We start from the raw sequence: 144,179 nt of genomic DNA, 5'->3' as shown, positions 1-144,179 counted from the left end.
ATATTTGAATGAATATGCTTCTGTTATGTCATCTGGTCTTGATGTCAAATATATTTCCTCCTGTGAGTCTCAGTCACAAATGCTTAAGAGAGCACACAGGAGAAGGGTACCTGGTGGGGCGTCCCTGCGGCTCCCCTGGGCAGAGGGGAGAGGTGCAGGCCAGGTGCTGGGCCAAGGAGCATAGAGACCAGCTAGACAAGGCGGCAGGCTCCCGTCAGCTGCAGACAATGAGCCTGTGCACTGCTGTCCTCCCCGCCACGACCCCTGCACCTGGACCGGAGCCTTCGACTCACCTGGACACCTGCTGACGCTCCTCACAGCCTCCACGTCGCCCCCGCCCCCGCCATCCATTCTGCTCCTCCGTCACTCTCTCTCAGGACCCTTCCTGACTTCCTCAGCTGAGCATCTTGCCCGCTGCCCCCTGGCTCAGCCCCAGACTGGCCATGGCTGCTGTCTCAGTGCCCTTCTGTGGCCTCCCCGTCCAGTGCCTGCACTTCCTCTTGGGTTTTCCCGCTGGCCCTGTGTCATGCACGTCTCAGCTCCAAGTCTCTTCAGAAGGCCCTTCCCAAGCCCCTTTGGTCTGTGTCACAGCCCTTCTGTAGTCTGCGGACCTGCTCGCACGCTGCCCATCTCCCCCATCCCTCCCACGAGAGGTCAGCTCCAGGAGGGTGGCTGAGGTCATGAATCCTCGGCCCATGCTGGGCACACAGTGGGTGCTCAATAAATGCTTGCTGGGTGAATGAATGAGGGCTCAGAGTGACCTTCCACCTGTGAGCATTCACGGTCTTACATGCATGAAGTCATCAGTCAGTCCTGATTCGTAAACTTTCCGGGGACCTGGAGCTGATGACATTGGGCAAGTCCTTTGACCCTTTAGGACTTTGGTTTTCTCTTCTTATGAAATAAAAAGTTGAATTGAGGGTCTTCCTGATTCTAAAATTCTACAGCTACATGTATCAGAATGTAACTACTAGTTTAACTACTTACTACCAACTTTCTATTTCTATTTCATTCTCTTCCCACTGGGGAAGGAATATATTTACAGTGTTTAGAGAAAGACATGAAAGCTTCTAACCCTACAAAGAATAAAGTTATTTGCTCATTTCAAAGTGGTCTGCCTTTGGCATTTCTGTTTTAATACTCTAGCATTTTAACATTTTGAAACATAATTTACAACCTAGACCTATTCTGAGTCTTAACAGAGCTTCCCTACCTGGGACTGTTGAAATGACAAAAGAAAAAAAAAATACACTAATAGTTTCAGGCTTGTATTGCAGTATCCTTGAAATCCTACTCACATGGAATTCTAAATAGCGAACATACAAAGATTTCTTTTGATGTTTTCAGTCTAGACCCTTTTGAAATATCTAAAAGTATGTGCGTAATCATTAACTTTTATTATGGATCTAGGAGGCTGCATTGCAGAAATAATGGAATCACCTGCCAGTTCCCCAGGAGCGCTCAGCCCTGCAGACAGGAGGATATGTGTGGAGCTTGTCTATGTTTCGGGCAGAGATTTTCCTCGGGCACTTTCCAGTCATTACACCCAGGGAAAGGCCATAAAATTGATATCGGGCACCAAATCACTTTTACAGTTGGAAACAAACTCACTTCCATTATGAAACAACCAAAACTACTGGATTCTCATGCTCGGACCAGAAAACATCATCGTGAAAAACCTCAACGTCCCATTTGCCACCAGTGTTCTCATTTTATTTATTTATTTTTGGTGGCAAAGACAACAGCCACAGTCAGAATTTTATTCCCTCCAGCTGTGGGTGTAGAGGACTGCCTAGGTGCACTTGGACTAGTAGAGCCTGGACCCTTAATCAAGTTGCCCCGGGGGACACCAGAATCCCTTTTCTCTTTCCAGTATCCAAATCTGTGCAATTGCAAAGCTTGTCTTGCATGTAGCAGGATCACCAACTCTGTTAGCTGTAACACTGCTCAGCAGTTCACCGGTGCTGCTGGGGGAATCTGTACAGGGTCACTGAAATATTTTCCATTTGGAAAATGAAACCTTTTATTTGTAATAGCTTTATGGAGATATAACTCACATGCCATACAGTTCCCCTGAAGCGTACAATTCTACATCTTTTAGCTGTTCACAGAGCTGGACAACCACCATCACAACCCATATTAGGGCATTTTCATCACCCTAAAGAGAAACCGGCACCTCTTAGCTATCTCCCCTCCAAGCCTCCCGTTCTCCCCGGGCCTAGGCAACCATTCAGCTACTTGCTGTTTCTATGGATTTGCCTGCCCTGGACATTTCATATCAACGGAATCATGCAGTACGTGTCTGGCTCCTTACATTTAGCATGATGGTTTCAGGATTCACTCATAGTGTAGCATCCATCAGTACTTCATTCCTTTCATTGCCGACTAATGTTCTAGAGTGTGGATAGACCGTGTTTTGTTTATCCATCCACCAGCTGATGAGTCACTGGATTTTGTTCAGGAATGTGCTAAATTTAGAAGAACCTAGCAGATCCTCTAACGCAGCCCCCCATTTTACAAATGAGGGGAAAAATAGGGAGGTGACCTGTCCGAATTGGCTTAGCCAAAGTGGGGCACCTGATACCGGAGCTTTGTTTTTTTAATCATGAAAATGTCTAATATCCTGAAAAGTACAGAAAAAAAATAATGAACAATCATGTACCCACCAGACCATCTTTCCATATTTGCTTGTTATATCATTTAAAGAATATACTATTAACAGTACTACTGAAGCTCCATATGTACCCTGACCCCTGACCAATGACCCCTAATCCTGGTTCCTCTCTCCCCAGTGAGAACTACTTTACTGAATTTGGTATTTTTATGCACATTTTAATTCTATTACAAACACATGTATCCCTAAACATGCATATGTTGTGCATGTATCCAGACTATATATAAATAGCATCAAACTATATGTATCATTTTGTAATTTGCTTTTTACAATGCTATGTTTTTGAGATTTAGCCATGTTGACACATGTGGCTGTGGTCTACTATTTTCACTGCTCTACAGTATCTATTTTTAAAATACACTAGCATTTATTTACTAATCTATATTCCCTGATAAGTACTTAGATCAGGGTCACCAAACTTCTGTACAGGATCAGATTGTAAAAATTCTAGGCTTTTCAGGCCAAACATTCTCTGTGGCAACTACTCCACTTTGCTATTGTAGCTGGAAATCAGCCTTGGACAACATGAAAACAAATAGGAGTGACTGTGTTCCTATAAAACTTTACAAAAACAGGCAGTGGATCAGATTTGGTCCCTGGTCTGGTTGGCTGACCTGTGATTTAGACAATTCGCACACTATTGCTAGTAAGAATGCAGCTGGCTTGACTGTGGGTGTACCTGCCTCCGTGTGAACACGCGTAAGAGATTCTCTAGAAGGTGGGCTGCTCTGTTATAGGAAATGCACATTTTGCATTTGACTCTGGATTGCCAACTGGTTCCCCAAAATAGGTACAGATGGAGTTCATACTTATGAGGTGCAGGCTGTTTGTGTCCTCCCAACTCTGCTACTGTCAGATATTTTCATTTCTCTCCATCCGATGGATATAAAATGATGCCCTATTATGATCTGAATTTGCATTGCTCTATTGTTTGGAAGACGGGCCCATTTCCTTATTCACTGGCCCTTTGGGTTTCCACGTTGCAAACGTCCTGTTCAGAGCCTTGAATCAGTTCTCTTTCGGGTTCTCTTTTACTCAATTACTTAGGCATTCTTTGTAAAGTCTAATCATTAATTGATTATAAACTGCATTTGTCTCTTCCCAGAGTGGGGCTCACGTTGTCATTTTGTTTTTGGTGTTGTTTGATGGGCAGAAGTTTCTAATTTTAAGGAATTGTCGGTCTTTTTATTTGTGGCTTGTACTTTCTGAATCTTGGTTAAGACATCCTTTCTTAATATAATATTCTCCTAACTTTTCTTCCAAATGTTTTAAAATTTTGCTATTTACATCCAATTCACCTGGAACTGACTTTAGGCTTGGTGTGAAGTAAATTAACTTATTTTTTCTATATGTGCAATCATTACTCAAGACCAATTACTGACAACTCCATCCTTGTATCTCTGGTCTACTGAAGGGGAGGGAAAGTGTCTTTTTCCTTCTACCCTTCTAGGTTCTCAGCTGGTGCTCTGTAACAAAGGACAGAGTAACACGAGAAAAGCACACACGTTTATTTAATAAAAGTTTTACGTGACACCGGAGCCTTCAGTGGAAATGAAAACCTCAAGAAACAGTTAAACTTGAGTATTTTATGTTACGTTTTATGAAAAGTGGGAAGTCGTGGAAGAACATGATGTAGACAAAGGGGTAGAACTAAGGGTGGTCAAGTGGGGAAACTAGCAAAGCCTGTTCACTCAGAGCCCCGGTGGCCCTCTGCCTTGGGAGACCAGGAAGCTCCTTTCCTCCAGGTGTGAGAAGGGCACTTCTCACATGAGAGTCTGTGACCTGCTTCAGGGGAAGGTCAGAGAGCCCTTCCTGCACCTGCTGCTTCTCAGATTCCATCAGTTTAAACTATTCAACATGCCAACGTGTCAAATTTGGAGGGTGTGGATAAAGTGAAGGTTCCTGTGGCTGGTTGGCTGGCTCACTGCACACGTGTGGGCAATACATTGCTATTGACTCTATATAAAGAGCTCCGCTCAGGGCTCTGGGCGACACGGTGGCACGGCTGCAAGGCTGCAAGAGAGCAGAGATGAGACTGGGGTGGTGGCAGCGCTGAGGACAGAGCCTGAGACGGCTGCGGGGATGGAGAGGCCCGGAGGCAGAGACCAGCTTGCTGCCTGCAGACTCACTCTGAGTGGATGGGATTCTACTGATTGACCTGCCACGGTGGGAATAAACTGGGGATAAACTCTTTCACCCCAAGAACATTCCATTGTCATTTTTCGGTCTCATTGAATCCAAAGTGAAACCACAGAGGGAGTCTGTCCTAAACCCTGTCACAACTGCCATCTCAATCACATAAATATACCCACATATCTGTGGGTTTATTTTGAGGCTCTGTCCCTTTAGTCTGTGTGTCTATTTCTGGCTCAATACTACATGTGTTAATTCCAGTATGTTTATAATAAGTCCTGCTATTTAGAAGAACAAGCCCCCCAATCTCCCACCTTGCCTTCTTTCTTCAAAATGGTCTTAATTCGTTTTGGCTGTTTGCTCTTCCATCTGAACTCCAGGATAAGCTTGAATCCTCAAAATTCCTTTTGGGGTTTTTCATTGTAATGCAATAAATTTATATATTAATATGAAGCATAACGGTATCTTTATGAGATATTGCACAGTCTTATCCATGAAGACTGTATATAGCTTTCCCTTCGTATGTTTCAATCCATTTTAAACAATTTTGTGAATTGTATAATTTATAAACCATAAATTTTATATTTATAGTTCTATAATTTTCTTTACAAAAGTCTTACACATATTTCATTATATTTATTCCTGCGTTATATAATTTTCCTTGCTCTTGGAAATGGTAGATTTAAAATTATGTTGTTGCTGGTATATAGGAATGCACTTGAGTTTTATATATTAATCTGAAAACCAGCAACCATGATAAACTCGTTCCAAAATTCTCCTGTATTTTTATGCAGATGATCATATTATCTGTGATCTATAATACCCATCCCTAGCCCTTCTCATCAGACAAAACCTGTTAACATTGTCTTTCCTTCCAAAAATTTTCAATGCACACAGAAGCGTATGTTTGTATGCCCCTACTTTTCCACACAGAGATCATGCTGTAATACTATTCTACAATTTGATTTTTTCAAATAAAGTATCTTGGACATTATTCTATATCAGCACACATAGGTGGGTCGACTTCAGTCTTTTCAATGGCTGCACCATATTTCATTATATGGCTGACCATGATTTGTTGAACCAGTTCCTTATTAACAAACATTTAGGCTGTTTCCATATTTATTAGTCTATTTGCTGGCTATTAAACACATGTCCTGATGAATATCCTTGGGCATATATCTTTGTGCATTGGTGCATATATATGTTAGAATAAGTAGGAAAAGCTGCTATTTGTGAACTCGACTGTCCAACCCCCGAGGCCCTGTCCTTGAGTGGCGCTGCTCCCCACTGAAGCAGACCCGGGAAGACTGTTCTCCCTGCAGAGGAGCCCCTCCAGAACACGTGGGTCCTTGCATCTCCTTCTCTCCCTGGCAGGAAGACAAACCACGGACACAGAGAGCAGCCAGCCTGCCTTCGGGCGCTTTCCTTGCAGCCCTGCCGGTTCCTCTTGCCTGCCTCAGCCGCTGCAGACTTCGGACCTCATTGTTTATCCACTCAGTGTCTCCTGCTCCTTCCTTGTCCGTGGCCTGCCTGCTCAGGTGCCTGCTGCCTGCGGGCTCCTCCCCGCCATCAAGGACACCTGGGTCTTGGACTGGCTCCATGGCATCTGCTTGCTCTGCCTTGAGCTGAAGGACTTCTCAGGTGCCCGCTCCGGTCCCCTGCACCTGTGACTTTGTTTTCTCCTTCCTATAATAACTGCCCTTCCCTTATTTTTTTGCCCTGCTTGATGTTGGCCCCATGCCTGTGAAGGGGATCAGACTATGCCACCCCAAAATATGCTACTTTGGCATAAGGATTATTTTGGGCTGAAGGCAACTGAGAATAAGTAGATTCAGGAAGGGCTCTGCCCTCCCTCTATCTGTCCAAAGCAGGACAAAATCTCCCCTTGGGAAGGTGCTTGCAGGACAAAATCTCCCCTTGGGAAGGTGCCCTCAGCCCCACCCTTCTCCCATCTGAGGAGGAGGAGAGCAGCTCATCACCAGAGAGGGAGAGGCAGCCAAGGGGAGCCCGCGCAGACAGGCCTTAGTGAGTGACCTTTATGTACAGTGAGTCTCCCCCATACATTTACGTTCCCACAATTTACTGCCCCAGAAGCCCCCTTTCCTTTGTCTGCCGCTTTCCCACAATATATCGCCCTTTGTTAAGATGGTGTGTACGCCCGCCAGTCTGACCACTTCTCTGGATTCCGCTTCATGTTTGTGAGGCCCCATGCACATAATATTAAAAACAACATGTGTATGCTTTGTCTCTGACTAATCTGTCTTTTGTCAGTTTAATTCACACACTCTATTCATAAAGCGAAGAGGGTGGAGGAGGAGCTTTTCCTCCCCTGCATGGTCCACGTCCTCTTCTCAAGCACAACGGGGGCTGAGTGCCTACAGAGAGCGCACCCCAAAGACGCTCTACCACCAGCCAGGGCAGTCTTACAAAATGAACATCAAATCATGTTACTTTCTTTTTTAAGATCCTTTTACAGCTTCTCAACACACTTAGAAAACACCGGACCCCCACTTGGCGGCCGGCCTCTCCCTTCTGCCTCTGGAACCCCTCCCCCGCAGCCATGGGGGCCACAAGCTGTCCCCTCCTTGGCCCACCCTTCTCATTCCGTGGCCTTGAATGAGCTACTTTTTCCGCAGGACACACCCTCCCCTTCCCTCGGCAAGGCTCAGCTTCCTCCCCGGCACCTCGCCACCCCGTGGAAAGTACATGCTGATCTTGATCTCAGGGCCCCCTGTCAGCCCCACCACGGATCGATCATGTCTCCCCCACTAGAAGGTAACTGGTTTTCTTCAGAGAACTTGCCTGTTGCCCCCTAATACAGTGTCGACTTTTTTTTCAGAGTGTGTGGCAAAACCTCAGCCAATGAGACTCTCCCCTCTGGAATTTGACCCTTGACCCTCATGGCATTAGAATTTACAACAACAAGATAATTGGAGGAGATTTATTTCAAAGGTGGTGCCCTGAAGAGAATGCCTCTTAGCTGCTGCTCTTCTGACAGCCTGCCCCCCACCCCACCCCGATCCATGTCCACGCCACCCCCTCTACCGTCTTCTTCCCGCACCTCCCCATTCTTTGCCCACTCTGTGCTCAGCTCTGCCTCCCACCCTGTCTTCCCTCACAATCAGCTGGCTGACTTCTGCTGTTGCATTCGCAGACCCCTGCCTGACACTCTCTACCCTCCGAGGCCACCCCCACCACCCATTCATCCAGGGCCCTCTATAAATATTTGATGAAGGAATGACAAAGGCTGATCATGAATGTGCAGGCACTCCTGAGGGGGAGAAGGCGTGCTGACGGAACTGGGGCGCGGCGTTTCAAGAGAGGTACAGGCACTGGAACTCTAAGCTGCAGCACCCACACTTGGTTTTGTGGGTGCTCCTTCCTGTCACACAGACCTGTGGCTTCCAGAGGACGTCTGGGAGGGAGCGATGGAGCCTCGGCCACGGCAGCTTACTCAGCACTGAAACATCCCGTCTAGCCACTGTCACTGCGGGGGGTGCTGTCGGTGGTTAATAACACACGGAATGTTTCTCTTTTGATGGAAGGGAAAGTGTTGATGAAGGAGTAGGGCGGTTACACATCTATTTAACTTTCTAATGATTTTCTAAATGCCGGAGACCATATGTTTCACCTCTTGACTTAATGCGCTGTTCCGTGGATGCACCCCTCTTTCAACAGTGACCTTTTGCTACACTCCAGTGGCCCCTAGGACAATGTGGAAATGACGGCTGACTTGGCCCTTTCTTCATAGAAGGTAAATATGCACACATGCAGGGACCAATCTGTCCCCAAACTCCATGAGTCAGGGCAGATCTGCCTCTGGCACTTGCCACTGTATCCCAGTGCCCAGCACATGGTAGGAGCTCAACAAAGATGTGTCAAATGACTGGATTTAGTTACTTACCTTTTTACCAAAAGGCTAACTTTGGAATAAAGCAAATTCTTTTTTCCCTTGTCTCAGACATGAGCTGGAACTAGAACAATAAAATTCAGAGTTGGATCCAAAAGACAAGGAACAACAAATGCTGGCGAGGATGCAGAGAAAGGGGGACCCTCCTACACTGCTGGTGGGAATGTACATTAGTTCAGCCATTGTGGAAAGCAGTATGGAGGTTCCTCAAAAACTAAAAATAGAAATACCATTTGACCCAGGAATTCCACTCCTAGGAATTTACCCTAAGAAAACAAGATCCCAGGTTCAAATAGACATATGCACCCATATGTCAATCGCAGCACTATTTACAATAGCCAAGATATGGAAGCAACCTAAGTGTCCATCAGTAGATGAATGGATAAAGAAGATGTGGTACATATACACAATGGATTATTATTTGCTATAAGAAGAAAACAAATCCTCCCATTTGCAACAACATGGATGGAGCTAGAGGGTATTATGCTCAGTGAAATAAGCCAGGTGGAAAAAGACAAATACCAAATGATTTCCCTCACTTGTGGAGCATAAGAACAAAGAAAAACTGAAGGAACAAAACAGCAGCAGAATCACAGACTCCAAGAAGGGACTAGTGGTTACCAAAAGGGAGGGGTGGGGGAGGGCGGGTGGGGCGGGAGGGAGAAGGGGACTGAGGGGTATTATGATTGGCACACATAATGTAGGGGGGTCATGGGGAAGACAGTGTAGCACAGAGAAGACAAACAGTGACTCTGTGGCATCTTACTACACTGATGGACAGTGACTGCAATGGGATGGGGGGGCTTGATAATATGGGTGAATATAATAACCACAATGTTGCTAATGTGAAAACTTTATAAGATTGTATATCAATGATACCTTAATAAAAAAATCAGAGTTGGAAGACCCACCTGCTTCTAGTGTCATCTGAAGATGAATTCCCTCAGATCATTTTGGCCATCTCTGCGCAGCTCTGGATTTGGGCAATTTTTCCATATATTAAGCCAAAGACCATAATGCAAGCGTACACAGAACAAGCCTGCACTCTGACATATGGTCACTCCTCAAATATTCAGAGGCATCCTTTTCTCTGGGACAACCATCACTGCTGCCACCACACCCAGAACTTACCTGAAAGGATCTCGAGCCCTCCTGAGATTGTGTCAACTACCACTCTGGCCTCTTCATCCAAGACCCCTCCACCTATTCTCTAAAATAGTGGGGTCCCCAGGGCTGGGTCCTGGGCTTCCTTCCCCACTCACTCTAAAGTTCTCTCTCAGCTGCATGACTTTAAACATCTTTGGTTAACTAATGTTTTCCAGATTTCTTCCAAGGGCCCTGACATCTGGTCCATGCCGGGTCTACATCTCCAACCAGCTGTGACACCTCCCCCCCAGATGTCCTACAGCCTGTCACACTCCACCTGCTCCCACCTGGCCCCTCTCAGTGACTGGCACCCCATCCCCCTCTGCTCAAAAACAAACGCTGGAGCCTGCTGCCTTCCTCCTTCTCCCTCCCTCCCAAGTCCAATTAATCACCAAGGCTTACAGAATCTATTTCCTAAAGATTTCTCATATCCCTCAACCCCTCCATCTCCCCTCCATCACTTCAATGCAACGGCAAGAATTTCTCACTTGAGCTATTATAGGAGCCTCTTCTCCCTCCTTACGTAAAACTCTTGGATGACTTCCACGGGACCTAGAATAAAATCCAAACATGATCCGCTTTCCCTGTCTTATCAGCTCCATCTGCTGCGTCGCTCCTTCGTGATCACGACTGTCTGGCCCTCCCTGGCTCCCTGGGCAGACCAGCCCCGTTTTACCATGGGGACTTTGCACATACTGCCTGCATCCTCTCCTCTGCCTGGTGTGCTCTTCTCAGTTCAGCATCAGTTCATTGTCACCTGCTTCTGTTAGACACCCTCCCCAAGCCCCGCTGCTCTCCCAGCACCTACAACATGGCCCCTCCCCATCACATATTTACTTACGTGTGTTTTTCTGGTATGTCTGTCTCCCCCACTAGATTCTGGATTCCTTGCAGGCAGGAATCTGGTCAGTTATTTCTCTCCTCTGACACTCCCAGCACCTAGGAAAGCTCTTGGCACATGGCAGGGGCTTGACAGATATTTCCTGAGTGACCAGGCTGGTGATTCAAACATGAGTTCCCAGCCAGTCTCTCCTGGGTGGCCCTGGGGCAAGCAGCTCTAACTATTCCAAACCAGCCTATTGTCTCTCTCTCTCCAGTCTGTTTCCCTTGTGCGCTGGGTTTCAGTGAGCAGCCCCGTGGCCCGGGGGCCACAGTCACCTCTGTGTCTAAAGAGTCAAACCAAGTCTGGTCCATTCTGCCTCTCATGTCTGCCCACAGCTTTGCACCTTTACTGCTCTGCAGGTTTTTGATCGCCCCTCAGGCCTCCTGCCCTGCTGTCTATGCAGCCTCTGACCCTGGACTCCCTCCTTCCAGCAGAACTGTCGGCTCCCTCCTGTCAGCAAAGCACGGTTGCTAACATCCCCTGAAACACCACTCCTTTCTTTGTCCCTGACTGGGGGGGCGTCTCCACGTGGGAGGCCTGGACCTGTCTCTGCTCCACTCATCCCTCCCCCAGGAGGGGACAGCTTCCCTGCCCAGTGTGTCTGGGAGAAGGGACTGGGCCCCCTCTGTGCCAGCTGGGCCCTGCTCCTTGGTGCCGGTGGCTTTCTGACTCAGGGCAGAGCTGGCAAGTCCACTTGGCGAGGGAACCTGGAAAGGCCAAACGGGTTCTCTGACATCCTCTTTGTTCAGTAATAAAAATGGCACTGTGGTCTCCATCTGTCAACTCCTGTATTTTGCTCAACTGCACTGGAAAACAGGGACCACCCCAGCCTACCTCGTGGGCTAGCAAGCATCAAACGTAAGTTCAAAGGTGTGAAGCACTTAAAAAAGTCCCTGGCACAGAAGTTCTTCAGAAATGTTAGCTATCACCGTGTTATCATGATAAGCTTGGAGGGTGGAAAGGAGACCGCTATCTGTTCCAGCCCTGTAACCGCTGCCAACCCCCAAGCCCTGGGCCCCAGGGTCTCACACACACAGGGCCCAGGTGGGGGTGTTCTTCCCAAGTGAAGTGCATGTCACACAGGAGGGAAAGAGCAGCGGTTCTAGGCAGGCCCTGAAGCCACCACGTCACACGGCTTGAACCACGCTGTGATCCCTCCATACCAGAATGATGTGGCCGAGAAAGCCGGGTACCCGAAGCCTCTGAGGGGGGCTGTTTCCCACTTCCCCGAAGCTGTGAGAAGCTGTGCAAGTCACTTAATCTGCACTGAGGCAAAGCACGAGGCTATGACGCAAAGCTGTTGTCATCTTCCAGTCAGTTTCCCCTCTTCCTTCTGCTCCTCTCCTCCTTTCTCATCTCCCCCCTCCTCTCCTCCTCTCCACCAAATCCCAGACCCGCCAGGTCCACCCCTAAGTGGTTCCTAAGCTGTCTCCTCCTCCCGCCGTTCCTGCCCCACTTACTTCTCTGGACCATGTGTTACCAATTCCCAATTCCACTGCTTCCAACCCACTCCTCACTTAGCAACCGAGGCCTCTCCGGTCTCGTCCCCCCGGGTCCTGGAGCCCTCGGACAGCTCCCACTGCTCACGGCAAACGCCCAGACGCATTCCCACCAGCACGTGTGGGGCTTCTTTCTGGCTGAGCCTCCCCGGCACCCCACCGAGCCTCCTGGGTCCAGGCCCACAAGTCCCTTCCTCACCTCCAGACGCCTACTGCCCTGCTATCTTTTCAAGGGTTAGATAACCAGACCCTTAGTTACAAATGGCAAAACTGACTCTGGGTAATTTAGACGGAAACACGATGTACAGGAGGATGTTGGACGGAGCAGCAACGAGTAGGTAGGCTCAACAGCAGAACAGAAAGCAGCAGGGGGCCGTGCACACAGGTCCCAGGTCGAGTCCCAGGTCCCGGGATCATGCTGTGTTCAGGTGAGGTGTCATCACAGCTGGGGGAGCACACACGGGGCCTCTCTACAGTCACTGTGACTTGCTGGGGTTCTACGCTTATTTCATAATAAGACATTTTAAAGAAAGACAGGCAGGCAGGGATGGGGCAGGAGCACGGGCTGCAGGGGACAGGGCCCATGCCAGCACACCCGTAGGGTCGCATGGTAACGAGGCCGCTGCTGCATTGTTTCCACTGGCAAAATCTCTCAACAGCCGCTGCTCCCACACAGGTCCTGCGCCCCACGAGCCAGGCTCAGATCTCAGATCCGTGCCCCAGCCACCAAAGGGGAGAAAGCTCGCCCCCTCCAGCTTCTGTATGGGCTGGGGAAGGCTGCCTCCCGCCAAGGCTCCCAGCGAGGCAGGGGCAGTCAAACTAGACTCTGGGAAGCCAAGGAAAGGGGCAAAGTCCTGTTCAGGGACAGCCTGTGGCCCCCCCAGCCTGGACTCTTACGTGTATCTTTAGCATAGCAGCGCCATCATACCTGCATTGAGGTTCATGTGTGCATATGCATTCACTCATTCAACAAATAGTAACGGGGGCCTACCTGGGGCCAGCTGTGCGGGGGATACTGCAGACAGCAAAGCCGGCAGGAGCCCTGTCCTCACAAAGGCCCCTCCTGACTGTCCTCCTCGTCCATCAGGTTTCCTCCATCTTTGCCTGAAGACACCTCCTGGACACAAAAATGCAGAAATGATACAGGAGACGAGGAGTTCCTCTGCCCTGTGGCTCCCAGCAACACTGCACCTCTGTCTGCTGTGTCCCTGGTGTCTTGTCCTAATCATTTTTAAGAGCTTTGCATTCCTGAGATTATTGTTGAAGATCCTTATCGGCCTCTTGTATTTGTCCAGGGTCTTTTTTAGGAACCTGTCCCTTAAAAATCTCAGCTGTCCTGCGGAATGATGGTTACAGTTCACAGCCCTTTTTTCCTTCATTGGAAAGAGAGTCATTTGTAATCACACAGTCAGAATTTCCAACAATTCTGAACTGACCTTGCTCTTGAGATGTGTGTCTTAGGGTCACAAGACTCCTGAACACCTTTTGAATTCATCCAAGCTGAAGATTAGAAAACATGCCCAACTCTGATCTTTCTCTGATATCATGAATCCTAAGATTACAGAGTTGCTTATTTCCAGGTTTCTGCCCTTTCAACTCGGCTAACAGCCCCTCCATATGGTGGCCATTCCTGGGAGTAGTTCCTCTGAGACATGAATTTGTTAATAGGGCAAATCAAGAATTTGGCAAAAGCCCTTAGAATCTAGTTTCCACACAGCAGCAAAAATGGCCTCCTTACAAGATGAAGCAGATCGTGTTGTCCCTACTCAGCGCCTGAAAGGCCCGGCCCTTCTCCCAGGCCCGCCCTGAACCACTCCTACTCTGTTCTTTCCATTCTTTGAACATGTCCAACTCCTTCCTGCCCCAGGACCTTTGCACCTGTCCTGTCCCCTTCACAAGCCTGTTCTCTCCCTTTCAGTCTCAGGTGGCTTCCTCTGATGACCCTCCCTCCGCAGGCCCCCATCGGTTCTTCTCCATTTTGAGCCCTGTTTCTTCACGGTGCCAAGGTCAATGTGCGGTTGTTGGTCTGTTTGTTAGTTTGGTGATGGTATTGGCTTGCTTTCTGCCATGGAAAGGCCATGTTCAGGAGGGCAGGGACTATGTCTGTCTCCATCACCACTGTGTCCCCGGCACCTACCCCAGGGCCTGGCTGATGGCTGGTGCTAAGTAACTGGTGGGTGAAGGAGTCTCATTCACACAACAGGCTCCAGCAGGCGTCTTACTTCAAGACTCTGCTCCCTGCCTGCTTGGGGAGCTCTGTCAGGAACAGGATGGAAGTTCTCCTGGGTCCAGGTGGCCCAGGGTATGTGTGACAACCGCTAACCTCTGTCCTTCTCGTGTTTCCACCAGAGGTCCCTCTCCGCCCGCACCCCTCAGACCGACAGCCGGCGGTGTGGTGGATGGGGCAGGCTCCTGCTCCGCCTGCTTCAGTCTGTGAGACCCCCTTCCAAGCCACAGGCGTCACCCTGCCCGCCTCACTGCTCCCCAGGTGAATCACCGGGCACTTCCTGCCCTCTGGCCCTTCCTACGCCACACGGCTCTTCTCCAGAGCAGCCAGATCACCGGTTCCTGGGCACTTTGCTCCCTCCTCCACAATATGCAGCTGAAGCTTGCTGCGCCCTCAGCCAGGCCTCCAGCAAACACTCTTGTCCCTGACCCACATGTCCCGCGTCTCACTAAGAGCCTCTGCATTATCTTAAGGCACACAAGATCCAGGAAGCCCAAATCCAAAGAGCCAGCTGTCCAGCACCCCATCTTCTCTCAGCCATTCCCGAGGCAGCAGGTAGAGGTTGGGGACACCGTTCACTGCCTCCTTCAGTGCTGGGCCCAGGACCCCAGTCTCCTGATGCTGCTGCCCAGACCCGTGCAGCTGCGTAGACGGTGCAGCAGGCAGGCAGGTGGACGGGTGGTCTCTCCAGGTAGCACTCTGGGGAGGCATCACCTCTCCTGCGGCCATGTCAGGCCCGGTGGCCCAGCCGCTCCTCTTGGCTGGGAGCACCCCACCCGGTGACTCATGTCTCTCCCAGAGAGCTTCCCCAGCCCAGCTTTCCCGGAAGGTGTGCTTCCCCCAGGCCTCCTGCTTCCCCATCCTCTGGGGGGCCTCTTCCCCACTCCCCACCCCCTAGCCCTGGTTTTCACTTCATGAACCTTCCTCATTGTTCTGAGCCTGTGGGACCCAGGGCTGCTCTCTGCAGAAGGTTCTCCACCCCCGGAACATCTCACACCTTTAGGAGCACCAGTGAGCAGCTGGGCTTTCTTCTCTTTTCCCAGTAGGTGGTAGGGCTGGTTCCACTGAGAAATGGAAGGCTGAGGTCAGGACCGTCTCTACCTGGTTCATCCCCATAAGCCCAGCACCCAGCACCCAGCACAGCGCTCCAGATCTTTGTTGAATGAATGAATAAATTACTTCCGGGAGCTCTTCATCGTCTCTGAGAAGACAAAACTGGTCCTGATCTGGACCAGTCCGTCTTCTCTCTGCACCTGGGGAGCAGGCAGCTGGCATCTGCTGCCCTGCACACAGGAAGATGCGCTGTGCTCACGGGTATCCCAGGACAGTCACCGTGGTGTCTTGCATAGGGATGGGGCCCCAGGAGGGGTTTTGATCACCTGTGGCTAAGAGATGATGCATACAAACGTATACAGGCAGGTACCCTGATTGTACCGGAACTACAGCAATGACGAGGAGGAGCGGGGCGAGCAGGCGGATGGCAAAGGCGGCGGTGATGACGTGGGTGCCGACGAGGGCTCTCTCGGGCCTTGCCACTGAGCTACAGTGCATTTATCTCCCAGGTTCTGGTTCATCCCCACCCCATCCTGAGGAAGCTTTGAGCCACTTCCGTTTCACTTCCACATTTTCTCCCCCCAAGGATCAGGACTAGAGGCTTGGCTCCTGTCAGTAAATGATGACCAATCAGCACAGCCAGTGAGAGCAGCCAGGTGGCGAGTCACCCAGCAAATGGGAAGAAAGCCCTCCGAGGAAGAAAAGCTTTCATATTTGTTTTGTTTTAAACTTGGAGATCTCCGCAGTCAGGATCTCTTATTTGTTGGTCTCCGGACTCAGGAAGTGGATATTCTTAGGTGTTCTGAGGAGGATACAAATAAGTCTAGAAAGAATTTTCAAATGTTTCTGTGCTATAGCGATAAACTGGATTTTTCTTTCCCCAAATTATTTATCCTATAATAAAACCTTATGGATCAGACTTAATTAATCAATCTAATTAAAGAATATTGTAGGGGAGGGAAAACCTTTCCCCTTCCCTTTCAGGTTTTATGCCCGGGGCCTGCAAATTAGGCTGACAAAAGCCAGATTCACAGGAGGAAAGGCATACACATTTTGTTTGGTGTTAATATTTTAACTTTTCTGTGCACAGAGCCTTCATAGAAAAGAAATAAAGACCTGTAGAAGCAGTTAAACTTGGGGAGCTTATATACCGTTTTAGCAAAGGACAGTAAATCGTGTAGAAGTGACAAGACAAAGGAAAAAAGATATGGGATTCTGGGAATGCTGAGTTGCAGGAAGATAAATACTGGGGGAAACGAATGGATGACAAGGATATTCGGAAAGATTTTATGTAGACTCATCGTGGTGCCATCACCAACTGCAGTGATAAAGGTTGTTCTTCCCTTCCTGGGGTGCGGGTGGGTGAACATCTCACCCTCGGACATCTATCTTTGCCCTGCTAAAAAAATGCAGAGTCAGGGCAGAATGCATTTCCTGTGTCTGCTTTATCTCACTTGCCAAATAATAATCCTTATGCCAAAGTAGCATCTTTTGGGGTGGCATACTTTGACTCCCTTCAATATTTTAAAAGAAATGTAATCATATTACCCTCAAAATTGTATAAAAACTCAAAGTAGAGGAAAACAGAATCTTGTCCTCTGGAGATTATTTAGAGACCAGAGGAGAATCATTTAAATCAACATTAAGTTACAAATCTACATTTGAGGACTTCTCAAATCATGACAAACATGTGTTTCTCTTAATAAGTTAAATGTTTTCCTTCTGATCTTTATTCCTCAGCAAAACTTTTTCTTTACAACATGTATATAAGTCATTGGACATGTCCAACTAGTGATGTTGAAATAGATTATGGTTGGTGTGACTGTCATTATTTAGAAATAGGTAAATCATTTAAGAGGAAGAATATTTTCTTTCTAGGGTTCCTATAAAGCTCCGTCTTAGAACATCTGTGAATGGAGGGGTTCCCTGGCCTTCCAGGTGACTGCATGCCCCCAGCTTCTGCCAGCCAGTCACGGTCTGGGGGACTCTGCCCAGGGCAGTGCCAAGGCTCTTGCCAGCTGTCTTAGCACCAGTGTCGGGGCCTGTGCCCTGCTCGAACTGTGCGTAACACAGAAGGTAAAGGAAGGCACTCGGGGGCCGAGCATTAACTCCAGGACCAGCCGCCTTCGGCAGGTCAGTCATTCATCAGTTTCACTGCAGGCTGGGACTGACACGCTGCTCCTATGCAGGAACAGGATGTGTGACGCTTATTCAGGACGTTTCCTTCAAAAAAGCTCAATGTTTCACAAAATTACATCTTCAACATACTCCTCCCACCTCCAGAAGTATAAAGGTAACAAGAAATGGAATGAATTTCAGTATATACATAAGCAAATGAGCCCCAAATCACAGAGGAAACTATGGTTATAGTCCAGACTTATACTTAACCATAACTTTAAAAGTACTTTTTGCCTTTCTGCTCTTTGAAGCTATAAGTTTCCTAACTATTCAATAAATAACTCTTAAGTTAATAAAGCATAAAGGAATGAAACTAAGAGAAGAAAGCAGTGTTTTAAAAATTCGAAGTTCAAGTCAGATTTTAGAATGGGTGTTTGCCTGCCCTCTTTTGGATAGCGAGGACCCTCGATCACCACCAAGCGCCCACACCGAGGGGAAGCTTCCAGCATCCCGCAGACTGACGTGGCCATTCTCCTACAGGGCAGAAATTAATAAGATTGAACACCTCAGGCTAGCGGTCTGCCCCCCTGCCCTCCCAGGCTGTGAGCTCCAGAACCACCTGGGCGTGGAGGGTGTCCGGCCGGAGGCTGAGCCTTAAGCCTTATAGAAGCCCGCCTGGCTCCCACAGGAGGCCAGTTTGGGAGCGTTTTTTCCTGCTTAGCTCTCTTTCAGCCGTTCTTTTGCCCTTTGCGCACCCATCCATCTACCAGCGACCAAAACACACGGAGAGGTACCCAGGCTGCTCATCTGGAAGCAGCCCCCACCCCAGGTCACCAAGAGATGAAGAATCTCTGCCCCAGACCTCGGGTCTGCAATCCTCCAGTCCCCCCCACAGACCCATTTTCTGGACAGTAAAAGGAAATCAAACAAAACAGCATTATCTTCTGATCCTTGGTTTTAAACCCAACTGCCGGGCAAATGGGATTTCAGTTTAGAGCTGAGTGAGGGTGACTTCAGCAGAACCCGGGGTTGTTTCAGAATAAATGAAAAATAAATTCAAAAGGCCCTGACTCATGAGAGATCATGACTGTCTGGTTGCTCTGGGCAAATGCAGGACCACGACGGGGGTTTATTCCGCGCTGAGTCCCGCCTTCAGGCCGGAGAGCCCCGAAGATTCCCCTGAAGGGCTCCAGCAGGCCTGAGCAAGCCAGTCACACGGTGAAGGCACCCCAGCCTTCAAGTCCAAACCCAGAGCTCTTGCCCCAAAGTCTTCCAGGACTCCAGGTCCTCACCCTCTCTGGGCACCCCTGGGAAATTTCTGTAAGTCACCGTGATTAATATATGGGGGCCAGCATGCGGAGGCTTTGGAGCCCGTTCCTTACGCCCCCTCTTGTCTTTCTTATATTTCTACGGTGGCTCTTTGGGCGAGAGCAACGCCCACCAGTGCAGGGTGCAAGGGAGGGAGCGGCTGCACCCCAGGACCCCATCCCACCCTACCCGGGGTAACTCATGCACTTCCGAAGAGGCCCTTCTGTCTCTGAACTGGAGCCGCTGCGCCCCGAGGACAGAGTCCAGGAGGATGTGAACGTCGGAGCCCCAGGCTCAGTCGGAATCCAAACCCTTCCCGCATTAGTGCGGCACTGCGCCGGCCTCGGAGGGGCGGGAGGCTGGCCGGGGACAGGGGGAGGGGGCCGTGGGAGCCCGGGCGCGCTGCGGGCTGGGGCGGGAACTGCGGGGCCTCGCCCGCGCGGGTCCCTGGCGGCACCCCCGCCCTGAAGGCGCGCCCCCCGCGGGCGGGGTCCCACGGCCCGGCCGCGCGGGTTAAGGCCCCCGCCACTCGCAGGCCCCCGCGCAGAGCTGCCGGGGAGGCGCCGCAGACCCACGCGCGGAGGCGGCGGGCCGGGGCGGTGGCGGGAGGGCGGCCGTGACTCAGAGCCCGCCTGCGGAGCCTTAAAAGGGCAACCGCTTCCGGTGGGGGGGCTCCTCCGCCCGTCCCAGGGCGCACCCCGGTGCCCCATCCAGCGGTTTCCTCCCGCCAGGCCCCCTCCTCCTCCTCTCCCCCTTCTGGGACAGTTGTTTCAAGCCTAAAAAGTCTGCTCAAGCACCTCCTCCTCCTCCTCCCTGATCCCCATCTTTAAAAAAACACCCCACTTCTCGGTGATAGCGCGTCCTTTCCTTCACCCTCAACTCCTCCGAGCCACGCAGGGCCCACCGCTGTCCTGTGCTGTCCTCAGAGCATTCTTTTAAAAGCAAGGAGCTGTCTATGTGCGTATCATTTCAAACTTAAAGAAGTTGCAAGAGTATTTATTACAAAGAACCCCCAGCGCTTTGCCCAGACTCCCCACTTGTGGAACATGGTGCCGTATTCGTTTTATCATCATGCTCTCACCAATATACATATGAATTGTTTTTCTAAACCATTTGCAAGTAAATTGCAGGCGTCTTGTCTCTTACCCCTCTCAATACTGGGCTGTGCTTTTTACTAAGGACAAGAACATTCATGGCAGAGTTAGCAGACAAAAAAGAAAAAGACCCTTAGGGATGCCATGACCTCTGAGCTGCCCAGTCCAATGGCTTTGGAGGGATCATTTAGCTTTCCCTTTCTGCCCCTTAAGTCTCTGCGTCTATCTGCTGCTGTGTCTCCGTCTTGGTCTCCTCTGATTCTCTTCTTTCATGGGCTCCTGGGAGGTGGTCTCTGTAGAGTCCAGCTTTCCATCTCATTTTACAGCCTCTCCCTGGAAGAGGCCATGGACTCCCGTGGGGTCAGTTGTCATCCATACTCAAGAGCACCAGGCCTTCAGCCTGAGTCCCCTTCTAAACTTCCACTGAACATCCACAGCTTTCCAGGAGCTGCCCCCCGAATCGCTCACTCCTCCACTCACTGTGGTTAAGTGGACATGTCACAGAAGTGGACTCATTTTCCCTGCACACTCCCCACGCTGTCTCCACAGGGCTCTCTAAGCAGAAAACCTCCCTCCCCCTGGATTCTTCACCCCCCAGACTCTCGCCCAGTTCCGGGTCACAAGCCCTGGCCTCCTTCCCAGCTCCTCTCTCTAACCTCTTCTGTTCCTGCAAAGTCCTCCTGGGTCAGACGTGCACCGTACACCACCAGGAGGGTGTCCTTAGTGTGCAGGGCCCTGTCTTGATTGAAACCATTGCCTCCAGGGTTCCTCTACTGGGTTCCAAAGATGGGAATCTTGGGTCCCTGTAAAGGTATTCAAGTGTCCGGGGGAAGCATTTTCTAGGTCAAAGCTTATACCTTTCATTACATTTTTAAAAGAATTTGTGACTTCTCCCCCCAAAGAAAAGAAGTCTGCGTGTTACAGTTAAGGTTCCTTATAGGATCCAAGGCCATTTACTTTTGGCTCAATCCAGCTTTCCCAGCTTGGTTCCCGGACTTCCCTGGCACCCTGCGTGCCCAGCCCAGAGCTTCCTGAATTCGCCGGTCACAAGAATGACCAGAGGCGGTGGGTAAAATTTCAGATTCCGGGGCCCCTTCCCTGGGGATTCTGGCTCAGAAGGTCTGAGTGGTGGCATTGGGGTGGTGGTGCAGGGAGCCCCATAAATCTGTATTTAATGGGAAACACTGGGCTAAAGTCAGTTAAGGGCTTTCTGGCCTCCACCACAGTTCCCTCTACCCTCCCTCTCTACTGATAAATTTCTATTTATCCCTCCATGTCCAATCAAACATCAGTGCCTGGGATGAAGTTTTCCCTGATCAGTGTCACAGAGGTAAAGGCAAATCTGCTGTGACAAGGAGGCCCCAAGCACATGGGCAAACGGAGGGAGCTGTTACTGTCCCATGTGCCCTAACAGCCAGCTAGTGTGGGGCCTAGCAAGGCAGTGCTGCCCCTGTGTCCTTCCTGTTTCTGCCACCTTCCAGGGCTGTGTCCTCATGCTGTGGTTGAGGCTAGGTCCCTGCCAAGCCTGTTGGCCTGCAGAAAGGGAATAGGTAAGCAAGGGGGGTGCTCAGTGCCACAAGGCCCTACTAGGAAGCTGCAGGTCTGCCTGGGGCTGCGACAGCCAGAACTTGGTGAGGCAGCCTCATGAGCTGCAAGGGAGGCTGGGAAAATGTGGTTTCCCGCAATAGCTGGGGCAGAGTCCGGACGCCCACCTCAGGGTGGTGGATTAGATGGATCCTAGAACCCTCCCAGTCCCAACCTGCTGCAATCAACTCCGTCAGCTCTGTCAATCACAGTGTTTTCCATCCATGGTAATTCAGAGTATGTTGGTTCTTCCACTCAGCCAACCTATGCGTAGCGCTTCCTGGTCCAGGCACCTCTAGGAGCTGAGCACCTAGTCACGTGCTAAGGAGGCCCCTGCAGTGTGCATCCTGGATGGTAAACACCCCAACAGGAAAAACAACTCAGAGACAAGAGCCAGGAAGAAAGTGAGAGGACAAGATGAGAACCGAGGGCCTGAGGGCCAAGGAATGCTTCTCTGACAAGGTGACAGGTAAACGGAGGCCTGAATGACAGAAGGGACAGCTGGGAAGAGCTTTTCCAGCAAAGGAAACCAGTCCAGGGCTGGTGTGTAAGAGGTAGCCAGGAGCAGCCAGTGTGGCCGGAGCAGAGTGGGCAAGGAGAGCGAGACAGGAGACCCAGGTTAGGACCAAGTGGCATGGGTTGCACAGACCCGGGGCTGGGCCCCGCTCACAGGACAGACATGAGGCTCTGTTGAGATTGTTAGACAGTTATCACAGCTTCTCTGCAGAGGGTGGATTCTGTAGAGTCAGAGTGGAAGTAGGCATGTGATGGGCCCACTGTAAAGCGGATGGAGCTTTGACTAGAGTGACGGCAGCAGAGCTGAGAAGTGGTGCCTCTGTGTTTCATAGGGAGCCCGTGGGTCTTCTCCCTAGATAGCTACCATGGCCTCATCTCCTATTGCTGTTAATACTTATTCATTACATCCCCCAAAATAAAGGACATGACCTTCGTGGCGATCAGTGTGACCTCCCACCTCACAGGGGCCTCAGGTTGCATCTCTTCTTTGACTTTGCAGATTATACTCATGGGTGCGCTTCTCAGATCAGCCTTAATCACTCTTGGGGTAGTAATCACAGGAGATGGTCATGGATACTGGCCCTGCCTCGACCAGGCTTAATCCCTTCAGAGTGACAGACAGTGAACAAAAACACAAATCTTAAGTGACGCCTGCAAGAAGTAAACAATGCTAGGAGGACACACAAGAGGGACTTGGACCCACCAGGCGCAGTCAAGGAGCGCTTTGAGGAAGTGCTGCAGGAGCTGAAACCGGAAGGAAGTAGTGGGGTAGGGGTGGAGGGCATGGGAGGGGCAAAAGCATGTGCGAAGTCTCCGGGGCAGGGGCGTCATTGAGCAGATAGGAAGGCAGGATGGGGACAAGTGCGGGTGGGTTTGTAGCTGGAGACAGAGGCATCCCTTATGATATCTGTAGGTCGTCAGTACAGAAGCAGGTCAGAGTCTTGAACAGACAGCATTTGATAAAGGCATTTTCAAAACCATATTTCCCAGACTATTCCTAGTTTGAGGAAAAGCTGTGTTACTGAAAATGTATATTTGACCTAGAGAGGGTAAGTTTTATTTGAAGCCAATGGTTTATATTAATGATCCATGTTCTTCTGAGATCTCTCCGTTAGCCCAGAAGAGATCATATAAAATCAGTCTGGCATTTCCAAGTATGGCACCGACATCCTTGGATAGGTTCCTTAATAGTCCCCTAAAGAGAGAGGAATAGTCCCCCAGAGCCCTGTCACTTATTTAGCTATTGTTTCACCCTGGTGAAAGTTCCAGGGCAGCCCAAAGTTTGCCCCAAACTGCTGAAAGTCAGTTCAAAGGAGGCCTTCCATATCTGTGGATCCAGAAACCTCACCTACTAACTTTTTCTTTATTAAAAAGAGAAAATGGCTCATTAGCTAGTGGGACTCTATTACCCACTGGAATACAGATGTGGCCACCCCCCCCTTATTTTTTTTTACTATTAACTTAGAGCACCTAGAAAAAAGTAAGCCCTTCCCTGCTTTTTAAAAGAGTTCACTGGAGAGAAATTGCCACATTGCAAAACTTGTGAAATGCCTGCCAATTAGGAAAAAGTTTCTATAACCTAGAGCAATATGTATATAAAAGCAAAATAAAAAAAACAAAAACTGGAGAGAGGAAGATGCTTAAATACATAATGCTTTAAAATTAAAATGATTTTTCTTGATTAAAAAATAACTTGGATCTGATTTAAAAGAGAAAACAAACTACAGGCAGTCAGGGCCCCCAAATTTTTTTTCTACAAACACTAAAAACACTGATGTTAGAAAAGAATGTGTGTGTGTGTGCTGGGGGAGGGGTGCATTAGTGCACACTTTCAGAAGTATGGAAGTGTTGCTACATAATGAAATCACATACCCTTCAACTCTGGAAATTTATCCCAAGACCTAATTTGAATTTTAAAAAACCCAAGTTGTATGTACAAGATGTTTATTGCTTCGTTATTTGCAATATTTTAAAGAAGTTAGACTGCATCCTGGATAGAATAGGAGCAGGGCATTATGTGTGAGTCAAATGGTCCGACGGCGTGTAGAATCAGTGAGGCGTGGAGGAGGGGTTCGGGGTAGGAGTGCACTGCAGATAGGGTGGCGGTGATCTGTTCTAGACAAGAGATGAGGAAGTCTGTAGCCTGGAGATTCCAGAGGAGAGCTTGGTCAAAGGGTCATTTAAAGGATCATTTACAGGAGCTTGGGGAGACAGAAGGAAGAATCTAGAATGGGACTCGGTTTGGATGGGTGGTGGTAGAGCCCAAGAGCATGGAGAGTAGGGGTGAATGAGTCTGGTGCTGGCCTGTCTGAACATTTGGGGGCCGAGGGAGGAGGCAGCCTGACTGTGGTATGCTGAGTTTGAACCCCCTGTGGCATATCCTGGTAATGACATCCAAGGAGAGGCCGAGGAAAGGGGGTTGGGGCTGAGAGGAAGGTGGCAGGAGATAATAAACAAATGTTTTCCAAAAGAGATGTAAGGCGGTGAGTGGCTTCCTCCTTCCCGCATCTCAGGCTTCCTCCTGCTGGGTTTCAGAGGCAGCTGTACTGTTCACTCTCCAGGTAAGTCTCTCTTCCATGAACTTACACATGCTCCACTTTTTCTTACTTCTGCATTTATTTCCTCCCTTTCCATTTAAAAGTAAGTACTTCTCCCCAAGTAACCCATTTTTACTGTAGAAAAAAAAAACCCTAGAAAATACAGGTAATTAGAAAGAAAAATTTAAGTCACAAGGCATTGTGGTGTGTACCCTTCCAACTTTACACACCCATCAAGTGTCACCTGCTAATTGGATAGGTTTCCTCCCCATCACACACGCTTGGTGCAGCCTCTTCCAAAGGAACCCTCCTGCCCTGCTGGTGGGAATGTACATTAGTTCAACCACTGTGAAAGCAATATGGAGGTTCCTCAAAAAACTACAAGTAGAAATACCATTTGACCCAGGAATTCCACTCCTAGGAATTTACCCCAAGAATGCAGCAGCCCAGTTTCAAAAAGACATATGCACCCCTATGTTTATCGCAGCACTATTTACAATAGCCAAGAAATGGAAGCAACCTAAGTGTCCATCAGTAGATGAATGGATAAAGAAGAGGTGGTACATATACACAATGGAATATTATTCAGCCATAAGAAAGAAACAAATCCTCCCATTTGCAACAACATGGATGGAGCTAGAGGGTATTATGCTCAGTGAAATAAGCCAGGTGGAGAAAGACAAGTACCAAATGATTTCCCTCACTTGTGGAGTATAACAATGAAGCAAAACTGAAGGAACAAAACAGCAGCAGAATCACAGACTCCAAGGGACTAGGGGTTACCAAAGGGCAGGGGTTGGGGAGGATCTGTGGGAAGGAAGGGAGAAGGGGATTAGGGGTATTATGATTAGCAGACATCATGCAGAGGGGTCACGGGGAAGGCAGTGCAGCACAGAGAAGACAAGTAATAACTCTATAATCTTACTACGCTGATGGACAGTGACTGCAGTGGGGTGGGGGGGACTTGATAATATGGGTGAATGTAATAACTGCAATGTTGCTCATGTGAAACCATTATAAGATTGTATATCAATGATACCTGAATTTAAAAAATATTTTGTTAATTATAATTTATTAATATTAATTATGATGTATTAATATAACTACTAAATTATTTGTACTGTTACTTCTCAAAAAAGTTGAATAGTTGAATGTATTCATATAAATGTACTTTTTACCAAAATATTACTTGGTGGGTGATATTTTATAGTGCATTTTCCTCATGTATTAATACATCGTGAGCCATCTTTACGTACCCATGTCGATCCATACGGTCCCTTCTGATGTACCTAGTATTGAATTCAATCATATGGCTGAGTCAAAATTCATCTCAATTCCTGCTTTTGGGACATTTAAGGAATTTCCAGGTTTTCTTGAATTTCCTGCTTTGACATCTTTATACATATATGTCTGGTTGCTTCCTTGATTATCTTCTAAAAATGGAATTGCTGCATCAAAGAATATGCCAGATTTTCAGCTTTTGATGAAGGTCAGCAAACTGTCTTCCAAAAAGTCTATTTATACTTTCAAACCTTCTTTGCTCTATAAAAAATTTTTTTCCTATTACAAAACTAATTGATAGTAACTATAGAGAGCATGCAGATAAGCAAATAAAGGAACTGCAAGGCTCCTACCATTCCAATTTGCAGCTTTGTAACCCTCTTAGGTGAATCCGTTACTAGCTGTGTGGATTTAGATGAGTTCCTGAATGTCTCGGAGCTCCTGTTTCCGCATGTCACAGGTTGTCATAATGATGCATAACAAACAGCACAGATTCTCAAGGTGTGTTCCTGCAATTCCGTTTGCACCTTGCTTTCCTGTGCTGGTGATAAAACAAATATCTTCCCCATGTACCAGGTGGGCACCTCTGGCCCCAGTCTTTTCCAGGCACTTCAGCCCTATAGCTCCAATCACAGACCGTCAATACCCCCCATGCTATTGTGGGTGTCAGGTTTTCATTTGGTTCTAGACAACCTGGTTACAAGCGCCTCCTCTCCACCTGCCTGGCCCACATGAACCACCGTCGTCGGTCCCGGGCACCCAGGAAGAAGCCACTAGAACACCTCCCTCCCTCTCCCACCAATTAACTGTGTTTCCAGCCATTCTGTTAGCCCCACCGTACTGGGTGTGCCTGGAGTTAGACAGACCTCAGTTAAAATCCCATCCAGGCTGTTTACATGCTGTGTGACCATGAGCAGTGTCTTGCCCGTTTCCCCAACAGTAAGATGGGGTGACAGCAGGCCTGCCCCTTAGGCAAAGGAGAATGGGGAGTGCTTGGCATCTCCAAGGGGGCTGCATTAGCACCCCTGCCATCGCCCTCGCCGCCATCTCCCTCGCCTCTGTTGTGGTTCCAGAGCAGCCCCAGCCCCCTCGCAGCCCCGACAGGCCTCCTGACCAGTTCCCACCTTCAGCCTTTCCAGGATGACCTTCCCATGGCAGGTCTGGAGCATGTCATTCCGCCCAGGACTCTTAATGGCTCCCGAGCACCTACGAACTAAAGCCTGGACTGTGCTGGCACAGTTTCCACAGCCCTGTGTCTGCTTCCAGCCTGGTCATTTTCCCACCTGCTCCCCAGCCATCCTGGCCCCCAGCTGTCCCCATCTCTCTGTCCCCTGCCCTTTCCGACCCCTCTTTGTGATGGCCCCACCATCTGGACAGACCACCGTTTCCCAGGGTGCCAGCAGCCTCCCAGTCCAGCTCGCACACCCCGCTTGGAAGGGTCCTCCTAGTCCTCTCCAGTGGAGTCCAAGCCCCACCCTGTGCCCCACATTTGTGTGCCCTCCACTGCATTATTGGGAGGGTCCAGTCTCCACCGTGACACTGCCCTGCTGGGCAGCACATACCCTTTTTGTTCACAGCTGCACCCACCCCCCTGACCCCAGTTCCCAGCCACAAACCTTCAGTGTTTGTTTGTTAACTGCACTGTTAATAAATAACATTCCTGTGGGATTTAGATGTACGAAAGTGTGCCCACAGGCCAAAGATTCTGCAGAGGCCATTTACCTCTCCTGTGACTTATTCTGAGATGACAGGGCAAAGAAAAACACTGCAACAGCCCTCACCAGAGCTGATGCACCTATGTGTGCCCACGCGCCCGTGGTGACACATGCGTGTCCTGACGTCATGTTGCTATTTTTCATGACTATGAGATGAGCACAGAACACACACAACGTACATCTTTCTTATCCATGAAAAGGCAAGAGAGCAGTTGCTAATAATGCTTGCCCACTCTCCCCCTGGGGCAGGATAATCGAGCTGTACTATAAAGAGAGGGGTGGGGCTCAGACATGTGCGCCGCCTTTCTTTCCTAAAGGCATGTAAGTTTCACGTAAATCTGTTTCGTCCTGCTCAGAGATGATGCAACGTGTCCAGAAAGGAAGTGGGGAGTTGCCTTACTGCTACAAGCTAAGGAATGTCACGTCGCTCACTCAAGTGTTCTTCACATTCCCAGAAATAGGTCTTGGTTGAAAAGGAGGTGGATGACTCACTGTTCCCTTGGCTTTCCACAGATCGACCGCTGAGCTGAGCAGTGCTAACGAGGACAGGCTGGAGGAAAGAGCAATTAGTTCCTGTTGCTAAGACAGAGTGTCCCCCGTGTCCCCAAATCTGGGGGCTGCTGTGGCACTGGCCATGCAGAAAGAACCAAGTAGACACAGTACAGCTTTTCAGAACTGAAATAAGGGGGCCCTAAGTCCTTGTGTTCATGTAAATTCTTAGCCACCCAGATGTACCAGCCCGAACTCGCTGAATTCAGTCATGGTTCTGAGTAATTGCTTTGCAGAATCCAGCGCTGGGGGAGCTCCGCGTTTAGAACAGGCTCCTGCAACATCCTTCTCTTCTCTCTCAGAGATCTTGAGTTTTAGTCCAACTTGGCTATTCCTTCCTGGTCTTTGTATTTCCTCCATCCTTAGTCTCCAAAGTAAACCTTTTTCTGGTAGAAAGACCTGGAAAATTGTATCAAGGGCAAGAATTTGGCACCTGTCCCTGACAACGAAGTAAATGCTTTGCAGGGGTTTTATGATGTTCCAGAGAGCGGCCACCTGTTCCTTCCCACCCACCTCTGGGCGCCCGGCCACGGGGCTAATGATTTGGGAGCCAGGACTGGTCGCCAGCCTGCACCGCACGGCTTTGGCCTTGTCAGAGGCCTCTTCTGACTCACCGTCCGCATGCACCCCGTCCTGCCAGCCTGCTGGTCGTCCTGTTCCAAGGCCGACAGCAGTTCTGAGAGGTGGACACCACCTCCACCTCGGGCTTTATTTATGAACTCCTGTTTCCAAACACATATTTATTTACTCACCTGGAAGAGAGAAAACTGATTTCCCAAGGCTGCTTCCCAAATCCACCAAAAGTAAGGGAGGGCAGCCCCAGCCCTTAAGGATCCATGAGATTCTCACCAAAAATAAATTAGTTTGTGATGAGAAGCCCGGCAGGAAGCAGGTGGGCGCCTTGCCGTCAGCAGCGGGCAGCCCGGGTATCTCATCTTCACCTATCACAGAAACGCTCTGCCCTGTGACTCAAAATGCTCTTGTCCGTGTGGCACCAATAATGACAGCTCTTCTCGCAGCCGCCGCCCGTGGTGGGGCCTGCAGCCCCCAGGATGTGACTGTGAGGCGGCGGAGTGGAGGCTGGAGGCTGGGCTCACGGAGGTGCACAGGCTGGCGATGCTCCAGCTCCCCAATCTGGCTGTGAGGCCTGGGGCTCATTAGGTGAAGACGGGGAATAATAAAACGCCCACCTCCTAGGGCTGTGATCCCAACGAAACTACTTCCTGTTTTTGTAAAGTGCCTAGAACCGCTTGGTAAATAAGCGAACACCATGATTCCCTCCCTAGGGAGCATTTATTATGCAGCGGTGTTTTCAGACGTGTGGCTCACCCTCTCAAAGCTTCATGGCCTGGAGTCTTGGCCCACGGGGTCTCTGAGGGTTACATCCCACCACTACACCAGAGCTGAGTGTTAAACTCCAGCTGAGCCCAGCACAGGGCGGGGAGGTCAGAGGCCAACTGCGGTTCAGAAGGCAGAGCAAGGCAGCCCATGCCGTCCGAAGATGCGGCCCTGAATGGCGGGGCTCGTGTTTACCAACGAAAGACTCTGATGCTGGGGGAGGCACAGTCGCAGCCCCTTTCCCACCGCTCTCAGAAGAGGGCCCCTTCTAGGGGGAATCAGCTCTAAGAAATGGCATCGTTCACTTTTTAACCTGAAAATTCTTCGGACACCAGCTGAGACAGAGTCCTGACGGACAATCAGGGACCAGACCCTCCAGGACAGCCTGTAGCCAAAGGCTGCAGAAGAAGTCAGGCCGCGTCCCCCACTGACCTGGAGCCCCCGCAGAGGTCCCGAGGGTGGCTCACTGCCACCCAGGCCCTGCTTGCTGGGCCTGCGGTGGGGCGGATGTACGGGGCCCTTTGCCCTGAGGGCAGCCGCCTGCAGGGTTTAATGCTCTGCGATTCACAGTCTCCAACTTATTAATAATTTCACCCCTGACCTTACAGTTTGTAGGCGAAGGTCCATGGGATGATGGAGTGTGTGTGGTCGGGGGGACGGGGTGGCGGGGAGGTGTGCTGGGAGCCTCACGTGTGGTCACGCAGGGTCCACCTCTCCGACTTCCTCACTTCGAACAGAGATTAGGCAACATGATTTTCTAGGTCTTTCCTGTCTCTAAACTATTTTAAGATTCCGAGTTCATGATAAGGCCCATTTTCTGCTTGTGAAAATCTAGGTGGTAGATATAATATCCTCCCGTTTCCCAGCAACAAAGAAACTTTTGTATTTATTGGCGGTGGGAACCAATGAAAAAGGATCTATGTTAGAAGTGCCAGTCTGTGATCCAGATTGATCTGAGAGAAATTTCATTTATCTTGGGCTTGGTAAACATTGCTCCTGCCCTGGGTTGAGAAGAATAAAGAAGGCAATGTATAAATCAGGAACATATATTACTAAAACCCTCTTCATAATGATGTGCCGTAACTGTGCTGCTTATAAATTTGTGTTATTGGGAAATGGATTGAAAACATAAGGTTTAATTTATCATCATATTCTAAATGAGCTAACATCCTAGCAGTCCTACCGTGGACTGCTGACTGAGAGCTGAATGAGGTTTGTGCACACTGGAGCCTACATTGTTATTATTGGCCAAAAGACCACAGAAATATGTTCAGGAAAGCTCTAAGCAAGTTCTAGATTGCTGGTTGAAATTACTCCTTCTATAGCATCACATGAGTCCACAGTCACCCAGAGAAGAAAAATCCACCTGCTCCATGTCCTGGATATTATAAAATATCCCAGCAAGAGATATAAAAAGAGATGCAAATTTCCCCAGCGCGGAGTTCTTCAGAACACTACAATCCTACTGCTTTCATGTGGAACCGTTCCTGGCTGGAAATGAGCGATTTGGCCCGTCCAAACCCACGTCTAAAATATTCAACACCTTTTTCTTTACCCAAATCTGTGCCAGACAATTTTCCACCCACAAGGAGGAGGCTCATATTCAAAATTCCCTAGTTACCTTTCCCTAAAATGGGACATAAATTCTAAGAAGCAGTATTATCCCATTATCAAATGGGCAATAAATTTTAAAATTTGAGATCGTACACACAGGGGGACCTGCAATGTTGGCTTGTGAGATTTCCATATCTTGACAAATACTTCCTACGCTTCAGACTGTTTTTATGCGTGTACCTGGAGAGGGGTTTTGGCGAAATTCAGAGTATTATTGTTCCTGTCTGGCGTCCAATGTGATGAACTACCCTTCCCCGACAGAGTGTTGCCACTCTTTGGCCTGTTACATGCCAGAGACCAAAGTTCTAAACAGCTCAATGGGCCCCAGTGAGCAAAGCCATAATTTGGGATAGTTGGGATTTCAGAAATCCTGTTATTACAGATTGTCAGGCTGGCCCACGAAAAGGGCCAGGCAGCAATGGGAAAAGAATATAGGGGGAGGGCAGTTAATCACCAGGAAAATTAGTGAAGGCATTAAAGATTGCATCGCAACAACGGATACTTAAGATGGTTTAAAGCCTCTACACTGTATTCCTTCTGGTCCAAACTGTTTCCTAAAACGGTGACATTAGCAGCGAAGGGATTTCTTCCTTTACTCTGATGGTGTGGCTGCAGGTCCAAGATGTCTTGAAAGAAAAAGAGAAGACAGAGGCTTCAATTTCACCCCCCAGAAATCTTCTCTAATCTTGCAGCAGATGCAGCAACTGGGGCAAAAATGTGATGGAAAGCAAGAAGCCATTCTCTTCTCTTCAAAGATGTGACTGGCAAAGACCCCCAGGCCTGCTTAGCTAGGCTCTGGCCAGCTTCAGGATCAATACTTCTCCCCCAGTGAACCCAGTCTGCAAAAAATGATTGGGACTTCCTGTCCATCAGTGTTCCAGTTGCAAAACCAGGAAAATTATTTAAACCCATTTTATAGAAGTATTGCAAGGAAATGCTTGAGAAGTACTTTACCTGTAGCTAATTGTCACTTAAATGCTTAAGATGGCTGGGCCCGAGGGAAGCCTGTAAAGTCGCAGCCTCTAGGCCAACTCACCTGATGGGAATCCGTTGTGGGAACATTGGTAAACGGTCCACCTGAGGGCCCTCGTGAAATGAACATAGAAGGAAACCAGGCCAGAGCCTCCACTTTCAATAATGTGGTGCTAAACTGGGAGGCCAAGTACTTCTAGCCTTTTTCTTGGCCCGCTGCACCGCAGAAAGCATTTTTGCTCTGCTACCGTTTGCTCTGTGTCTTGGTCATCACAGACATTTTAGAGCTAGAAGGAGTTTTAGGGACATTCTAGTCCTGGAGCTAAGTGGTAGCGAGCTCTCTGTGACTCAGGTCTTTGTCCAAAGGAATCAGCTCAATCCCCTGCAGCCCACGCAGGAGCCCTGCTCACTGCTTCCACGACAGGGCACACGATGACGTAAGAGCATTCTCCCTCAGCCCGGTTGAAACGGGCTATTTTGTAGAAGACACTCTTAGGGGTCCAGCGCCAAAGGGCTCGCGCTCAGGACAAGACCCGGACCGTGACGGGGAGGGTGGGAAGTCATGCACTGTCTATGGAGAATCGCTGTGTGCTCTGCCATGTCTCCAGTTAGCCTGCTTTGATCTGCACCAGTCTTAGGAAACAGGCATCCTATTCCCACCTGCGCCATGGAAAACGCGGATTAGAAGTGTCAGCGGCTTCTCCCACCTCCAAGCTGGGATTTCAGGGCTGGCTTTTGGGCCCCTCCCTCTGAGGCCTTGTCAGAGAAACTGGGCCTGGGCACACGTCCAAGGCAGGGACTCGGCCTCCGGGAGAAGGCTGGGATGGATTCCTGAAACTGGAGGAGATGCTTGCAGGAATACAGCAAGGAGCTGGTTCACAGACCTGGGGTGCCGGGGGGCAGAGCCAACGGACAGCATACCGGGCCTGGGAGCCGCTGGCCGGGACTTCCACGTGTCGTTAGCCCACGGTCCTGAGCAAGCCCAGCCCCACTCGTTGACTGATGGTGCCTCGACTCCGGAATCCAGCAGCCCTCCTGACTTCTAGACTAACGTTTTACGCTGAGTCAACCGCCTCTTAAACTCCTTTTAGCGTGCGCAGCTGGTCACCGAGGCGGGGCATGCGACTCCCTGGACGCCTGATGAACAGATCTGTGTCACAGGACACAGAGGCAACAAGCAGGAGAGTCGGACCACATGGCTTGTGACCCTGCGTCCCTCACCTCCCAGCCTCATCAGCTCAGGCAGGTCACTAAGCCTCTGTGTGCCTCAGTTTCCTCATCTGTAAAAGGGAGGTTTTAACAGCCCCTGTCTCATAGGACTGTTTTAAGACAAAATGAGTTAGTCCACATAAAAGAGCAGTGCCTGGCATGTAGTAGGTGCTCAGAAGGGGATGCTACCATTGATTTCTGCACACATCTCCCAGAGGGCCTGGCAATGCCCCCCTGGAGGGACCTCACGAGGACCTGATCCAGGCTGGAGACATGCTGTCTTCTTAGGCAAGCCGGTCCGTTTTCAGACTGCTCTAAGAAAATTCCTCCTTGTGGTCAGCCAAAGCCACCTCCCTGCAGCCCCCACGCATTGGCCCCAGCTCCGCCAGGAGGCAAATGTCAAAAAAATGTCCTTGAAAGAGAGGACATTGAATGTAAATAATAATGATAGAATCGTATTGAGGAATTACAGTCCCCTGCCCAGCGGCAGTTCCCACAGCCCCTAGCCCACAGCTAAGCATGGCCTCGGGTGAAGTCCAAAACTTTTGAGTTAAACTGGAAAAGGGACAGAAGTTCCAAATTCTCTGCTTCCTTTAGAAATGCATCAAACAACTTTCTCCATTCTTTTCTGACCAGAGCTGCCAGGCTGCCATGAAAAATCACTCCCCATGTGTCAAGGTGACAGTCACAGGGCTGCAGAGCCGTGACCTCACCCCATTTAATATGTGCTGTGTGCCCTGTAATCACTGAGCATCCAGGGAGTGTGCCCCAGGAGGCAGCGACACACCGCAGACCTCCTGTTTACAGAGCCTTTCTGGCGTCAGGTGTGAAATCATGACCCGTGTGTCCCTTGCCTGCCTTCCCTGTCATGCACTGTGACATAAGATGAGTGCATGCATCTCTTCTGAGATCTGACAGCTTAGTTCTCCAATGGCTCCTGTTAGAAACAATTCGAAATTGTTCCTCAAGGCAAGATAAAAGCGTTCTGGACCTCTGTTGTAGAACACTGTGAATATACCTAATGCTGCCGAACCTACGCTTAATATAAGTTGGGGAGTCTAATGTTACGTGATTTCACAATTAAAATACACTTAAGGATGGAATATATAGATGAAATAATATGACAGAGTTGCTTCACAATAACACAAGAGGATGCAAAAGTTCATCAAGCTATGACTTATGATTTGTGTACCCTTCCTCATACCAGACTTCATTAGATAATTTGCATGTTTAAAATAATAACAGAGGAGGAGGCAGTAGAGGGTACAGTTGGAACAAGATTGCTCGTGAGTTGGCAACTATAAAGTTGATGGGTATTAGTCTATTTTTGTGCATGTTTGCAATTTCATAATAAAAAAACAGAAATGCAGGAAACAGTTTAAATGTTACAAAAAAATGACTTGAACATTTCAAGGGTTTTTCCGTTGAAACTCAGGACTGGTGCACGGATGCCACACGGCTGCTTTAGGGTGGAGCAGGAGTGAATCGGTCCTCAGCGCTAGGTGCAAGGACAGTCACACTGCGTCTGAGTCAAAGGTCGCCTGGCTGTGAATGGGACAGGGCAGGGTGGGTAGCCCAGCAGCCACCGTTCAGCAAGTGGGCTCCTCCTAGAGCTCGTCCAAGGATCAGAGCCAAAGGAAGGGCCCCTCTTCGGTCCGTGTGGTGGCGCTCCATTCTGCCCACCTGCTCTGTTGGGCAAGGCTGGGGTCCCGCGGGCCTACGGATCTCAGCTCTGGGGAGCTCCTGGGGGACTTGACCCAGTGACCCTCCATGCTCTTCCCAAGGTCAAGTGCAGCCCTGCCCTCCCAACAGCAGAGCCCTGTGCAGAGGGGCCCTCTCCACGCAGGCATGTGGCCCCACAAGGCCCTACAGCTCCCCGTGCTCACTGAAGCTTTCTGCCAAACTGCCTTCTGTCACCTGCAACCCCACAGGACAACCCAATTAAACTCCCTCCCCAGGCCTAAAATTAAAGCCCTTTTTAGCACCACTCCCCTCCCCCACCCAGTGGGTGCTGTAAAAAGCTCAGAGGTTTTGGAAGGTAAAACTTCCCCAGTGCCTCTGCCAGGGCAGAACGGAAACAAACACCCAGGACAGGGTCCGGGTTTTCCTCTCCAAGCTGACTCAGCTGAGACATCAATGCTCAGAAGTCCGTGTGGTTGCTCCACGTCTGGGTCCCCAGGGACAATCAGGATGACCCAGAGGGTAACTTCTAGGCAGGACGGTTCCCTGGGATCCAGGGGCATCCCATGGCATCAGCCCTGCCTCCCCCCCACCAACATCAGGGCTGGTGGCTGGCCCAGAAAGGAAACGCTGTGTTTGATCAGTTTGCATTCCCCACATTTAGGTGTTCGCTAAGTGCAGGTCCATCTCACTCCAGGTGGGTCCTTCATCCTTCAATTTCGGCAACCAAAACAAGGGCATCCAACAGCCTCCTGCTGCGTGTGGCCCTGTCCCCGGCCAGGAGACAGTGTGACTCTGGGGCCTGCCCTCTGTGGCACTGACGCTCGGCCTCTGGAGAGCGCGGCACCTGCTTCTCTGGCCACTCCGTCTGTGTGCTCTGCCTCCTGCGTCCCTCCTCCCTCCTCGGCACCTGGACCGTCCCAGCGCTCTGCCCTTGAGCCTCTAGCTCCTTCCCTGCCTCCCAGGTCACAGCCACTCCTGGTTTACCAACGGCCTGAGCTCCCTCCTGAGCCAACAAGGGGCACTGACTCAGCCCCTGTGCGGGAGGCTGTCCTGGGCACCCCGACCCCCTCTCCACCAGGAACCTCGGCTCTGCCTCCTGATGCTGCCCCAGCCTGGGGCCCCTGCTTGTTCCCAAGCCCCTCTGTGCCCCCCGCTTCCAAGCCACGGACCTCCTGGGAGACCCCAGCCAGCCAGCCCTCCAGGCCAAGCCTTTTCTCCCCGTCCTGTTCCTCCTCGCCAAGCCCCCAGCTCCCACTCTGGGGGGCCTCTGATCTGGCCCCAGAACAGCCCAACAGGGAGGGACTCGCCCCCAGCCTCAGCAGCGAAGGCGCCTCTCCGCAGTCTGCAAAGCGGGAATTCACCCTCGCCAAGCGTTCAGATCATGGAAGCCAAGATGATGGTGACGACAGTGGTGTCCCTCCCGATCTGTGGTCAGTCCCGAGGGCCCCCTCCCCACAGTGCATGGACACACACACGCGGGCTACACACATGCGGACTCCCTCAGCTCTTAGATCAGACCCATCTGCCCCGGGCCCCAGTGGAATGTTAACAAAAACGCTGTACCACTGTGTGGAGTCGTGGGGTTGGGGGCAGTCCAGGGAGGTGACACTGCCCTAGGGCGGAGACGGGGGCCCTCTGGACAGAGCCTGAAGTGCTCCACCTCTGCCGTTCTCGACTAGGTGCGAGGCCCCGGAGACAAGCTACAACAAAATTGGGACAGCTGATGAAATTTGAATATGGGCTGTGGATGGATAATGGCTTCTGCCATGTCAAATTTTTATAATTGTGTTGCGGTTGTGTAGGAGAACGTCTTAGTTGGCAGAAATACATACCAAAGTATATAGGGCATAGTGCCTCCTACTTACCCTCAAATGGCTCAGAAAAAACATGGGCACACATGGGTGTGAGTGCATGTGTGTGTGCACTTGTGTGAAGAGGGTGAGAGAGAGAGAGAGAGAGAGAGAGAGAGAGAGAATGGCTCAGTGAGTGGGGTGCGGTGGCAACTGCCTGCTGGAGCGGGAACAGCAGGTCAGGGCGCATGGACGGAGCTCCCCACGGGGTGCTTGCAGCTTGTCAGCGCATCTGAAATTCTTCCAAAATAAGTTACCAAAAACATATGAGCTTAAGCAGCGGGATACACACTGCAAGATCTTTGAAAAACCGAACAATCCCCATCAAATACTTTAGACTGACCAACTGTGGAGGCAGAGCCAAGCAAAGGGGAGAAGGATGGAAACAGGGAAGGGGAGGGGGCGGGGAGGCGGGCACAGTCTGGGCCCTTGGGGCCCTCTCTCCCTTGGGTGCACGCACCCACTCTCCTGACACCAGCTTTTCGTTTCTGGGTGAAGGTTCCTAAATCATTACCCCCAGCTCCGTCAAGCACGCGATCCTGGGTTTAGCATCGCTCGGCACAGGATGCCCCTCGGACGCCCCATGGTCACCTGCAACCCTGACCCTTGCCCCCAGCCCGCCTGCCCCCTAGACCTCCTGCCTCTCCTTCTGTGTCCCAGTTGCCGCCTGGCCACATTTTTCTTCCTCTGACCCATCCCCCTACTCTCCTTTTCAGGTTCAAACTCCCACCTCCTCCCCCAGGATCACCACTGGGGCTCACGTCCTCCGGTCTGCTCTGCACCCTCAATCCAACCACATCTGCCCAGTTTTCCTGTAATGCTGCTGCTCTCCTGTGACTGAAGAATACGCTCCGAACCAATTCACTGCTTTCTCATCTCTGATTTTGTTCACGAGTATATTTCTTTTAGCTGCCAGCTTTATCCAAAGTCCCCGGAAGCAGGGGGGGTCCTACCTCGGGCCCGACAGCTGGCTCCGTGGTGCCTTGCATGTGCTGGGCGCACGGCAGCAGGATGTCATGGGTACCTATGGGCTAACCGTTGTTCCTTATTTCTGAGTAATTTAATCATACCTAAAGACAGTCTCATGCTCACTTTATAGATTTGGGGTGATGATAAATGATGATAAAAGGACGAGACCCCAGGGTTGGCTGTCTAGCTCACAGGTGTGCCCCAGGTCACAGGCAATAGCCCTTAGGATCACCCACCGGCTCTGCTGAGACCTGCTCCAGGGAACTAAAGGCTTTGTATGTAAAACATACACATATGTGCCACGCATGTTTCTAGGTATGGAGATTTCTTAAGAAAGGATATTTTAAATTACAGCATTGCTTTTAGAATTTATTTTTTAGATTTATGTATTATACTTTATTATGTATTTATTTCCGCAAATGTTCCAAAGCTTAACCCAGTTTAAAACGTATTCCCTAAATCACTTGCTACCTCTCAGTTTTTTCTTTTTCCAGCTCGAAAAAGATATTTTGATATCACAGCAAACAGCCATTGATTCTATTTCTAGTCACTTCAAAAACAACCCTAATGGCCCAGCCGCTGTCCAAACAAGGAAAGGGCTGGGTGAATAAGCCTTTTCCCTGTCATCATCTTAAGTAAGGTCATCGGAGCTAAACGGATGACAACCACGGGTCGCACATATTTAATTCCTTCTCTCTTGATATTTCATAATTTCAGCTTGTAAAAGAGAGGATGATGTAATGCTAATAAATGCCAAAGTGGCCTTTTCGAGAAGCGACACCAAACATGGGCAGAACGCCTAAGCCAAGTTTGCTCAGGCAAATATTCAGATATCTGTCGTCATCTGAGGGTTCAGCTGAGATTCTGGTTCATAAACAGGGTTCACAGAGGTTTTGATCTATCTGAACCTCAAAGCACTGTGGTTTGAGCCCACACAAGATGTACATGCTGCGTCTCTACGTCCTGGGGAACAGGTACCAAAACATCTACATATTCCCAGGGACACAATCTTACCATCAAGGACCACTTATTGTGGGTGGATTTTTTCTTTGTACTATAATGTAAACTTCCTACTGCAATTTTAACCAATTTCCTCCTGTGCATTTCTCAGAGCTGGTGAACAGTTCATTGCAATTCTCTGAACAACACCTGGGCCTTTCTATATGAACACAGTGTGACGGGTCTCTGTTCCACGGACCATTTGCTTTGAGTTGTTTGTCCAGGTGCAATGCATCTTTCTCATTAATTCCCAAGTTCTCTGTTCCCTTTTGAAATGAGGACATACACAGGCTATACACAGTTCCAGCAGAAGAAATAGGGTCTTGGCCACAGGACAGTGCTCGAGCGATGATCCGGTCTCATCGGATGCTCTGCTCAGAACTGGCTTAGTGGGCTCCGTGCCGCCTGCCTTTGCAGACTCAGCAATCACAGAGAAGGAAGTAATCTCAGAGATTCTCAGGTCCAGCCTTGTCCTGCGTAGGCTGTCCTAATCATCCACAGGGATGTCTTTAAGGACACAGGTCAGAGGTATGTCCAGAATTATCCACATATCTGATTCCCTCCTCCTCAGGGGACCTCTGCATGGGGGCCCACCTCACCCAGTTTCCTGAAATGCCAATCATAGAAAGGCCAGCATTTTAACTTAGAGAAGAAATCAAGGGACAAATGCACAAAGATACCCACAGAAGTATAAGATGGGTCACTGCAGTGCTGTATGTAATAGCAAAACCTGAAAGCAAGTGCAGGGCCCAACAGTATAGGTTAATTACCTAATTATTGGAATGCCTTCCCATGAAATACGAGGCAGGCATTTAAAGTTATCGTATTTGTTGACACGGAGTGAAATCTACCATTAAATGTTGCATGAAAAATAATACATAGAACCATGCCTATTACATGATCTCATCTCTTTTTCTCCTCCTTCTTTTTAAAAATTTATTTATGGACCAATTTGCATTCACAGGAAGGTTATAATAAAAAATAATCAGCGTTGGCGGTTATCTTAAATTTCTACTTGTGTACCCTCTAGTATTTTCTGAAGTATGCAGAGACTATGCATTTGTGTAATTGGGAAACAAAATGAATCTCTTATCTGTTCCAGGACTGTTTTTAAAAAAAACCCTCAGGTCCAAGGACTTTATAGATGGGGACCTCACCCCACATTGGGTCAGACATATTAAACTGCACCAGCCCCCATATTAACTGTACTTTCCATGAGAACATTTGAAACAACTTCTATAGTTTTGATTCTGAGATTACTAAGCTACAAATAACTAACTTATGAAAGGCTATGACTTTCTTAGCAATCATCATGCAAACTTACGAGTTTGGGCCAAGGAAGAAAATATCTGACCTAACTTTCCAGTGTGATGAGATTTCATTAATTATAAACTACACACTAACACGATTGATACGATGTTACAGTTCATAGAGATTAAGGCATGCCTTTTTTTCAGACTTTTTTTTCTATATTTAGTAGCCAATACAATTTTTCAGGTCCCCAGTGTTTTGGTATGGCTGAGGTAAGTGCAGAGGCCCCAAGTCCAAGGCCTGTAGGTGGGGGTCCTCCCCACTTTGTCATCAGAGGCTATGTCCATTTGCCCTTTGCCCCCTGTGCTAACACAGTGCATGGCAAATAATCTGAATTCACTGAGTATCTTTGGATTGACTGCTTTGGGGAGGCTTCAGATCTCTCAAATCTTCCTTCAAAGCAAAGCATTTTACTTAAAAGCCTTTGCTCTTTTTCAGACCTCTGTAGATATGGAGAACGTGGTTATATTCTTGCATTAAAAACCCTTACATTCTTGAAAAAGTAATCAAAATACCTCTTAATCAACTTTTTATTGCTCATTTAACTGTTCGCTAAGAAAAAAAAAAAGAACCCAAAACTGTTTTTATGATCAGTTTTATACCCTGCCCAGTGTCTATATGTCATTGTCAACTCTTACTGGGTAAAACATTTCATAAATGCTTCATTGATGCGATACATAGAGCAGGATTTACCCAAAAAATCATACTAGTTGCTGTTGTATGCCAACTGTTTTTATGTCAACTGTTTCCCTGATCCCATGTTCTCTTTCTACCGCAGATGTAGTTAAATTCTTCCTTATCCCATATTTGAATAATTAATTTTTCTTCTATAACTACTGTCTTATAGTTCTCTACTGAATTGTGTACTTTTTAAGATAATGTTAAATTCCATTCCTGTTTTAAAGAAATTTAACTACCAGAGGTCCAATGAATAGATGGTTGGGCCAAATGTTTGAATGCCCAACAATTAAAGCCAACATTTGACCTAAGATAAATAATTCCCACAAAATAAACTTCCAGGATATAATGGAACATTTGAAATTTTATTTTAAATATTCAAGAATTGGAACTTTTACATTTTGATAGTCATGTTTTAGAGGTTTAACATTATAATATGGAAAACGTTTCTCAGTGCTGTCAACTGTATCACTCTTACAGGTACCATTACAAAGTTAAATAAGTGTTTGCTTTCAACTGATGATGGAAGAGCAAACTAGTTTAATGTTTCTCACTTTTCCCTTAAAAATTCATTATTTATTCACAGTCTTTATATTCTGTACTGTATCTGGACAGAGACAATTTATCATTAACATACCATGCAAGAGTTTGGAGGCTCTTTCACTTTGTGAAGCTTTGCTAATTCATCCTACAAGATACTAAGACTTCCCAAATGGGGCTTATCTGGAAGACTCATCACCTAAAAGGATTTAAATGAAATATCTATTTATATTTTATTTTTGCACATCAAATTAACATCTCTCACCATCAACTACTATACCATTTTTTTCTCACAATAATATTTATGCATTCATTCTTCAGCTGAGAATTTTAAGATAAAGAGCACACAGAAGATATTTTCTCCAAGGAGCATATAAAATACTTACCTTAGAAAGAGTATATACCAATATTAACACAACATCCTAACCATGGTCTTATTTATAATCTTGACATCAAGCTGCCTAGTTATGGTGGTAGCCTTTGCAATCACAATACAAGGTCAAGGATGCTGGAAATGATGTTGAGGTAGGCATGGCTCCCCATCCAAAGCCTGAACCAAAAAGCACTGGGTTGCGGTGAAAACTCGGTGGGATATTATTTGCCAAGTGCTTACAAGTGTACCCATCTTATGGAAAGTATAAGTGTGCAAATATTAGCTGTTGCTGCTTCTGTTATCATTATTAATTGATACTAAGGAAGCTTAACTCATGATTTATTGCTTTTAACGAACTCTGTTCTCAAAATAAAGGAGATAAATCAGATAAGAAGAAGCAAGGGATTGGAGCACAGAGACCTTCTGTATTATTTAGAAAATTATGTAGTAATATAATTAACAGCCATGATTCCATATCATTCTCTAGTCCATGTAATAGTCCTTTAATTCTCTGAGCAAATGTTTAAAAACTTTTAATTATGGAAATGGTCAGTCAGAAAGATAGCATAAAGAACCTATGTGTCTGTGCCCACCTTCCACAGTGAGTGACGTTCTGCCTTCCTCATCCAGTCCAAACCCCCAAATCCCTAGTACCACTGGTCCTGTGACAGGGCAGCTTGGAGCCAGTTGTTCCACAGAATCACACGTCTTAAGATGTGGCAGCTTTTAATCTATCTGAGAGTTGGAGGGAACAGGAATTTAGCCCCTCCTACAAATCTTTACACTACAGAATCATTTTTCACATTTTGATTCAAATTATATTCCAACTCTTGATAACAGAAGAGGCACAAATCACTTGAGTTGCCTTTGGTCTTAGCTGTGCTCACAAATGTCAAATACTTTTGCTGCCAACAGACCAAACAAAAGCTCAAAAATGTCCGATGTCAACAGACCAAATACAATCTCTAAATGGTGGCCTTGTCCCCTGGACTGATGCATTTCATCTGCCGAGATACCCACACCCTCAGGCCCCGAGAACCAGACCTAAGAGTGTCCATCAGGCTTTGTCCTACCGTGGCCCTCGTAGAAAAGGCAATGGTCTGGGCACCTTGGGTAAACAGATCAGTAAGTCCATCCCCCATCTGAAGCCTATAAGCCCTGCACCTTGGTTGCAAAGTTCTAGACGGAACAAGTGCTTTACATACACTGACTCATTTAATCCTTACAACTACCCTATAAAGAAGGCGTCTCCATCCTCTATTCACAGTTGAAGAAAGTGAGGTCCAGAGAGGTGAAGCAGCTTACCCAAGATCACACAGCCAAAAAGTGGCCGTCATCACTGGTACAAGATTCTGTGTGCTATCAGCCTCTCTAATAAATCTTTCCTGATTACCCCATGTTTCCAACTTAGTCCCACTGTGACATGCATAAAGAACCCACACTTACGGCCTGGTTTTGGCAGGCATTTTCACACTCTTCTATCTCAGATTTCCTCTTAAGATTCCATACTAGATTCCACACCATTGGAGAGCATACACGGAAAAAAAATTCTGGGCACAGAGTGATACTCAAATACCTTCTGGCCAAATTGCCAATCACATAAACACTATTTAACTCTAACACTTACAGACACTTGAAATATTTGATCGTGATAAAAATGAAGCACAAGTAGCAAGACAAGATCTGTGACAGATTATTGATAACCTGTTCTATCAGCATCTGATTGGCCAGTGGAGTCCAGAAAAGAGAACATTTCAAAGTTCCTCATCTGTACAAGATAAATAAGCTTTGAATGTTTTGGCTTTCTCCTCTTACACATCGAGGACCTTTTATTCTTTCTGGCACCATCCCAGATCTGTGTTTTGATCTCTGCATTCCTGAGAAGGCAGCCCTATTACCTCAGTCATACTCTAACTGCCCTCCAACAGATATGCAAACAAGAAGCTTCAGAAAGCTCGGTAATCACCTGAAATCCATGCCAGTGTAGACTGACATCATGACCGACACACAATAGGCCGCTGAAAGGAAGCAGTCACTGTTTGGCAAAGCTTGTGTCAGCCAGAACTGCACACGCCTCTCTTTTGGTCGACACAAATAACCTAAGTCAGGAAACAAAGTGATTTTAGTAAGTAAGAACCACAATGACATGGCTTATTTGTAGTATTTACAAAATGCCCTTGACATCATCAAGGCCGTGGCCCTGAGGAGAAGGAGGAGAGAAACGGCATCTGAGCCCCTTACTGAGCCCCTGCTGCACGTCGGGCAGTTCCGGGGAGGCAGGTGTGAACATTCCTGATTTCCAGATGGAGAGACAGACTCAGAGACGTTAAGGAATGTGCTGCAAATCACAAAGCTAGAAACGCGGCAGAGCAAAGATTAGGAACAAATTCTGCCCAACTCTAAACACGCTGCTGCCTCTAAGAGTTGCCTGAGAAAAGCTTTGAGAAATTATGTAGATACATTGATTTCCCAAGGATTTGGTTTCAACCCTATACTCATCAGAAAATAACATTTTCTCAAGACACAAAGCTTAGCAGAGGCACTACTGAGAAACAGAACAATCAACATACCTGTACTGTCTGGTTACCAGCGTTTCTGGCAAAGATAGATGACACTGGGACTCAAATTCTCCAGCACCCCTCTTTCGGATGGTAGAAACCTAGTTATCACAACATTCATAATCCTCCCAAATATAAATGGATTAAACTCATGAGTTAAAAGGCATACATTACCATACTGGGAGAGATTCTGTTTGGGAGATACCTAAAAGTAAAAGGATGGAAAAGTTGAGAGTTAAAGGAAGGAAAAAGATATACCAGGAAAATAGTAACCAGAGGAGAGCCAACATAGCAGTAGCAACATCACAAAAAATAGACTTTAAGACAGAAAAGGTCACTATATAAAGATAAAATTTTCAACTAACCACAAAGACATGAGAATTCTAAAGGTATATGCACCTAATAAAATTGTCTTACACATACAAATCAAAAAGTGATAGAAACACAAGGATAAATGGACAAATCTCCCAACATTTTTTTCTCAATTCTTGGAAAGCCAAGCAGCAAAAAATACTCAGTATATATCTGGACAATGTGATTTACAACCTTGATCTAATGGACAAATGTAAAATCCTGAGTGTCACCATGAACGAATATCCATTTTTTTAAAGCACATATGGAAAGTCACAAAAATTAGTCACCTGTTAGGTCATAAAGGACAATGGTTTATCCTTGACAAAGTTCCTGCTTCTACACCTCAACAAATTTCAAAAAGTTAAGTATCATATCCTCCACATTCTTGAACACAATGGAATTAAGCAGAAACCAGTAACAAAAAGATGAGACGTTTTCATGTGTTAGAATTTAAAAAACAGAATTCTAAAAATTCCTGGCTCAAAAAAGTTACAATGAAAATTTAGAAATAGTTAGAATGATAATTAAGAAAACACATGCTTGTGGATTATAGTGAGAGCTGCACTCAGAGGGAATGCATAGCCTTAAATAATTAGATTTATAAGAATAAAGGCTAAAAATTAATGAGCTAACTCTAACTAAAAAAAGCTAGGGGGAAAATACAACATAAATCCAAAGAGATGGATCTTATAATAACGAAAAGAGCAGGCATATAGTGAGTCGGGGGTAGAAATGTCACACAGTGGAAGAACCGACAAAGCCAAATGCTAGTAGTCCTTTGGACAGACTAATAAAATAGACCAACCTCTGGTGATATGGATCAAGAAAAGAGAAAAGGCATAAATGTTTAACCACAAACCCAGCAAAGGGTATTTAAAATAGAGCAGAAACTAAGAAGATAATACAAACATTTTATGCTGATATGTTTGATAATTAGATGAAATAGGCAAATTGTTATAAAACATAATTAATGCTGATCCATGAAGAAACAGAAAGTCCTACAATTAAATGGAAACAGTATTAAAAGTCCTGACACAGCAAAACTCCAGGCTCAGATAGTTTTACAGATAAATTCTTCAAATTTTCATGGGAGCAGTCATTCCCATCAAATAAAAATTCTAGCACACAGCAAGAAAGAGAACACTCTCCAACTCATTCTATGAGCTCAATATAATCTTAATTTTAAAAATCAGTAAGAAAATTGAAAGTTATAAGTCAATCTCATTCATAAACATCAGTGCATCCTTTCTTAAATTAGCAAAATGGATCCATCCATGTTTTTAAAAGATAATGTATTTTTCCAGGAACGGAAGGTTAGACTGACTTCGGAAGAACTGTGAATGTCACTGTGTAGTGAACCAACTTTACCCAAAGACAGATCTGGTCTTTGTCCCAGCTCCTGGGTGGTCTGGTCTATACTTCTGATATTCCCTGAGTAATAGGAGCGTCTTTGTTATTCATGGTGGTTCCCTGGGGCCACAACTGAGAGTTTATACTGATAAGATGACTCAGGTGGAGACTGGCCTGCCCTGTGATTAGAGAGTAGAGGGGTTGAAAGGGCCCCTTGAAATCAGCCCAACCTGAGTGGCAGATTGGATCGGGGAGTGGGAAGGCTGTGGCTGGAAGTTGAAGTCAACCAATCATTCAACCAATTGGGAATTGACTGATTGGCAATAATTCAACCAATCATTCCTGTACAATGAAACTTCAGTCAAATTCTGGGCACAGAGCTTAGATGAGCTACCTGGGTTGGCAACACTTTGCATATTGCCACACATTGGTGCTGCGAGGTAATGCTCCCCCAGGACACAGAAGCTTTGGGCCTGGAACTCTCCCAGTTCCAGATTCTGCCTTACTCATCTCTTCCTTGGCTGGTTCTTTTTTTTTTTTTTTTTTTTTTTTTTAGAGGGCATCTCTCATATTTATTGATCAAATGGTTGTTAACAACAATAAAATTCAGTATAGGGGGGTCAATGCTCAATGTACAATCATTAATCCATCTCAAGCCTAATTCTCGTCAGTCTCCAATCTTCTGAAGCAAAACGAACAAGTTCTTACATGGTGAATGAATTCTTACATGGTGAACAGTGCAAGGGCAGTCATCACAGAAACTTTCGGTTTTGATCACGCATTATGACCCATAAACAATCAGGTCAAATATGAATATTCATTTGATTTTTGTACTTGATTTATATGTTGATCCCACATTTCTCCCTCTATTATTATTATTATTTTTATTTTTAATAAAATGCTGAAGTGGTAGGTAGATGCAAGATAAAGGTAGAAAACATAGTTTAGTGCTGTAAGAGGGCAAATGTAGATGATCAGATGATCAGGTGTGTGCCTATGGACTAAGTATTAATCCAGGCTAGACAAGGGCAGCAAGACATCCACGGATGCAGAAGATTTCTCTCAAAGCAGGGGGGGTGAGGTTCTGAGCCTCACCTCTGTTGATCCCCAATTTCTCACCTGATGGCCCCCCTGCAACTGTGCCTGTCTTAGGTTGCTCCTCCCTTGAGGAATCTTACCCGTCTCTGGCTAACCTGGTTGGTTCTTTTTTGTATCCTTTTGCTATCATAAAACTGAAATGGTTTAGGACTTACCTGAGCTCTGTCAGTCATTCTATGAACTTGAGGGAGTTAGGAAGCCTAAATTTGTAGCCAGCTGGTCTGAGAGAGGGTGGCCCTGGGGACCCCTGAACTCGTGACTGGCGTGAGAAGTCCGCCAGACCTTAATCTTGAGTTTGGACAGTTCTGGGTAGTCATTCAGCCCAATAACAGACTGAATGAGAAAAAACATTTGATCTCAATGGGTGCAGAAAAAGTACTGATAAAATTTCCTACTCATTTCAATTCAAGAAAATAAAAAAGTACAACGTTCAGTAAACTAGGATTAGAATAAAACCTCCTTAATCTGACTGAGAATATAAACAAATGGTATAAATATAAAAATGTTGGAAGTGCTCCCTTTAAGATCAGGAGCAAGACATGAATGGCACCACCATGGCTTTTTTTCCAAGTTTACTGACATTCTAGAGAATGCAATAACAAGAAAAATATATCCAAAGCATTAAGGATCAGCGAGGATAGACAGGACATTTTTATTATCCTTGGATCGTATGATTTTCTTTATATAAAACTCAAAAGGATACATCGATTTTTTAAAAATAGTGAAATAGTTTAGCAAGATGTCTGACTGTAAGAACTACATTAAAAAATCAATTGCATGTCTAAACATCAATTAATCCTGGAGACGTAATGATAAGTGGGAAAAAAAGCCCCAGAAGTTGATACACAACACGATGCCTTTTTTATACAGCCCCACATCAGCAATCTAAGTATTAAACAAGTATATATACATTTGAGATAAAACCCCCCTTTAATGTTTTAAGTTATGTACACAAAAAAATATTGTTTGTAAAAGCCTCAAACTGGAAACGACTTGCATATCCATCAACAAATAAATGGGTGAACAAAGTGTAATACATTCATACAATAAAATGGCACCACTCCACAGGATGAAGAAATATCTTATACTCTTGATAATGTGGATGAATCTCAAAAATATTATGGAGAACAATTTTTTTAAAAACTTAGTCACCAGAGGGTAAATATTGTATGATTCCATTTATATGGAATTCTAAAATAGGCAAAACGAATTTATGGAGAGAGAACAAAGGACCAAGGTGGCCTCTGGCATGGGAGAGAAGGATCTTGTGGTGATTGCTACAAAATACTTAAGAACAGTTCAAGTCCTAAAATCTAATCTTGGGACATGAAGTAGGTTAGATAACTCAAAATCTGGGTTAATATAAGCAATCATAAAAAGTGAAATATACAACTTCTAAACGTCGTATCATAACGTAAAACGTGAGTGAGTGTATGTCCACTTGGGAGCCCTGTGACACAGGGCCAAACCAAGCTTTCTCTGTGTCCTTGGGTCCACTGACGGCCGTTAAGTTGGGTTTTGCATGGATCCCCGACGCTGCCATTGTCTACATGGATCCACAATAGCCATATGTCTCCAGTGGACATGCAGCGTGCCTGGAAACTCCACTCAGCTGCCCCATACGTGCTTCCCCCAGCCCTCTTCTTAATTGTGAACACCAGCGCCCTTCCTAGAAGTGCCCTGGAACAGCCGCTTCAGCATCCCCAGGGAACATGCTAGAAACACAAACGCTCAGGCCCCACCCCAGACCTGCTGAGTCAGACACTCTAGGGGTGGAGCCCAGTTGTGTATTTTAATGAAACCTCCCTGTGTTTCCCTATGAATGAAATTCTCGACCTCCTCTCTGTTCTGAGCACCCCAGGCAGAGCCAGCATGGTCTCATGACTTGTTTCTGCAATAACCTGCCTGATCTCGCTGCTTCCACGCCAACCCCCCAAGTCCGTTCCCCACCAGAGCCTAGGATGCTCTCTTACAAGTCGGATTCCACCACTCCACTGCTCAAACCCCCTTATGATGGCTATCCCACTTGCCTGGGGGAAAGGTCAGACCCTTGATCTGGGTGTAATATCCTCTGTGACCTGGCTGCTGCCATCTCCCCACACCCTACATTGTTCCCCAGTCCTCTTGTTCCCCACACTCAGCCACCCTGACCTTCAATTCCAAAACCTGCCAGGTTCCTTTCCACCTCAGGGCCTTTGCACAAGCTGGTCTCACTGACTGGAAGGCTCTCCCTCAACTCTGTGAGGCAGGATTCTTCCTGCCATTCAGATCACACTGTAAACAACACAGAGCTCTACCTGCTTTCCTAATCAAAAGTGACTATACCTGACACAAACTAGCCACTGTGTGCCTGCCTCCCTCACGAGAACCTCTTGGGGCAGGACCATCAGGGTGCTGCTTGCCATCTCCGCACCTAGAGCACAGCCCCTAAATGTGTGCAAACACTGCTACTAAGTGATGAACAAATGCTGAGAGGGGAGATGGGGAAGGGTGGTTTAGAAAGGCTCCCCTGTGTGCCACACCGCGTTCCCTCTTTGGCTCTGCTCAAAAAAAGCCTTCAGTGTAACCGATGTGTATTCCCCTTGAAAACCTTGGAAGTCAGATTTTGATGTGTCTTTTACATGTACCCAAACCGATTTTTATCCAAGTTACATTTTATTTAGAATTTGTGTCATCTGGAAAGCTACTGTTCTCCATAGATGTTGAAATACAAACAAGTCCTCCAAGCGCTTATGATCTGTACTCTTTCATTTACCTGCCCAAAGCCCATGATTATATACATTCCCAAAAATGCATGTATCCGTCCTCATAGGTTCCCACACTCTTCCCAACTCCCCTCACCCTCCCTCCTGGCTCTCCCCTGGGGCTCTCCTGCCTTGGTGCAAATCCTCCACCCAAGCCACCTGTGGTAGGTCGGCGCCTCCTGGGGAACCTGGGTGCCATCGGGTCGATTCCCTTCCTAAGGGCTCGGGCACCCGCTGCCCATAGGCAATCCCTGATCTCAGCAAGCCAGCTTTGATTTCACTGGGCCACCACCCTTCAACTCAGGGCCCCTGCTGCTCCTGTTTGCCCTCTCCTCCCACCCTGTGCCCCGCCTGCCCCTGGCCTTTCCTCCTGGGCCCACCTGCAGCACAGGCCCCACCTCCCCCTGTGCAGCCCGAGCTCCTTGGTGCAGTTCCCACCACGGCAAAGGCCGTCTTCTGGAGAGGGAGCCTGATTCGTGGCAGCAGCCGTGTCACAGCGACACAGCTCACGTTCGATGCACCTGACACTGTCCTCAGGCTCTGCCCGCTCTTCCCACTGATCCTGCTCGAAAGGAAAACACTGTCATGATGTTAGAGGTGAGAACACCGCACTGACCTCGGGGAGGTGTCCTGTTGGTGGATGGCGGAGGGGATTCGAACAGAAGGCTTCCGAGCACCCCATGCCACTGTGTGCTGTAGAACCAGAGAATTACACTGAGGTCACCAATCGGTCACACTTCCCCGCAGGGCAGATACGTGACCTCCATTTAACAGCAGCCCCTCCATGTTGCTGATGAGGTTGAGTTTGAACAGGATGAAACTTTGGCCTTTGTCACTTTTTCTATTTTTATGTTTTTAATTAAATTGCCTGGGTCGCTGACACCCTGCAGAGACTATGGAGCGCAGCCCTGCATTTTGTTAATGATACACCATCTGTTTGTTCACACTGTGTGATCACATGATCTTTGCTCTGCAGAACGTCCTGTCTCACTGGCCTAAACCAGTTTGCGGTTGAAATGCTTGGGAGGAGGACGGGAGACCCTTGCTCTCCTTCCTCCCTTCCTTGCTCCTCCCTCCCTCCCTCCCCTCCCCATGAGCACAGGTGCAGCCTGGTTTAAGGGGGCCAGCAGGGCCGGATGGGGTGGGGACAGTGCAGACATGGGGGAAGCCCACAGAAGGCGTCCCAGGGCATTTGAGGGCCACGCCGCCCACCCAGGGCCCAGGGGTTGCAGGGAAATCAGCTCGGCCCGGGGCCAGTGGAGGCCGAAGCTTCAGAGCCCCTCTGACCTGGCTGCTGACTCACCTTCTCCACCTCACACGTGATAACTGATGATCTCACCCAATAATCTGACAAAAGCCCTGAAGAGAGTTGCATCAGGGTGTCGGTGAGAACTTTACATTTTATCCATTTCAGTGAAGACCAGGCCTCAAAAAGAAAAGGTAACGAGGCTCAGATTCTGACCCTTTGCTGAAGAATTCCATCGCTCAGGGCGCATCGAGGCCACTCTGAGCGTGCCCTACTGCACGCAGGTGCTATGGGGCAGACAGGGACAAGGGGACCCGGTGCTGACCCTGAGGTATTCATGTGACAGAGATTCCAGCCGTGAAATATTATTTACACAACATTCAGAACTTGGACAACCCCAAAGTGCTGGTGTGCCTGCCTCAGACACGCACCGTATAGCCTCACTCTGAGAAGCCGCCTCAGCCACCGTGTGACCCTGGGTGAAGAGGTGAAAAGCCATGTCAGGGAGTTTGTCCTGGGAGTGCCCTTCTGAAGGAACCAGGTGACTGATGCCTGAGGAGTCTGTGGGTAGGACAGGAGGAGATGGCTCAACCCACTGGCATTTAAAAGCCCATGCTCATTCCTATGGAATCTCAGCAATGCACCTGCCCACACTGACCCCTTACGCACACGTCCTCAGCCTCTCGGCTTCTTACGATGACTCCCTCCTACCTGCCATTTTTCTACTCTATCAGATTTCACTTTCTGGTTGTAATTTGGGAGGGGGTGGCAGGGGTGGGGGGCACACACTATCTGTCTGATTTCACCACTTCCTCAGGGGCCCTGATTACAAGGTGTGTTTACACCAATGGACAGGTTTTCCTGTGGAGAGCACAGCTCCTGTGGATGACTCATCCTTAGGTGTCTCACACTTTGGGCTTATGAAATACTTCCCCAATCAGTGGAGAACCAATGGCCCAGAGCCTCTCTTATCAACTTCTGATAGGAGTTTGCAGCCCATAAACCCAGCTCACACACTCCCTGCAGAGAAAACATGTACACCTGGGCTTCTCAGCCCAGAAGGTTGTCATCCAGGCACTTCATGAATAAGGTGCAGCCACTGTCCCTCTGCTCGCCTTATCACTTGGAAAAGGAATCCTGCTCCCCATGTGGCCGGCCTGTGGGACCCTTCCCTTGACCTGTGTTTCCCTGATGGGCCTCTTCCTCCAGTAAGCAAAACGGCAGAGACGGATTTCCAGACAAGCAACAAGTGATGCCGATCACAGTGTTCTCCGGTGACCCAACCAGCACCTCACTGCTGACACATGTCACTTCTGCTCACGGTTCAGAGGCAAAGGTCCCATCCACAAAGGGGTGGGAACCACCATCCTACTAAGACCCTAGAAGGCAAAGAGCCACAGAGGTTTGGTAAAGAACTCAAGCGACTTCCACAAGGCCCAGCTCATCGCATGCAGTGGTGGCTTAGCCCAGGGGACCATAGTGATACAGATGCCACCACCTGGAGGGTCCCTGGGCTGGAGGAAGGAAAGGCCCCCACTTGGCCAGCCCAGGCCATTGCATCTGTGAGGCTGAAGCTGCAGCCGGCCTGTTTGGTTCCAGGAGAGAACCGAGACCTCTCACTCCGTGGTTGTGCCCTGCTGCCGACACAGGGCCGTGCACAAGTAGGCACTCAGCAAACACTACACAAGTAACGAAGGCTGTGGCGGCTTCCCACAGACTTGTGATGGAGGCTGTGTCACCAGCGACATGCTCAGCTTTCCGAGGGTAAGGGGTGGCCTGCCCTCCTGCGCTTCACTAATGCAGTGAGCATGTGCCCAGCCCTTGATGGGAAACAGGAAGATGAAACAAACGAGCCCCAGTCTCTGTCCTCAACGGTCTCACACCGCATCTGCAGCAAAAAATACATAACCAATAACCAACGTGCTGAATGCTCTAATCCTATATGACAAAAGTATTCACAAAATGCGTGAGGTGTGGGAGTGTGAGGGTGACCAGGAAAGTTTTCCCCAAGGAAACGAGACTGTGTCCAGACCTTAAGGGAGAAGATGTCTAATGGGTAGACAAGGAAAAGCAAGGCCCTCTCAGAGACAGCGAGCAGAAGCAGGGAGCCGGCAAGAGCTCCTTTTCTCCGAACTGGAAGGTGCAGGGATGGCCAGGTACAGGGCAGACAGAAAACGTTCTAGTCTTTGTGAGCACATGCTATCTCTGTCACGTTTTCTTGGTGTGTGTGTGTGTTTTATAACCCTTTAAAAATATAAAAACTACTCTCGGCTCACAGGTCACACAAAAACACAGTCTAAGCCACACCCACTGGGAGGGCTGCAGTCAGACGGCAGAGGGTCCCAAGTGCCGGTGAGGGGTGGAGGGATGGCACCCTCACGCTGGGCCGGTGGGGACAGGGCGTGTGGCTTCTGCGGGGAACAGGCCGGCAGCGCCTCAAAGGGCACAGGACGGCCCAGCCGTTCTGCTCCGAGGTCGATGCCCCAGAGAGCTGAAAACATGTGTCCACACAAAAAGCTGATAGAAATGTTCACGGCAGCATTATTCACAGCCCCAAAGTGGAAACAACCCAAATGCCCATCAACCGGTGACGGAATAAGGAAAATGTGATGTGTCTGTTCAATGGAATATCACTTGGCAGTGACAAGGAAGGAAGTACTGACATGTGCTGTGACAGAGGCGCCTTGACAATGTCACGAGAAGCCGGGTACAGGAAACCACCTAGCATGTGACCCATTTATACGAAATGCCGAGAAGAGGCAAATCCAAGAGGCAAAGAACTGACCCGTGGCTGCCGTGGGCTGGCGGCGCTGGGGGCACGGGCATGACTGCTAACGAGTAAGGGTTTCTCCTGGGGGAGGGTGTGAAATGCTCTTGAATCAGGTAGTGGTGATGGATGCACAGCTCCGTGAAGACACTAAAACTACTGACTCATATACTTTAAAAGTGTGAATGCTATATGGTATGTGAAATATATCTCGATTTTTTAAAAAGGTTTCTTTAAGCAGACCACGGGCCCTCACTCGCCAAGCCCTGAGTCGGTGGGTGATAGGGAGCAGCAGGAGGAAGGGGCACAGGTCTCTCTGAGGTCACGCTCAGGGGCTTGGGCCTGGGCCTGCAGGTAATGGGCAGGAGCCGTCCACAGCCTCGCCAGGAGGACTGTGACCGGAGATGGTCAGGAAAGGCCGCACAGCATGGTGGGGACAAAGCCAGGCCACAGTGGGCGAAGGAAGGGTGGGGGCGGCAGCAGGGGAGAAGGCAGGCTGCACAGGGACAGGGAGGGGGCGTGTTGGGTGAGGAGTGACGTCTCCTTACAGGTCAAGGAGGAAACACCGCTTCTGGTGATCGGTGGAAGCAGTCTCCGTTTTTCAAAAGAGAAGGACTTAAGCATGAGAGATGTAGAACCTTCCTTGGAGTCTTGAAGGGCACCAGAGTCTAGACGTCCTGAAGCACCTGCTCTTTCTCCCATTTGCAGAGAGAAAATACCAACGAGGCACAAAAGAAGTGGAGGGAGTGGGGGGCAGGGTTTACCTCAACCAGAGTGCAGACACCTCTACCTAGAGTCAAAAAGGGCCTGAAAGTATGACACACACACTTATACCAAGTGAATTTTAAGAGCCACAAACTTAGATGTACAAAAAAGTGTCCTGTGATGGTCAGTTTTATGTGTCAGCTTGGCCAGGCTATTGTTTAATCAAACGCCATTCAGGTTGTTGCTGCGAAAGCACTTCGTAGGTGGGGTCAACACCTGCCCCTGGTTGGCTTTGAGTAAAGATTACTACTGGTAACAGGGGTGAATCTTCTCCAATCAGTTGGAGGCCTTAAGACTGAAAAGTGAAGTTTCCAGGAGAAAAATTCTGCCTCAAGATGGCAGCATGAGTGGCAATACCCAGGGGCTGGAGAATGGGGAGTTAATGTTTAATGGGACAGAGTTTGTTTGGGGTGATGGAAAAGTTCTGGAAATGGGTGCTGGCAATGGCTGCACAACAACGCGAATGTACTTAATGCTCCAGAGTACACTTAAAAATGCTTAGAATGGTGAAGGTCATGGTACGCCCATTTTACCTCACACACACAGTAAGACCACAGCATCAGCTCCTGCCCAAGTGTCCACCCTTCCAGCCAGTCCCGCTGATTTCAGACCCGCCACCCTATTGCAATACATCTCTTAATGTATCGGTTCCATTTCCTCGGAGAACCCTCATGGATGCAATAATGTTTTCTGTTTCTTACAGGTGATCTCTATTTTTAGCCATTTGGTAGCTGAAACCCTAATATTATAATCCTGAGTAAATTGGATCTCTGGTTTAAAATCATCTTATTTTGTGGAACCAGCTCCTCTAGTTTATTTGAGGCTGCTCCCCACCCTCGCCCCATCCATTTTTCCTTATCCTAAGTGGGACCTAGGTCCAGGGGAGGTTTGCCAAGCACCTGGGGGGTCACAGAGATGCGCATGCCTGTTCTATGATCCTCTGTCCTTTCTAGCCTGTCCCACCAGGTCCTGGGCATTGCTCTCCATCCCGGTGGCCTCTGTGACAATGTCCAAGGGGCCATGGGAGTTTCCAGTTGTCAAATATAATGCTCTTTGTTCTCAGTGACCAGACTCAAGGCTTCTCCCAGCCCAGCAGTCCTTGACGTCACTTCTATGCTTTGCTCAGAGTGTTGGGCCCTCGCGTCTGTTCCCCCAGCCTCACTGTGGGTGAAGGTCTCTGTAAGGCCGCCCTTCAGCCCACCTGTACAGAGAACGTCCTCGTCTGTTGCTTCACGAGTTCCTCTGTAAAGCCTCCACTCTTCAGGGCCAGAAGGAGTCAGGGTCGGCGTAAGTGTTTTTAGGGTGGGAAATACCAGACCGTACGAGCATGGCACAGGTAATGATACAAAGCATTGTTAGAAAATCCTTATCTTCCAAAAAGCCCAGACCTTCCTCTGGTCCTGCTTCTTTTGAGAAGCAACATGTGCAGAGAGCACAGAATGAGCACTAGGGACCTGATGTCAGTTCTACCACACGCAGCTCAGGGCAAGTCCCTTAACTGTCCCGTGTCTTGATTTCCACGCCGACAAGAAGAGGGTGGGCTGTGTGGCTGTCATCATGTCCCTGGTCAGAGCTCAAAGGTCTCCAGTTAGGGCCAGCATATACTCAGTAGCCCTTTCCTACATTGACCCCACTAATATCACTCACAGAAAACAAATTACAAATTAATAAACCAGAATAAATGTAACGACATAATTGCCAAGTGAACTGTTGTTCTTCACACCACCTCTGACATCAAGCATGTGATTTTTTTCTCACACCAACAGCAACCAGGGGACCAAGAATTCAGTTCAGTTCTGAAACCACCCAGAGTTAATGTCAGACCCCACAGGTTAAGGGCTCGGTCCCACAAGACTGTCCTCACTTCAGATGCCAATCACAAGTCCCCGGGCCACCCATACTTTTGACTGGCTTTGGGACCCACTCTTCAGGTTTGATGACTTGCTAGAACTGCTCACAGAACTCACTGTTACTAGTTTATTATAAAGGATACAGCTCAGGAGCGGCCAAATGGAAGAGCCGCTCGGGGCCAAGTACATGGGCGCAGCATGGAACTCTGTGCCCTCCCCAAGCAAGCCCACCTGCCAGCACCTTGATGCATTCACCAACCCAGAAGCTCTCGAAACCCCCCATCTCTTAGGGGTTTTTATGGAGGCTTCACTGCAGAGGCATGATTGATTAAATTTTTGGCCATTGGCGATTAACTCAATCTCCAGACCCTCTCCCCTCCCTGGAGTTGGGGTTGGTTGGTGCTTGAAGTTGGATTTTCTAAGGTGCCCACAATCTTTCTGGAGACTGGCTCCGATCCTGGAGCTATCCAGCTCCCCCAACCCCCCACCTACCAGCCATCTCATTAGCATACAGAAGACATCACAGAGATTCCAAGGGCTTTCGGAGCTGTGTGCCAGGACCCCAGGACCCCACCACAAAGACCAAGTACCCATTTCCCACTGCGCCACAGCAAGCATGCTGAATAACTGAGATAACTGGGCAGCACGTCTTTCACCAACAGCAAAACCTAGCCTAGTCACCTCCCCACCAGACACGGTTCCTGGTTTAACACAAGAAAAGTATGGGACTCACGGGATCGCGTCATTGAGCTGGAATAACAGGGAAGCGCTTCCAATAGAGACAAACCCAACCTCCAGATCAGACTTCTCCATCGCTAAACCCAGAGCCCCTTTATAATGCAGTGGATTGAGTTTAAGACAAAATCAGTCTACACCAGTTGCAGCGGCCAGAAAGCCAGCCCAGTGGAAGATGGGGAGGCGGCTGCTCTGCAGGCCACAGGATGGAGGCAGCCTGGAGGGAAGGAGGCAGCCTGGAGGGAAGGAGGCTGTGGGGGCTCTGTGGCCTTGGGGAGCCAGTTGGGTGCGCTGTGCCCCCCCCCCTTCCTCCTCCATCAAACATATTCCCAGTGAGGTGGAGAGACTGCAAGTGATTGTTCCTGTCGGAACAGAGCACACATGGGCCGCGGCCTTCAGCTCCCTGTTCTTCAAGGGCTTCCAGGCCTTCAAAGGCCCGGCTGGGTGGACAGAGCAGATGTGGAGGGGAACACAGACGCAGCGACTCAGAAGTTATTATGTGTAAATCTCACTGCAAAAACCACAGCTTTAAAATGCTTAACCCCCTGAACCTAGCAAATTCTTCCGGGGAATGCCTGGTGGGCTCTTTGAAAGGATGGATGAGGACCCGTTGATCCTTCTCAGTGCCAAGGATTCCCATTTCTCTAAATGCCCCTCAGATGAGGGTTAGAAGTGGTGATGTTGCTTTATGGATTATCAAGGATTATGGCATATTACTGCTTTCCCCCTTCTTACTGTTTTTCTTACCATTATTTCAAAAAATATATCTATGTTTCAATAAATCTGTAATATGAAAAAATTTCTGACTACACATATAGCCTACATTTTTTTATTTTAAGAAAACATCTTTTCTCCTGATGGAGTACAAAGAAATGTCCTACTTCCTTATCTAAAGAAATGGGGGGTCTCAAAGGGCAAAACACATCACATCCTTCTTTTTCTTTTTTTAGATAAAAATTCAATTTATAGTTCTCACTTCTGACAACAGAATTCTTGGTATTTAGCAGGGCTTTAGTTTTCACAAGGTGACATTGTATTTATGTGAGGTGTGCTCTACCCCAGGCTGTCTGTCCTGATACAGCAAACCATTCCGATTCTCGAACACAGAGTCTGCGCGGCAGGCAGGCACCGACTAGCCGCTCATCCATCATTCCTGTCAGCTCAGCCCACCAGCCTCCTGGAGATGCTCATGAACAAGCTGTTTGTCCTTGAGGGCTGAAGAAAGCCCAGGCATTCACTTACCAGAGAGAGGCCATCAGCACCTGCCTGCAATCATCATATGTAACAGCAGGAAGGCACCCATGGAGAGCTAACGCCCTTTCTCAGGTGTGATTCATTAGCCTAGGGTTTGCTTAAATAGCTTCATCTTTACCATCTCAGTTACAGAAGTGTTTTAGACCAGTATCATGCTCAAAGTGCCCCCCATTGGGGCTGTCCTCAGCCAGACCAAATAAACACCCCCACCCCCCAGCAGGAATGCCAGCCCAGGCCACAGAGTGTGACCACCCAAGTCAGCCGGGATCCTGTGGACAAGGCTGTGGCTGTTCCCAGACGCACACTCAGGACGCTTAGCAGTTGGGCTAAGTGTGTCCTTATAGGCTGAATTATAGCAAGCACTTGTCTGGCTAGGGGGTGGTGGGTGTGGAGACGGTCCTTTTATCGAGTGGTCTATAACCCTGTACTCACCTCTCCAATCAGTGGCATGGTGGGAACGGGGCTTTCCATGTGGCTGCTCAATAACCTGCAGGGCCAGAGAGCAGCCGTCCTCCCAGGAGGCGAATGGAGCAGCTGTGCTGATGGCAATCAGGCACCTGCTGGAAGCCAGTCACGTGGTCTCCCCCTTCCAGGAAGCGTCCTCTCCCAACATGCCCTAGAATTCGGCCTGACCCAGAGTAGTAATTTTATTTTAGTGGATGGGTCAGGCGTATCACTTAACGTATACCAATGAGTTCTAGAACCAGTTCTGGTGTTAACCAGCTGGTGTTCTTTAACTAGCTTCTTGCGAATGGGCAGACCATTTACATTTGTCAGGGCCCCTTCATCTGTAAATGTGGGGGACCCTCTGATTTTTCAAAGTCCCTTCAGTTCTAACATCTGTGGTATTGTGATCTCCTTACTAATGCAAGGAAAGGGGCCAAAGCATTACGTCCTAAAACTATCATAACGAGAACACTACCTGTGCATTGATTTTTAAAACAGCCCTTAAAAAAAAAAAAGATCAGATAAGGAAATGACTAAGCATACAAGACGTACCTGGCCCAGTCTCCACTCAGTGGAAGCTGAGGGACAAACAGATATTCCTAAAATTCGATCATGATAAGCACCCTTCTGGAAGGATGTTCCCATCGCCTTGCCTACTGCACAGATCTGCCTTATCAGCCACAATGTAACATCAGGCCCTCCTGGGTTTCTTAAATCCAGCGGTTGATACAAAATGGTAAGATGCAGAACTTTGAAAGCCCAGGCAAGTTCAATCACCTAGTAGCTGGGCCCCTAGGGATAGAACCAGCTGGACAAATCGACGTCCCTCCGAGTCCGCCTGACTCTCCTGGCAGGCTGGTCTACTCCCTTGCGGTGGACAGTGTGCTGCGTGTCCTCCATCCCACCTTGCACCTGCCTAGTGGGCAGGTGTGTTGCACTGACACATTTTCTTACCCCGAGTTCTCCAGTGTAACTGTATGTGTCACTTCATTCTTATTTTAACGGGTTTTGGTTTTATTGAGGGGCTGATTCTTTGTAAGGAATTCATTCAGTGACTTATTCAAGCAGGTTTAGGTTTCCAGAGAAACTGAACAGAGAATACAGGTTTTTTCATTTTAACTTCTACTCAGGTGAGTGTCTTGTCCTTTTGGGGGTTTCGTTTGCTTGTTTTTTCTTGCAATGTTAAAAGACTTACCATCAAGCAAAACCGAGACACAAGAGCAATCTCTTGCCCCCCCCCCAATTTCTTTGGATATTTTCAACTCAGCAGATTCCCCTGATAATGACATCCACGTTTCTAAGTGCAATTATACTGCTCTGTTTTGATTAATCCATCTGAGAATCACCTACTGTCTTCCTATTACGGTAGCTGAGGATTTAGTTCTCTTGTGTCCTAATATGGTTATGGCATTACTCTTGGTTAGATTAGTACCCAATATTTAAATATTAGAAGAACCATGTAAATATCATGCGCTGCTGAGCCGAGTAATAAACCATAAGTATATTCCTTCCTTTTACAACTTTTTGTTTGTCCCGAAGTTAACAGTTGCCTCATCACTGGATTCACTTCATTTTATTTGCACCTCCGCTGTCCCCCCACACCCCTTGGCAGCCTTTCATCCCACGTGGCTAAACCCAGGTGGCAATGTTGGTTCCGTTTTGTTTTCAGGACACTCCTTCCCGGGCCCTGGGTTCCCTTGAAGGCTGCATACATTTGTCCTTGGACTTCCTGTCAGCGCCCCCCTGGACATCCCCTGTGCTCCGTGAAGCCCTCCTTTCTGGGATTTCCTGTCTCCCTTGTTCTTGGCTATTCCTAGTGACTCCCTCATCCTGATGGACCTCATTTTCCCGTAGCTTCCTGAGAAAGTATGCAGAGCTCATGGAAAGATGATTGTTGGAGGCTGAGATGGGGGTCCAAACAGCAGCTTTCTCACTGCTCAGACTGTTGGAGGAGGCGGCTTCTTGTCTGTCAGCCAAGGGAGCACCCTCCCACTGCACCCGAGAATTAAGTGCACCCACTCAGCTGTGCCGGAAAACGGCAGCCTCCTCAGATGGGTGTGATTGGCGGGACACCTGCTCTCTGCAGCCAGAGGAGCCCCGAGAGCAGAGGGGGAGGGGCAGGCGGAGCCCAGATCTTTCTCATCAGTCAGCGCTGGGAGGAGGCACGTGGGGAGCGGGGTGGATTGGCCTCGACGTGGGCATCTTTCAAGCCCCCTTGGGGATTTGGGGCAGCAAGGGCGAAAACCCCGCTGTGAGTCTGGCTGAAGCAGGAGAAGCGAGGGGGTACCCGCCGCCTGCCCCTTATAAAAGCCCACGGCCTGGGCCTGCACCCTGCTCTGGCGCTCCCCCAGCCTCCCCTCCGCCCGCAGCCCCCGCGCCTGCCTGCCTCCCGCTGCTCCTCTTCCCCCTCCGGGCGGCCCAGCTGTGGGAGTCTCTCCCCGGTTCATCCAGGGCTGACTTTGTGGCTCGGTTTCTTGTTCTTGTTTAGACAGGGATTTCCAAGCGTTGAGGGAAGGAAAAAAAGGTGTCCTCTGTTATCTCAAAAGCAAGCTGCTGAGTAAAACCAAATCAAATGGCTTCTTTTAACAATTTTCCTTAAACTTTTTAGAAATGACCCAGAGGGGTAACAAATAGGTCTATTTCTATGAAAATACTTTTGAAAAGGAGTTACAGATAAAGGGTCATGAGAGTCTGGAGCCAGGAGCAGCCAGCCTTCAGCACCCACGTGGCTGCTGGAACTACGACCTGGGCCCACCGGCATGCGGGGAGGGTCCCCACAATCCATCTCCTTATGGAGCCTCTTTAAATTATATGATATAATTCAGCTTACTCTAGCGATTTTCCCAAATATCCCCCTTACACAGCACCACCCAGTGTGACCTTCCTCACCTTTCCTGAACAGGAGTCCTCACTGGGGCCATGTGATCTCAGCTGGGGTATCTCACCTCTCTGAGCCTCAGTTTTACCATCCCTAAGATGGATGTACTATTACCTGCACTGCATGCCTCAAAGCGTTAAGAGGACGCAGCACTGTGACCACCTGGCGGGTGTCTGTGAACTGGAAGGCATTAATCTGAGGTGTTATCATGAATAATCCGCCCAGTCCTTTCTCCTTCAAGGCAAGCAGGCCATCTCTGGCCTGTGGCCACTGTCCCCCAGAGAGCACCCTCTGCGTGGCTAAATAATAATGACGGTAATAATGAAGGGGACAGAGGAGGAGACAGTTGTTTTCTACTTTCGCATTCAAACAATTATCAGGGAAGGAAGGAGATGAAAATCAAGGCCAAACATGAAATAGCCCATATTTTTAAACCAGTGGTATAGCCAAGTTCTTATACAATATCTCAGGAGGGAAATAGGGGCTCCTGGGGTCTTCTTCTCTTTTTATAAGGACACCAATCCTGTGGGATCAGGGTCCCACACTTATTTAACCTCAGTTACCTCCTTAAAGGCCCCATCTCCAAATATGGTCACATGGGGGTTAGGGCGGCAACGTATGAACTTGGGAAGAACCCAATTCAGGCCATAGCACATGCCCTCCTCTCGCACGTGGGTTCTGTCTCCCTGACCGAGCAGTGATGGGAGAGGAGAATGCTCTGGGGCGGTGACAAAAGCCTAGTCTAGACCAGAAGTAGACACAAAGAGGAATTCACAGAATTAAGATGATGGATCGTTGGGCTGTTCTCACAAGTTTAGTAGAGCTTTCTAGAATCTGGACATCAATAAGAACCATCTCCTAAAAGGTCCAGTATCTGCTCAATGCCTATTAACACTCTTGAATGTAGTTTGAACCCTTGTAAACTTTAAACTGCTATTCTGAAGCATAGCTACCCTCACCCCAGTGATTCTGGAAGCATTTTCCTTTGACAATTTGTAGAAAATGGGCTAGAAAATGACCACATTTCTGAAACTGAAACCACAAGAAAATTTAAGTCTTCATGTGTTAGTGGTGAGATGAGAGGATCTGCCACGATGGAATTCAAAATTCCTTGTGGTTTAACATAATAGCTACCTATTAAATCTGCCTTTTCATTGACCTTGACCTGAGAAATTGCCATTTAGGGAAGGGAAAGCTATCATCCATCATGTCTCCTTATATAGAACTTCTTTAAACTTTATCTTATGAAACTGTTTTCACATCTGTTTAACTTAGCTCTGTTTGCAGTGCACTTACAAGATGTACAAATAGAGCAAAATGACAATCCTCTAGCCCAAAATATCTTCCAAATGAACAAGAACAAAAGGGTTTTGTCACTTTTTTTTTCTTGAAAAGGACATAACTCACAATGTAATAAGCCCAAATTCAAGATTTACCTAAAAACAAAGCAAAACAAAAAAACCCTTCTGATTATGTCCTGGTGTTAGTTGGGTCCAGTAGGCCTCATCCACCCTCCTTATGTCCACACCTCTCTACAGTGGTAACTGATGCTGATTCCAAGGCACAGCAAAAACCTGAATCATAATTTATGAATAACTTTAATATGCAGTGTAATACAGCAAAGTGAATTAAATTATCTAGTTGCCTTTGATATTTTGCTGACTTTAAGTCATATAAAAACCATGGCTCCATGCATACACTTTAAGGTTCCTCGTCATCAAGTATGTTCTCAAAGTAGGAGGATAGAACATATTTTGTTTAACGACTTGTTAGCTTGACTGATAATTTTTAAAATTTGGGCATGATATGTAGGCCTCCATTGGCACTTGTGCCCAGGCCCCCTAAAGGTGAGGGCCGGCCTCCACCGCACAGCATGCTGGTCAGGCTCCCTGTGTCACTGTGTCCTGCCACCCTTAGCATGGGACTTTTTGTTTCATGTGTTTTTATTTCCTGGCCTCAGGATGGCTGCCCCAGCTCCAGACTCATGTCCATATGCCACGCAGAAAGATGAAGACAAAGAGAAGGAAGATGCTCTATCATGAAAGCAAAGAATTTCCAGAAATCCCTGACAGACCTTCCACATAACCCAGAGCCATGTCACCTGGCCACCCCTTAATGCAAAGGGCTCTGGAAAGGTGAGCATTTTAGCCAGACACATACTCCCTTGAGCAAAATTGGGCTTCTGATAATTAGGAAAAAGGGGAGAGTGGTTATTAAGTAGACAAGTCCCAGTGTCTGCTACTCACAAAGGCCAAGAGCAGTGACTCCTAGGGACACCCGGGTGAAGCCTTGGTAACTGTGCCAAATTATCTTCTAGTGGAATTTGGGGAGCTTCCTGCCTAGGTCCATTTGCCTCCCTTCTGTAGCCGCTCCAAGTGGGGCCCCCTGATAGGCCCTTGTCTCTGGCCTCAGCCCTACCCCAGAGATCAGAACCTTGACCTCCCAGTAGCAATCATATCAAAAGTTTTGAGAAACAGGAACTTCTGCTGCCCAGATCCTTGGAGCAGTTCTGAGACCTAGTGACTCAGCTTTTTCTCGCATTCTTTGATTGTTCACAACCACCCCACACGTTCTCTTGTGCCTTCCTCAGCCAGAGAGGTTTTACCTGCAGCCCCAGATTTTCCATGCCAGGGGCCCAAGGGGTAGCCGCATTCTGATAGAGAGTCCAGAATTTGCATAGCAAGATACTGGCATTTTCCGAGGATGGCTTATTGAGGTTGTCTCAGGGGAGTGTGGGTCAGGAACTTAAGGGCTAGCCACACACCATCCCTGGTCATTGCTACCGTAACCAGAAGACCTAACTTATATAAAAATATTTATTTTTACTTTATCATATTTAAGGAGAAACACATGCTACTTAACTTACATTCAATTAATTACATTAGGAAAGTATGATTTATCAACAAATTTTAAGGTGATATACTTGGGGACAAATGTAGATTCAAATGTAGATTCAAAGTTAACTAAGTATTTATAACATCAGAAAAAGATAAATCTGTTCTATGAACTGTTTGGAATTTTTGCATACTTTTTTAAGATCAGTTTTTATAACCGAGGATTTTATGTGTAGATAAATTTCATATTTTGTTTCTAAATGACAAGCGAAGAGAGAAGGCTCTTTGTAAACACTCAGCAAAACACCATGTTTGGTGTGGGTAACCTTTACTTCTAACACATGATGAGCAAACTTGAATGCCACTGTCATTACATATTTAGCTTTTAATATTGGACAAATTTAATTCTGACCCAATGAAAATGACTAAGAAATCTGGGGAAACTCAAGTCATGGCTGATTTGTAGGAATATCATTTATTCTCTTTGTTACCCCTTATTTTCATGATCAGTGGTCCTTAAATTTCCTTCAATCTGAGATGCATTACAGGCACAAATTTAAAAATGAAGATTTCCAAGTGTGTATCAGCTGCCTGAAGGGGTCAGCATCACTAACCACTCGGAGGCAATCAACGGGGTGAAGGTTAAAAGAAGTTTAATAATCGTTTTACTTTTAAGAAATAGGAACAGAAGCACTTTTCTGCCTTTAATGATAGGAAACCCCTCTAGTGCACCATGACCAACTTCCTTTCCTCCCAAATCTCCTTTTACTAGCATCTCAGATCCCCAGCCGAGCGGCCATCCCACACAGCCGGCTGACTCCTCGGTCCAACTCTGGTCCCACGTCCTGAGCAAGGAAAAGGCGTCATTACCGTGCCCAGAGAGAACCGTCCAGCCGCTCTGCCCCTCGGCCAGATGAACTAAGCCTGTGGTCCCGGGGGAGCTGCTTAGCCGGCAGCTGTAGAAACATACAGTTCTGGGTTTCAAAACGCAAATGACCACGTTTCCCTGACCCCGGGTGTTCTGTGAAACATTCCCTACCGCTGACTATAAATCCTGCTCTTGGAATGTGGTAAATTGAGAAATTAAACACAAATACCCCAATCTGATAACCTCTCTTCTGGCCTCTCACGGCACTGTTTATGGAGCTAGATTTTAGAAAGTGAATTTCTTTATGTTTGAGGTTTCAGGCCTTTTTTTCTTAAAGCTCGGAAACTGTAAATTTCTTCATAATAAGAGGAAGCTGGTTTTGCTCCTCTTACTTTCCATGAAGGGAACGTGTATTGGGTCAGGTTTCCGTTGCCCAGCACCCACTCTCCCATCCCGACAGCACCTGGATCTCCTTTTACCGAATCGCCTCTTCCCCTGGGGCAACGGGGTGGATGCGCACTCGGAGCCCCGCCTCTCACTGGCCAGGAAGGGGACCCTGCTTCCAGCGCTCGGGGGGGAGGCGTGATTTCCACTTCCAAACCAAGGGCCTCAAACTCACATCCCTTTGATGAGTCCCAATATAAGCCCTTTTGCTTCAAGCAGACGCTAACCGATGAGCCTAGTGTGTACACCACGGGAGCTCATCCCAAATGCTCTGATCCAGCTCCCTGGGCAAGACCTTGTTTTATCTCAAATACACATTCTTCCGTCACAACACACGTGTCAGGTGCAGACCGGAGTCTCTCAGACGTGGTGGAGCTCTGGCCCTGAGGCGCACTGACACCGGGCCATGGCTTCTTTACAAAAATACTTTGTTTTCTTTTCAGTGAAAATCGTTGTCTGGTGGGATCATGGTCCTCACACCACGCTCTGTATCCAACACGCACATGAAAAGCTATACATGCAGAATTAAGGGGTCGACACGGCAAGGGAATGGGCTTTCCAGAACTGCAGGGCCCTGGAGGCAAAGATGGAGCTCAGGGAAGCCCAGGCACCAGCTCCACTGTCTCTTGGAGGTGACCTTGCTGAAGCTGAGTTTGAAGAAACAGGAGAGCCCGCTGACATCGCTAAGTCGCCTCTTCAACAAAAGCCATTGATTCCAAGCACGCTCTTCCCAAATAAGCCCAGCAGATGGAAGCTCAAGGGCACAGCAAAATTTGTGGACAGCGTTGGTTGGACCCTTCACAAATCCATGGGGGTGTCCAGGGCTGTTCCCTGGGGAGGGTGCATCTGCTTCCACCCTGGGGGGTGGGGCACCTTACTTCCCATAAGCTTCCATACCTTTGATTAAATAGCCAGAGGATTGAATCTCATTTTATGATAAGGGTCATGTGTGATCTCTTCCTACTAGATGTTAATCGAGCTGAGACACACGTGGCATCAGACATGAAACCGGCCCGACTGTGACAGCCACACAGGGGCCTGTGGCCAGGACAGGGACTGACCGGCCCATGGCATGAGGCCGGCTTGGCTGGAGGACTTGCACCAGTGAAAGTATCTGGTTTCCCTGCAAGGCACCTTCAAGTTCAGTGATTAAGAAATCTGAGCTGAGGGTAGGGTAGCCCACAGGTTAGGGGAACCCATAAGCCTATGATATGGGAACAGTTCAGGGGCCCAAAGGGGGTCAAACAGGTAAGGAAGCTCAGGTATTCTTGCCAAAACAAAACAAAACAAACAACAACAGAGCCTGGCTCCCATCAAGCCTCTGCACTAACTTTTTTTACCCCAGGATAGACCTGTCCAGATTCAGATGGTGAGGGCTTTGGACCTTAGTTTGAACGAATCAACGGTAAAAACCCATTATCCAAACAAGGGCATAAATGTGAACCTAGACTGGGTGCTGATTGTGGTGGTTTGTACTGTGTCACCTGGGCTGAGCCGGAGCTGGATTCCCCCAAGTGCCTTTCCTGGGGCAGCTCTGGGTGAGAGGATGCCCAAGGTGGAATTCTCACGAGACTTGGGAGGCAAGGCAAACAGCCATTACTCTCCCAGGATTGTCATGATTCCTTGTAGGACGTCCTCCCTCATCCCCACCCCTACCCACCCCTTCTCCCTGGCCACCAACCCTACTTACTGACCACCGGTGGCCCTAATTCAGTCCCCAGATGTTTGGCCGCAGTCCACTCTGACCCAAGCAGTTACTTATTAAAGGGCTTTTGTGGCATCAGGCTGATAGTGGTGTTGCACTTGTTAGAAAAAGGGAAGTGTCCTCAACTATTACAGAAACACACTTAAGTATTCGTGGGTAAAATTATTTTCTGTGTAGGATTTGCTTTGGAACAAAAAGATGGTCGGGGTGTGCAGGACAGAACAGTGCTGAAGACCGGTGGTGATTGTTGAAGCTGGTGGTGGGCACAGGGGCCACCGTTCCGCTCACTGTGTGTGTGTCTGGTGTGTTTGTAAGTGTTCCTGATGAATCATGGGTGCGGGCAGGAGTTAGGAAATGGAAAAGATCCCAGAGACTCCCTCGAGAGCCCCCTCTCCAGTTCCCCAGACCAGCATTAGGCAAAACTAATCCTCAAAGTACAGCTATGCAAGGGGGGAAGGTAGAGGAGCTCTGGAAAATCATTCACTTCTTAAGGATGTGGGTTAAAAAGAGGAGGGAGAAACTGGGGGTGGCAGGAGACTGATTAACACACTCACTCACTCCCAGAAGAAAAGCGACAACTTGTTAAGTCTCACTATTACTTGTAACCGTGAGTAATACATTTTAACATGTGTGAGCTGGTCCTGTTGTTCTTACAAACAAGGCTAAAAGAATCTGCAACCTTGGAATGCTGAGATGTGTGCAAGCTACTGAATTTTTTTAAGTGATGTTCAGAGGACAGGCTTTCAGACCTAAGTATACCCTTTGAGAAAAGGTACCTTCTAAATGGAAATGTAAAATAGTTCATTGACACATAGCATTTAATTTTTTTAGCGGAAAAATGTAAAAAACCTCATTATCTCAGGCATTGTTTTGGTCGGGATTGATGACGGTGCAGGACTGGGGCCAACAAAAACAGAAGGGCGGGGGATGGCAGGGGGCCTGGAGTTTTGTTCACGAACGTTCTCCAAGGTTAAAATTCTTGGAAAGGGATTTATTTTATTTCACTCTCCCCCAGCTCCACTTTTGGGTCATTTTAGGATCTCAGCTGGTGGCCACAGCTTTTGAGGTTTTTGGGGCAAACCACTTATTTAAAAAACAAAAAAGGGGGATTACTAAAAATGGGGATTTTTTAAAAATGGGAATTATTCAAGCGGGGGGACGTCATACGGGCAATATTAAACAGAAGAAAATATTTTGTATTGGAAAATAAATTATCAGTGTTTGTAATATGTGCAAAGTCAGTAAATTCAGACAAAATACGAACCTGACAGAAACACAGTCAAAGGAAAACTGCTGCGTGATGTTTTAAAAGAGATAAAAGCTACTCGTACTGCCGTATCTCAGGATGAGAGGGCAGAGAGGAGGACAGAGTCAGGTGACACGAGGAGGGGCCCATGGTGAGAGGAGAGGATGCACCCTCACAGCTGAGGAGGTACTCAAAGCGCAAGTCGCCAGCCCCTAGACGAGACGCTGGCTCAGCTCGATGCTCAAGACAGACTGACGTGAGGTACCCTACCAACCTGTCCCACAATAAAGTGACAGTAAAATGGTGCGGGGTCAGAGGGAGAGCAGAGGCACCGAGTCTTCTGAAAGGTTCAGTTGCTGGTAGTTTTCCCTGGGAAGGGGATCAGAATATGCCATCCTAATATATGACTCTTGGGCATAAGGATGATTTTGGGTTGAAACTATTGAGGACCAACAAATGCAGGAAGAGGTCTCTGCACTTTCCTTAACTGCCTAAAAGCAGAGCTTTCATTTCCCTTTGCACAGGTGTCTCCTACCCCCAATCAACTCCCCAAATCCCAGCCCCACTCCACCCCATACCAGGAGGGGAGAGAACTCTTATCCCTGGAGATGCAGGTGACTCCAGACAAGTTTGCATAAATAGACGTTATTAAAAGAAGCCTTATCTTGAGTGAGTTCCCCCATATACTTCCTAATGACTTTTGCATGATTTATCATCCCATCTTGAAGGGCATCTTGAAGCCCCAATGCCCTTTCCTTTATTAAATTGGTACATAAGCCCCAAGTCTACTGCTTCTTCGAGTTTCACCTTTTTTTTTCTGTGAACTTCCATGTATGTAAATCTCACTAAAAATTGTCTTCCTTTTCTACTGTTAAATGGACTTTTTTGGGTCAATTCTCAAGCCCTCGGAAGTTGAATCTAAGAGGGTTGAGGAAAAATTTTTCTTAACCAACATCTGCATACAAGAACTAATTAAACACACAAAATGAGGACCTCGGGATAAATGTTCAGCCCCCATGAAAACAATTCATGTCAGGCAGTTAAGATCCTTGAGGCCTCCGAGACTTACTGAGAGCAGGTAAAATACATTACTGGCCCAGGCCTCTCCCAGGTCCACACGGAGAGCCCAGTTCTAGGTCGACATGTTTAGATTTGACACAGCTACCAACTATAGTACTGGTTTTAGCCTTACTGCACACCATATTATTTTTCTAAAAAAAACAGCTTTATTGAGGCACAAACTGCACATTTAAAACTGTATAATTAGATCTAAGTTTGGACAATACACCCATGAAACCATCATCACAATCAAAATAGCGAGCAAACCCGTCCCTCTCCAAGTCTCCTCGGGCCCTTTTGATGCTGCGGTATTTTTAGGTACACAAACAGCAGTACATTTGTGGGTGTGACACCATTATTTTAGACTTCCATGAGCAGTTTGCTGGGATTTCTGGCTTCTCTCCCATTCCCTCTCCTGTGTCTCTCCCAGCTCCCGCTCCTGAATCCTGAACCCCTCACACTGTATTCACCCCAGTCCCTGCCGCCACTTGGATCTCCTGCGGCTCCCCACCAATTCCTCTTGCCCCATCCCCAAACAAAGGCCCCTTTCAGGGGCTCACATGGCTCTGAGGGTGCCCTGGGAAAGGGTCTGGAGGTGAAGGACGCAGCACAGTTGCAGTAATACTGGCAAAAGCACATCTTACTGGGACCGAGCCACCAGATTACCCACAATAAGGTGTAACACTGAACTTCAGTGTTTGATCTCTGAGGGGCTCATACAGTTACCCCAGAATATACTGGAGATGGAGACATTTTAATCCATGCAGGGGTCTGGATATTTACATTAGAACTTTCTATGGTTACCCTGGTCTTGCTTCTATCTTAAAAATCCCTAAAATGCACCATTTGGGTAAATGTAATGTAAAATTAAAATTTCAACCGAAATACAATACAGCTCCAATTGTTCTGAGGGTGTCTTGTTCTTGTTTGTTTATTAATTAATTCTAATGGAACCAGACAATACTGGTTCAGGCTTCCTTTTGAATTATTACAATTAAATGTAGGGGGTACATTTATACTTTTAAAGTCTCTGATAAGTCTTAGTATTAACTTAGTTGTATTTTTAATTAGCTTTAGGAAAACTGAGCTTCTTAATTAGCATTAGGAAAACTGAATTGATACAATGCTGAGGTAATGAATTTCTGTACTTATTTAAATGACAAAACTCTCTGAGTAAAAGATAAACCATGCTGCTAATTCCCATTTTTAAAAGTGGACAAAACCCTCAAAAGATGTATTTATCTGTATTTTCCCTTTCACAGATATGACTTCATAATTGCATGAAATTACCTCTGAGATGTCAGATGTCCTGTGCCTGTGTTTTGCATGCTCCTCAGGACAGAAGTTAAAATTCTTCATTCTTTTCAGACAACTGGTTCTTTAATGAAGCTGACAAACTGGATTGTCCAGAACTGCATATTCTGGAGCCAGTTCTAAGATGGTTGGGATCGGGACGGATGGATTGTTGGAAATAGAAAAGTAGAGAGAGTAGAGAGGTGGCTAAGTTGGGAGCATCTGTGCAATGAAAAGATAAGGTCTGATATGATGATATGTAATACAGCACTGCAAAGGTTGCAAGCAAGAAAACGGAAGCTAAAAAAATGTAAGAGGACCCTCTGTCCTCCTTCACATGTCTCTTCCTTTTCCTCTGCCTCACCCGTCTCTTTCCTTTCCTCAACAATTCAGTCCTGAAGTCATGAAGGGAGGTAGAGTAAGGTAAGTGTCTGTGAGGAGAGGTGGCCCAGTGTGAGGACTCAGAACCCAGGGGGGTAGGGAAGGCCTAGAAGTTATAGACCTGGATGGGGTGTGAGGGAGGGCAAACAGGAAGTCCACCCAGGGGAGGGATGGCAGAGACTGATTCCTTAGAGGGGATTGATCAAATAAGTAAATATACTTAGAATAATGGGAGCTATGTTTCTCACAGTCAGAGGAAGGAGTTACAAATCTACAAAGGGAGAAAGCTAGAATGAATCCTGTGGTATTGGGTTGGATGTGAAGGTATTGGTGTGAGCTCAAGGATTTCAAGGAAACCAGATATGGAAACAAATGTGTGTATATTTCCATATATATGTACTTCTAGCACTGTCTACCAAGAGCCCTTGGAGCAGCAATAGCTCGACAGCAACGAGCACACCTAGTGCCCAGCTCTTGGTTTCTAAATACCACTCTCCACTAAGAGTTCCTTAGAGAAGTAGCTGATTCCAGGGCTAGCAGAAGTTGAACCTAGAACATCTATCTGTGTCAGAAAATAATGGAAATGCTCAAAGGATGATTGGGTTGTGTCAAAGTTACAGAAATCAGCTTGAAGGGGCAACCAAATAGAAGACAATTTGAGCATCAAAAAAAAAAACATAACAGATTATAACCCACTGAATAAAATAGAAATCATGAATCCATACTGAACTAAATTTGATGAGGAATGAGATGCTTTTCAGTACCTCCCTTAAAATACACATTCATTACAGAGGACAAAAGAGTAATTCATGATGAAGAAACCTAGCAGATGCCATGTTATCAAATGATCAGTCATGGGACAGGCCAGAATCCTGCACCACATGTTATGGTGCAGTGAGGAGGCTACAACCCCACTAAGCGGTTTCTGCTAAAGAACCACAGCTTAAAGCTAATCATGAGGAAACATCAGATAAATGAAAAAGAGGGACATTCTACAAAGTGACTGTCTTATTCTCTTCAAAAATGGCATTGTCTTAAAGATCAGGTAAAGAAAGGAAGGGGATAAACAACTAAATCAGTGAGTGACTATGACCTGGTCCCTTTTGCCATAAAGGCCATTCTTGGGAAAACTGGCAAAATTTGAATGGAACCTAGGATCAGGTGATGTTAAGGGGCCACTGCTAACCACTGCGTGGCGGTGATGGGAGAGAAAGTCCCTGTGTCTGTAGAAAATACACAACAAATGGCTTGGGGTTCATGGGTCATCGCGTTGGCAGCTTACTCTTAAATACCTCAAGAAAAAAATATTTTTTTACTCTAGTTATAACTTTTCTGTAGGCTTGTGGTGGTTAGTGGAAACATAACAAAAAATCAAATAAGTAAGTCATTATATTCTTTTCTTTTAAATACATGTCTTAAAGGGTTTTATTCACCACCTCAAAGAAGTCCATCTAGAAGGAGGCAGAGAGTAAAGGGGCACAGACCTCCCCTAGTCTGGATGAGTCATTCCCTTCACTCCGCCTTTCCTGACCTGAAGCCCAGGTCAGAGTTTTGGAATGACCCTTGGCTTTGCCCATCATAGCATTTATCATACTGTAATTATAGCTGCCTGCTTACTTACAAATTCTATGGGATTTGTCTAGGAAAAACATAATTTACCTCCACTTTCACTGCTTCACTCTGTCTGACACCAGGTGTGGAGGGTTTGACACACCAAACAATTCTCCGGCAGACACCAACTGGCAGTCCTGCAATTTAACCCAATTCTGACACTGTCTTCTTGGAGAGAGCATCAAATCCCATAGCATTCAGTCCTACAAGACCTCCCCCACATCAGGTGTCCTCTGTGCTTCTGACTGACTATATGGCAGGATCCCACAGTCTCAGGTCCAAAGTACGCTAGAACAGCTCACAGAACTCAGGAAAACACTTATATTTACCAGTTCGTTATATAAAAAAGGATACAGGGGAAGCGGCATATAGAACAAGTGGGGGTACATCTGTCCCCGTGGAGTTGGGTTACGTCTACTTCTTGTTGGATGTGTTCACCAACTCAGAAGCTCTATGAAACCCATACTTTGGGGATTATTACGGAGGCTTCCTCATATAGGCATGATCCCTCATTAACTGCATTTCCAGAACATCTCCCTCCTCCAGGGAATGGGATGAGAGACTGAAAGTTCTAAGCTTCTAATCATGGCTTGTCATTCTAGTGACCAGCCCCCGTTCAGGAGCCAGCCAGGAGGGTTCTCATTCGGACAAAAGACAGCCCTACCACCCAGGAAATCACAAGGGTTTTAAGAGCCAGGGTCAGAGGCCAACAATTAGAACAAGGGGCAGAGACATGTATGTATATTTTATTATTTTATTTTTAGTATTAATATATATTATATATAATCTGCCATATTATTATGAATACATATATATTCCTTATATCTCACACAAGCGCAGGGTAGTTTCTGAATAAGCGTTTGCTGAATGAAAGAAAGAATAGTTCCCACTGACCCCAGAGAAGCCCTTCCCCACAGTTGGGGACTCTTTCAGTCAGGTAATTAGAGATAAAGGCCAAGCGATACAGCTGAATGATCGGCACTTCTCCACGCGGGCGGGGCCCTCTTCCCACCCTCACGGAACTATTAGGAGGCTCTGCTATGACTCTTGAGCCTGTGCAGAGGAGGCATGGAAAGGCCTGGCGTGAGTCACTGTTAGATCAACATGACCTTGTTCTCTGAAGGGCTCGCAGTGGGGAAACCTAAAAAGGAAGAAAATCTGTTGGCTGCCAGGGCTCCGGAGCAGAGTCAAGGGCTACAGCCCCTCACCAAGTTTTAGACTTAACACGGTTCCCGAGTGATGCAAGCCCTCCTGCCTCTTCCCGCACTGCAATAATGGCAGGCCCTGGGAAGCATTGAGAACGCTTTCCTTTAAGGAAAACTATTCTAAGTGACCCAAGGACGTTTCAGCCTAAACCGTGACAATCTCTACAAACTGCCCCCGGACCCGGGCGGCCTGGTCGGCCCTTGACAGGGCGGGCTTCTCTCCTGGGCGGCCCCTCCGCAGCAGGGTGCGTGCAAGACGGAAAAGACACCCCGTGCTCTCCACAATAGGGGCAATTGTTCTGAGCTGCCACATTCCATTAAATGTTTACCTTTTTGTTTCACAATCTCACAGGAAATGAGGGGCCAAGGATTTTTGACTCCCATATTCCCCTCTGGTCAAGACTAAAGGAGATGAGTTGTTTTTCTAGTTGCTCAAAAAGGGACTGGTAACAAGCAGGAAATTAGCACGTAGCTAAAGACGCTGGATCACAACTTTTGGGTTTCAACCAAATTCTCCAGCAATTGCTTGAAATGCGTCATAGGAATGGCGTAACAATGAGCCTTGGTTAACCTTCTTCTACTCTCGGATGTCCTTTGGGGACGTTTAGCAAGTGGGGCTGAGCATCCTACCCATCCTGCTCTTTGGTCTACTGAGAACCATCATGAATCAAGACAACGCTGGGAGAGAGGTGAGGCTCCTCACTGACCCAGAAGGTGGGGAAGTGGCGACGGCTCTGCAGCACTGGGAAGGAGGCACAGGGCTTCGCCCCGCTCCCCTCCCCCGCTCCACATGCATGCCCCAAGACCAGACCCCCACTCCACTTTTGCTTATAGGAGATGTCAGTATTTCCCTGAAGATCCTTTGGTCCAGAAGGGATAGAAATCAGGGATGTGAATTCCAGTCCCACCTCCACCACAGAAAAGCCAAGTAAAACCTCCCTGGGCTAAAGCCCCCTAACATTAAGTTCAAGTCTTAGAGTACAATACCCTTTAGGACATTTCTAACTTTCTAATTGCCTTGAAAATTAGCAAAAATTATTTCAAAAAATTAAGAATATATCATTCAGTTTTAAGCAAAATTGTCATGACTAACTAAAATCAGTGTTTTTCAATACTTCTACTTATTTCTATAGTAAAAGCCCAGTCTCTGAACTTGGAAGGCTGGGGTTCAAATCCTGTCTATGCCATTTCTTAGCTGTGTGACCCAGGGGAAACTGCTTAACCTTTCTGTGCCTCTGTTGCCACATCTGTAATGTAGAGAAATGACAATATATATTTTATAGGTTTTTGTGAGGATGAAAAGCATAAATACAAATTAAGTAGTACCTACCAATGGTAAACACTCAATAAATGCTAATACTCATCATTGTTGTATTGCTAATTTTAAGAAAGAATTTTGTATTTGGGAAAGAACATGAATATATTTTAAAAAAAAAAAGAAACCTAAAATGGACAGATCCACATGTGGGCCAAAAAGTTATACTTTCACATTCCAAATAATTTCTCATGAACATTAAAGTCCGGCCTGCTTTTAGTCCTGAAGCACAAAGGGGAGTTCACTTTGCTCTCCTCGTGATGTGCACGTTGCATTTTAAGACTCTTTCCACTGTAAGGATGCAGACTGAATTCAAACTCGCTTAGGCAAGAAGGGGTATGGACAGGTCCACGTGGGCACACTGCAGGAGAGGGCGGGATGAAGGTCCTGTCAGGAGGCCGGTGGGACCCGTGGCCACTGTGTGCCCCGAACGTCCCCTCCCTCTCATCTACTGGGCAATGCAACTTGTCTCAGTCAGACTGCCGGCGTTTGCAGCCGCTTCAGTGTTACCCTTCTGCAGACCCTCTGTCTCCAGCAGCCTCTCATCCCATATTCTAATAATTCCAGGAGCTTGGAGGAAAGTGGATTTTGTCTCAGATCCAGCTTGAAAAATCTTGAGGAAAAGCTTTGATTCGTGCGCTTTGGGTCACCCACACCCTACACCAGGGCCTAGACCTAGTCCCTGGGGCAGGGAAGGTGGGCAGTGGAGGGAGGTTTACCAGAATGATGGCAGAGAGGGAGGAAAGAAAAGCCTTAGGTGTCCACTGCTACATCCTCCACTTATGGAGGAAACCAGACCCACTTTGTAATTGCTTTAAGAATGGAGGTGCCAATGAATTAAAAGGACTTAACAGCAGGAAATCATGGTCAGGGTTATGGATAGGCTGTCCTGGGGACAGAGCCTTTCACCACATCCATTTGTCATTCACCGAGAGGCCCAGAGGACGTAAAGATTTGTTGGCCCTACAACCAAGGTGCTTTGCATCCACCAGTCCCCAGGGGCCCTGGGCAGGAAGGACTACGGGCGGGTCATGCCCTCTGGGAGTAGTTTCAGGAGACTGGGAGCAACTCACCCTATCCTTAGGGACTGACTTCATTCCTAAGCGGGAATTGATAAAAACAAACAAGTGTTTGAAGATGCACTTCAAACCGCCGATTTCGGTGGACTATGTTTATAAAATTTCCACTATCTCAATCAGTTACAAAGTTGGGTGAAATATTTTTTTTTTGGTCTAGCTCTGTCCTGACTCCTTACACTTTCAAGTTCATTTTTAGTCCCTCGGGTCTGTCTGGAAGTTCTAAGAAAGACCTTTTTTATTAATTTTGCTCAATGTTGCAAAGGAACCATTTGTTTTCATTCGTCATGTACTGACATAGGCCCACCTCCAGGTCTCTGGGGAGCCATATGAGGCATTTTCCAGAGTTATTTCCAGAATAAACAAGGCTGGAAAGGCCTGCCTCGCATAACCACTGCCCACAGCTTCACGCCTCCTCGCCAGGCGGGAGGAGAAACTCCTTGACCTTCTGTAAATATTTCAACACAACCAGTTCTCTAAGGGATTAGAAGTTGTATTTTTTAGTCAACTCAGAAACATCCACAGAAAATATGTCTTTTTTTGCTGTGAGTGCTTCACTGATGTTGAAACATCTCAACATTATATTTTTATGGCTATGGACAAAGGAACTTTATGTCCCAAAATTCTCAGGCAAAACGGGCACAAAAAGAGAGTCTATATGATCAGATTGTAGGGACCACTTTCTGTGCAGCCACAAAAATGGGAAGAGCTGGCAGAAAGTCTGTGATTGACGGGTATTTTTGGCCACTGGTGCCACCTGATCAACTGGAAACCCTCAAGGCCTAGAAAATGGAACTGAAAAAAATGAAAACACCATAAAGGGATGGGGACAGAATGGTACATATTAAGAGTATTTAAACTACCCCATTTGTCAGTATATGCCAGGGGAGACGTCGCAGCCTGAATCTCAAAAAGAGATTTTGAGGCCTTCTCTGTTCCCCTTGTGGTCCACACAGTTGGGCCAGGAGTCCAGCGGACTGTCACGGGCAAGGGAAGCCCAAGACACTATGAGACGAGCAGTTGGCTCAGTGCGCTGCCAATAGCGCGGACCTGAGCTGCCCTTTGCCTTGGAAGCCCCTCGGTTCAGGGGACACACAGGGAGGCTGGAGTCAGCAAACAGAAAGACCGTGTGCCAGTGGTGTTAGCCTCCGTGGAGCATGGAGGGGGGACACGTCTGCCCCCAAAGACAACCCTGCTCACCTCCAGTCAGTGCCAATTCACCATCATTGCCATCCCATCTAATTTTTTAAGAGAAACCATAAATCCCCAAGTTTTTAATATTGAAAACTAAAATTTAAAGGCTGTGAGCCAACTCTGAGAGAGCATAAAGATGACCAACAAAGTTCTGATCTCCCCACAATGACTTAAATACTTTTTCTGAAATCCCAAATACGACGATTCTTTAAAGGACGCTTTGGTGCCAAGCCTGTGTGCTGCTGCCTTGTCCCTCAGGGACTGGCCGTGGGGTAAGCAGAGGCACTGAAGGACACCTGTGGTATGATATGAAATACATGTGGTCTTTGTCCCCAGTTTCCGGCAGAGAGTTGCTGAAACCCTTGGAATCTTAGGAGCGGTGGAGTGGCCTGGTGTCCACAGGAGCCCCCTGTGGTCACACCCAAGTTCACGCTGATGGGGTGACTCAGGGCAGGGCCCTGGGAGGGGGCTGCTCAGCAGAGTGACTCAGTGGTTAGAGGGTTGGGACTTTCAGCTCCACCCAACAATCTCCGGGCAAGTGGGGGGCTGGAGATTAAAAACTATAAACACTCTTGAACAAGACATGATGAGCTTCTAAGCTGGGGAAACCACAGTGGTTCTGGGAGAGCGGTGTGCCCAGAGAGGACAAGGAGCTCTGAGCTACTCCCAGCCCCATACCTGGCCCCGTGCATCTCTCCATCTGGCCGTTCCTGAGCTGTATCCTTAAAACAAACAGAAGTAAAGTGCCCTCCTGGGTTCTGTGAGCTGTTCTAGAAAATGATCGAAACTTAGGAGAGGGTCATGGGAATCCCTGATTTATAGCCAGTCTGTCAAAGTGCAGGTGGCCCAGAACTTGCAACTGGCATCTGAGGACAAGTACCAGGCAGTTATTGTCCAAACTGAATTGAATTGGTAGACACCCAGATGAGTTGGAGAATCAGAAAAGAGTGGTCAGTCTGAGCACCCCAAACTCCAGGTTTGGGTGTCAGGAGCTACAAGCAGTGCACGCAGCACCCAGTGTTGACCTCCATGTGTCGTCTGTGTGCCAAAGCTTGCAGCAAAGCCTTGCTGAGAGTGACAGCCTGGTCTTTGCTGACCCTGAGAGGAAGTGAAGGAAGAGTCTGGGGTGCGATAGAGGGGCCCTGCAGGAATCAGCTGGTGAAGTCTGGAAGCACAGCATGATGGTTCAAGTGGAATGTAGACAAGTCACTGGCCTTGGGGACAAGGACCTGGTCACAGCCAGAGCTTGCAGGACCGGGGTGGGAACTGGGATCCTGTAATTCCAATAGTAAAGAAAGTGTGATGTCACAGGACAGCACATGGGTTCCCAGGAAAACATGGAGACACAGCGGGCTGCGCCAGGCCCCCAGGGCTGCTCACAGGTTCCCGTCCCCACCTCCACCTCCCACCTTCCTCCTTATTCCCAGCCTCGTTTCCTGTGGAGGCCGTGCTCTCTGTGAGCCCTGGAATAGTTCATACATGCTGCTGAATGAAGAACCCAGAACGCCCTTGGGGCCTGACACATACCTTTTCTGAGCTTCCTTACATTTAATTTTGTATTTATTTATCTTTAAATGAACAGACTATTTTTTTGAGCAGCTTTAGGTTTACAGAAAATACTGGGTGAAAAGTACGGAGCTCCCATATGCCCCCCATGCCTTCCAAGGTGCCCTGCTGTTGACATCTTGCGCTGGTGTGTGGATTCATTACAATCGATGAGCCAGTACACACACACTGCTTTTAGCTGAAGCCCATCATCAGTCAGGGCTCACTTTTGCTTCGTACATTCTATGGGTTTTGACAAACGAACAATGACATCCATCCACCACTGTGGCACCACAGTCGCCCTGCCTAAATCTTCCCGTCCGTTTCTCCCACCCCCAAGACCCCTGGTAACCACTAATATTTTCACGGTCTCCATGGTTGTGCCTTTTCCAGAACGTCATGTTACAATCACATGGTATGGGGCCTTTTCAGATTGGCTTCCTTCACTTAGTAACATGTATTCAGGGTTCCTCCTTGTCCTTCAGTAGTTTGATCACTCATTTTTTCTACCACGGAATAATATTGTGCTCACACCACTGTTTGTTTCCTCATTTGTCTACTGAGGAACATGTTGGCTGCCCCCGGATTTGAGCAGTTATGAGTAAAGCAGCTATGAACCTTCAGGTGCAGGTTATTGTGTGGACATAAGTTTTCCACTAATTTGGGGAAATACCAAGGAGTGCCACTGCTAGATCATGGGGTGAGCGTATGCCATTCGAAATGGCTGTACTATTTTGCATTCTTTCTGTGCATTTTTAAACTATAACATCCTTTGGGTTTATAAAATCTGCAAATACATAAATGAGATCTTTTTCTAGGGTTTGTTTATTTTTGTATTCTTAGAGACGGGACAGGCTGCCGTACTTTAAAACTTCAGTGGCATAGAATTTCACGACATTCCATCCAAGACACCATCCTGTAGACCAAGCCGTTCTCTGCACCGCCTGAGCTCCTTCCATGGAGCTGAGCTCTCCCTGCCGTGCCCTCTTATGCGCCCACCTCGGTCCTGGCCTTCTGCTCTCGGGTCCTACGGTTACTCCATCTCTCATCTGCCTCTTCTCAACCTGGTCCCCCTCAAGATTGTGCCCACCAGCTGCCCAGCCCTCTCCACGACTTCCCCCACAATAAGATGAGCAAACAATTCAAAGCCTCCTGGGCCCCACAACCCCTTCTGTTACCTTCCTGCTTTGCACCCCTTCTCCTCCCGAGCAATCCACACATCCTAACTTGGTAACTCCTCATCCACTTTTTAATATTTTTAAATCTCCCACCCCCCAAAAAGTCGGTGTACCTTCCTTCCCCTCCAACCCAAGCTTCCATTCCAGACAATTACTACAAATGAGCTTTTAACCAACTTCCAATGATAGAAAAACAGAATATTCCTCTTATTTAAATTGTTTCAGTACAGGAAGAAGGAAAGAAAAAGAAGGAAAGGGACAAGAAAAGAATTGAGGAAAAAACTGCCCAACTGGTTTAATGAAATTAATATAAGTGATTCCCTGAATCTGAAAACTGGATGAGGACATTAAAAGAAAAAAAAAAAAAAGGCAGGCCAATATCACTTATAAACAGAAATAGGAAATTTGGCAGTGAAGATGAATATGTGAATTATGGAAGAAGAAGCTTAATTAGTTTACAGACAAATGAAAATTTACTAAAGTGCACTAGCATTCAGATAAACTAAGAAAATATTTATGTTTTATTTCATTTTAAATAATTTAAATAATATTTATAATAAAACACTGTGTTCCATGAATGTAAAGGTGGTTTTACATCAGAAACCCCACCAATGTAATTCACTATATTGATGGTTTAGTGGAGAAAAATGTATTATTTTAATAGATGGAGAAAGCATTTGATAAAGTTCGACAATTTAGTTGGTAAGGCTGTATATCAAGAACACAAAACAAATATTGTCAATAAAGAAATTCTAGATAGAAAAAGAGTCAATGTAGAACAATTATAAACACACACACATACACACACATACACACACACACAAATCCATAAGTTCACTGTGGCTGGCATATTCCAAGATGCATCCCCCACCAAAATTTCAGGCCCTTAGTGAACACATGCCTTCTTCCCTTTATTCAATCAAACACTAACCTAGGTATTGCAGTAAAAAGGATTTACAGATATAATTAAGGATGTTGACTTTAAAATAGGAAAAATATTCAGGTGGTCTTGACTTAATCACATGAACCCTTTAAAAGCAGAGTATTCTCCAACTGGTCACAGAAAAGGAAGTCTGAGAGTCAATGGGACTAGGTATCCATTGCTGGCTTGAAGATGGAGTAGGCCCCATGGCAAGGAATGTCGGCAGCCACTAGGTGCTGAGACTAGCGCCCAGCTGACAGCCAGGAGGAAATAGGACCTCAGTCCCCCAGTCTCAAAATGCTGAATTTTGTCAACAAGAACACACTTAGAAGCGGATTTTCCCACGCAGCCTCCAAACAAGAACTCAACCTAGTCCGTGTCTTGATGTCAGCCTTGTGATACCCTGAGCATAAAACTCAGCTACACCACACCAGACTTCTGACCTACAGGACTGAGCTAATAAATAAGTGTTGTTTTTCAACTGCTAAATTTGTGCTAATTTGTTACATCGCAATAGAAGACAAATACTCTCTTCATCTGAAACTTTCTCCCAACATTTATACCTGTGGGGAATGTGTGCATTTCCTTTTGAATGAAATCTCATTGTATGTACTATCTTATGACCAGCAAATTAAGGATTCAGTTTGCCAAATTTCACCAAAATAAAACGAAACAAACGATTTGTTGGAGTTTTCATTGGAATAACATTTAACAATAAATCGGTTAGAGGAGAACTGATATGTTTAGGAGATTATGGAAACAAGGCAGACAAAGCCAAACGCTGTGTATCACTTATATGCAGAATCTAAAGGAGCTGACCTCATAGAAACAGATAGAATGGTGGTTACCAGGAGCTGGCGTGGTGGGGCTGGGGGGAGGCAGAGATGTTGGTCATACAAACCTAAGTTAGAAAATGAATAATGTACAGTTGAAAGTTGCTAAGATAGTAGATCTTAAATGTTCTTACCACAAAAAAGAAATGCGTATGACGGATGGAGGCGTTACCTAACACTAAGGTGGTAATCATATTGCTGTGTATCAAATCAGCAGGCTATACACCTTAAAGTTACACAGTTATGCGTCAATTCTAACTCAATAAAATTGTGGGTGGGGAACGAGTTTATGTCTTCAAAAACATGATATAACTCTCCATTTATTTAGGCCTTTAATGCCTGTTGGGCAAATTTTATAATGTTCTCTGTAAAGTCTTGCTCGTTTTTATTAAGCTTATTCTAAGTGCTATTGCAAATGGTATAGTTTTAATTGCCTATTTTTTACTGATTGTTGTTGAAGCAACATTACAGAAATGTAACCAATCTTTGATTTTGCAGCCATTGTTTAAAACCCTTTAGTAATCTACTGTCAATTCCTTAGGAGTTTCTAAGAAGCCAAATATATCTTGAATGGTTTCTGTTTATTCTTCCTTTCCAACTATATAGCTTTCTTTTCTTCCTGGTCTTACTGCACTGACTGCATCTCCTTTACCACGTGGACTAGAAAAGGCAGAACTTGGTGTCTTGAGTTGTACCTAATTTTAAAGAGAATGTTTTTAATGTGTCACCATTAAGTTTGAGGTTCACTGAAATTTGGGTTTTTTAAAAATAAATTGTCTTCATTCTGTTAAGAATAACTTCTTTTACTTGCAGTCTGTTAAGATTTTTTTATCATGGATGAATGTTGAATTTTATAATTTGCTTTTCTGCATTGACTGAGGTGATCACATAGTTTTCCTTCTTTGATGAATTAAGGGGGCAAATTACAATAGATTTTTCTAGGATAAACTGTATCTTTCTTGGACATTCCTTGATTCTGTGGGCTCATATTTCGCTTAGGATTTTTACAGCTGCATTCATGAGTGAAATGGGTCAAGAATTGTAACTTTCTTGCCTGGTTTTGGTATTATACTTATACAAATTGATCTGAGTTTCAGTAAATTAGTTAAGGAGTATTCCCTTCATCTCTGTTACTTGGAAGAGTTTGTGCTATGTTGGAATTATTTATTCCCGGAATGTCTGGTAAAACTTATCTGCAGAATCATCTGGGCTTGACATCTCCTCGAAGGAAGATTTTATCTTGTGATTCAATTTCTTTAATGGACTTAGAACCGGTCAGGTTCACTATCTTCTCCTGAGTCACTGTGGGTAAGTTATATTTTTCTAGGAATTTATCACTCTGCTGTCCTACAGATGTTTTATAATACCCTCTCATCATTGTAAGCTCTGCTCCACCTGTATTTATGTGCCCTAATTCTCAGGACTGTTGGTTTGCACCTTCTCTCATCTGGTCTTGATCATTTTTATTGGGGCGTGTGCTTGGCACATGGCATGCACAGTGCTTAGAACAAATAACGAACGATTCTTCTATTATATAGCATGTGTGTGATTCTCATGTTTACAGTTGTAATATTATGGTTCTATACATCATGGCTAGCTAAGTCGTATACAATATGGCTACAGTATTATTATATCTTGTACCAGTCATTATTGTCTTATTTTAGGCTCCACTACTGTTTGGGTAGAAGGTGTGAAGGGGGCAGGATTGGCACCTCTCCCTGGTGATGGTCAAAGCCATGTCAGTGCTGTAGCTAGAGCCTGTAGACTGATTCTTGTCATCACATGGGCCAAGATCTAATATCAGGATGAAAGATTACATGGATATTTCATTTTACTGTTCACCAACTTTGCCTGGATCTTAACAGTACAGTTCCATTTTTTGCAATGACATTTCATTACTGAATCAAGAAGATAATCTAAATTTGAAGTCTATATATATATTCTAAGGATCTCAAATTCTATTTTGATTTTAAATAGAGGGAAAAAGTCCCCAAAACCACTTTCCTTTTTCTTTTTTTTAAATTAAGGTATTTCTGATAAACACTCTTATGAAGGTTTCACATGAAAACAAAATGTGGTTACTACATTCACCCGTATTATCATGTCCCCTCCATACCCCTTTACAGTCACTGCCCGTCAGTATAGTAAGATGTGACAGAGTCACTATTTGCCTTTTCTGTGCTATACTGTCTTCCCCATGGTCCTCCCCACACCATGTGTGCCAGTCATAATACCCCTCAGTCCCCTTCTCCCTCCCTCCCCCAACCCTCCCCTTTGGTAACCGCTAGTCCCTTCTTGGAGTCTGTGATTCTGCTGCTGTTTTGTTCCTTCGGTTTTGCTTCGTTGTTATACTCCACAAATGAGGGAAATCATTTGGTACTTGTCTTTCTCCACCTGGCTTATTTCACTGAGCATAATACCCTCCAGCTCCATCCATATTGTTGCAAATGGTAGGATTTGTTTCTTTCTTATGGCTGAATAATATTCCATTGTGTATATGTACCACATCTTCTTTATTCATTCATCTACTGATGGACACTTAGGTTGCTTCCAGATCTTGGCTATTGTAAATCCACTTTCCTTTTCCTTGACTTGACCTCATGCAAAATAGGTTATCACCACTGGATTCAATAATTCATTTATCACTCAACTATGGCCTTCCAATTAAGGGCCTCACATGGTAAAACCAAAATTAAGATAGACTGTATATGGCCTGAGAGTTAGTTCAGGTAAAAAGCAAAAAAAAAGCAGATGCATACATTCTAGTGGAAAGGCCATTTTTGTGTTTGTCCTGGAAGCCAGGAAGACAAGTTATTGGCTAAATCTGTCCATTCATTCATTCACCACGTATTCATTTAGTGTCTTGATAATATAATTTGTCTCCAGCACCCCTCCAGATGACCTCAGCACTCTGGTTCACTTGGTGACTATGGTTCATAGATCAACACCTGAACTGCCTCTTCCTCCCAAACATGGTTTAGGTTTTATTTCCTTAAATATATGCATGTTTACCCACCTGATGCTCATCCATTTGTCCAACCATTCATGCTGTACTTGCAGCTGGTCCCCATCACACTGAAATTTCAAGTAACTGCAGCCACACGGCTTCTGCATGTAATTCCTGTATTTGGTAATCGCAAGTGCTTAGCACATTAGGGTCCTCAACAAACATGAAATAATAACAGATTCCATGCTTGGTAACCATGGACTTGAAAAAATTAATGAAGCGGTTGCCTCTGGACCACAATATGTTCAATACAAACTGATTACTTGCTGCTATGAAATCTATCTGCCAATGACAATATGAAATTAGATGATTTGGAACATGTGTCTCAGCTGTATGTCAAGCTGTGAAGTCAGGCATGTTAAGGTGTGTCTGTGAAGGCAGACAGACTGGACACAGGAAGTAAAGATCACTGAGGGCCTCGGGCAATGTCCCAATCAGAGTCTCCTTCCTTCTAATTTTCTCTCTTCCCCCAGTGACAGGACTTCCACCCCCACTTTCTGTCTAGTAGGAATTCTCTTCACCTAATGTGCTGTTTATTCACAGCCTGCAGACTTCATTATCCTGCTGTCAGTTTTAAATCTGGGGGGAGGAAGATGGTAGGAAAAATCCTAACTACAAGATAGCAATGGTACAGCAGAGGTTGTGATGGCAACATCAAGAAATGACGAGCGACTGCTCACACAACAAAGAGCAATGTCAGTGCAGAAACTGGGAGGTGTGGTGGGAGGCAGGCACTGTAGCACAGAGAGGCTATGGTGCACCACAGGAAATCACTCTAATGCCCCCAGAAAGTATGTCTGAATGGATGAACCTTGAGGACATAATGCTAAGTGAAACAAACCGGTCACAGAAAGACAAATACTACACAACTCCACTCCCTTCAAGTCCCTCGAGTGTCCAAATTCAGAGACAGAAAATAGAATGGCGGTTTCCAGTGGCTGTGCGGAGGGGAGAGTAGGAAAATGTTTAATGGGGACAGTTTGTTTTGCAAGATGAAAAGCACTTTGGAGATTTAAAACTCACACAGTAGGTACTCTCTTGTGTTTGGCTTCCTTCACTCACCATGTTTTAAAAAGTCATCTATGTGAATCATTAATTTGTTTCCTTATATTGCAAAATAGTATTTCATTGCATAGATCTATCATAATTTATCCATTCACCCATGAATGTATATTTTTGTTGTTTCTAGTTCTTTGACAATTATGAATAAAGATGCTAGGAACATGCATGTACAAGTCTTTCTACAGACATACATTTTCATTTAATTTGGATAAATACATATGAGTAGAACTGAATCATCTGTATCGCTGCCAAACTGTTTTCCAAATGGTTGTGCCATGTTACGTAACTACCAACTCATGTGAGAATTCTGGCTGTTCCACATTCTTATCAACACTTGTTATTGTCATGTTCTTAAATTTTAGTCGTTCTAGTGGGTATGTGAGGTTTCAGCTTCTATTTCCCTGATGCCTACTGGTGTTAAGCATCTTTTCATATACATATTGTATTGCAGATACTGTCTCCCAGTCTGTGACTTGCCTTTTTATTTTCTTAAGTGTCCTGTTGAGAGCAAAAGTTTTTAACTCTGATTAAGGTCATTTTTCAATTTTTTTATGGTACATGGTATTAGTGTCTAGTTAAGAAATCTTATCCTACCCCAAGGTTTCAAAGATTTTTCTCGTATATTTTCATTTACAAGTTTTATGTTAATTTTATGTAGGATATAATGTAAACATCAAAGTTCCTGTTTTCTAAATTGATATCAAGTTTTTCCTGCACAATTTGTCAAAAAGACCCTCTTTTTCCCCAGCTGAATTATCTTGGCCACTTTTTCAAAAGTCATTGAACTGTACGTGCATGGGTCTGTTTTCTTACTCCTGACACTGTTCCATTAACCCCTATGTCTGTCTTTACATCAGTACCTCAGTGTCTTGATTATTGTTGCTGAATGTTGAATACCGAAATCAGATAATATGAGTCTTCCAACTTTATTCTTCATTTTCAAAATCATTTTGGCTTTTGAAGGCTCTTTGCATTTCCATGTACATTTTAAGATCAACTTGCCAGTTTCTACACAAAGGCTACTGGAATTTTAATTGGAATTGCATTAAATCTACAAACCAATTTGGAGATAGTTGACATTTTGGTAAAAATTGAGCCTTCCCATCCATGAACATGGTCTATCTACCTATTTACTTACATCTTTTAAAATTTCTTTCAGCAATATTTGTTAAGATTATCCCTGTAAATTTAATGATTTTTAGAAACTATCATAAATGGTATTTTTTTATTTGAATTTTCAATTTTTCATTGCTGGTATATAGAAATTCAATTGATATTTGTATATTGCCCTTATATCCCATAACCTTACTAAACTCAATTATATGTATCATTTTTTGTAGATTCCTTAGGATTTTCTTTGTACAAGATCATGTCACCCATGAACAAAAATAGCTTTATATCTTTCAAACATGTATAAGTTTTATTTATTTTTCTTGATTTATTGCTCAGACTAGGCCTCCAGGAAAGGTAAGAGTGGACACCCTTGGGTTCCCAATCTCAAGAAAAAAAACATTCAGCTTTTCATCATTAAGGATATTATTAGTGGGAGGGGCTTTGTAGCTGTCCTTTATTTGCCTGAGGCAGCTTCTTTCTATTCCCAGTTTGCCAGCAGTTTATGAATAGTTACTACATTTTGTCAAAAGTTGGTGGGGTTTTTTGAGTTGGGACGGAGGGATGCATTTGTAGAGATATTGCACAGGAAATAATTAACATAGCAGGCCTAAGACTGCTAAAGCCAGTTTGAAGGTTGATTTTTGGCTGCCATCTGGGGACTTACATTTTGGGAGGGTTCCCATCATTTCCAGAATTGACCTACAAGTCTGGAGTAGCTCACTGCACCTAAATGGTTTGTTCAGGCAATGTGGTTGATGCTGAACATCTGCTTTCTTTCTTGGAGTCTGGAATTTTGGTATGTGCCACCCAGAGGTTGCCTGGACAGAGTCTCTAATGAGCTCTGGTACATGGCATGTCACATGTGCCATGGAGAGTTAAGCACGGGGGAGAGGAGTTCTGGAATCTCACATCTGGTCTCTTCCAGACTTCATCTCATTGCTGATCTTGCTTTATATCCTTTCTCTATAATAAATTGTAGCCATGAGTATGATGACATGCTGAGTCCTGTGAGTCCTCAAGAATCATGGGATCTGGAGGTAGGTTCGGGATCACCAATACAGATATCATATAGTTTTTCTCCTTTATTCTGTGAATTATATTGATTTTGAAAACTAATTCTGAATTCCTGGAATAAACCCCACTTGGTTATATATCCTCTGTATATATACATATCCTCTCATATATATCAGATTTGACTGCTAATACGTTGTTGAGGATTTTGCCTCTACTAATAATAAGGGATATTGGTCTATTTACTTTTATTTATAATTATTTGGTCTGGCTTAGGTAACAGGGTAATTGAGCCTCATTAAAATGAGTTGCAAAGTGTTATTACCTCTTTTATTTTCTAAAAGTTTGTGTAGGATTGGTATTATTTCTTTCTTAACTATTTGATAGAATTCTCCAATGGAGTCATCTGGGTCTGGTATCTTCTTTGTCAGATGTTTTTAAGTTATAAATTTAATTTCTTTTTAGAAATAAGGCTATTAAGATATTCTATTTCTTCTTGAGTTAGTTTCCATTATTTGTATTTTTCAAAGAATTTGGGCATTTCATTTGTCAAATTTATTGGCATTAATTGTTCAAAATAGTCCCTAATGATCCTTTTAATAGCTGTACAATTTTTGGTGATGTCCTTCTTTAATTCCTGATAATGGTAGCTTGTGCTTTCCCTCTTTTTTGTTTCTTAGTCATTCGGTCTAGAGGTTTATTGATTTTATTAATCTTTACAAAACACCAACTATTGGTTCCATTGATTGTTCTCTATTGTCTTACAATTTCATTAGTTTCTACTCATTTTACTTATGCTTATGTTAGTTTAATTTGCTCTTCTTAGTCTCTTAAGGTGGAAACAGATCATTCACTTGGGACATTTCTTTTTTTCTAATAAAAGTATTTAATGCTATAAACTTCCCTCTGAGCACTGCTTTAGCTTCATGACCCAAATTTTGATATATTGTATTTTCATTTTCATTCAGTTCAAAATATTTTCTAATTCCACTATGATTTCTTCTTTGACTCATGGGTTATTTAGAAATGTGTTTATTTTCCTAATATTTGGATTTTTTCCAGAGATTTTTCTGTCTTTTGTTGTTGTTTATTTGATTAATTCTAGTTAAGTTGCAGGTGGCAGGAGATTGTAATAGTTGGTGCCAAAAGCTTCTCAGACTCTTAAACTATTTAGTCTACTTTGCCAACAAATTTTTTTCATGGCTCTTACAAGGGTAAATTCCAGACACATGTTCTGAGTTAATTAATCTTAATATTAATTTGGACATTTAATATTTAATATTGTATAAGCAAAAATATTAACGATTCCAAACAACCATTAATTTAAGTTGAACACTTGGGTTCTTCTTGTGCTTTTTAAATTTTTTGGATTTTAACTCTTATTAGATCATTTAATTTGAAACTAAAGAAAAATAAGATCTCTGAACAGGCAGAGCACAGAGGTTCTTAAGGCAGTGGAACTACTCTGTGCGCTGCTACAATGGTGAATACATGTCGTTATAATCTGTCAAAACCCATAGAATGTGCAATGTCAACGTGAACCCTAAGGTCAGCTATGGACTTCGGGTGATTATGATGTATCAGTGCGGGTTCATCGACTGTAACAGAAGCACCATCTGGTGCGGGGTGTTGACAGTGGAGGAGGGTGTGAGGATGGGGAGGGCCAGGGGCCCATCAGAACCCTGTACTTTCTGCTCAGTTTTGCCGTGTACGTTAAACTGTTCAAAAACAAGGTCTATTTTTTTTTAAAGTAATAGTAATAAGATCTCATGACATTTCAAATGCTAGTTTAATGTTTAATAATATTTTCACATTTGTTGCTCCTACTGAACTTAAGTTTTTCCAATCCCATGTGGTTTCAGTGTGACTTCTAAAAATCTCCCTTAAACTTTAATAAGCTTTGCCAGGTGACAATAAAATTACTTACATTAAGCCTAAATTAATTTAGAAATGAAGGATTTTGAGGACTCAGTCAAGTCCTGGGGATGTGAGTCAGAGATTAAATTAATATGATCTTAAGGAAAAGGCACCCCTTTTACTACTCAACTCATGCTTTCCCTGCTCAGAGTACAAGATTAGCAACACATGCTGCCTCTCCTAGGCATTCAGTGGAGCTCGGTAAATAATATCAGAACTGAGTCATTTATGGTTGAATGACACAGAATGAAAAATAAATGCCTTTCAGGCAGTTCCTGTTGCTTACTAGGGACTAAGCAGACACTTTAACTGAAGTGCCCCACCTGTGACCCAAATGAACCTTTCCCTATAAGGATGTTGATCTGATTTCCTGATCAAAAAAGGAAACCCTAAACACTGTAAATGATTTGTCTGGGCTTGAAAGAGGCCTATTTTCCCTTCTCCAAGGCCTTGTCAGTGTAAATCTACCAGTTCATTCCTTGACTGGCTGAGGGTGGTGCATTGTTTTGTTTTGAAGAATTCTAGTTAAAGTTGCTATTTAATCCTAGTGAAAGGCCAGTCGCCCAGCAGCCGTACAGGTGGCTAGAGTTTATTGCTTTCGGAAGTAGAAACAAGGTAACTAAAAAGAGAATTCCTACTTAGAACTTGGAAGACGAACACTGGTATTTTTACAGGGTTTTTTCAATACAACTATCCGTTCTAACTGACCTACCAGAACAGTGATGTCTCCCAGCACTAGTCCCTGGGCCTTCTTACCTAGTGAGGAAGGTAAAATTGAAATGTAACATCATCTTTCTTCCAGAGGTAGGAAGGATGACAGCTTTCAGATAACTGAATTAAACTTGAGAGAGCCAAGAGGAGAGGGGGCCTTGTCCGAGGAAACGACAACAGATTCATAAACTGAATGAGTCATAAAACTGCTTTCGAATTGCAAAACTGATTATGAGTCACTGAAGAAAAACTTAAGAGTCTCACAAAATCTGAGTTTTCTTTTAGGGATCAACAAATGTGGCCTCTGCTGTTCATTAACATAGTCTTATTCATCGACCTGAAATAACCTTTTGGTGATACTGAAATAGATCAACTTCTGCAAAACACTGCTTAGAAATGTTTGTTTGAAAGCCTGATTTGGCTCTAGATTTCTTTTGAATGAACCGCAAGAGTCTGGATGATAAAAAGAATTCTGTCAGAAACAGGCCGTGGATAAAACTATAGAAATCTGTCTTAGTAGTAATCTGTGTATTTCTGACTCCTTCAGAAGGTCATTCTCTTGAAATAAGTCTCTGGCTGAAAAACAACCTGATAAAGGAGGAAGTGGCCTTGACAAGCATGGTTACCAATTATGAGGGGGAAATGTTCAAAAGCAGAGATCTAGTAGGTGATTCATTATACAAAAAGAATTAATAGGTGGAAATCTCTAGAAGCCAGAATCGATACAATGCTCACTCAGAACCGGAAACTAACCGATGCCCCAAGAATCCTTCCAAGAATAGATGAATGGTGTCCACTCAAGCTTTTAATCATTAACTTCACAACAACCTTAGAATTATGACCTGCTTCAGGAACAGGTGAAGAAGGTCAGTAGTGACAAGGCGTTTTGTTTTTAGCTGACTGGAAAGCTTGGAGATAGTGAAGGTAGATAAAAATAGTAAGTGAGTGTTGGCGATTTTTTGCATGTTTATATAAGGGCAGTTTTACTACCAGTACTTAAGAGATTGAAATATAAATAAACAATAAAAATGTATCTAGACCATGTTAAAAACTATGGGTTTTGTAATTTGGTCTGAAAATCTCCAAAGAATTTGCTTGCTGGATTTGCATGTGATAACTTTGTTGAACATTAAACTCCAAAATGGAAATGTAGATGAAAAGATAAAAAAGGATTCTGAAACCAAATGGCCCTCAGCTCTGAAGCCTATTTGTCAAGAGGATTTTAAACTCCCTTCACTTCAAGGGGTAGCTAATTTTTTTTTCCATAGGCCTAAAGATGAGTCTGGTTTATATGCTTTTTTTTGTCTCATGGGCAGCTTGGGTAGAAGGGAAAAACAGGATTAACAGTCTGAGGACAGGGCTGCAAGCCTTCTGCCACTTACTAGTACAGGTTGAGGAAGTCGTCCAACCTGTGAGTTCCCTCATCTCTTAAGACGGGGCTGATAAAACCACCTCGCGGTTGCTGGGGCCACTGGCTAAGGTAGGATGGGAAAGCATGACACGGGCAGCCCAGGAAGGTTTAACCAGTGTGAATCTCAGAGCAAAGGGCAATCGCCATTTTATGTTTGTCGTATTTCATGGCTAATGGTATTTTAAAAACCACAATTATTTGGAGAAAAAAAAGACTTTCAGTGTCATTACCAAGGACAGTGGTTTCCAAGATTCTATTTGAGAAGACTGCATTGCCCATCAACAAGTGATTCTCAGCGCTCACCTCCAAATCTTTCTCATTACATAAATTATTGTATGTAAAGAAATGCTTATTACATGTGAAGGGCAGAGGCTGGGTTTCCTTTGTACTGAAAACCATCTTATAACCACAGTAAATCCTCAACGCACACTTGCTGAGATGAGTGTTTACAAGGAATTGGAAGGGATTCTGATATTTTCCTGTCTCTTTCACTCCGGCCAATGGCCCTGTGGGAGTTTCCACCGGGTGGACCTCTTCCGATTTCAGCCTTTGCCTGTGAACGCTCTTCTCACAGCTAAAAGCAGGGTGTTACGTGCATATCTGTTTTACTTCTCCCCTCTCGCCAGGCATTTCAATCAACTTTGATTAAGGAACCCAAATCTCCGCTGTACTTTTTGATCTCTGGCTGAAGTTCAACGTGTCACTCACACCCACCAGCTGCGGCTCTTGCCCTCTCCTCACCTGCAGTGATGACGTGGAGAAGTCTCAGCCAGAGAGAGAACCAGCCCACATTTGGGGAATGGACGTGTCTCCCCATGAGCCCTCGGTGTCTCCCATGACTGTGTGGTAGCCAACCTTTCAGGTTCCTTTTTAAAAGAAAAGTCATCATTAAATCTGCCAAGATTGAAAAAAGTGAAGTGGATGAAGTGACTCCCTATTTGCATGAAAGAGGCAGTTCGCTGGGTGGAGTTAATGAGGGCAGAGGTGAGTCATGGAGTCCTGAGCTGTGAGCATAATTGCAGCTCGTTCAGAAATGAGCACGTATGTACGTGACCTTTATTCTCCACCAAAGCCTCCCAAGCACTAGCTTCCATGCTGACACAGACAACCAGGGGAAGCCAATCCAGACAGCAGGAGCCAGACATCTGGTCACGTTCGCGGAGATTAGATGGCTCTGCGCGGAAGAGGCATTGAGAAATAGCCCGTTTACGTTAACCACACACCTAAAGTCCACCTGACAAGAGGCTGGTCTCTACCACACCGCGCTTCCAACTGAGGAAACTTCACGATTGGCATTACATCGCCAAACATCCCCATTCTGTGGCACCGTTTTCCAGCTTCATGCCGATTCCAGAGAAATCCTCTTCTAGAGAAACCCTCTAGTGAAATCTTTGCCTCTTGCTCCCTTCCCATAAGCCCTCATACTTGGACTGCTTTTCACAGGTCACTGTCCCCAAGTCCTGTTAACTTGTTTCTTTAGACGTGTTCTCCTAAAGTCTCACCCTTGCCCACCTCTCCTGCCGGTCCTCTTTCCTCACCTCTAGTTGCACTCTCCCGATGGCCTCACTTCTGCCTCCCGCATCCTTCAGTTTATCCTGTACATCACTGTCAGGTTTGTGGCCCCAAAATGCCCTTTGCAAATACCACGGCTCAGCTCAGGGAACTTTAGTATCCCTCGGGTTCCTGCAAACTCCTCACCTGCCTTTTAAGTCATCTGGCCCCACTTCCCTCTGGCAGGTGTTTCTCCTGGGACCCCCGCACTCCCTTGATGGACGAGCACCCCTCTGTACCATGCCCACTGGCGCTCAGGTGTGGCTCTTCCTGAAATGCCCTCCTCTTGTCTCCTCTGTGCCGAGTCCCATCTGGCAGGCGTGCGGCCCTCCTCCCACCCCCAGAAGCCTTCCACAGCCACCACTTGGCTTTTTTATTCCCTTGACTTGAATGCACTGCTGCCCCCACCCCCCGCTGACCCCACTCAGGCACCAGCTCCTCCGCAAAGTCTTCCGGATCCTCCACACCAGGATCCACGTGCCCCGCCACCCGCCACAGCGCCTTCATGACCGCTCATGACACATACCACAAACTGCCTGGCTTTAATAGCTATTTCCCTGTTAGATTATAAGCTCACTGGTGATAGGGACCGTGTCTTACTCATCTTTTTATGTCCTGAAACACCGAATACAGTGTGTTATCAAAAAATATCTGTTGAATAAATAGACAAAGCAGTTCAGGGGCCCTATCAGAGCAGGAGACATACTGGCCCCAGCTGACCGAGGCCCTTGAGTGATGTCCCTTTTGTCAAAGTCATACCAGTTGTCCTGTGTCTTTAAGAAAGATGCACCATGGTTCACCTTGTTATTCATCAAAAGTGGTGCCAAAACATATGAGATCTCACAGTTTTCTTTGATAAACTGTGCAATAAGGAAAATAAATGCCCCATATTTCAGTACACCTACAACTATACATGGCACACTTGTCAGAGGTCAGCTTGGCCAGCCTTTTGAACACGCTGCTCATAAATACAAGTTATTCAAGTCAAACGTAACAACTGAGTATTAATAAGGGAGAAAGGCGACACAGGTACTGAGTGCCAGGTTCTGGCCCGGGAGGTGATTTGCTTTAACACACACTTTCTTCGTTCCTCATCCCTCTGAAGTGTCCACCCCTTCCTTCATAAGCAGCACTGCAAAATCCTTACTTGCGTACATCAAACTGTCCTGAAATTAAATGTCATTCTCCTCTCCACTCATCTCTTTCCAGCTCCGCACCAGTCTCCTCCCAATCGCCCACATTTTTCCTGTCCGTGAGCCCTTTTGGTGCTAAAATGCCATGTGTTTCTTTTAATAGCTCCACTAACTGGTCACCACCATGGCTCTGTGTCATGCCGATTCCAGAGACACTCTGGGGACTTTATGACCATCAGATTAGTAACACGTTATTAATTGACATAATAATTCCATAAAGTAATGAACAATTATGTTCTCCACTGAGGAAATTCAAGCTCAGAAAGATTAAGTAACCAGCTGTGGGATACTCTGACAAGGTCAAAACCAGAAAACAAGGCCTTCTAATTCAGTGCCATCCTTAAAAGGCTGTATTGCCTCACCTTCCTCCATGGTGTTCTTTAAAAGAAACAAGAAGCGAGTACGGGAACATTAAAAAAAAAATGTTATGTTCTAAAAATAACATCACCCATTTAATCCCCAACTGCTCAGTTATCTGTGAACAAGGGCTATGCATTCTTATTTTTCCTTGTCTGGGGAGACCTGACCTGTCTCTAGACACGGGGAGCAGCCCTTCTCTTCTTCAGAAGAACATCTGTGCTGCAGTCTGGGGGTCAACAGGCCCTGCCAACCGCCCTCCCCACGTTGGGTGCTGAGACAACTCAGACCACATCGCCTCTCAGCCGAAAACCCTCCACAGGCTTCCCCTTCCTCAGAGGAAAAGCCTTTTGTGATGTGGTCCCTGCTCCCTGTCTACCCTCCTCCCCACAAAGCCTGCCCTCTTTCACCACACTCCCAGTATGCTCTTGCGTCCCAGGGCAGATTCCGGCCTCAGGGCCTTTGCACTGCTCTTCCCTTTGCCTGGAATGTTCTCCCCCAGATGTCCATACGACCCACCACTACTGAGGCCTTTGCTCAGATGCTACCTCCTCAGTGACACCTTTCCTGGCCACCTGATCTATCATTTCAGCCGCCCCCTTCCCCCACCCCAGCATGTTCAAGATCTTGTCCTTGCCTAATTTTTACCCCCCAGCATGTGACCCTGTCCAACATATTTTACTTTCTTAGCCTGTTGGCTGTCACCACCCAGTACAGCAGCCCATCGACAGTGGAAGAGAGGCGCGCATCTTTGGGTGGGGGGACTACATGCCACTGTGACTAACGCCACCAAGCAGTGCTCCAGTGCTTTTCACGCTGCTGCTAAACACTATTACAAACTCACTTGTGGTTTGGATTACTTTAAAACTCTGGATACTATTAATTTCCGGTGAATAATTCCAAGAAACATGGTACTTAGGGAAGAATTAAGATGTCTTCAGAGCAGCACAAAGGGCTGCCTGCTGTGGATCTAGGGGGAGAAAAGGCCATCCTGCTAAAGTCATTTTCCTGTTGAGTAAACCACAGCAGGCAGTTCAGTGGATATTTTGAGATTTACTGTTCTCTGATTCATTCGAACTGAGATTCCACATGATGATATGTTTCTTTAAAGTGCTTTGGAAGAAAGCCGTTTCAGTTTTTATTTTTTATTAAAAAAAAAGCATTTATCATTTCCAAGTTTAGAAGTTACTATATTATAGCCAAAAGTTTCTTCCAGGTTACTCAGTAAGATTTTATAAAGAGCAGAAGAGAGAGGTTTTAAATGGATACAGTATTCAACCAAATCCAGCACTCACTGAGGGCCTCCCTAGGAGTGTCCCCAAGCAAATTTTTTAGCCATACTTGCTTTATTTTGTGCATGTGTAAGAGATGAAGGGGCTTGTCACCTTATGCAGACACAAACTGGGTATGGTCCCCCCCTCCCTGTGAAATCAAGGGGGACCTGGGAGGGAAGGCAGCCACATGACTCAGCACCCACTCTGCTCCCACCTACGTTTCAGCGGCTGCCTGGAGAGGTGAGAGTTGGAGCCCAGTGACCCGGAAGGGCTCCCCAGTGCCATCGCCTGTGGGCAGCAGAGCTCTGGGCCCTGCGCTGGCTGCACCACACCTGTTCTCACTGCCGACCCCTCTGCACAGCCCTGAGCCCACACAACAGCTACAAAAGCCACCACATGGTTTTACTGTCAGAACCACTGGTTCTGAAGATCGCTGCGTTTCTTACAAGATTTGGAGGAAACACATGAGACAAGTGGGATTTGCCAGAGAAAATTCTCTCTGGTGGCAACCTGGTGTACCTTGAAAGCCCCAGACACCCACTAAACAGGCCTCTGTCTTCCTTGTGCCTGCGTTTACAAACATCTGACGCAGCAACTTGCATATGATAAATGTTCAGGAAACAGTTACTGAATTCAGGTTTTTGCTGGATGAGTTTTGCACTATTAAGTGTCTTACAGGACATTTATCTGCTAGACAGAAAGTCCAATCATGCTTTGACACTGACCTTTTTGAAAGGAAAGCACAAGGCATGTTTGCACAAGGCAATCTGTAGAAAGCTGAACTATTTAAAATAATTTAAAGTTCATTTGGCTTGGCCGCTGGAACACCAGAAGATTGTGAAGCATCAGATGAGAACAAGCTAACTGCATGTAAATGGGAAAATCTTCACTTTTCATCCTTGCATTTCAAAAACTAGTAATAAATCATGGTGTGAGCACATGTGATCTGCTGCAGGCAAAAGACGGAGTGAACTGGCGATACACTATAACATGGAAGAATTGCAAAACATTACGCTGAATGAAAGAGGCTGGGCACAAAAGAGTACACACTGTATGATTCCATTTATATGAAGTTCCAAAACAGGCCAAACACATCGATGGCAGAAAAAAAGTTAGAATCCCAGCTGTCTGTGGGGTGCAGCAGGGACTAGCTGGGAAAGCATGTAATGAAGTGTTATGAGGTTATGGTAATGGTCTACATTCTGTCAGGGTCTTGTCTTACACAAGTGTACACATTTGTCAACACTTACCAGTGGAATACTAAAGATTCATGCATTTTATTGTGCATGACTTTTACCTTAAAAGAAATAAAAAGAAAAAAACCATACACAAAAATTGAGCTCTAGTTAATGATGGGCATGCCCAAGTGTTTAGGGGCAAGGTATGCTGATCGCTGCAATGCGATGCATCCAAAAATAAGGTAGACTTGTGTAAGAAAGGAAGGGATATGTGGAAATGTTCACAGATCTGCTAATTTGTGTAAAGGAATATAAGAAGGACAAACCAGAAACAAATGAGACTGATTACCTGCAGGGAACAGACGGGAATGTGGCGAGGAGAACGGGGAAAGGCCACCAAGTCCCTGAGTGCACACTCTCTACAGCTCTGACTTCAGAGTCATGGCAGTGTTTCATGTATCATCCCTCCCCAAAAAAAGTAGGTAAGAATATATAAAATCAACCAAAATGTAGAGGAAACCCCAAATGAAAAACAAGCAGTAACAAATGACCCTTACTGCCTTACAGCTGACCTTTGGCCAATGTGGGGGTTAGGGATGTTGGCCCTCTGAGCAGTTGAAAATCTGTGTATAACTTCTGACTCCCCAAAAAACTTAACTACCAATAGCCTACTACTGACTAAAAGCCCTATAACATAGTCAATTTATACATATTTTGTATGTTATATGCATTGTGTGTTGTATCCTTACAATAAAATAAGCTAGAGAAAAGAGAATTTTTTCAAATTGTCTCGTATCTCCAAAAACTTCTCCAATGTGTTTATTGGAAAAAATCCACATGTAAGGGGACCCACGCAGCTCAACCCCACACTGCTCAGCTGTTCGGATGCACTGCACAACCACAGAGAGCGAGGAAAAGAACAGCTGAGCCGAGTGACTCTGCAAAGCTGGGTTTGGGCTATAAACTAGAATGCTACAGACAAAAAGGAATTCGGTACAAATACGGCACTCTAGCAAATTTGTTTCTCACAGGGGTGTGGATTAGCTATTCTGCAACTACTTTGCATACACAAATAAGCACTGGACAAATAAGTAAATATATTGTGAGGAATGAGAACCATGTTTTTCACTGCTAGAGATGTTAAGTTGCTGATTAAGAAACAGGGAAGTCCAGAATGAGCTTGTGGTGTTGAATTGGACTCAAAGGTATCAGTTTGAGCTCATGACTTTATATATAGAGAGAAATACATACACGTAAATATATATGCATATATATACTTTCACACACACTGATGGATAAATGCAGATGTGTGTTTCAGTGGGTAGATGTTAGTAAAGACACATATATATTTCCTAGCTCCATCTGCCGAGAGGACCTAAAAGCAATGATACTCCCATAGCAATAAGCACAAATAGCACCAAGATCTTGGTTTCTAAACATCATTCTCCAATAAAAGCACCCAGAGCTCCTCAGAAAAAAAAAAGGGGAAAATATGATATGAGCCCATGTCTTGTGGTGCAGAAGTAAGAAAGTGCTCAGCAAATGCCGGGCCATGTGAAAAGGACTTGGGAGCGACAGAATAAATAATGATAATACTGGATGGTAACCCAGAGACTAAATTTATCCTTGACATAAATAAATAATCAAATACATAAATAAATAAGTGGGGAAGCAAGGATGCCCCTTCCTTAAGGTACAATTCCAGTTGATAATGGCAGAAAGAACGAAGTACTTTGGGAAGTGCGGGTAGAGAACCACAGAAACCATCATTGCAGGTCAATCCCTCAACGCTGAACTTGACAGGCAAAAGTTTAAGGAGAAGCAGAATATTCAGGCAGTCTCGAAGTATCTCCTCCAAAGTGAAAAATAGTATGTTTGCAGTGGAGAAATCTGGTGGGCATCCCCTTAATCAAATGATAAAAGTCATAGTAATCATATAGGTGAGGTGGTACCTCCCCCCTCACCTCCCCAGGACGGTGACCTGAGAAGAGCAGAATCTCATGTCTGTGCTGTTCTGGTAAAAAGTGCAAAATCTCAATCTAATCATGAGAAAACTTTAAACAAACCCAGATTGAAGGGCATTCAACAGAATAAATGGTCGGTACACTTCAAAAGGTCAAGGTTAGGAGAAACAAAGACTGAGGAACTCTCAGACTGAAGGAGACTAAGGGGGGCTTTGTAAGACTGGCTTTGTAAGATGCTAACATTAGAAGGAGCTGGGGAAGGGTACTTGGGAGCTCTGTATTATTTTCACAACTTTTCTGTAAGTCTAAAATTATTTCAAAATAGAAAGTTAAAAAACAGTAAGACGGACGGAAGGAGAGATGGTTATATGATAAATGAATACATTAAAATGCTAATTGTAGGTCCTTGGAAATGGGTACACGTGGGTGTTCACTGTACAGTTCTTTTACCTTTTCTGTATATTTGAAACGTTTAAAAAGAAAATGTTGGAAATGTCCAATTTTTAATGAAAGAAATTTAAGTTTGACTCTGGTGGTAACTTACTTATTTGTAGTGGAACATAAAGAGCTTTGCCATCAGTAAATTGACACAAGTCAAGTGGAATAAAATGACTTCTGCTGATCAGGATGACGCAGGAAAGAGCCTCACTGTGGGGTTAGGAATCAGAAAACCATCTAAATAACAAAGGAGCAAGTAAACAGCAGCAACAGAAGGACACATAAAACCTTAGAAGTAAAAATGAAATTAGTAAGGAGAGGATTGCCTATATTTTTAGGTTCATGGAAGCTCTTGTTCGAGATGTCTCTTATGTCTCTTTGTAGAGACAATGGCCCCATTAAGAAGCTCATGCTGCATCTCCCAGTCCAGGCCTATCCCAGGAGCACAGGTCAACCTTATCAAGCTGCTGATTACAAGAGGGAGGAGGTGGTGGAGTCAGCGCAGCCAGGGCTGGTGTAAGTTGGTACAGTCGCCTTATTTAATATTATTTAATTGCTAAATAAACTGATTTAGTGAATCAGCGCCACAGTAAAATGATGTAACAAGCAATAAATCTGTACTGGTAACCTTTGGTGTTCTGTATGAATGTACATACTGTAACCCACATATTTATCATTGAACGCGGGAAATGGTGGAGTTTGTAATGAAATACACACATGTTCCTTGGAGACTGAGAATCAGGAGATGATGAAGGGAAAAACATGATCTTTATGCTCTAAAGATTCACAGATCAGGAAATGTCCTATGAGATAATTCAGAAAGCTTCTGGTTCCCAGTATAGAACAGGAAACGCCAAAGGTCCAATTCAGCCCTAGGAGGACAGACGTTTAGGGAAAATTCCAAAACCTAGTCCTCCTGGGAACTAGGAAAGGAATCAGACCCAGAAGGCAGAGACTTCATCGGCTGCTAAACTTACCTGGTTCTACAAGTGAATCGTGAGTCCCTGAAAACTTTCTAATACAGAAGTTTCAAAGCTGGAACAGAACCAAAAAGCCCTTTCCCGTTGACGAATGGCCTTCTTTGAACATGCATCATATAAAACTTGGATATCTCAGTCTAGGACTGAAAGACCATATGTGGTGAGAAGGACACTTGGTCCATAATCACGACAGGTAGAAACTGAATCCGAGGAAGTTAATGATTCTAAATAATAATGTTTTTAAAAATAATAGCTAATATTCATTAAACACTTCAACGCATAACACTATACTCAGCAATTAGTTGTAATAAGTCACTTAATTTCTTCCCAGAGTGCTGACGGACCAAACCTCGGCAGAACAACGCGCTGACCTCGTGTTGGCTGGAAGTTCTAGGAGATGGGGGTGAGCACCGAGGGGAGCCTCTGAGCCTCCCCCTCAGCTTCCTTTTCTTTTTTTGTACACAACCGAAGGTTTGCCAAGGGTTGAATCAAAAATTATCTCAGCTGCATTTATTGCCAAATTGCTACTTGTGCGTTTTACTGTAGGTAACTCAATATAAAAAAGTTTTTAAATAAATAAACCAAAGTGTAAGGTTAATTTGTAACACATGAACAATTTTCAAAATTAAAATATAAAAGTTTCTTTAAAAATTGCCAAGCAAGGCCACTGCGTCAGCCAGTGGGGCACTACTGAGTTCTGATTCAATGTGGCACACTCACGACCCACTTCTCTCTGCTCCCCAAAGAATATGCATCTTACAGAGAAGAGTCATGTGCATCCTGGAGAGAAACAGAAGCCACCAAAAATATATAAAATGGGAGATTCCGCACTAAGAATCCGGTGTGTTAGAAACAGTCCAAGTTTCGAAGCATACTCCATTCTGACGAATAGTCCACAACTGTATTTAAAAAGGAGGGGAGATGAACATCAATCCCTTCAGATAATTTTTTTAAAGGTCAATTAACTCTAATTCTTTTTCCAAATGAGGACATTAAATAGGCACATTTGGTTTGACAAATCTGACGCATGGTTTCTTATCAAACTTAAAAAAAAGCGCGTCTATTTTTAGAGACTGATTTCACTGTTGTTCCCACAGCTGATAGCATGGATGCAAATTAACGTGCTATTAGGGATTCAGACTTGTGTAATACCTCGTCTGTAAGACAATGACCCCTTTCTCCTAAGAAACACGTCTCCAGCAGGCCGTTCTCTTCCCCACTCTCCCATGACCACCCAACGCTGATCGCAGCTGTGGAACAAACCACCTCAGGAATTGAGGAGAAAGAAGATTTCTTAATAGAGCTGAAGACACCTACTTTGACATTTGGACATTTAATACTCCCTGACTCTAACTCCAATTAGAAAATTGAAATACAGACTTTGAAAGGTACGGCGAGGCAACATCTGTGCCTATGTCCCTCTGTGAACCACCTCAGAGCTTCTGCTCTTCTCCTCCAGAACCTGATGCTATCCTATATCGGGGGCCACAGTGTCACCCCAAAACACATCCAAGCCCCAATTTGTGGATCAGGGTTTGAAGCCTGAGCTCGCCTCCTTTCCCCTAAATATTCTCTGGCCCTTTCTTCTCACACTAGAGAGCCAGTATTTCTGCTCCCAGCACCCATCTATTCCCTCCTGTTTGTCATTTCTCCAAGCTCTCTTTTGACTGTTCTCTCCCTTTACCTACAAATAAGATCCATCATTCAGCACCTTTAGGAAAGCCTACCTTTTGCAGGACCTCCCTAGATCACCATGTTCTCTCTTTTGTATCTTCTAGTGCTAATTTCAGCCCCTGGACAATTCTTGAATCCATGTGCTTCTCCTCATCTCATTGCCAGGGCACTGGGGCTGAGCTCTCTTTAGTTCTCCTACTTTATTTCAAAATACAGAACCGATTGTGTTCTACCGGCCACATGTCAGCAGTTTCCTAATTGTTCTTAGACACTCAAATCCTTGTTATCATTTAAAAGACCCAGCAGGGACTCAGTCCTGTGACTCCCCAGACATTGCAGAGCTTTCCCCCTTGCCTGGAAGGTTCTGCTTCTGCCCCCACCCCCAACTGCTTCACTCCTGTTTGTCCTTCAGGTCTGCATTCCAAGGTCACATCCACAGGGGTCCTTCTTCGGGCTCAGACCAGCTAGATCAGGTCAAAGCCCTGGGCACGCTGTTTCTTCCCCATCTGTGATGATACTCTTACTATGCGTCATTATTTGATTTGTTCCCCTCTCTCCCATGGGCACCAGGTCTCTAAGATCCAGGAGAGCAAGCGTATGTCACCTGCCACACTGACGTGTGATGAATGGCCCAAGTCCCAGCCCTTCTCAGAGGCTCAATAAATATTCACTCCTGTCAAATGTCGACCTTCCAGAGCGAGAAGGCAACACTGACTTCCCTGCTCCCCGATTCCCCTTCTTGACTCATCATAATGTGCCTTCCATTCACCCTGCTCTCCTGAAGCTGCCCTCCTAAAGGTCACCAATGACTTCCTAACGGTCACTCCGATGTGTTCCTGTAATCCTACCTGACTTCAAGAAACCGTTCAGCCCCGTTGGTCATGCTCTCCATTGCTCTCCACGTTCTCCTGACCTCCGAGACAGATTTCTGCCCTCCTAATCTCTTTGGCCTCTTTCCACAGCTCCTTTCTGCTATCTCCTTAAATGCTGATTTCCCCCAGAGTTCTGACCTTCTTGCTCTTATCTTCCCACTCAGCATCACGGATTTCTTAACCTTTGGCTACTCGAAGAATCTGACCCAAGCTATGGACACACTCCATCCTGGCATGCCAAGTAGAAACTCTCAGAAAATACTGCTCATCATTCCTGGTGGTTATAAAGCCCTGACCTCCAGTCATCTGATCTCACTTAAGACCCTATTCCACCTGCTCTCCCTGGGCACCATCTCCCACTTCTAACTACCACCTTTGTCTGCTAAATCTCGTTCCAATCCTGACTTCTCTTTACCTCAAGCCCTGATTTCAAATGGCTATTTCTATCTCCTCCTCTTCTCCCAGATGTCTTACAAGTACAGCCAACAAAGAAAAAAACTGATTTCCCCAAAGCTGCTATTTTTCTTTGCTTTCCTTATCTCAAGCAGTTGCCCCAAGCTAGATATCTTTCTGATTTAAAAAGAATTATTTTTACTCATCCATGGTATCTCTACAAAGTCACCCATCAAGGCTCCTTCCCAGAAAAAAAGAGAAAAAACTTTTTCTCAATCCAATTTTCAAATAGTTTTCCAAAATGCACTCAACCTTTCCTGAAAACAAACCAATTCCAGAACAAACTAATGAAGAAATAAAGCATATACATTTAAAAAAAGAATGAAGTCATATTAACAGACCCTGTCCACCCCTCAACACCACTGAGAATGTCATAAATGTGCTAAGTGACAAACAAAAAGGAGGTGGTGTCCTCAACACGAAATAGAAAATGAAATGTTATTAATTTGACATACATCTCAACCATGACACCTTTGTGAGGCCCTCCTATTATAACTGGCCACCCTAATATTCCAATTCTTCTCCAAAGCATCTTGAATGACTTCCTCCCTGACCCCATTATTTTGTCATACTAACAGCTCTGCTATAGCCATTCCACCAACCTGGCATGCGTCTCCACTCAGTTTTGACTTTTCAAATCCTTCTCAACACCCAGAACAAATGCCTCACATATGGGCAGCATGTCACCATCCACCCGCCCCCCCCTTGGTTTACAGGAGAGCCCTCCCCCACTCAGTGATGTCAGCAAACGCTTACCAGGCACCTGGTGCAACCCGGGAAGTGCTGTGTCCCGTGGGGGGGCCTGAACGTACAAGAGTGGGAGGAGGAAGAAAGATGAAAATAACATGGCCTCCCGCGTAAGGTATTTCTAATCAAGTAGAATGACTTTTTTTTAAACCATACTAAAACTTAGTAAAATGCTAGGCTGGAAGACAGAGGCATTAGGGTTCATGCTTTGGCAAAAATAATTTCTACTTTCTCTGAAATTGCATCCTATTTGTACTCCTTTGTGGTTCTACAATTCTTATGTGACAGTCCGTATCCACAACTGGTTTGGGGGCTCTCTGAGGGCCGGAGCTGTATTTTATCTGTTTCCAGTGAAACCTCAAGAACTGGCCTTTGAGCAGAGGGGAGGTACGGCGCAGAGCGGAAGCAAAGCAGCAAGAGGTCATCCTAGCAGGTTCTTATTCATACCATGAGATAGAAGTGAATAACAACCAGGCCTCAAATTAACCATACCCTTTATTCTTCAAGGAAATAATCATTTATGCACTATAGTATATGCACTGGGGCTTTAAATGATGACACTGTCAGTTGTGTTGGCGTCTAACATCCTAATTTGAAGTTAAGATTAAGTACGTCTTCTAAGATCCTATAGCAGCAATTGAGAAATACAATGTAGGAAAACTGAGTAGAAGCATCTAGTGCAAACCCCAAGCTTAATTATGCCAGGAAGGTGACAGCAGTGGTCAATGGCAAGTTAGGAAGCTGCTGTGCTGTGGCCGGGCCGTGGGGTACAGCCAGCTGTTACAGTAGGTGGCTGGCTCTCGCCTGAGTCATGCATGAGGAAAGCTGCAGTTCTTGACCAGGACTGTAGGCACTAAGATCCGGTATTTGCTTTAGACCGTGGGAGCAAAGACTAATAAGGAAAATTCACCAGAACAGCTGGGAAATGAATTCCCTCCTGACGGCACAAAAAGTATGACTGCCAAGTCATTTTCCATCCTCGAGACAGGGGAGGTCTAGGAAGGATGTGCTCTTCTGTCCCTCAAACACACATCTTTGCCATTCCTCCAGCCTCACTCACCACTTAACACACATTGCTTTGAAGGATACCAAGCTTCGACTGTTCTGTAACACAAAGCGTGACAAAAATCTATCATTGGACAAGCAGCTAAGGAAATTTCATTTTAGTGTATTTCCTTTATTCTTTTGTACACTGCATATTCAGCAGTTTTGAGCTTGCGTATGTAGACTGTTAGCTTGCATGGTGGCATGATTTCACCTCATCCTACCAAGGCGATTTCATAACTTCATATAGCCTTGTCGACTGGATGACGGAAGTGAAAAGTCGGACCTCATCAAACACTACTAGACTGAGAGAGAATTCCGCAGCCTAAGAGAATGCACATTAACACTCACCTCCTGTCTTGATTTCAAGAGGCATGTGAACAGCTTCATCAGGAAACCATCAGTTCTCTTGTAAAATTACTTGGATTCCAGAAAAAACCCTCAACAATGGGAGCAAACCAGCTGTCTGAAGAATGCATGCCTTTCAGCTACCAGGGTTTATCATTCAATGCTTAGAATTCAAAGTAATTTTTTGACCAGGCAATGTGTTTTCAAGTTAGCTCAGTGATAAACCCATTTTTCTGGCTACAAATATGTACCAACATACCTTCCTTTATTAACATTAAATTTTGTGGCATACACAGTCTTTTAGTTTCAGTAACACTTCCCCAAGCTGGTTCTTTCTGTTAGATGTTACTTATCAACAACGTGTCTTAGGACATTCCTGTGAAAACAGCGCTATTCCTGTGGAGAGCAAGCAAAATGTGTCAGCTAGTTGAGGAGCACCGACTCCTTGTGCCCGGACTACATAACAAACAGTCCCGACGACCTTTATCAGATGGGACTCACAGCAGCTTCTCAGCATCATCCTAGCCCTTCCGCTTTCTTGGCCTAATAAGTTTGTTAACATGAACGCCAGGAAGTTTTGTAAAGCAGAGAGCAGTTCAAAGGTGCGGGAGGGAGAAGTCAGAAGTAGTAAAATCCAACATCCACCTCCCCGAGGATCCCTTACGTGGCCACCTCAGATAACCGAACTCTGCTAAGAAAAAGGAGAGCAAAAATATATCTCAAGAGCCGAAACAGAAGCAAACAAGCCGGTGTAGCGCCCATCCCCTGCGTGGAGAAGCAGGCACTGGGGAAGTAAGCCGTGGACCCCTGGGAGGGCAAGGAGAGCTGCTCCCTAGAAGGCGGCAGTGCCGCCTGTGGCTGTGCGGGGACAGCAAGACAGCAAAGCTGCGAGGGTGCAGTGAGGAGCTCAGCGCTTTCAGGGATGGATGAGCAGCAGCCGCTGTTCTGAACGGTGACCCAAGACCTCAGCAATTAAACTGTATTTAATATAATCATACTTAGGCAGGGCTAGAAGTAGTATAACAGTTTATTTTTTTTTTCTTTTCCAAACAGCTCAGTATAAAAATAAATGTCTTATATTGTGAAGAAAGCATCAGAGGTCGACAGTGTTTGCACTGGTTCTAAAACAGGATTCCGCCGTGCACACTCCAGCCGGAAATGGCCAGGTGTAGAATTCTATGCAAAAGGACAATTTTAATTTCCATCCTTTTGGGGGCAATGTATGGTGTTTCTTTACTACATATATAAAGAAAACTACTTTCTTAGATTTATTAGCCTAGAACTCAAAATCACACTGGGTAACTAATAGACATCTCAAGTGTGTGGGGGCTAAGCTCCTCATTTGTCCTCCAAAACTCGCCCTGCCAGCCAGCTTCCCGCCTCCTCATTGGTGGCTCCATCCTTCTGGTGGCCCAGCTGGAGGCCCTGGGAATCATCCTTGACTCCCCGCTTTCCCTCACGTGCCACATCCAGTCCATCAGCAAAGCCTCCTGGCCCTTGCTTTGAACTAGATCTGGACCACCGGCTGCCCCCACCTCCCTGCGCACACAGGGGCAGGCCCACCGTCACACACCTGGGTTGTGGAAGATTCTTAACCAGGCTCCTGGCTCTGTGTGGCCTGCCCTGAGTCAGTCCTCCACACGCAGGTCAGAGTTACCCCCTCCTCTCAGACCTCCTTCCCCTTCAAAGCCCTTCCCCCTCCTCCTCCCTCCCCGGCTCACTCTGGCCCAGACTAGGGCCTTCCTCGGGTTCCCTGAACACACCTGCTCTGCACTGCTGTTCCCTCAGCCTGGAAGGTTCTCCCCAGATATCCCTCTAGCCCACTCCCTCACTTCCTGTGTGCTGTGCTCAGATGTCAGCTCCGCAAAGCCTCCCTACTAACCTATTAAAAACGGAAACACCCCACCACCACCTCACCCTAACCCTAACCTCCTCTCCTGCTTTCTTATTCACCAGCACTTGCCATCATCTAAAGTTCTACATATTTTATTTGATTTTTCATTGGTCTCCCCCTAGTATGATGGAAACCCCAGGGGGGCAAGAATCTGTGGCTGTGCTGTTGTTCACTGCTATGTCCCCAGCCCCCTGAACAGTGCGGGGCACAGAGTAGGGGTTGGTAATAGGAGATCAAGTATTACATCTTTGGCAATACTGTTCCTATGTAATAAACAGGTAGCAGGCACCTTCTACACGGGGCAGGTGCCAGGGGTGTAGAGTGAACGTCAGAGATGCGCTTCTGCCCTCAAAGAGCTTACATTCAGGTCTAGAGAAGGAGACATGAGGATACCGGAAGTGTCAGGAGCAGAGACGTTCAGGAAGCACACTGCAAGGACACTTGGTCTGGCCTAGCGGGTCAGGAAAGGCCTGCCATTGAGACAGGGACCATAGATGTAGTCAGAATACAGTGAGGGCCTCCGGAGGGGGCAGGGCGGGATATGTGCAGTCAGAGCAATGTAACTACATGCAAGGAAACCCTCCTACTAAAACTCTATGTTAAACACTGAGCTCTAGAATCATTCTTCAGTGACATCAGTTAATGTTCCCCAGATAAAGAAGAGTAGCACATGTTCTGTTATGCTAATCATTTGTAGCCATGTGTAAGGTCCACTTTAGCATCCTAAAGGCCCAGGCCTCTGTGCTGTCTTTCCTCCTTCAGATCTGACGAGGTGATTTTGCAAACTGAGCAACTAACTTAGCTGCAGACCCAGCTGCAGGCTGCAGGGTAAAAGGCAGGAAGAATTCCATCTTAAAGATAAGATTGCATTTTAACACCCAGGAAGTTCAAGAGGCAAGATTCTTTAGCAAGTAGACAATGCCTCAGCCCACCTTGGGGGCTGGGCAGGCAGCCTTCTGATATGCTCCCAGACCAAGGCGCCGGTGTCCCAGAGAGAAATCAAGGCAGGAAATTCCTTACAGTTAAGTTAATTTTTAATATTCAGGGACCACTTAACAAGTCCCCACCCCAAAGTTTTTTCATGTTCTCGAAAAATCCTCAACTGCCTATAAAACCCCCTAGACAACGCACCAATGACGGACTCTCTTGTCCCCTCCTGGCATGAGCTGGGAGCTCTGTCCTTTCACTTTATCTCTAAATAAAAGTCTGTACCTCGCTCTCCTACCTTGACTGTTTGTGAAGCTCATTCCTCGGCTCTGCAAACAAGAACCCCGGCATCACCATGAGAAGGTGACACTAAAACTGAGACCCAAATGACAGTACAGGTGGCCAGGCAGAGAGAGAAGAGAAAGTTCCAGGCAGAGGAGAGAGCAGCACAAGGTCTGGGACTGAGAGAGGGAGGGAGGTAGGGAGAAGCAGGCAGGTGATGGGAGGAATAGCCCCAGGCAGGCAGGAAGCACCCTGAACTGTGTTCCAGGCAGTGAGAAGTCCCTGAAGGGCCTTCAGCTGGGGAGTGATAAGATCAGATTTGAATTTTTTTTTTTAACAGGGGCTCTGTATGGTGAACAGTGAATTGGAGACAGGCAAGAGTGGATGTGGGGAGATAAGTTAGGAGCCTAGAGCTGACAGTGGGTTGCGCTGGGCTAGTGGTGGTAGGTAATGTTTACTAGGAATGTTTTTATAAGGTTTATATAAAGGTTTATATAAAATCATCATCCGTATTCAGGTACTCAAGTTTCCTTAAACCTTCATGAATCAAATAATCTAACAACCTGAAGAAAAAGAGAGGACAGAATTATAGATGAGCTAAGATAAACATGACTTTATTATTACAATTTTATGAATTTCATATTGCAAAGTATTTTAATGTTACTAATTTTGCAGGAATGAGCAAAGCAAAATATTTTAGAGTGTTTGCCAAATTAAAGGTGCCATTAACAAAGAACAAAAATGTCTGCTTGCTGTTGTGGAAGAAGATAAACCCCATGAAGGTGTTTTTATTCTAGATTACAAATGAGGAATTTGAAGGTCAGAGAGGTTAAGTCACTTCCCTAATGTAACACAGCTAAGACATGATCACGCTAAGACTTCAGCCTAGTCTTTTGGACACCAAACAGAGTTTCAATCCACTGATTTTTCCATACAACATTAAATGTCCAGCAGAATCCTTGGATGCATGACCCTGTCTGATTTAAGCCTCATTTAGGATTTGAGTTTTGAAAAATACTTTCACTGGTTTAAGTGTCCACTCTCTGTAGAAAGCCAGGCTCTCTAGACACAAAGATGCATGAGACCAGGTCCTGACCTCAAAGGCCTTACAGTCTTGTAAGCAGTGATAACACTGCTTCCAAAATTCTAAGGGGCAAAAAAGAGAATGTCAGGGGCACAGACCTGGACTTGGGGTAGGCGTGGGGTCAGGGAAAACTTCCTTGAGGAATAGTCATCTAAATTACCCAAAGAAGACTCTGCCCAATGACTGCTAAAACCTCACCACAGAATGAATTCCCAACACGGACACTCTTTCTGCCTGTCTCTTCTATTTTCTTTCCAAAATAATAATGACATGACTTTTAGAAAGAGCTTTAGAGTTTACGAAGTGACTCTGCCTACAGAGTCTCACTTGATTCTCACGACCATCCTAGGAAAGCAGGCCATTTCCTGATTTATAAAGGAGGAAAACAAGGACTCAAGAGGTTAAATGAAACTGTGCAGTTTTGCACAACTAATAAACAGAGAGCCAATCTTGAACCCAAGTCTTTCGACTGCCAGTCTTTGCTCTTGCCATTAAATCATGAATTTCTTGTTTCGTTTACATTCTGGGTTCACCGCCTCCCTTCTCTCTCCCCCAGAACCCGCCCTTTCTCTAATCTATTTTCTTCCCCCAGTAGACTGGCAGATTTAAGGTGTCCATGAGCTGGGGAAAATTTTTACAGAAAAATACACAAACGTGTGAAAGGTAAGTCATTACTTAGTAGGTAAATCCTAAGGGAAACAACACTTTAATTCAAAATAAAACTACACTGGGCTCACCATAAACTAAGAACTTCACAACATAACTCTGGAAGATAATTTTGAAGGAAAGGGAGGGATAAAAAATGACAGGAATGAGCAGTACCATTGACTCCTTTTTATCAGGACTGGAACAAAATGTACTCCTGAAGTTTAGGAGTACATGGTGTTTTTATTTAACCAATTAGTCACAGGTTAAATGAAGCAACCAAAAAAAAAAAAAAAAAAACGGTGCGAGAAGGAATCCACACACAGGTGATGGTCTTCAGGGAATATAAATACAAGGACCCCAGAATACACAAAGTAGGAGAAGAAAATCATCTGAAATAAAAATGGCAGCTTCAATGTCACTTCTACTGAGGAGTTAATCTCACAATCAACATAAAGGGGACAAACGGCTCTGAGTAAAGGAAGACGTGGAGAGACCACCCCCAGGTCACTCCCAGAAGGCGTCCGGCCTCGCGGTGCTCAGCCTTGCAGGATCAGTTATCTCAGCCGTAATCAGGCACAACCCTGGGAAATCAGGGGTACTGTCTTGGACTCAAGGGTTAAAGTCCATCCGAGGTAATGCAGGGCTGCCTCACTTTCTGATGCTAGAAAGTTCTAGAATTCATTTTCTACAAATCATCTCTGAGTGTACAGCCAGATCTAAACCACTTTTTCTCTCGAACAAAGGAGAGCCATTCCCAAAGCCCAGTCCAACCTGAAATACCAGATTTCCTAATGAGAAGTCAGCCCAGAGGCCTGTCCCAGCTCCGTCCTGCCACATGTAACCCCTTCCTTCCCTCCCTAGGGCCCCAGAATTCTACCTTCAAATACCATGAAGGTTTATTTGAATTAAACACACACACACACACACACACACACACACACACATATCCATGTCTAACTACTTTCTAGATGTAAGTATATATAACATTCCTTTATACATACTTAGTCATTCCAAAGAGTGCCTAATCAGAGAATTTTAAGAGGTAATATATTGTACCACCAAATACATATATATTAATTTTCCTAATTCATGTACTTTTTTGGATAAAAAGAGAATGAAACTGTCCTGATAATTTTTCAAACTATATCCCCATGAAATTTTGAGTTGGTCCACAAACAAGATATATCAGATGTCTCTTAAATGATCTTAAGTCTCTCTATCACTAATTAAACTTCTACACACTCTCACCCAGTAAGTGAAAATATTAAGTTGTAGACTGAGTTTCTTTGATTCCAATTGTTCATATTCTGGTTGCCTTTTTTAGAGTCAATCTTTATACCCTGAAGTTTAAAGTCGTGACTCTTATTCATACTGAACACCAGAAATAGCAACAGCTCTAGGCTTTATCTCCTCTTGTGTTTAATTTATACAGATTAAGAAAAAAACTCATATAGGAAAAGTTTTGGTTGTTAAAAATCCTGTGATCAGAAAAACAGTGCAATGTGAAGCATAAATATTTTATTAAAAACTAATAAGGAAAGGCAAATAAGAGTGAAGGTTTTTCTCCCCTACAAGAGCAAGATATACCTTATTCATGTGTCTTTTCTTTGGCATATGAAGTTAAGAAAGATAAAAAACAAGATAAATACTCAGTGATAGCAAAAATAGAGAGGAAAGGAAAACCTTTAAACACCAACATCAGAATGCAAATGAATAAAACCGATTTGGAAAGTAAGCCAGCAATTAGTATCTAAAGACAACCATCTCCTTTGATCTGATCATTCCTCTTGGATCCATTTATTCTAAGGCAATCATTAAAGATGCACAAAAGCTTAGGGTAAAAGATGGTTCATTTCAGCATCATTTATAATGATGAAAAATGGAATTATCCACGGGAGAACTGAAAACCTGAACTGCAATTCCCTGAAGTCAAGGAACCAGGCACCAGAAGTCATTTTGCTCTGTAGGTTAACATAATTCAAAATGAGGCCCTTAATCTATGCACTGGATTCTTCAGAAACAGAGCAAATGAGTTCAGTAAATTGTAAATAATCTACCAATCAGCCAAGGCACTGGTTAAAATTACTAAAATTCAAGAATTACATTAAACTTTTTTGCCAAGGGTATAAAATTCATTTATTTTAAGAGTTTCTCATTTTCCTAAGAACTCTACCAACAAGTAGCAATTTATTGCAATTGGTTTAAACAGTATCCCGTTATTTATCTTACACATGAATACAAGAAGAAAATAAATATTTAAAAAATATTTTCTCAAATAAAATCTATGCAGTTCACACAAAGGCTTCCTCCTGGACTGAGTAAAGTGTTCAGTAAATATTAGCTTATCACAGTCAGTGTTCCAAGCGCTTTACATACATCGATTCACTGAATCTTCACTGCAGCCCTGTGAAATGGGCACTGTTATTATCCCCATTTTGTAGATGAGTAAACTGAAGGGCACAGAGCTTGAGCAATTTGCCCAGGTAGGAAAATGGCAAAGCTAGAATCAGAATCTAGGCCATCAGCACTCAGAGCCTGGGGTCTCAGCCACCATGCCACGCTGCTATCAAAATACAGTGATTAGATATAAATGGAATGATTATAATTTATGTGACTTAGATTAATGTTGAACGCACATTGGGATTTGGTTAAACAAAAGCAGAGGAGGACAGGAAGAGACTGTCAAGGAAGGCTTATCAAGGAAGTAATGATGCCAAAACCTTCACTGAGCCTTAGGGAGGGGAGGCAGGCAGGTGAAGAACATTCTAGGTCACAAGCACAGTCTGATCAAAGGACAGACCCAGGAGGAACTGCCTTGTCCCTGAGGCTAGCACACCGACAGCTGCAGAGGGCAGGGTGGGCAAGGGCTGCAAAGCAAGGGCTCTGTGTTCCATCTTGTCTTTTTTGTGTGTCTATGTTCTATCTTGCCTTTTTTTTTTCCTGTGAGGAATGAAGATGGAAGGATTTTAAGTGGCAGAGTGACACAATCAGGTGTATGTTTTCTAAGAAGCTGTCACCCTCGTGGCAGTGTGAAAGGTGGATTGGAGAATGGGGGATTCTGGGGTCAAGCAGACCAGTTAAAAAGTCAGAGATTAAAGCAGTTGCAGGGCAGGTGGGTTGGAGAGAAAGGGACAGGTTAAGAGCTTCATTTAGCAGACAGAATTTAAGGCTTTGATCACCTATTAGATGTGAGGGTTTAAAGGAACAGTGATGTGACAGAGATAATTAGCTAAAAAAAATTAACTTAAAATACATACCCATACCTTTTAGAGCTACCATGCTTAGTAAACTACCTTTCAGCAGATCACTTAACTTCCAAAGAGGGGAAGTAATTTTTTTTCTTCCCTATATTTCCCCTCTTTATAACAGCATCTCAAATCACAATTATTTTGCTTTCTCTTTTAATTACTAGATCACCTCAAAGTAAACAAAATATGAAAGACATCATTTGTTTCTCAACCACCTGTCCATAATCAAATTTCCTTTGAATTAAAGGACCAAAGAACTCATGTCAAATATACATAATTCCTAGTAACCATGCTTTTTAGAACATAAAAATAATTTTTAAAGAAGAGACCTCATTCTGATTCAGAAACCCAAATACCATAAACATCTCCATTTTACCTTTTTCAAATTTCATTCTTTAAGTAGTCAGCTCAGTTTTCTAAAATACATACAAATGAATACAATTATAAACTTATGCTTTAGAGGATAAACTAACAGGGTGAGTATCTGAGCCCAGGGTAAATGTGCTGCTCTGTTATCCAAACTGCAATTCAATTCTAACTCTGGGGAGCAAGTTGTTCAAACAATTTTTGAAGACCGCTTAAATTATGAACTTACAATTATTGCTAAAATAAAATAATAAAGGCCTTTGAAGACTACTAGAACCACTAAAAAACAATTATCCCCAAAGAACCAGAAAGAAGCATCTGAAAACCTCATACTAGAAACAGTACCGATGACACACCAGAGAGGCATGTAACAAACCCACTGTTCACAAAGACAGGACACAGACCTCTGCTAAAGCTGCATGTCCCGACTGCCATGGCTAGGCTGAATTACGGCTGTATTAGACCTAGAGAAGAGGGCTTTGTCTCTTTCTTCTCCCAAGAGATGCAAAGGTAAAGCTGGAATTATAATTTGCTAGACGGCCTACACTGAGCACAGCTTTTGTGCCATCCTCTGAAGTTAAGAGCAAATATATAAAGGAGGAGCTTTAATGGGAATAGAAGACATCGCAACAATTACAAAGAAAGCTATTTCAGAAAAATGACACTTAAGAGTATTTTCTAAATCCATTAACATGCCGTTTTAGCAATAAATGCTGTTACTAAGTAATGATGGGAATAAGGTAAGGTACACAGGCTTTGAAGTCAGATAGACCACCACCACTTTAGTAGCTGTGTGACCTTGTGCAGGGTACTCAACCTCTCTGATACCTCTTTTCCTTCAGCCAAAAAAAAAAAAATAGGTGGTAATTATATCTACTTTCAAGATATGGAATAAAGGTTAAATGAAATGATATCTAACACAATGTCTGGCACATAGCAGGCTCCCATAAATGGTCATTACAACAGTGTGCCTGAAGTTTCTTCCTGGACTTTGTATTTCTAAAAAAATAAGTTATTAGGGATTTTTCCCCCATTTTAGCACTGTCAAATTGGAAATAAAGAGCTACAATAAAGAGAGGTAAATGAGCATTTATTTAGGATTAAAGAATTGCAATTCAGGTAGCAGAGAGTCAGGTAAATACCCAAATAATATTCCCCCTTATAGGGTGAAAGCAAAGGTTTTTATGAGAGAAAGAAGGGGGACAATTATATGAGTTGAAGACAAGAAGAAAGGTTTCTCTGTAGGTGTTAAAAAGCTTTCTGTGGGTATGAGCAGGTGAAGCTTCTCCCTCTTGTACTGATTAACTGCTGATTATCTTCAGAAAGTCCATCACTTGTGACCGGAATATCCATTCTCCTGCTGACTTCTTAAACAATTGCTTAAAACAACAGCCCCTTTCCCCAGTCCATAGGTTCTGGCCCAGTTCGAACACAGCCAGTTTCTCTTCAGTGGCCACTCTGTCTCCCTTGCAAACAGCCTCCGCCGCATCCATTTTTCACTGCACCGTGTGAGGCCAGGTTGATTCTCCTACTGCCTGTCCAACCTACCTCATCTTATGATCTGAATCGTAGGAAAAAACAAAACAAAATAAAAAATCGAGTGCCTACTGCATGAGGCCAGCATCGTGCTAAGGGACAGCGTCTGCCACCATGGTTCCTGCAGTACAAGCAAGGAGCTGAGACCTCCACGACGACACAGCTAGAAACAAAGCTGAGAAACACAAGGTCCTGTGCTAGATTCCATGATGCAGACTGCATCACCCCGGGGAGTCACCGTGGGAAGATCTGATACGGGTTAGGGCAGTGACTCTCCAGCTCACTGGGCAGAAGGACCACTTTGTTTGAATTCCCAATCGCCCACGACCCGAGTGGTCCTACTGCCCGTGTTGGTAGCACAGTCCCTGGTACATCTAACTCGTCACGTGTATTGGGCAGCACCTGGGGGTGTCCTGCCCCATCCACAGGCCTGATTCATGGAGCGCCTGGACAGACGCTGGCGTAAAGCTAACTTGCCCAACGGTCTCTATGGCTTACTCTCAATTTCTCTAGTCATCTTGTCACAGAGCAATAACAAAGTTTTAGAACACGTTTTGAACTCATAACCCATGGACTCCTCTAAGTCATCTTGAGCTGGCCCTAAAGAGGTAGGGTTCCAGAGGAGCAGTGGAGGACAGACAAAACAGGCGTCTGGAGGCGAGAATAAGCCCTGCGTGTACACACTTGGGATAATTATTTCGTCACAACTTAGAACAACTCAGTGGAATGCGGGGCAGTGTCTAAAAAGGTATAGTGAGGATTTCTACATCTCATAATACAAGAGAACAACTGATTCAGTAGGGATCCCCAAACAATAAAAAGGACAGGAGCTACCTGGAGATATTGCAAAGCCACCACCTAACTGGCTTATGGGCAGTTGAGGAGCAGAATCCAAAAGCACACTCCTCAGAAAGAACAGTCACCACCGGGTGTTTGTGCGTGCAGCCCAGGAGTCCTCTTGATCGTCAAAGGGAAGGAGACGGGACCGAGTTCAAGACTTGGGTTAAGCTCTGCCTGTTACGAACCAAAGAGCTCAGGCTCTCAAGCCACTGCTGAGGTCCAGATCCCGGCTCTCACATTTATTAGCTCTGCAATCCTGAGCAAGCGGCTTGATCTCCCTTTGCTTCGGTTTCCTCAACCGTGAAGTGGGGACAACAATAGTAGCTTCCTCAAAAGGTCGTTGTGAGAACTGCATGGGGTAACACATGCAAGCCCCTTAGAACAGTGCCTGGCACACTGCAATTGTTATTATTAATAATAACAATAATAGGACTACTACCAATACTATTATTAGACTTTTCTCCTCAGGCAGGGTCACCCCCAAGGCCAACTTTAGGGGTATTTTAGAAGTCTTTATCCAATACCCTTGAGTTCAGATGATGAAGCCCTGATATTCAGAAGCCCCAGGTCTGAGCAGAGCGCTGGGAAGTGCTCCTCCATTGGCCCCCTTTCCCTCTGAGTTGCTATTCATATCCTTCGAAGCCAAGTTCAAATGCCACCCCCTCCAGGAAGCTGTGTTCATTAGGAATTGCATCCTGCTGGGCATAGTAGAAACCCATCTCCTGTAGCTTAATCAAATAGGGGCTCCCTGTTAGCACTGAACAAGAAGTCAGGGGATAGAAACCCGGGCAGGTCCTGGAGACCCTCAATGCCCCAGGCTCTTTGTATCTTTGGGCCTGTGACTTCAATCCCCCATCACCTATCAGTCCTCGGACACTCCCGTCAGGGAGGAAGAGGAAGGAAGGCTGAGGATGAAGGGGCGGTGCCTGCACCAGGAAAGCCACTCTCCGCCCGCACTCTCGCTCCACTTCCGCATCTCACTGGCCAGAGATCCGTCAGGTGGACCTCCCTACATCCACGGGAAGTAGGCTGGAGACGTTTGGGCTGGATGCTGTACCAATACAAACAAAACTGGGGTTCCATTCTTAACAAAAAGGAGAAGAATAAGTAAGAGGGAGGCAATTAGCAAAGAAGCTGTCCTTGACCCCTAAGATTAGCTCAGGTCCTGCTGTCAGATATTCTCATAGTGTTTGTGTGACCCACGTAAATTGTAATGCAGTAACTTCTTACATAAATAATCTTTAATATGTCTCACAACAGAACATAGGCTTGGCAAAGGCAGGCACCACGTCTCTTTTGCTCAGCTCACCCCAGGGCCCCCAGGGCCTCACCCAATACCATGTATACAGTAATACAAAATAAATGTATACAGAACTGGTAAACAAACCAGTTAATAAAAGCTTAATGACATACTTATTAGCTGTAGGCAATTCAATTCACTTCTTTCTTGTTTAAACACGGACTAGAAATATTCATAATGCCTTATAAGGTTAATGTTATGAAGAATATGTGAAAAGAAAATCAAGAACCACTGGGAAAATATGTTGGGTAAAAACTTGGTACATGTGGTAAGTGAAAAAACAGAGCCTTAGTATTCATAAGGGACATGCTTTAAGGTCATGGGAACAGAGAAATGTCACATAGGAGAAGGCCAGGAATATAACCATATTACTGGTAATACATAAGGGAGGTAAGGGCATATTTAGATATAGCTGACTTTTTTTTTTCTTTTCTTTCTCTCCTCCCAGTACAGAAATATGGGTTTTTATGAACTGAATTGAAACTGAAGGAAACTCACTTACTGGCAGAAAGTTACCTTCGTTCACTCACTTAACCAACACTTGTGGGAACATTCACTGCATTAGGTCCTAGAAGCCCAGTAACCCAAATGGCACTTATGTGCCAGCTGGGGTATGAAAGTAATCATATTTACTGCTAATGATAAGCGCTATGAGGTGCTGTGACATGGAATAATGAGAGGGAAGTGACATTTAAATCACTAGCCAAGAATGAGAAGACACCGTGGGAACAGCCAGGGAAAGAACAGCAGGTGGCCAGAACATCACAGGCAGGGGGAGAGCAGCTTGATGTGGTCCATTTCTCTGACTGCACCTCTTACTACTTGCCTTCACTCACTGGCCAACCCTGCTGTTACTTGAACATGCCAAGCAGGCTCCTGCCTCAGGCCATTTGCACGTACTGTCCTCCCACACTCAACTTACACATTCTTTCCCTGTATCTTGCTCACCTTGATTGAAATCTCTGTTCAATCAAGAGGCAAATGGATGCTGCTCAATTGCATTCATTCTGGCATTGATTTAACATACATTGACTGAGCACCTACTGTGTGCCAGGCACTGTTCTTGGCTCTGGGGATATGATGGTCAGATGCCAGATACATGTCTTGCTCTTATTTTTCCTACATTCTCCTTAGGGAAGTGGACAGTAAACAGTATGTCAGGTAGTGACACATGCATGTGCAGGAGAGTTCCGGTTAGGTGTGGTCGTCAGGAGAGGCTCTGTGGAGAAGTAAGGTTTGAGCAGAGGGCTGAATGGTCTAAGTAAGCCATGAGAGGACTGGGGGGAAGAAGGCTGAGGCAAAGACGCAGCAGATGCAAAGGTCCTAAGGCAGAAACTAACTTGCAAAAAAACACACAAGAAGCTATCTCAACAAAGCTGTTTAAAAATGGTATCAAAATTATGTAACTATTTTGTGTCTCCCAAAAACATATGTTGAAGTTCCAGCCCCCAGTATCTTACAATGTGATCTTATTTATAAAAGGGTCTCACAGTGCAATGAGTTCACATGAGATCATACTGGAGTAAGGCAGGTTCTTCATCCAGGCATGCTAGTGTGCTTACAAGAAGACCATGTGAAGATGGAGTCAAGACTGGAGGGTCATGCCTGCAAGTAAAGGAGCCGCCAAGGACTGATGGCTGCCACCAGACGCTCAAAGAGTCAAGGAAGGATTCTACCTAGAGTTTCATTGGGAGTGCGGCCCTGCTGACCCTTTGATTTTGGATTTCTGGCTTCCAGAGCTGTTCAACAATAAATTTCTGTTGTTTTAATCCACCCAGTTTCCAGGATTTTGTTATAGCAGCCTTAGAAAACAAATACAGATGCCTAGTAGACACACAGAGGTCTACTAGAGGTCTTGAGTTGAGGGGAAAGTTTGGAGTTTGGTGCTGAAGATGTAAATTTGGAGATATAATTATAACAATATGAGCAAACAGATTGGGCTTCGCTATCCAGCAAAGTCCAATAGTCTGCTGTCTGCAGGAATTACATAAACATGAACAGATGCCAACCTCTGAAGCAACAAGATACTCTACATTCTAAGATGCTTGGACAAATTTAAGAAGAGCACAGCAGATCACCTCAGTATCGGATTAAATCAACGTCACAGCAAGAAGTGTTAGATAAAATCACCATATAATGGTCGACTGTTAGTCCATAAAAACCTAGCACTCATTTCATGATTCAACATATGTAATAAAAATACCTTAAATGGTGGAATTGCAGCCATCAGACATATACAATGGTAACTGGTAACCTCAGTACTCACCGAGCAACAAAATTAAATATCAAAGAATTAGACAAAGAAAGTAGCTCAAAATGATACAACAGTAAGTTCAACAGAACTAGCAGGTATATACGGAATAAAGTGGAGAGTAGAACAATAAACTTCCTTTACCAGTACACAGGTAAAAAGTTACCCAGTCACAGAGCAGAACTTGTTCTTATTCTTAGATTCAAACCACAATAAAAACACAGAAAACATGAACAGAAAGGAAAAGGCAACTCGAAGCAGTCAAAACTGACTGAAACAGCATCGAGGAAGGGGTAAAATCCAGAACACATGGGATCATTTTCACAGTGATAAAGCAAACTATAACCCGTCAGTTCATAAAATGCTGTCTTAAATTGCGAATCATGGCCGTGGGGCTCTGGGGTGTGTGGAGGGCTGCCTGGGAACGCGGTCACCCCTGCCGCGGCTGGTCTGGCTGGCTGGTCGGCCCGCTGCGAACCTCCCCAGAGCGCAGGCCCCATCGGAGGGAGCAGACTGGGCTTTTCATGGGGAAGATGTTTCTCCCCTTGCAGAAAATTTACTGAGTTTTCTTTTTCTAACAAATGTCCCTGAAGATGCCCAGTTTTAAAGAAATCTCATTGTATCTAAACTCCAGGTCTGAAGTTTTATTCCGGCAGCCTGATAATCGAATTAGAAACTGTGTAGAATCCATTTTTAACAAATGATGAGCATCCACAGACTCAAGTAAGCCTAAGTGGGTGTCTGGCAGCAGCAGGGATTTCCTGCCTCCTCTGTTATGTGAAATCTCTAGTTATGACATTGTTATGTCACCAAGACACATAGCTTGCCAAACCTCATCTTAGACAGTATGTGGGTTTTCCCGAATTCCCTTCAGCAACCTAAATCCTGGTTGTTATTGCCAGCTACAGGGAAATTAAATAGGGAATATTCAGGAAATACAAAGTGACTAACAGCTGTTGCACAACTCTGTCTTGTGGGCATTTTCCATGGTTGGGAAACAGACTTGAGGGTACAGTGGGCACAGTAAAATGTTCACAGACATCCTGAGGTTCAGAATCTACAGAATATGGAGAAATCTCTGTCCTATTCCTGGAAGTACTGAATGTTTTTGTCAAAAGTGTCTCTGCTGGGGCTTGTTCAATTATATCTTAGCGGTCATGATTAAACACGGCTGGAATTGTGTGTTAGCAAAGGTCAGTGTTTAAAAGTTTTATAGGAATACAATTACTTTTGTCTCCAAAAAATAATGAATTCATGATTGTCTGAGAGCAAGAACTGTCAAAAGAGAGAGCTTTAGGTCCTTCTATTCAAACTTAACACTGCACAATCTTAGGATCACATTATTATACCATCAGGAAAAACAACCAAGTATGGACATTACTCAACAGTGTGACAATCAGAGACAAGGGAGCTCAGGAGGGGCACGTAATTCTCAGGGAAGTGAAGGGCCTGAAGAGCATCCGCCATCTAAGACCACACTCAAGTGTATGGAAACAGCACAACCAAAGGTGAGAAGCCACGATATGTGTTGGCTTGAAATGGACTAAAAAGATATGTTCCACAAAATAGAAAACAGACTTTTTTTGGCCAGGATTCTTTACATCTGGAATTTCCTCTGTGTTTAGGCATAACAGGAGTCAAAACCTTCAGTGAAAACTTCACTTTTAAAATAGGCTTGTTTTGTCTTAGGTTTTTCCGTGGTGGCTGAGTTTAGGTATTGGCTTCAATATTAGTGTGTGAATGCCCAACAGAGTGAAGTTATAAAAGTTGAATGAGTTCTCTCTCCCTCTCTCTACCTTTCTCCATTCCTCCCTCCCTATCTCTATAGGCAACAGAAAAACTTTAAAAAGCATACATGTTGTTTATGCAAAATGCACTTAGCTAAAGTTCTATCTACGCCTTATATCCTAGAACAAGGAAATGGCTTGTCTGCTAGATACCTACATTATCTGTAAATTTCCAACTTCTCTAGAAGAGAAGATACCCATTTTTATGAAGTACTTTCTAAACTATTTACATTAAGATGTTTAATCACAAAATAAGTAGCATGTATTTTCCCCCCCCATTCATCCTGTAACTAACAAAAAGGGCAGGGTGGGGGAGGATTCAGAATCTATAAAGTCCTGTTTATGTGAAATGTTCTTTGAAACTAATGACCCCATCTCATACACTAATAAACTGTGAACTCCTTTCTCATGTACCCTCCAGAATATGCATTAGAGCCAAATGGAAATTCCACTGACTAAATTAAAACACACTAATTGGGCATCAGATTTCTCCTGAAAATGTTCATTCCCAGCATCACAGATGAGGTATCGTGTGGGTGTCGGATGTACGACTAAGAGGAAATTCATCCTTTCTGTACAAATAAATCATTCAGATTCACTTTACTAAACTTTCCTATTGGGTCCTGGAAATGATCAAATGTAGGATGTGGGAAATTTAACTGCTCAAACATTCAAAAGGTTTATTCAGTGAGTGGAAACAAGAATAGTGGAAACAGGACAGCTAAATCATTTCTAATAAGATGTGCTCCTTTGCAAAACAAGTCTAGAAAATCAAAGGCTACATCTGGGATACAGACATACACAGATGTTCTTAGCTCCATATGGATGCATGCAAAGATTTTTGCAGCCTAAATCATTTGCTAACTGTTTTAAAGAACTGATATCAAGACTTTCTGTTCAAACATTAATTCCTAGTTCAAAGTATCACCAAATACACATTTTATAAATTAATCTTACCATTAAGGAATACCCATCAACATATTATTCAGGTCCATGAATTGCAATGAATACAACGGTTTTCATGATGATTCAAAGACAGCTTGAACCTCCAATTTTTGTTCAGAATAGTTAACCTTTTCTAACCACCACTAATTATGCTTATTTAGACCTTAAAATGTTCTGTATTCCTCAGGTCAAGATCAATATCAACAGTGACAAATCATGTTAATAGCATGTACCCTCGAGAAGATGTGATGGAAATGACACTGTACCTCCACGGTCTTTCACCCCCAAACCCATAACATCATGAGAAAAACACTGAGAGCAATATGAGAAAAATGAATAAATTCCAATAGAGAGACATTTGACAAAGTACCTGACCAGGACTCCTCAAAACAGTCAAGGTCATCAAAAACAAGAAAAGTCTGAGAAACTGTTACCCAAGAGGAGCTGAAGGCCAAATGTGACAGTCAAATGTAATGTGGTAGCGTGGCTGGGCTCCTGGAACAGAAAGAGAACATTAGGTAAAAACTAAGGAAATCCAAATAAACGATGGACTTGAGCTGACAATAATGTATCAATGTTGTCTCATTAGCTGTAAGTACAATGGTCACAGGGGAGCTGGGCCAGGGGTATATGAAGGTCTATACTATCTTCTCAATTTTTCTGTGAATCTAAAACTTTCTTATTTTAAAGTAGTTTATATTTAAATATAAATAAGTTCAAAATATAAGTCCTAAAAAATAGTCTATTTTAAAAATATTTACAGCTATTTTTAAATGCCATAGTTCCATGTCTACCACTTACTTGTATGGTTCAAGTAAAAATTATATATAGAAAAACAGAGAAGGAAAAAAATAAGACAAATGTAATAAAATGTTAACACTTGAGTACTCTAGGTGAAGGCATTTGAGAATTTTTTGTACTGATCTTACAACTTTTCTGTAAGTCTGAAAGTATGTCAAAAAATTAAGGTAAAAACTTGCCATAAACAGAAAGAAAACACATATTCCATAAAGGGGGAAAATACCTGTAACATATGTGATTGACAGTGATTTAATTCCTTTATATATATATATATATATACCTCAGTATCATTAAGAGAAATGTACATTTTCTTAAAATTGTAATAAAATTTTACCTAATAAAACTAAAAAAAAAAAATATGAAACTAACCAAAAAAATCCATAGTTGGAGAATGTATCATTAAATGAGCACTGTATGCCTCCTGGGTGTCCCAACTGGTCCAATAATCTGGTTGCAATTTGGCAAACAAAAAGGTTTTTAAAGACGTTCAGTGTCTTTGATTCAGCATGACATTTACTTGGTACAATTTATCCTGATGAAATAAACAAAGAGGTGGAATATTATATACAAGGCAGTTCTTTGTAACATTATTTATAATAATATGTAAAAAGTCCTGTGATAGGGACTGGTCAGACATGAATCATGCTATATCTGTATGATGGATTACTAAGTAGCCATCAAAAAACTGTATCATGAAAGAGTGCTTATTAACAATGGGAATGTTAACATTATGTATGTACACTGTTAACAGTACTTATCTTTGGGTGGTGTCATTATGTTGCTGGCAATAACCTTCAGGCACCAAGAAAAGAGATTCTCATGGGTTGTAGGACATAAACACAGCTGTGCTCCTGTTTCAGAATGCAATGGCTGTAATGAGCAACTGATAAACCTAAGGAAGAGCTGAAGATCCACCTCTGAAAAATGACTTGGATTTGCAATGAAATACTGAGTTTTCCCAACTTGACAAAAAAAGCTGTTCTGCAAATACTTAAGTATCTGCTATAAGGTCCTCTGTGAGGGAAGGAAAGAACTCTACAAAACTGGAAAAGGGACATGCTCTGTTCTCAATGAGCTTACAATTTAGCAGGGTGATCAAAGCGATTTTTTTTATTAAGGTATTATTGATATATACTCTTATGAAGGTTTCACATGAAAAACAATGTGGTTACTACATTTACCCATGTTATCAAGTCCCCACCCAGACCCCAGTGCAGTCACTGCCCATCAGTGTAGTAAGATGCCACAGAGTCACTATTTGCCTTCTCTGTGCTATACTGTCTTCCCATGATACCCCCCCCAAACCATGTGTGCCAATCATAATACCCCAGAATCCCCTTCTCCCTCCCTCCCCACCTGCCCTCCCCTACCCCTCCCCTTTAGTAACCGCTAGTCCCTTCTTGGAGTCTGTGAGTCTGCTGCTGTTTTGTTCCTTCAGTTTTGCTTCATTGTTATACTCCACAAATGAGGGAAATCATTTGGTTCTTGTCTTTCTCTGCCTGGCTTATTTCACTGAGCATAATATCCTCCAGCTCCATCCATGTTGTTGCAAATGGTAGGATTTGTTTTCTTCTTATGGCTGAATAGTATTCCATTGTGTATATGTACCACATTTTCTTTATCCATTCATCTACTGATGGACACTTAGGTTGCTTTCATATCTTGGCTATTGTAAAAAGTGCTGCAATAAACATAGGGGTGCATATGTCTTTTTGAATCTGAGAAGTTGTATTCTTTGGGTAAATTCCAAGGAGTGGGATTACTGGGTCAAATGGTATTTCTATTTTTAGTTTTTTGAGGAACCTCCATACTGCTTTCCACAATGGTTGAACTAGCTTACATTCCCACCAGCAGTGTAGGAGGGTTCCCCTTTATCTGCATCCTCACCAGCATTAGTTGTTCTTAGTCTTTTCAATGCTAGCCATCCTAACTGGTGTGAAGTGATATTTCACTGTGGTTTTTATTTGCATTTCCCTGATAATTAGTGATGTGGAGCTTCTTTTCATGTGTCTGTTGGCCATCTGAATTTCTTCTTTGAAGAACTGTCTGTTCATATCCTCCACCCATTTTTTTTTTTTTTTTTGAGAGGGCATCTCTCATATTTATTGATCAAATGGTTGTTAACAACAATAAAAATCAGTATAGGGGGGTCAACGCTCAATGTACAATCATTAATCCATCTCAAGCCTAATTCTCGTCAGTCTCCAATCTTCTGAAGCATAACGAACAAGTTCTTACATGGTGAACGAATTCTTACATAGTGAATAAATTCTTACATGGTGAACAGTACAAGGGCATTCATCACAGAAACTTTCGGTTTTGATCATGCAATATGACCTATAAACAATCAGGTCAAATATGAATATTCGTTTGATTTTTGTACTTGATTTATATGTTGATCCCACATTTCTCCTATTATTATTATTATTTTTATTTTTAATAAAATGCTGAAGTGGTAGGTAGATGCAAGATAAAGGTAGAAAACATAGTTTAGTGCTGTAAGAAGGCAAATGTAGATGATCAGATGATCAGGTGTGTGCCTATGGACTAAGTATTAATCCAGGCTAGACAAGGGCAGCAAGACATCCACGGATGCAGAAGATTTCTCTCAAAGCAGGGGGGGTGAGGTTCTGAGCCTCACCTCTGTTGATCCCCAAATTCTCACCTGATGGCCCCCCTGCGACTGTGCCTGTCTTAGGTTGTTCCTCCCTTGAGGAATCTTACCCGTCTCTGGCTGACCAGTCATCTTCCGGGGCCATACAGGGAAATGTAAAGTTGGTAAGTGAGAGAGAAGCCATATTGTTTGCAAAGGTTAGCTTTTTACTTCTTTGCAGATTTATGCCCTGTGGCTTCTATGCCCAGCACTTGTCTCGAGGTATCTTTACCACCTGGAGGAATTATGATACTCGGTAAATTCGATATGAGGCACGAATTCTATTTAAGGGTTGTAATTAGGAAGGAAGAAGAAAAGCTATAGATGTAGCATATGAAGGAAACTTGGGAGGATTGATTATTTCTTTGACATATCTTCTTGTAGAGTACCTTAAGCATGTATAGGTTTTAAACTACTAACTAATTTGTACACACATATTAACATAATAGGAATACGGTGACATAAACAAAGCAAATCTATAATTACCATCCATCTCCAGTGAAGACAAGAAAACCAGTTAGGCACCCTAGGCATTTTTGAAAATTTATCTATGATATGATGGATATTGTCCAACTGTACTTGAACCATCAGACAAATTAAAGCAGCCCATTTCTGGGATCTGTTCACATCCCATATGTTCTTTTAACCATAGATAGTCTATAGTCATGAGATTTTGGAGTGCTACAACTTGCACCCCTCCCAACTCCTGATTGAGTTCCAACAGTACAGATCCGGTCAAATTCGTTGTCTCACTGTATGCACATGCCAGCCTAGACATCTCCCTCCTCATTCCTATGGCAAGTCCAGGAGACGGTGGGCTGGATGCAGCCACAACCGCAGCATCGTCCGGATCCCTGTGGAGGCTTTTTGATGATCATCCCCCGGCACGAGTCCTCCAGAGAGTGCTGATGCCGGAAGCTCCTCCTCATATCGTATCTTAGTTCATTTTCTGGGTATCCAAGCTAGGCCTTGATCTTCTGCGTAGAAACAAACAGACCCTTTGCCCACACTTTGACATGCCCTCTATACCACTGTGTAGAACTCACTGGAGGTCAGCACACAGTAACTGCTTTTTTTTTTTTTTTTTTTTTAATTAAGAGAAAGGAATATTATCAGAAAAGAGTACCTCCATAGCTGATCATCTGACACCCTTTAAGTGATCAACATTAAGGATATTTAAAGCATGCGTTGATCTTTGATTTACCAATAGTTTTATCCTGTTAAGGAGTAATCCCCCTTTTCTTTCTTTCTTTCTTTCTTTCTTTCTTTTTTTTTTTTTTTTAATTTTTAATCTACACTTACATGAAGAATACTATGTTTACTATGCTCTCCCCTATATCAGGTCCCCCCTAACAACCACATTATGGTTACTGTCCATCATCTTAGCAAAATGTTGTAGAGTCACTACTTGTCCTCTCTGTGTTGTACAGCCCTCCCCTTTCTCCCTCCCCCCATGCATGCTAATCTTAATACCCCCCTTCTTCTTCCCCCCCCTTATCCCTCCCTGCCCACCCATCCTCCCCAGTTCCTTTCCCTTTGGTACCTGTTAGTCCATTTTTGGGTTCTGTAATTCCACTGCTGTTTTGTTCCTTCAGTTTTTCCTTTGTTCCTATACTCCTCAGATGAGTGAAATCATTTGGTATTTCTCTTTCTCCGCTTGGCTTATTTCGCTGAGCATAATACTCTCCAGCTCCATCCATGTTGCTGCAAATGGTTGGATTTTTCCACTTCTTATGGCTGAGTAGTATTCCATTGTGTATATGTACCACATCTTCTTTATCCATTCATCTACCGATGGACATTTAGGTTGCTTCCAATTCTTGGCTATTGTAAATAGTGCTGCGATAAACATAGGAGTGCATCTGTCTTTCTCAAACTTGATTGCTGCGTTCTTAGGGTAAATTCCTAGGAGTGGAATTCCTGGGTCAAATGGTAGGTCTGTTTTGAGCATTTTGATGCACCTCCATACTGCTTTCCACAATGGTTGAACTAATTTACATTCCCACCAGCAGTGTAGGAGGGTTCCCCTTTCTCCACAGCCTCGCTAACATTTGTTGTTGTTTGTCTTTTGGATGGCAGCTATCCTTACTGGTGTGAGGTGATACCTCATTGTAGTTTTAATTTGCATTTCTCTGATAATTAGCGATGTGGAGCATCTTTTCATGTGTCTCTTGGCCATCTGTATTTCTTTTTTGGAGAACTGTCTGTTCAGTTCCTCTGCCCATTTTTTAATTGGGTTATTTGTTTTTTGTTTGTTGAGGCGTGTGAGCTCTTTATATATTCTGGACGTCAAGCCTTTATCGGATCTGTCATTTTCAAATATATTCTCCCATACTGTAGGGTTCCTTTTTGTTCTATTGATGGTGTCTTTCGCTGTACAGAAGCTTTTCAGCTTGATATAGTCCCACTTGCTCATTTTTGCTGTTGTTTTCCTTGCCCGGGGAGATATGTTCAAGAAGAGATCACTCATGTTTATGTCTAAGAGGTTTTTGCCTATGTTTTTTTCCAAGAGTTTAATGGTTTCATGACTTACATTCAGGTCTTTGATCCATTTTGAGTTTACCTTTGTATATGGGGTTAGACAATGGTCCAGTTTCATTCTCCTACATGTAGCTGTCCAGTTTTGCCAGCAGCATCTGTTGAAGAGACTGTCATTTTGCCATTGTATGTCCATGGCTCCTTTATCAAATATTAATTGACCATATATGTTTGGGTTAATTTCTGGGGTCTCTAATCTGTTCCACTGGTCTGTGGCTCTGTTCTTGTGCCAGTACCAAATTGTCTTGATTACTATGGCTTTGTAGTAGAGCTTGAAGTTCGGGAGTGAGATCCCCCCTACTTTATTCTTCTTTTTCAGGATTGCTTTGGCTATTCGGGGTCTTTGGTGTTTCCATATGAATTTTTGAATTATTTGTTCCAATTCATTGAAGAATGTTGCTGGTAATTTGAGAGGGATTGCATCAAATCTGTATATTGCTTTGGGCAGGATGGCCATTTTGACGATATTAATTCTTCCTAGCCACGAGCATGGGATGAGTTTCCATCTGTTAGTGTCCCCTTTAATTTCTCTTAAGAGTGACTTGTAGTTTTCAGAGTATAAGTCTTTCACTTCTTTGGTTAGGTTTATTCCTAGGTATTTTATTCTTTTTGATGCAATGGTGAATGGAATTGTTTTCCTGATTTCTCTTTCTATTGATTCGTTGTTAGTGTATAGGAAAGCTACAGATTTCTGTGTGTTAATTTTGTATCCTGCAACTTTGCTGTATTCCGATATCAGTTCTAGTAGTTTTTCCTCCACCCATTTTTTAATGGGATTATTTGTTTTTTTTTTGTTGAGGCATGTGAGTTCTTTATATATTTTGAATGTTAACCCCTTGTCAGATATGTCATTTACAAATATATTCTCCCATACTGTGGGATTCTTTTTGTTCTGTTGATGGTGTCCTTTGCTGTACAGAAGCTTTTTAGTTTGATGTAGTCCCATGTGTTCATTTTTGCTTTTGTTTCCTTTGCTCGAGGAGATGCATTCAGGAAAAAATTCCTCATGTTTATATTCAGGAGATTTTTGCCTGTGTTGTCTTCTAAGAGTTTTATGGTTTCATGACTTACATTCAGGTCTTTGATCCATTTTGAGTTTACTTTTGTGTATGGGGTTAGACAGTGATCCAGTTTCATTCTCGTGCATGTAGCTGTCTAGTTTTGCCAACACCAGTTATTGAAGAGGTTGTCATTTCCCCATTGCATGTCCATGGTTCCTTTATCATATATTAATTGACCATATATGCTTGGGTTTATATCAGGGCTCTCTAGTCTGTTCCATTGGTCTGTGGGTCTGTTCTTGTGCCAGTACCAACTTGTCTTGATTACTGTGGCTTTGTAGTAGAGCTTGAAGTCAGGGAGCATAATCCCCCTAGCTTTATTCTTCCTTCTCAGGATTGCTTTAGCTATTCAGGGTCTTTTGTGGTTCCATATGAATTTTAGAACTATTTGCTCTAGTTTGTTGAAGAATGCTGTTGTATACTGATAGGGATTGCATTGAATCTGTAGATTGCTTTAGGCAGGATGGACATTTTGACAAATATTAATTCTTCCTATCCATGAGCACAGGATGTGTTTCCATTTATTGGTATCTTCTTTAATATATATCATGAGTGTCCTGTAGTTTTCAGGGTATAGGTCTTTCACTTCCTTGGTTAGGTTTATTCCTAGGTATTTTATTCTTTTTGATGCAATTGTGAATGGAATTGTTTTCCTGATTTCCCTTTCTGCTAGTTCATCATTAGTGTATAGGAATGCAACACATTTCTGTGTATTAATTTTGTATCCTGCAACTTTGCTGAATTCAGATATTAGATCTAGTAGTTTTAGAGTGAATTCTTTAGGGTTTTTTATGTACAATATCATGTCATCTGCAAACAGTGACAGTTTAACTTTTTCTTTACCAATCTGGATGCCTTTTATTTCTTTGTGTTGTCTGATTGCCATGGCTAGGACCTCCAGAACTATATTGAATAAAAGTGGAGAGAGTGGGCATCCGTGTCTTGTTCCCGATCTTAGGTGAAAAGCTTTCAGCTTCTCGCTGTTAAGTATGATGTTGGCTGTGGGTTTGTCATATATGGCCTTTATTATGCTGAGGAACTTGCCCTCTATACCCATTTTGTTGAGAGTTTCTATCATGAGTGATGTTGAATTTTGTTGAATGCTTTTTCGGCATCTGTGGAGATGATCATTTCTTTTTGTTGATGTTGTGGATGATGTTGATGGATTTTCTAATATTGTACCATCCTTGCATCCCTGGAATAAATCCTACTTGATCATGATGGATGATCTTTTGATGCATTTTTAAATTCGGTTTGCTAATATTTTGTTGAGTATTTTTGCATCTATGTTCATCAGGGTCAAAGCAATTTTACAAATAATTATAATAGAAGGCAGAACACCGGAGGAAGAAGAGGGTATATCCAACTGAGATGAAAATAAAGGAGATGCTATCTAAGATGAGATCTGAAGACAGAGTCCTCTTTCAACTGACTGCTGTTGCCGTGGAAAACACAAGCAATGACACGTGTAAGGATAGTATGGGGAACAGCACAAAAAGGCTGATTCAAGAGAGCATGCGTTTTCCAACTTGGCTGAAAGCATGGTAATTGTAAGGGAGTGGGGGAGCTAAGAATTGGAAAGATAGGCTAAAACCTTAAATGCCCATCTGAGAAGTTTGGGCTAACTATGTTAGGCAAGTGTGGTTCTTAGAGGTCTCTGAGCATTTTCAAAGTCTGAGAAAATCTGTACTGATATGATGATATGATGAGAACAACTCAACTGTAAGCAAACTACTTAAAAACATCTTTATAAATGCATGACTGAAGCAGTAAAATAGTAAGTGAAATCCTCAGAGACCTGACGTAGAAAGCAAGCATGACTCCAAATCAGTAAGAAAATTACTAAGTTGGCATCTGCTCTGAAGGCATCTGCCAATTCCTGATGGTCGAGGGCAAGGATCAGCAAGCTATCGCCCACGGGCCACATCTAGCTTGCCGCCAGTTTCTGTAAATAAAGTTTTATTGGAACACATACATTCATGTATGTATTGTCTATGCCTACTTTCATGCTACAATGACAGAGATGGGTCAGAGAGACCACGAAGCCTGCAAAGTCTCAAGTCTTTACTATCTGGCCCTTTATAGAAAAAGTTTGCTGATTCCTGGCCTTGCGTCTCAGGGAGCTGAGTTTGTGGGATACGGGTGGCAAAGCCAGGTACCTGCACAGAGTGGGGTGCCACAGGAAAGACTGAAAAAAGTCGGGACTTCAAAGGTGACGCCTTCAGTAGATGAATCAGGAAAAGTCCTAAAGAGGGAGATAGAGAGGATACTTTCTTGTTCATTTTGGGGCTACAATTAGATTTTGGTGCAACTTATATAGCTGTAATAATAAAAGTTCGGGAACTGAATGAGATGGCTAAGTTAGGAACAAATAAAGATAGCTTCAGAATTTGCCTACAGATAAGCATCCAAGGAACAGAAGAAGACTGAGGACTGAGGAGAGAGAGGTCCTGACAACGTAGTGTGACAGCGTAGTGTCACCGAGGCCAAAGAACAGAAAACTTCAAGAAACTGTTGTTAAGGGCAATGTCAAATGCATACCTTAGAGATAAGACACTTGCTGTTTTGGGTAGCTTATGCATACTAAAACCATCCATTTCCCTTTTCTCCTAGTCCACGCCCCAATTTTACTACAGGAAACTGCCACCTCCTCTACTTAATAGCTGATGTGCTCCAGATGGAGCTGATTCTACCCATGGTGCCAGGAGGCGCTCATGCTCAGGCCTGGCTCATCAACACTGCATTCCCTGTCCTTCAGTTTGCACGAGTGAGAAGCAGGCCTGGGGTTTGGGTTCAAACCTTTAAATCAGCTTTTTTTTTTTTAAATTATATGACTCCAAGGCTTGCTGGCAGGCATCTCAGCTCACAGGGTCATCATGCCACTGAGGCACCTCCAGATGAAGTCAATACAAAAGAGGACAAAGGTACAAGTGGAGAAAGTCTTGCTTTTGGATGCCCTCACTTGGGTCCCTGACTCAAGTGGTACATGCAGCTAGACACCCTTCGACTTTTCCATTACTGAACCGCTGAAGTCCTTTTCTTCTTCTTTTTTTTAATGAATTTAAGTTGGCTTTCCTGTCATTAATAAATGAAAAAAATCCTAATTGATAATAGGATAGATATTCCACATTCAATTTTGTATCCTACCTTTTCCACCAAACATGATAATGGAACAATTGGTAGTGGTTAAAAGTAAAGGAACTGCCTCGGTTTGAATCCACAGTTACTAGGCTTGTGACTTTGGGCTTATTGCCTCGCTTCAGTCATAAACGGGGCATAGTAACGTCACGCACCTCCCAGAGTTGCTGTACAAGTTAATGTAGGTGAAGCCCCAGAACAGTGTCCAGTTCTTAGTACATGCTAGAAGAGTGTCATTATTTCTAATTAAAAAAATTCCATAAACATGATTTTAGTAGCTGGATAGATATTCTGTATTTTATTTGGCTTTTGTCCTACTAACAGGCCGGTTTTTTGCTATTATGAATGACTGCATTGGACATGTTTGGTCATAAAACTTTCATTATTTATGATTATTTCCTTAGTTTAGAGTACTAGTGAAAATACTGGCTCAAAGAGTCTATTTGATTCGTGAAGCTGTTTAGGGAAGTAGAATCTACAGCCTTGCTCTGAAGACTTTTTTGCATTTTTAAATCAGTTGAGCTGTTTGCACTCACTTGGATCTTCTTTTCTATAGTTTAAGCTTCTATCTATGACCCAGAGAGTCAACCTTGGTGCCACATCATATAAGAGATAAGCGATAGTCTTTACTAGGATCATATACTCTAATTAATGAGACAGAGCAAATGCTTATAAAGTATTAAAGAGAATTTAAAATAGAAGTAATCAGAAACCTAAAAGGAGTGGAACTTTCTCTAAATTTTACTTCAAAAAAGTAGAGACCATCAGAAATATATATAGTAGCTGCTCAGTAAATATTTGTTGAATGAATGATGATTATGCTAGATGTCCTCAGGTGACCTCTGGTGCATCATCATACTATGCATATATAAGAGTAGATTTTATGTCTCTAAATCAATGAGAACTAAGTTTTTGTCACATTTCCCAAACAGCTTTTATTAATCACCACACCCTAAGGTTAATGTTTTCATCACGTGTGCTTTACAACAGAAGAAAGTAAGCATAGAAATGGTCACTTGTCTTACACAAATATGCCTTTTTATCGAAATAAACTGCCATCTTTAAAATACCACAATCATTAATTTAAGAAAAGTGTCACCTGGAACTTTAATTCCACAGTCTTGGATTGACTAAGGAAGAGATCAGAAACAACTCAAAAGGAAATTCTGGTAGCAAATGTATGGGCAAATTTAACACAGGTATTAAGCAACACCCATCTAACCTTTCTAAAAGATTTGGAGTTCTTATCCTCTCTCATAAAAGGTGTATCAAAATCCGATGCCCTAGCCAGACCAGAGCTAAGAAGGTAACTGAGCAACCCATTCCTCTCTAACACACAAATTTAAACATTTCACTGCCTACTTTAAACTTTTTAAATGTCTCCCCTATTTTTAGCAGAGTCTGAATTTCTTCATATGGCTTATACAGTCAAGTCAAATCTGGCCTCTGCTTAACCTCTCCAGCCTCATCTCTTACCTTGTCACTGACAGTCAACTTGACCTCCTCAAACACCACACCCTGAGCATTCGCTGTTTGCCTGCAACGAATACTCTCCCCCTTCATCTTCTCACAGCCGAGGCATCCTTCACTTCTCAGTATCCACCTCACTTGATCTAGGAAGGCTCTCCTGACACCCCCAGGTCTGAGCTGGTACCTCTCCTATCATCCCCATAGCACCCTGTGGGCCCCTGGTCACACCATTACAGTGCAACTTCTGTGTGCCGTCTATAATCTCCACTACTGGGGATTAGCCTAAATTCTCCAGGGGAAGCTCACTGCAGCGCACCAAGCATGAACTGGCACATAATAGGTTCAATGAGTATTTATTGATGAGTGAATGCATAAAGTCAGAAATCCTAAGAAGTGTCATTCATTCAGTCCTTACAACGCTGCTCTATCTAGTAACACAGGGTGTGTGTATCCTGCTGAGTTTGCATTTCAGAGAAAATACTAAAGCTGTCCATATTTAAAAGTTCTGTAGGGACTTTAAGATTATGTACAAACTAAATATTTTTTTCAAGGACACATGCCTATGGATATTTGTGAATATGGATTCACAAGTAAATGCTCATAGACATGGCTACTTGTTGCTTTTAGAGATGCTAAAATGATTCTCCTTGTCCCGACTAGCTTACCTTCCCAAGGATTCCTGCTGTCTGAAATTTCACTATGATAGAACCCTTTCTTTGGCTGAAAGTTTTATACACTTTTACATGGAAATACTGCTACTAAAGTAAGACATTTTATCGTAATCATTTATGCTTCTGGAATGTAATGAAACAACGTCCTGAACAAAATTATGTCATGTGTACTAGTAAGCAACAGAGAATTTTGGAATTTTGCAATGAAAGATATTCAGAAATCCCTCAGAGAATACGTAACAAGAAGAACAATAAGAATAACAATGATGATTTTAAAAACCAGCTAACATGGAACTCAGATTGGGGCCAGGCTGTGTTCTAAACACTTCACATGTACAATCTCATTCATCTGTCCAGTAACCCTATGGAGTAAGGAAGCACTGTTATCTCCCTCTTACGAGAGGTTGACTTACCTCAGTCACAGAACTGGTGTTACTGGAATTCAAACTCAAACCTTCTGCTTGCAGAACTTTGTTCTTCAATATTATGCCAGTTTTCTCATTCTTCTTTAACCCAGAATGCAAGAAAATATCTGTTACCAACAGACCAATGTATTTTACAACTGAATACAAAGACGCAAACATCTCAAAGTTTTAATATAACAATTTTGCTTTCCATATTTGTTGTGCATGCCTAACCATTTGCTTGTGTCTCTGTAAGCATACCCACCTGTGCTGGTGGCGACGAAGGAGAGAAATAGATTTCTGAAATTTCTTAATGAAGAATTTATATTAATAATTTAAATTTATTTATTTATTTATTTGGCAAGGGACTAGAGCACACCCTACTGGCCAGCTAATAAGAAATAGCACTTACTCGGGGGAAAAAAATGTAATGTTAAAATTTGAAGATAAAATTAGATTAATGTGTAAAAGAAACATGAAAAATTTGTCTTGTAATGTCTACATATTAAATTAATGTACCTATGGGCCACTAAAAATTTCTAATGGTTGTAAATTCTAGAAATGGGATAGAACTAGAAATACAATAGCCACCTACAGGATCAAATGTGGGTTAAGGTAGCATTAGGTAAATGAAAAGCATCTCCATCAAAAAAATACAAACAGCCTCCCTAAAACCCAAACCAAGAAAAATGTAGTTAGCCATGGCCCTGACTCTTAAAAAACAATAGATTGATAAATTAAACCAGCCTGCTCTGTCTTCTCACAAGCTGAGTATGCCACTTTATTTTTTTTCTTTTTGGGGGAAAAAGCTAGGAAGGAGGACGAGCAACCCTAATTACATAAGGGAAAACATGGAAGTTGTAAAGGAATCTCTGTCTGTGCAACCTTTCAAATGGCTACTGAAATTGAAAGTTCAGGGAGACTTGGACTGCGTTGTAGCACCCTTCATGGATGAATCTCAGCTCTTCCTGGCATGTATGTTTCCAAGCAATCCACAAAGTTTATTGCATATATAAACATTTATCTGTGCCCGGATGTTTCCAAAACAAAAAGTGGCGTGACTAAACATCAGAATGACCTTTAAGAAATGCAATTCTTCCATTGTTGTGTATTTTTATTGCACTCTTAACTATAAATTAGTAAAAAAGAAAGGAAGGCGCATAGTTACCTTGATACCATGAACAGAGAAACATACAGGCGCTAGGACTAAGAGAGTAATGCAGAAAATATCTCCTTTTAAAATAATCCTTTACAAAGTAGAAACACAAAAACATCTATAACCAAGAAGAATAAACACCAAGATGTGTATACTTTTTTGCAGGATTCCAATAATATCACAATATAAATTTGGAAGGGTTTTAAGGGCCCTGTGTGGCATATGTATGCTCACAAGTGACTTGTGTATTACTGGGAGAGGACAGAAAAGATCAAGATCTTTAGGAAGGCAGTGTCTGTGGTTCTAAGGTTTCCCAGCCAGAACCTCCCCTTGTCCCCACTCCAAGGACAGCTTCTTCTTACACTGAAAGGAAAAGTGCAGAGTGACAGTTTGGGTCAACATGATTTAAGTCTAACATTTTAGATATTATATTTAGGTGTTTTAATATTAAAGAACAATTAGCTAATATAAATTCCTTGGGAAGTGCCCTCAAAGTTAAACGGACTGTGAGAGACATAAAAAAAAAATTGTCTGACTTTAAATTTCTTATAGGAGACAATTTAAAACAAATTAGGTTCAGTCCAAAAGAATATTTTTTTTTCCCTAAACCTCTGGTCTAGGGTTCTAATCTTTTCAAGTCAAAGAACGATTACTTGATAAACACAATATAAGCTAATACAATTTTAAGCTGTTCAGCATTTTCCTTTTACTCTTCCCCCAATATTCTTGACAAATACTACTGACATAAATAGACTATTAGACAAAAGATTTCAGGGTGTAAGTCTTCTCGTGTAATCCATCCACAGCTAAGAGCGCCATATTATACGAATATAATTGTAAGCAAAATTCGGTGAGCAATCAGCTATAACTAGGTTTTCCCTCAAAATGAATAAATCAAGATGATCGTTTTCCCAGTTTAGGACAGATCAGAAGAAAAAAAATTGGACTAATGTATAACTCATGTGATTTTATGATTTTTGATAATTTACCAAAACATTAACATATCATACAGCTCACAACCACATCGTTGAGTATCCTGTTAATCTTCCTTCTCTAAAGAAGGGGTGTGTCGGATGGTTGCTCTGGTAATTATCACTGCTTAATGAATAGGGGAATGTAAAAAGCATGCCACTAAGGCCAAAGCACAAATTACGACTGTATTGTAGTGACTTGGAACAGCCTAACTAGTTTTCTTTTTGGATGGAACTCGATCTCAGCTAGGCTCTCATTCAGTAAATGCTGTACTGTGAGGTCTGAAAAGATGTTCTCTGGCAAGTTCTCAGGCTGATCCTATTTTTACACTGATAACAGCATATGGGTTAAGCCAGAAACATCAATGAAACCAAAATGGGGTGTGTTGGGGAGTGCAGAATATGAATAGAGTTTGTGTGAATCAAAAAGCCTACTTAATTTGTAAGTCAAGCAGTAATTAGTTGTGATTAAGTTCCGTCATTCCTAAAATAATACTAAATGAACAGCAATAAATAAGGTGAGTTAATAGAAAGATGGACTAACTGAATTGTTGGTAAGTAACACGGGCGTGAAAATGATCCCCGAGTCCCTGCAGGTCAGTCGTAGCCCATCAGAAGGGAGGGTAGAGTTCTCTGCTCAACATTTCTCTTGCAACTGAAAGAGGGCAAAGGGATACTTCAGAAATTTTTTGCGCTTAAGAACTTGAATTCGAAATTAGGCCTCTGAATTAAATTTAAAAGAATGTAAGTAATAGGGGAGAAAAGGCAAGCCATTTCATGGAGTGCAAAGTTAATAGTTAAACTGATAATGAGGTCGGAATCTCATTCCATATGTTAAACTACCCCAATTAGGTCGAGCTAAATGTGTAACAATTGGGAATTATTGCTGAACAGCAAAAATGGGGCTCTTGGAGACTAAAGAGGTCAGCGGGAGGTCCCTGGCCTCTTCTCAAGAGAGTACCACTCAGGGGATTTGTTCCAGTTAAAACTGGAGGGTTTCTGTCTGTTTGCTTTTTTTCTTACTTTAGTTACTCCTGGTTTGTTATCATGTGTATTATTTATTTTACGGTTAAACTATAAGCCTAGGTTGCATCACCGGCGCCGGAGAGACCTCCTCCCGCGGGCTGGCGGGTGTTCTGTCCTTGGGCATCAGCGGCTGCTCGATGCCAGGGGATGTTGAGGTCGGTGTGGATCCAACAGTAAACAGGAGACCGGGAACTCCTGGGACGCCGGGTGGGGTGGGTGCTCCCTTGGGAAGTCCGCCAGCGCCCTGCACCTGCGACTGCGCTGGTCTCGACGTTCAAACCCGTAGAGGAGAGGGGGCTGGGCTGACGCGCTCAGCTCCCCGCGGATGGTCCTCGGCCCTGGGCCTCGCGGTCCCCCGCTCCCCTCCCACGGGCGGCGGGCGCACAGCCCCACTGAGGCCAACCCCGCGGCGGCCGCACCGCCTTCTCCCGGGTCCTCGGCCCGTCCCCGCGGTCGGGGGCTGCACGCACAACGCTCCGCGGGGCTGGGCACGGTGGGAAACTCCGCGCGGGACGGCACCACCTCTGGTTCAGGCAGGCACTGCTGCCGAGGCCGGGCTGCCCGCAAACTTCCGAGGAAAATCAGTGTTCGGGCTGCCGGGCCCCGCTGCCGCAGCGGGCGTCCAGAGGAGGGGAGGCACGGCCGCGGCCGCGGCAGCACCGCTCTCAGGAGACAAAGGCGGCGGCCCCGCAGGCCCGCGCGGCGCCGGTGGACCCCACGCGAGCGCCGCGGGCGCCGCGTCGCCCCTTTAAGCGGTTCGCTGCCGGGATTGGCTGCGCGGGGTGGAGGGCGGTAAGAGGCGACGTCACGGTCACGCCCACCCGCTATATAGTAAGGCGGCGATCGTCTCGCCGCCGGCGGCCGAGTGCGAACGGGGACTGCGATTTGGGTGTGAGCGGCGAGGCGCCTGCGCGGTGTCCGGGCCCCTGAGCCGCGGCGCTGAGCCAGCCGGGACGGACATGCGCGGGAGGGCGCCGTGGGGCAGCCGCGGCTCCGCGGGGTAAGGGGCCTGCGGGATGGGGGGAGGGCGCCGCTCCGCGCCCTGCTGCCAGGGGCTCCTGGCGCAGGGCGGGCCCAGGGCCCAAGAGGGTCGCCGCGATGCGGCGTCTCCCGGAACGGAGGGGTGGAGGGAGGGCCCGGCTGCGCCCGCGGGCGGCGGCCTCGGCTCCCCACGGCGGGCTGCACGCCCCGGGCTACGGTGTGTCCCCCACCCGCCGCGAGCGGGTGCGGTCCGGAGCCGCAGTCCCTCCGCCCGGCGCCTGACCGCGGTCGGTAATTCAGCCGCGCAGCCCGAGCCTTCCGGCTCTGTCCCCTCCTAGAAACGTGGTTCCCAGCGCCGAACGCCCGAAGTGTTGCTTTAGGAGCAGCCGAGCTGCAGGATGCTGTATTCAAAACGTGAACGCTTCTGGGGTATTTCTCGTGTGTATGTATGTGTGTGCCTATCATAGTCTCGGACAAATTAGATGACTTCCTTAGTATGATTGGTGCTGTATTGGTGCTTGCTAAGTCTTTATTAGGATTTCGTCATTGCCAGAAAGAAACCAGTCTCCTACCTGATAAAAAATATGAATAGATTGTTAGTCATAAACTTACGTGCAGTCAGAATAGAGACTGCAGCTTTAAAAGAGATGTGTTGGTGACTTCAGGTACACCTGCAACACAGGTAGGGCAGGACTGGTTTCTAGGCAACTGTCAGAGGTGAAGAAAGGTGAGGTTAAAATGCCTTTTTTGCCCCTTTTGGAGAACAAGTATTCTGCAAGGTTTTAAGCTTTAAGTCTGTAAGAATGCAGTGGGTATGGTTTCTTGTTCGTATGCTGGCTATGATTGGTTATTTTGGTTACCAGAATGTTATCAGGCAAGGTAGTGGCTGACATCTTTTCCAGTTATTAGCAAATTTGAAGAGAAATACAGATAGGTTTTAGCATGGACTTCAGGCACTGTGTTTTTGGCTTTATGTTCCAGTAGATAGTCACTAATAGGTGATAGAAGTCTCAGACTAACAATTTATAGCCTAACACATATATTAGATTGTAAACTCCTTAAGGGCAGGAACTCTCTGCCTTGTACACAGCTTCTATCTTAGGCAGCCTTCCACATAGTTGATGGATGATAAATAATTGCATGAAAGCATATTTTATGTTTTAAAGCTCAGCAGGATTGGACCAGTCACTGATTAGGGCTGGAAAGCAAATCTGTGTTTTTATGACTGTTACGAAATGTCTGAATTATTCATATTTTTGACAGGTAAAATTACTGATGGTAGTGGATTGTTTTTCCTACTTTAAGTTCACAATAGATACTGGTCACTCTTTCTGTGGGGTTTAATTATACTGCAGAATTGAGTTTTTGTGTGGAAACAACTCTTTCACTGCTGCTTCTCAGAAGTATAACCAGATAATACTTCCTTTCTGCTAATACTAATGGTAGCTCTTAAAAGCAAGTTGCCTAAATTACAGGTACAATCTAACATGCTGAAACTGACCTGAATGTCTACATACCCTCAGGTTGCTTTAGGAAGGTGAGCAGAGGGAAAGGTGGTGCCAAGGGTGATTCCAGGAATTTGAATGTCATGGGCTCCTTCTACCAGAGAAACAACTCTGCACTTCATCTAAATAAATTTGGATTGGTACCTCATCATCGGGATTCCTTTAGCATCCTTAGGTGCTGGTTTCTGGCTGTGCTTTATAAAAGCTAATGAATAACTCATTAAATAAATAAAAATCCAGCTGTGGTATTCTGGTATTATTTACACAGAATAAACACAAGCTTCATAAAGATAAAGCTGGTGAGTTTCAGGTTTCTGAATATAAATTACTAGCTTAATAGAGAAATTCCTTTGAAGGTATTCTGCAATTTGGAGTCATTATTGATATTTTAATCCAATGCCCTATGCCATAAAATTCTGCAGTATTACTAAAAGTCTCATCTTCCAGGCCTCAGTATTTTTTAAAAATATGGAGCTCTGGCTACATGAATTAATCCTTTTCAACTCCAGAGTGCCATGATACGAGAGAACATTACAGTTTAATAGAGGAAACAGTGGGAAGGTGAGGGTTAGAAGACATTGTCCAAAAACTTTTATCCAAGACACCCAGAACATGGGACCCAACTAGTTATAGGTCATTTGTTTTTTAATGCCCTTCCCTCTGTGGGGAAAGCTCTTCTGTCTCTTTCTCTGGCTGCCTCTTTTCCTCCTCTAGATTCCAATTTAAAAAGTCACCTTAAAGAGGCCTTCTCCAGCCACCTGTGTAAATATGTTCTCCTGCCTCCCTGGCCCCTTACTGTTCCCTGCTCGCTTCCTGGGGAGTTACCATGGTCTGACATTGCTCGCTTGCATATCGCCTCCCCCCCGACCAGATGAGGCTTCATCAGGCAGCAGCTGTGTTTCTCTCACAAGCATAGTCTGTAGTCTAAACAGCATTCGATAACTATTTGCGAAAATAGTTAATCCTCGCCCTCTGAGAATTTGTGAGCTAAGTGCTAGGAGTACCTATTTTCATCTCTGTAATTGACCACCGCTTGGGTCTTGAGCTTTTCACCTCACTATCCTTTGCATCTCCCCATTTATAAGCAAGAATTTTAGGATGAGAAATGATGTTGTTGCCTGAAGTGAAGACACGGTAGAAGGGGGAGGCAGTGAAGTGTAGCAGGGAAGGTGCTGGCGTCGGGGGGCACGAGGGCTGTGATGCCTCTGCTGCTGGGAAGGTGGTTGGCCTCACTTCCTCATCTGCAAATGGAGACTGATCCCTGCCTCCTCTCACAGGGATGTTGTGGGATCAAGTGAGACAATGGGTTAGAAAGTGCTTTGTAATGTGTGGAGTGCTTTACCAGTACAAGGTATTATGTTGTTAGATTCCAGACTTTATAATAGAGACGGATTACAATACCACCATTGGGATCCTTGCTGCAAGAGTAGTAAAAGGCCCACCAGGCCTTTACTTTAAAAAAAAGCTTTTTATGGATTGAGACAGCCATGTGTGATCCCAAATACCAAGTTGTACTGGGTATGTGATGGTGGGGCATCGATGTATGGTTAAAGATAGAGGGTTTCAAAAGAAACGTTGGAAGCGCTCGTGCAATATAAAATTCATACCTTGACCCACCCTTTTTAGATGATACATAGATCAAATCTGCACCTAAAAGCTTTTATAGGAGAATTTCAGGCAGTTGAAGTAAAACAGGAAATTTCATAGGCTAAGTTACCCAAGAAAAACTGTTACCAAGCAGCAAATCCCCAGAAAAATCTGTCTGAGCCACCCTTAAAACCTGAGCATTGCAGTAGGTCAGATCCTACCCTGGCTGAAGACCGAAGAGCAGTGTGGTGTGGCGGCGAGCGCCCGGCTCAGTCTGGGCTCC

The 144,179-nt window shown here is 44.9% G+C and overlaps 2 protein-coding genes and 2 long non-coding RNA genes across 9 annotated transcripts in view; 2 read left to right on the top strand and 2 right to left on the bottom strand.

Annotated features, from left to right (window-relative positions):
• Positions 1–24,324: 24,324 nt before the first annotated feature.
• Positions 24,325–27,323, bottom strand: LOC118968623 (uncharacterized). Of its 2 annotated transcripts, none has more exons than XR_012129954.1 (2): positions 26,320–27,323; positions 24,325–26,227 (listed from the first exon to the last, which is right to left on the bottom strand). It is a non-coding gene; the product is annotated as an uncharacterized lncRNA (long non-coding RNA). The 2 variants fall into 2 exon arrangements; XR_012129955.1 differs by having other exon boundaries at positions 24,325–26,133.
• Positions 27,324–47,142: 19,819 nt separating this feature from the next.
• Positions 47,143–95,878, top strand: LOC118968625 (uncharacterized). Of its 2 annotated transcripts, none has more exons than XR_012129956.1 (3): positions 47,143–50,467; positions 71,231–75,147; positions 93,380–95,878. It is a non-coding gene; the product is annotated as an uncharacterized lncRNA (long non-coding RNA). The 2 variants fall into 2 exon arrangements; XR_012129957.1 differs by lacking the exon at positions 93,380–95,878 and adding an exon at positions 80,432–82,497.
• A 28,376-nt stretch (positions 95,879–124,254) lies between these two features.
• Positions 124,255–141,269, bottom strand: LOC140849247 (uncharacterized). The gene is made up of 4 exons (XM_073236224.1): positions 139,894–141,269; positions 136,680–136,772; positions 125,105–125,267; positions 124,255–124,429 (listed from the first exon to the last, which is right to left on the bottom strand). Exon 1 carries the CDS (start codon positions 141,267–141,269, stop codon positions 139,947–139,949), a length of 1,323 nt encoding a protein of 440 aa, XP_073092325.1. The 3' UTR covers positions 124,255–124,429; positions 125,105–125,267; positions 136,680–136,772; positions 139,894–139,946.
• Positions 140,684–144,179, top strand: part of ERRFI1 (ERBB receptor feedback inhibitor 1) — a 13,388-nt gene continuing 9,892 nt past the window's right edge. For 2 of the 4 annotated variants that reach the window (XM_036999852.2, XM_073233135.1), the window contains exon 1: positions 140,684–140,823. The gene's annotated coding sequence lies outside the window, so the exon portion shown is untranslated. The remainder of the gene's footprint in view (positions 140,824–144,179) is intronic. The other 2 variants (XM_073233136.1, XM_073233134.1) reach the window with 1 other exon arrangement.

The sequence above is a fragment of the Manis javanica genome, chromosome 4, assembly GCF_040802235.1.
Source record: "Manis javanica isolate MJ-LG chromosome 4, MJ_LKY, whole genome shotgun sequence".
Classification (NCBI taxonomy): domain Eukaryota; kingdom Metazoa; phylum Chordata; class Mammalia; order Pholidota; family Manidae; genus Manis; species Manis javanica.
The sequence above is the reverse complement of the archived record's forward strand: the minus strand, read 5'-3'. Positions and strand labels throughout refer to the sequence as shown.

Bases quoted from the DNA above. Each gene is read 5' to 3' on its own strand.
- LOC140849247 (XM_073236224.1), bottom strand. From the start codon at position 141,269: ATGATAGGCACACACATACATACACACGAGAAATACCCCAGAAGCGTT.